General features: G+C 39.3%; 1 protein-coding gene across 1 annotated transcript; it reads left to right on the forward strand.

Annotated features, from left to right (window-relative positions):
• The first annotated feature begins 5920 nt into the window (after window positions 1–5920).
• iars1 (isoleucyl-tRNA synthetase 1) lies at window positions 5921–97614 on the forward strand. Its single transcript, XM_028825253.2, has 34 exons — window positions 5921–6014; window positions 23876–24001; window positions 24073–24229; window positions 31107–31226; window positions 31581–31663; window positions 33646–33763; window positions 33855–34002; window positions 39386–39473; window positions 39653–39713; window positions 39791–39886; window positions 40026–40148; window positions 46137–46228; window positions 46510–46608; window positions 51430–51556; window positions 76567–76640; window positions 76924–77118; window positions 77194–77280; window positions 77369–77452; window positions 83382–83526; window positions 89645–89765; window positions 91819–91910; window positions 93807–93884; window positions 94156–94277; window positions 94372–94474; window positions 94558–94641; window positions 94740–94914; window positions 95679–95791; window positions 95945–96040; window positions 96119–96295; window positions 96374–96482; window positions 96558–96683; window positions 96758–96901; window positions 96984–97136; window positions 97209–97614. The coding sequence occupies exons 2-34, from the start codon at window positions 23883–23885 to the stop codon at window positions 97289–97291; spliced, it is 3792 nt and encodes a 1263-aa protein (XP_028681086.2). The 5' UTR covers window positions 5921–6014; window positions 23876–23882; the 3' UTR covers window positions 97292–97614.
• Window positions 97615–144179: the final 46565 nt, after the last annotated feature.

Below are 144179 nucleotides of genomic sequence, written 5' to 3' on the forward strand. Positions count from 1 at the left end.
TAATTTTCTCTGGCGGTAATACAGGCGTGCGCGTCGGTAATATGCCTTTAATCTCCTCTGACAGTAATACTGGCGTGTATGTGGCTGTAATATGCGTCACTGTATTGTGTACCTTTAATTTCCTCTCGCAGTAATACTGGGTTGAATTTCCGTAAAACGCCTCTAACTTTCTCTGACAGTAATATCACGCGTCGCACCATGCCCCGCGCATGCGCACTTCACCAGAAGACACCCACACACGGACATCTGGACGCACACAGGGATTTTATATATATAGATAGTATCCAACTAACAAATTAATTCATAAGTATGACGTTAATATGTTGCCAGAATGTGGTTTATGTAAAAATGAAGACAAATGCCCTCTCACATTTCTTTTACTTCTGCTCCTATTCCAAAATGTTTTATAAAGATTTACTTCTGTTACTGTCTTGAATGACAAACCAATATCTCACTGTTTAATTCTTGTTCTTCTTCTGTATACAATTTTGAAGACTAAATGTTTGAAAATGCAGTAACTGTGGTTTCCATGCTTCATAAATTTCACATTCATAAGTGTAAAGTTCCTGTGGTGGGTTGGCGCCCTGCCCAGGATTAGTTCCTGCCTTGCGCCCTGTGTTGGCTGGGATTGGCTCCAGCAGATCCCCGTGACCCTGTGTTTGGATTCAGCGGGTTGGCAAATGGATGGATGGATGAAGTGTAAAGTTCAGAACGCTAGACCCTCTGTCACATCTTTCTGTATGGACATTAATATGCTAGAAATAGCTTTTAAAAACGGAAAACACACTAAAATAATTAAAACGTGTAAGATTCTGATCTGCTTCATTAACAATTTGTAATGCTATTATCTGCATCTCGCTTTCTTGTAATAACTTAGCTGTAGCTACTCTTGTATGTAATTTAGCCTTCATCATTATATATTTGTTAACTTTATTATGGATATACTCTTGTATTGATGTAATCTGATATCAACATAATAAAAAATACTGATGGCTTTGGAGGGCACACTTTACACCGGTCGAGTGTCAGTCGTGCACTCCTAATTCTATTCCTAATTCGACACCTCGATTACATTGTTTTGCTTAATTATTTGCATGCCGTTCACTCTTTAAGATGAAAAATGCGAACAAATGTTAAAAGAAACACACCACCAAATGCTAAAAGGGTGTTACCAAATAAATAAAATGCATCCATTAACCCTAATACGGAAAATGCTGCGACTTTCACATTTAAACCACGAGATTACAAATGTCATATTGCAACTAAAAAGGAAAATCCTTATTGGCTTTTTCATCAATACGATGTACTTACAAAAAGCTATACGTATCCATTATAAAGTTCACAGACATACGTCACATTTCATTTCGCTCCCTCTTCATTCGAATGGAGTTAAAATTTTCAGGCGACACATATTCTTCCAAGACGTTATTAAATTCAAAAGTTATCATCTTTTCTAGTAAGAAGTCCACTTACAAACGGAGATAAACGTCACCACAAAAATGAATCGCAAGTACAATTCAAACCTGACGAGTGACGTATGTCGTAAAACATTAGACATGCGCAGAACAAATCGGGCAGCGTCGTGAAATGATTTTTAATTAAGCAGAGAGCGCGTGCGCGAGACAAATCGGATGGGGACTGTCGCTACCCGATCTGCGTGCCTACCAGATTTGCGCGCGCAGGCGTATTGAAAGCCTAGCATGCCGTAAAGTGTTCACGCATACGTTAAACAGATTGGGCAGCACCGTAAAGTGTGTGATGACGTAGCCTTTCAATACGCACGCGCACGCAGATCGTGCCGGCAACGGGAACCAGGTAGTGACACACACCGCATGCGCTTAATGAAAAAAACATTAAAAACAAAAAAATCCACTTTACGGCACGGCCTGATCTGTGCATGCAGTACAACTTGACATTACGGTTTATTCATTTTAGTTCCACATTAGTTGACCATCATGAAAATATTCATTCTGCAAAATAAACGAAGCAGCCTTTGTGGTATTACATTGATGTCCAATGTTCAATCGCCGTAAGAGAAAGCTTAGGTGTGCACACCTGATAAACCCCAATTAGGGTGAAATACACGCTGTGTACTTTTTGTATTATTTGGCAGGTACTACAGGTGCTGGTCATAAAATTAGAATACCATGACAAAGTTGATTTATTTCAGTAATTCCATTCAAAAAGTGAAACTTGTATATTAGATTCATTCATTACACACAGACTGATGTATTTCAAATGTTTATTTCTTTTAATGTTGATGATTATAACTGACAACTAATGAAAGTCCCAAATTCAGTATCTCGGAAAATTAGAATATTGTGAAAAGGTTCAATATTGAGGACACCAGGTGCCACACTCTAATCAGCTAATTAACTCAAAACACCTGCAAAAGCCTTTAAATGGTCTCTCGGTCTAGTTCTGTAGGCTACACAATCATGGGGAAGACTGCTGACTTGACAGTTGTCCAAAAGACGACCATTGACACCTTGCACAAGGAGGGCAAGACACAAAAGGTCATTGCTAAAGAGGCTGGCTGTTCACAGAGCTCTGTGTCCAAGCACATTAATAGAGAGGCGAAGGGAAGGACAAGATGTGGTAGAAAAAAGTGTACAAGCAATAGGGATAACCGCACCCTGGAGAGGATTGTGAAACAAAACCCATTCAAAAATGTGGGGGAGATTCACAAAGAGTGGACCGCAGCTGGAGTCAGTGCTTCAAGAACCACCACGCACAGACGTATGCAAGACATGGGTTTCAGCTGTCGCATTCCTTGTGTCAAGCCACTCTTGAACAAGAGACAGCGTCAGAAGCGTCTCGCCTTTGGACTGCTGCTGAGTGGTCCAAAGTTATGTTCTCTGATGAAAGTAAATTTTGCATTTCCTTTGGAAATCAAGGTCCCAGAGTCTGAAGAAAGAGAGGAGAGGCACAGAATCCACATTGCGTGTGGTCCAGTGTAAAGTTTCCACAGTCAGTGATGGTTAGGGGTGCCATGTCATCTGCTGGTGTTGGTCCATTGTGTTTTCTGAGGTCCAAGGTCAACGCAGCCATCTACCAGGAAATTTTAGAGCACTTCATGCTTCCTGCTGCTGACGAACTTTATGGAGATGCAGATTTCATTTTCCAACAGGACATGGCACCTACACACAGTGTCAAAGCTACCAGTACCTGGTTTAAGGACCATGGTATCCCTGTTCTTGATTGGCCAGCAAACTCGCCTGACCTTAACCCCATAGAAAATCTATGGGGTATTGTGAAGAGGAAGATGCAATACACCAGACCCAACAATTCAGAAGAGCTGAAGGCCACTATCAGAGCAACATAGGCTCTCATAACACCTGAGCAGTGCCACAGACTGATCGACTCCATGCCACGCCGCATTGCTGCAGTAATCCAGGCCAAAGGAGCCCCAACTAAATACTGAGTGCTGTACATGCTCATACTTTTCATGTTCATACCTTTCAGTTGGCCAACATTTCTAAAAATCCTTTTTTTGCATTGGTCTTAATTGATATTCTAATTTTCCAAGATACTGAATTAGGGACTTTCATTAGTTGTCAGTTATAATCATCAACATTAAAAGAAATAAACATCTGAAATACATCAGTCTGTGTGTAATGAATGAATCTAATATACAGGTTTCACTTTTTGAATGGAATTACTGATATAAATCAACTTCGTCATGATATTCTAATTTTATGACCAGCACCTGTATATTTATATTTACAGTGGTGTGAAAAACTATTTGCCTCCTTCCTGATTTCTTATTCTTTTGCATGTTTGTCACACAAAATGTTTCTGATCATCAAACACATTTAACCATTAGTCAAATATAACACAAGTAAACACAAAATGCAGTTTGTAAATGGTGGTTTTTATTATTTAGGGAGAAAAAAAAATCCAAACCTACATGGCCCTGTGTGAAAAAGTAATTGCCCCCTGAACCTAATAACTGGTTGGGCCACCCTTAGCAGCAATAACTGCAATCAAGCGTTTGCGATAACTTGCAATGAGTCTTTTACAGCGCTCTGGAGGAATTTTGGCCCACTCATCTTTGCAAAATTGTTGTAATTCAGCTTTATTTGAGGGTTTTCTAGCATGAACCGCCTTTTTAAGGTCATGCCATAGCATCTCAATTGGATTCAGGTCAGGACTTTGACTAGGCCACTCCAAAGTCTTCATTTTGTTTTTCTTCAGCCATTCAGAGGTGAATTTGCTGGTGTGTTTTGGGTCATTGTCCTGTTGCAGCACCCAAGATCGCTTCAGCTTGAGTTGACGAACAGATGGCCGGACATTCTCCTTCAGGATTTTTTGGTAGACAGTAGAATTCATGGTTCCATCTATCACAGCAAGCCTTCCAGGTCCTGAAGCAGCAAAACGGGCATTGTTTTTCTAACTGCAGCAATAAGAAATGTTATTTCTAAGGAGCAAGCCTTCTCCATTACATTCAGTTAAATGTATGTGTGTGTACTCCTCCTAAACCAACTGCTTAAACGATAAGCTAATGACACGTGACAACAGCAGGTGCCCAGCCTGTCACTGTGCCACATGAGACACACACCACAATACTCTGATGGCTTTGGACATACATTTTAAAATTGCCTGTTTTGTGCCATAGACGTTTTTTCTACCAAACAAGGTTAAAGAAATCCATTTTAAAATTACGAATAAATAGTAGCCAAGTAACAGATTAATTCATAAGTATGACATTAATTTATCCCCGAAATGTAGTTTTTGTACAAATGAAGACAAATCCCCTCTCACATTTCTTACTTCTGCTCCTATTCCAAAATGTTTCATAAAGATTTATTTCTGTTACGGTCTTGAATGACAAAACAATATCTCACTCTTTAATTCTTGTTCTTCTTCTGTATACAATTTTGAATACTAAATGTTAGAAAATGCAGTAACTGTGGTTTCCTTGCTTCATAAATTTCCTACTCATAAGTGTAAAGTTCAGAATGTTAGACCTTCTATTACATCTTTCTGTATGGACATTAATATGCTAGAAATAGCTTTAAAAATGGAAAACACACTAAAGCAATTAAAACGTGTAAGATTCTGAGCTGCTTCATTAACAATTTGTAATGCTATTATCTACATCCGTCTTTCTTGTAATAAGTTAGTTGTTGCTATTCTCCTATGTAATTTAGCCTTCATCGATATACCTGTTGTACAGTATTGATGTAATCAGATATCAACATAACAAAAAAATACCGATGGCTTTGGAGGGCACACTTTACACCCGTCGAGTGTCAGACGTGCTCTCCTAATTCTATTCCTAATTCTATACCTCGATTACATTGTTTTGCTTAATATTCAGCACGCCGTTCACTCTTTAAGATAAAAAATGTGAACAAATGTTAAAAGAAACACACCACCAAATGCTAATAGGGTGTTACGAAATAAATTACATGCATACATTAATCCATTAACCCAAAAACAGAAAATGCTGTGATTTTTACGAGTAAACCACAAGATTACAAAGTATTGCAACTAAAAATAATTTACTTACAAAATGCTGTACATGTCCATTATAAAGTTCACAGACACACGTCGCATTTCATTTCGCTCCCTCTTCATTCGACTGGAATTAGACTTTCAGGCGACACATCTTCCAAGACGTTATAAAATTGAAAATTTTCCATCTTTTCCAGTAACAAGTCCACTTACAGACGGAGATAAACGACAACACAAAAATGACTCGCAAGTACAAGTCAAACCTGACGAATGACGTGTGTCGTAAAACAATAGACATGCGCAGAACAAATCGGGCAGCGTCGTGAAATGAATTTTAATTAAGCAGAGAGCGCGTGCGCGAGACAAATCGGATGGGGACTCGTGTCGCAAAGTAAAAAAACGCAGATCGTGCAGGGTCGTAATAGTAAAGCTCTGCGCATGCGTGCGCAAATCGGGTAGGCATGCAGATTGGGACAGTCACTTCCATTTCCAGCCATGCTTTCTTTTTTCTCCTTCCTTGCCGGTTGCATCAGTCAGGTTATCGAGTGATACATGTAAGTGTCATTGGCTCTTTGTTGAGTTTCGTTTTGTCTCGATTTTAATCAGAATTTCACTTCGACAAGTTCTGACTGAAGAGGAATTGATATTGTCCTCAATTTAGTTTTAAAACAAAAACACATCAGCAGGACACGTTGTTCTATGGTTTGAGGGGAAGCTTGGTGTTCCCTGCTGATTCCTTAATTTTTATATAAACTCATGTGAGTAGTTGAATACTTTTTATTCGCTTTTCTGTGAGTGACGTATGTTTGTGGCATCTGCTAAAGATAATATTGAATGCGCGGCAGAATTCTGCGCATTGCTGACATATTTGGTCTGGGTCTCCAGAATTTGTATAAACTCTTTAGATCATCTTGTTTTCCTGCACTTACTCGGGTCGCTACCATTATGCCACCTGCGTAGGTGTACTTTCCGGCATAATATTGTGCTTGATTGTGTTTAAAATTACGAACACAGAATTTCCGAAATTGAAGAATATTAACCTCAGGTTAATAATGAACTCTACATTCTACACAAACTTATGTAGTCCCTCAAAGCAACCAGTGTTTAGTTTAATTGCGTTTGAAAGAAAACTCCAGACTTTTCTCATGTTTTCATTAACTGCAGTCTGTCTAATTCGTTCTTTGCTTTGAGTATCAAAGCCTGATCGTCGTCTTCGTAACAGCCATGAATCCACAGGATCGAAGCATTTGAGTGGAGGGACAACCAATCGTATGAAGAGAAATGCGGACACAGTGCTTGTCAGTAACGAGGCTTTTGTTGGAGTAAGTTGTTGAGTTAGTTGTAGTCCATTTTCAACCAGTAAGCGCGAACGTGGGTTTTTTGCAAACAATCGACTTATTTAATATATCTAGTCGATGCCACGGCCAGCCGTTGCGGCAGAGATGCCAGTACACCAGCGAGTACTGTCAAAAAAAATCACTGTATAATAGACTACTACCACCATTTCTAGACACATAAAAGAGCACTGCATTGTGGGTTAAATGTTTCTAGGCTATGCGGAGTGTTGCATTTATGGTCTGCACTACTGTAGGAATTTCTGGAGGGGGTGTTTGCGGGCCACCATCTGAATAGGCCGTTATTTGGTCTTCACAGGACAGATTCTGTGCCAGGTCTGAGTTGATGCTGATGACACTCAAACTGCTCATTTGATCTTGTGCTATGGATGACGTTAAGTATATCATGAGCTTAAGTTTTGAAAAAACTGGTAACTGGAAGGTTGGTGCATTTTGGAGGGCAACTCATTGATTCATTCATTCATTCAGTGGAATTTAATGGCATTGACATACATTTAATTTGTTTCCTTTATAAACGAGGGCATAATTAGTAATAATAACGGTCCAGCGTATTGATGTGGTGTTACTTTTTTATTACTTTACATGTTATACAACTATTTTAACATTACTGCTACCGCTTCTACTAATAAAAAATAGTACCACTAATAATAAAGAGAATATAAAGTACAACAACAATAACTACTAATAATAACAATATTAAATACCACTACTAATAATAGAAACGACTTATACAACTATTGAACTTACTGAATGTAGATTTGTAAAACATACTTGCAAATGCAACAAAAGCTGCCTTGTCATTCTTTCATTTTTTTTTCTTCTCTGTGCTCCTGACTGCTGCTGATCTGAAGCCAACTCTCTGCTTGTTATTAGAAAATTATCACGACAGGTGTCAACAGCGTTAATTTGACAATTCATGAAATAGCAGTAAGTCCAGATGAGTCCAGCTGCGGACCTTCAGAGCTCCATTGAGGAGGTTGTCACTATGGTTAACAGTGTTTTGGGAGTAGTTATCTGTCTCAAGTCAGATAAACCAAGTGACAAAAATGTGCAATGAATATTCTCTAATTGAATTCCTTTATTGTCATTGTACACAGTACAGTGAGATTCAATGTGCAGCTCCTCCACAAAACAATAATCTTCCCATAAAATAACAAATATCACAATACAATATGAAAACATAAGTACAATGTACTTACACTAAATGTATAAAGTGCTCTACTGGGGAGCACTTAATGGATTGACCAAGTGCGTTTATAGCTCTTGGGATGAAACTGTCTCTGAGCCTCAAGGTCTGTGATTGAAAGGCTCACAGCATTTGCCGGATGGGAGAAGTTCAAATAGACTCTGGCATGTGTGAGTCAAATCCATACAGATGCTGTTGGCTTTGCAGAGGCAGGGTGTGCAATAGATGTTCTCCAGGGCTGGAAGCTGCACTCTGGCAATCCCCTGCGCTTTCGACACAACTTGCTGTAGAGCTTTCCAATCAGCAGCTGTACAGCTGAGATACCACAAACAAATACAGTACAATTGGTCAATATACGCTTTGTGGTGCTGTGGTAATAGTTCTACAGCACTTGTTGAGGGAGGTCAGCTTTTTTCCACACTCTTAAGAAAAGTAGACGTTGCTGTGCCTTCTTTAGCAATTCCATGGATTTAGCTGTCCATGAAATGTCCCTGGTGATGTATATTCCCAGGAACGTAAGGCTTGATACATGTTCCCATTAATGAAACCTGGATCATGATCCTTATCATGTGATCCTCTGAAATCGACAGTGAGGTCTTTGGTCTTCCCTTTGTTGAGGGATAGGTTTTTCACTGAGCATCTGAACAACAGTGATAGGTTGCTCAGTGAACATCTCAGTAGATTTTTCACCTCAGCTCTGTGGGCTGATTCGTCATTGTTGGAAATTAGCCCAATCACTGTAGTGTGTGATCTGCAAATTTTGTGATGGTATTGGTGGTATACGCAGGTACACAATCTTGAGTAAAGAGGGAGTAGAGTATCGGGCTCAGTACTCAGCCTTGCAGTGTGCCTGTGTTCAAGGTTATGGTGGAGGAGAAACGGGGGCCCAGCCATACCACCTGATGGTGCTTGGATAGGAAGCTAAGGATACAATTACATAGTGTTATGCTGAGGTTCAACTGGTGCAGTTTATGGATGAGCTGGTAGGGGACAACGGTTGTGAAAGCAGAGCTATAGTCTACAAATCGCATCCTTACATATGTGCCCTGTCCCACTAGATGAGTCAGGGCGGTGTGCACAACTAGAGAAATGGCATCCTCTGTGTATCTATTAGCTCTGTAAGCAAATTGATATGAGTCCAGGGAGGCAGGGAAGTTGGCTTTAAAATGAGAGGCCACAGGACCACAGTCTTTCAAAGCATTTCATTATTTTTTATTTATTTATTTTTTTAATTTTTATCTATTAATTTTATTGTAATCATTCCATACATATAATTTATAACAAAAAAGAATTGAAGACAAATCAGACCCCACCCTTGAGAAGGAGAGCTTAGCCAAAGGAGAATTGCTTAAGGCTTTTTAATAGGGCAAAAACAAACAAAAGAAAGGAAGAAATATATATAGGTAAATAAAAAAAAATGGAGAAGGGAAATAAATGCGGTAATAATTATTTCTGTTATTCTAAAATATTATTGATTAGATCCTGCCAGGTTTTGAAAAAATTCTGTACGGATCCTCTGAGAATTAGATTTTTTCCAATTTCAAATAATGTAAAACATCGGTTTCCCACTGACTTATCAGAGGAGAGTTAGGATTCTTCCAGTTTAACAAAATAAGTCTGCGTGCCAAAAGTGTTGTGAATGCGGTCACCGTTTGTTTGTCCTTCTCCACTTCAAGTCCATCTGGAAGAACACCGAACACAGCGGTTAATGGGTTAGGAGGGATTGTGACCCCAAGGCTGTCTGAAAGGCACTTAAAAATTTTGGTCCAAAATGATGTTAATTTGGTGCAGGCCCAAAACATGTGACCCAGTGAGGCAGGAGCTTGGTTGCAGCGTTCACAGGTTGGATCTTGCCCTGGAAATATTTTGGACAGTTTTAAGCGAGACAGATGAGCTCGATATATAATTTTGAGTTGAATAATTCTATGCTTTGTGCATATGGAGCTTGAGTAAATTCTCTGCATTGCTACCTTCCACTCCTTTTCTGATATATTGATTAAGAGATCTTTTCCCAATGTCCTCTTGGGTCTTTGAAAGGTAGGGACTCTAATAAGATTTTATATAATGTGGAAATGGTGTCTAATTCCTCGAAATTGAGCAGTATTTTTTCCAGCATTTTGGAGGGTACAAGGTGAGGAAAATCGGGCAGTTTCTGTTTAACACAGTTTCTAATTTGAAGATGGTGAAAGAAATGTGTAGCTGGGAGGTTGAATTTGGAACATAATTGTTCAAAGGATGCAAATATGTTGCCTCTATAAAGATCTCTGAGCATTTTAATCCCAGATCTTTTCCAGGTATTAAAAACTGGATATGTTTGCAAGGGTTGAAAGAGGTGGCTCTCTTGCAGAGGTGCCACAGATAAAAGATTCTCCATCTTAAAATGCTTTCTAAGTTGGTTCCATATTCTGAGTGAGTAAAGCACAATTGGGTTATTAGTATATTAGTATATAACTTGCATTTATTGGAGCGCAGAGCAGGGAGTATAAAGAAGTACTACAGGATTTTACTTCTATTGCAGACCAGGCTTGTGTATGTTCATTTATTTGTGTCCAGGTTTTTATAGCTTGTATGTTTGCTGCCCAGTAATAAAATTGAAAATTAGGTAAAGCCATGCCACCTTCTGCCTGAGGTCTTTGTAGGGTCGTTCTTCGGATACGTGGGTGTTTTGAGTTCCAAATGAATGAGGTTATTGTTGAGTCTAATTGCTTAAAAAACGATTTATTGATATATATTGGAATGTTTTGAAATAAAAAAAGAAGTTTAGGAAGGATATTCATCTTAACAACGTTAATTCTCCCGGCTAGAGTGAGATGAAGGGTTGACCATCTATGCAAGTCCTGCTTAATTTTTTCCATACAGACAGCAAAATTTTGTTGATAAAGAGCTTTATGTTTACTTGTGATATTTACCCCTAGGTATTTAAACTGATCTGCTATGGTAAAAGGTAGGGTGTCCAATCTAATATTATATGCTTGTGAATTCACTGGACGAGTATACTTTTATTCAGATTAATTCTGAGACCAGATATCTTTTGAAATTCTGTGAGTGCTGTTAAAACTGCAGGCACAGTGTTTTCTGGGTCTGATATATATAAAACCATATCATCTGCATATGGAGAAATTTTCTGTTCCAGTCCTTCTCTGATAATCCCCTTTATCTGATAAGAATTTCGACAGTGAACTGCCAGCGGTTCAATGGTAATTGCAAACAGCAGTGGTGACAAGGCACATCCTTGTCTGGTGCCACGTTCTAGCTTAAAGTAGTCTGAACAAATGTTGTTAATACAAACTGAATCTTCTGGATTGGTATACAGTAGTTTGATCCATGCACAAATATTCGGGCCAAACCCAAATTTCTCCAATGCAGTGAAAAGGTAGTTCCATTCAATCATATCAAATTCTTTTTCTGCGTCTAATGATAGTAATATCTCTGGGGTGTTTGACTTTGCTGGTGAATATATTACATTAAACAGGCGTCGGAGATTGGAAGATTAGTGTCGGCCTTTAATAAATCCGGTTTGATCCTATGATATTACCGAGGGCAGCACTTTCTCCATCCTTCTAGCTAGAATTTTTGAGAGTATCTTAACATCATTATTCAGGAGTGAAATTGGTCTGTATGATGCACATTTTAACAAGTCCTTATTTTGTATAGGAAAGGCAGTGATTAATGCTTGACGAAAAGTTTGAGGTAGTATTTGGTTGTCTCTAGCTTATGTAAATGTTGCCAATAAGAGGGGAGCTATCTGAGTGGAGAATTTCTTATAAAATTCTACGGGGTAACCATCAGGGCCTGCTGATTTCCCACTTTGAAGCATTTCATTATTATTGGTGTCAGAGCGATTGGATGATAGTCATTTATATTACTGATGTTGGTTTTCTTCTGTACTGCCACAATAATGGCATGCTGGGATCATTTCTAACATCAAGGAGAGGTTAAAGATGTTTGTGAATACCTTGGCAAGCTGCTCAGCACAGTTTCTACGCAGCTATCCTGAAACTCTGTCCAGCAGAGTTTACATGGATTAATCATCTCCAGCATGCATCGTACATTACAGATTCTCAGTCTGAAGGTGGGAGATTTGGCATTCTCTGTGGCTATAATCTTTCCAGGTGGAGTAAAATTAAGCGTTGCTAGATTCAAAACAGACAAAAATGTGTGGAGATCATTGGTCAATGTGACATCACTTTTGGGAGAGACAGGGCTGCCTTTGTGGTTGGTATAGCTTTAATGCCTTTTCACATGCCCCTTGTATCCATGCTGTAAAAACGATCAGTGAAACAGCAGGGCCTGCAAAGCTTGCCAAGGTATCGTGCAAAGTTCTGTTTGTGATTGTTTTGTGATGGTTAATATATATATATATATATATATAAAAAAATAAGTTACTTATATAAAAGCCACATCAAATTGTTTACCTGTATTTATTTACTTATCTCCCTACAGTGTAAAGTCACAAGTAACAGTTGTGTAAAGTGTGACAGGAGCTTCCACCTGCAGCTGAAGTCACTTCAGTATGTGAGCAAAGCAATTGTACTGAGAAGGCAGACAGACTTATTAATTTTGGGTGAACTGCTCGCTTGTTGTTGAAGGACAATTTCATTGGCAAAATGATGCCCAACCTCTTGCTGCATCCAAACGGTGCCATCTTTTGCATTTATGCCTGGTGCAGCTGCGTTGTTCTTATGTGTGAGTGGACGTTTCTTGCAGGGAGGGCTTTTATTCTCTTTCTCAGATGTAGAACTCTCATCCTCATCTGAGTTCACCTCTGTTATAGCACGTCTTTATTTGAAAACTAACAGTGTCAGATTGGGGGGAGCATGAATGTGACTGACAAATTAACAGTGAATAATAAAACAAAACATTAACTTTTACAAGTACCATAAATTTACAGAGGCTGTTACAGACTCAAATACATCAAATGTATGTTTTTATTCTATAATTGTAATAATAATAGCCGCTTACTACTCAAAAGAGCTAATGAGTGAAGGACCTGGGATCGAAACCGCAACTTCACAACTTGGAGACAGCAGTTCTTACCTCTGCACCTCCCAAGCAGACGTATATGTGTGCGTGTCCTACCCAATCCCAATTTCTTTTACTTTTGTTAAATTCTAGAAACAAAGCACACTTGTTTTGTTGTATCTGTGTCTTTTGTGAAAGTGTTTATTTGATATTTGGACTTCAGTCTTCACACGTTATACACTTCACGTCATCATTTTGCCAATTATTAGTGTAACATGAAAAGAATTTCTGTTTCAGTTATGTGTTCAACATTTCTTGCCTCGCATTTCCTGTCATCCAGCATTTACACATATCGTTGTAGACAGGGAACACGCACGAAATGCATGTGTTCCAAATAATGATACATTATTTACCCTATACAGTTCAAGGCACCTCACACCCAGATACACAGATTTAAGCTGGGAGAACTTTCTGTACGGCTAAAGCTGCATTGGTGAGGGATGGGGTGGCAGGCTGCTTGCTGCCAGTGCTGATCGACTCATTTGCAAAACAAAAGGTGATGAGGAGGTGCGAGGGAATTTAAGGTGGCCTGGGATTATGAGGTTTTTCATAGGCTTTAGGGATTCTAGTATTAAGAAAAAGTGTAAATAAACAAGCAAAATGTACTCTAGTAAAAATTGAAGTACCCCACTGACCTTTCTACTTAAGAAAAAGTAAGAAAGTACATGCTTGAAAATATACTTAAAGTAAAAGTACTAGTCCAATGTATTCCCTTATTCAACAGTATAATATGGAGTTAGGTGTGCCTACTGAATGTAAGACGTGTTAAATACAAAAATAGGTTGTGCATTTTAATTATGAATGATGCACATTAACACTTCATAAACTGAACTTCAGTTGAAGTCACATTCTCAAAACTTCACTTTACTTATTCCTTTATTGCTGCACTGTACTCTCACTTTGAATGACCATCCATTTTCCATTTTGAAGCACGGTAACATATCAAATGTCCAATCTCATAAAAGTGACTTATTAGACATCTACTCTGATCATGCCCTACTTACCCATATTTTTGTTTTAAAACTTGTTTGATTTGGGTGTAATTGTACAGGTTTATTTTACTGGGGTTTGAAGTGTGATAGTGGTGGGAGCCGGACAGCATGTTGTTGTTGCACGTCTGTACTATCAGTAAAAACTTGGACATTCCTGTTATTCCTTTCTTTTTTCTGGTACATGTGAAGGCGCTTTTGCAAACGGGGCCCAAGGTTGAGCACATGAGTCACCCTGATAGTAGATGCAGTAATGCGGAAATGTAAATACACAAGTCCAGTAACAAATTGTACAAAACCATTCATACAGTACATGCTAATATAAATGTGTTGGTATTACATTTACAGTATATGATAATGAGAAAATGATCAATGAAAGATCTTATTCATCAATGATGATGTAACTCCAAATAGACAAAACATGAATCAGATAGGCAGTACTTTCACTTGCTCTTTAATCATTTAAACAAAGCAAGCTGATGGCATAATACACGCATTTTAGCATTCCAGTGCCGCACTACTGAATTGATTTGTTCGTGCTTGTGAATCAGTTCTCCTGATTCACTGAAAAGAGTCGTTCAAAAAGAATGGACCGTTCATGTGACTGTAAAATGTAACTCATAGCCACATAGAAATGTAATAGAGTAGAAAGTCGAGATATTTACTGTTAAATGTAGTGGAGTAAAACTCAAAAGTATCCACAGCTAAATCTACTTGAGTGAAATATAGATACATGAAAAATATGCTTAAGCACAGTAACGAAGTAATTGTACTTCATTACATTTCATCATTGAATAAACAATAATTTAATTAACAAGTTAACACGTAATAAATAACATTACATAAATATAAAGAAGAATTCTCAATTGAAAAGATTTTCTTTGAATAAGTAAGGATTAGATAATTTAAATATGAGCCTTACAGATGAAAAATTAATAATAATAATCTTGATTAATAAACAAGCTTAAAAATCAAATCTGAAAATTGCTGCTTAATTTTCTGTTTATGGAAAACGCCTCCTTTTAATCATGTTAAAGCTAGTAGTATGGAGATCGGATTCAGTTTGGTTAAGAAATCGGATATTAATGCCACTTTAGAAAGTGATGGGGGTGGTGGTTAATGAAAATTTAGTGGAAAATTAATTTATTATCATTGCAAAAGTCATTTTCTTCATCTTTGTAAACAAATTTGTTTTTTTCTTTGCTTTAAATCGTATGGTCGCTTTGATTAAATTTCTTTAAAATAAAAAAAGTGTTTAATACGGGGTTACTACTATACTAGTAATCATACTAATCATACTTTTCCAATTTAAATAGAATGAAACAAAGTTTGAGTAATCCCTTCAATTTGTTTCTCTGTGATTATATGAAAATTCCCTAAAATATATGGAAACCAAGTATGTTAAATCATAAGGAGGTAAATATACTGTACAATTGTGAATTGTATTAATCCATGTCTACTGGACATTGTTCAAAATGTCTTCTTTGGAGTGTAACTTTCCAGTTATTGTGCTTCAAGCTTACCTAATTCACTGTTAGCCCATTTAATCGCCAAACATTCTTTCTGAATAGTTGAATAATTGCGTTCTCTGGGGAGTAATTTCCTACTCAAGTATGTAATAGGGTGTTCTTCACCATCAAGTACCTGGGAAAGGACCGCGCCTACTCCGAATGTACTAGCGTCTGTTTGTAGAATAAAATCTTTAGAGAAATCGGGATTTCGTAGCACTGGATAAGAAGACAAAGCTTTTTTTAAATCTGAAAAGGAACGTTCGCAAAGTTCTGTCCATATAATAGGGTGGTTTTTTTCTTCCTTTAGTAAGCTCTGAGAGAGGAGCAGCCCTATTTGCGAAGTCAGGGATGAATCTTCTGTAGTAACCAGCTAGTCCAAGAAAAGCGCGCACCTGTTTTTTGCGTTTTAGGATGTGGATAAGCGAGCACCTCCTGTATTTTCCTTAATTGTGGACGAAGTAAACGCCTGCCCATGGAGTAACCTAGATAATGAGTCTCAGACATACCTAGTTTACATTTCTTAGGGTTAGCAGTTAATCCAGCTAGTTTCAGGCTATCAAGTACAGCCTGGAGACATTTTAAATGCGAATGCCAATCATTGCTGAAAATCACCACATCATCAAGATACGCCCCAGAATATTCAGAATATGGACGCAGTATCTGATCCATCATTCGCTGAAACGTTAAAGGGGCCCCATGAAGACCAAACGGGAGTCTTGTAAATTCATAAAGTCCATCAGGAGTCACAAATGCTGTTTTCTCACAACTGTTAGCATCTAGAGGCACTTGCCAATAACCCTTTGTGAGGTCTAGCGTGGAAATATAGGTCGCCTGACCCAGTTTTTCCAAGAGTTCGTCTACCCGGGGCATTGGGTAAGCATCGAATTTAGACACCTTATTCAAGCGCCTAAAATCAATACAAAAGCGAACCGAACCGTCTGACTTGGGAACTAACACGACCGGACTACACCAGGCACTTTTGCTTTCACGAATCACACCTAGCTCTAGCATCTTTTTGACTTCTTCGCGCACAATATTTCTTCGTGCTTCCGGGATTCGAAATGGCCGCATCTGCACCCGAACACCGGGTTCAGTGGTGATTTTATGTTCTGCTAAACTAGTGACGCCTGGCAAGTCTGAAAAAACATCAGTGTTCTGTTCTATTAAGTTTAATAACTCTGTCTTTTGTGAATCAGTCAAATCGTTGCCAATGACAACATCAGTCTGAGAAACAGCAGTCAAGGAAGTGTGAACCTCTTGTCAGTCGTGCCATTTCTTTAAGAGATTAATGTGCAAAATTTGAAATGGTTTTCGCCGGCCTGGTATCATAACCTTGTAATTTACTGGTCCCATACGCTCCTCAATAACTGCTGGGCCCTGCCATTTAGCTAGGAATTTGTGTGAGTCAGACGGTACCAGTACTAAAACACGATCGCCCAGTTTGAATTCGCGAAGCTGACTGCGTCTATTGTAAAGACGTTTTTGTGTTTCCTGTTCCCGTTGTTGATGTTCCACAGCAATAGAAGAAAGTCTGGAAATTCTTTCTTGTAAGGAAACTACTCGCTCTGCAAAACCCTCCCCAAGCGAAGTGGTTTCATGTCCTATCCATTCCTCTCGTACAACATCTAGGACGCCTCTTTTGGGCGCCTGCCAAATAACAGCTCGAAGGGACTCAAACCAGTGGATGCCTGCGGCGATTCTCGTACGGCAAACAAAACAAAAGGCAGGACAGTGTCCCATGTTGTGGGATCATTATGAGCAACTGTTCTGATCATTTGTTTTAAGGTTTTGTTAAATCATTCAGTCAAACCATTAGTTTCTGGATGGTAAACGGTGGTGCCCAATTTCTTAATAGCGAACCGTTTACATAATTGTTTCATCACACGAGAAGTGAAAGGTGTGCCTTGGTCAGTTAAAATTTCCCTAGGAATGCCAATACGAGTAAACATCACACAGAGAGCTTTGGCTACAGAGGAGGAGTTGGCCTTTTTCAAAGCAGCTACTTCTGGATATCGCGTTGCATAGTCAACTAACACCAGCATATACTGGAAACCGTTTTTAGTTTTAGGCAAAGGTCCTACAATATCCAATCCCACCCTCTGAAAGGGGACATCCAAAATAGGCATAGGGCAAAGGGGAGCCCGAGGAGGCTTATAAGCGGAGACGATTTGACAGTCAGGACATGAATTGCAGAACCGTTCAACATCTTTTCCCATATTCAGCCAATAAAATCGTTTCGATAACCGCTCTCTGGTTTTATCAGCCCCCAGGTGCCCCCCCAAGATGTGAGAGTGGGCCAGCTGTAAAAGAATTTCCCTATGTCCCTCAGGTACTACTAACTGCTCAATAAATTCCCCCAACAAATGGTCTGTAATCACTCTGAAAAGACAACCGTCTTTCTCCAAAAAATGTGGTGTTTTCAAGCTCCCGCTATCGCGGTCTTGGTAATAGGAGTCACTAGCAGTGTAAGCCTGTTTAAATGCATATTCCAATGTGCCATCAGCATGCTGCAAGCGCACAAAACCCGGCTGCTCGCTAGTACTCGGTTTGGGTTCCGAGACATTTACAATCTGAGAGGATGTGGAAGGGCCTTGCCAATCTGAGAAATTGTGAGGGGTGTCTTCCTCAGACTCACTGGAGAGATCTGGTTCAATATGTAATTGGGATCTAAATTGTTCCCAACTGCCACCAGTTCCCCGTCTCCCTCCCCCCGAATAGGTTCAACAGGCGAATCAACTGGCGAGCGATGTTCAGCCATTAATCTAGGAAAAAGAGCATTCCTTCTGCCTATCAGCAAAGGCCAAGGGCATGAGTCAGAAACAGCAGACCACACTTTAAAGTGACGACCCTTATAAGTTAAAGGAAGAAGTAACGTCTCATAGTTTTTAACATCTCCATGTACACAGCATATTTTTACAGTCTCAGTATTAATATGGTAACTGTCGTCAAGACAGTCGCTTCTGACAACACAAAGGTCACTGCCTGAGTCCAACAACGCTGTCACTTCTCGGCCCCCGAACTTCACCGAGAAAAATAAGCCATATTTCTTTTTCGATGGATCCGGAATATTCGAGCAACAAACCTCCGCTATGCCAACTTCCATTGAACGAGCTGGAGACAGGCAACAATCTCTCACCAAGTGACCGGGTTGATCGCACCGGAAACATCTTCGTTCAGCGCCACTGAGTCGGCGACGTCCACAACCACTTTCTCCAGAAGCAGGCATCTCATTCATGATTGCACCAACTGCATTCCCTGGAGGCCTAGCCGACGACATCCGATAATCAGTTGCTGACGGTTGACGACGTTCCGGTCCACGGTCAAGTTGACGAGGATACTCTGGGCGATCGCTTATAGGTTGTAATACAGGATACGGACTACCAAAGCCACCGCTTGTTGTCAAAGCGGTCTGTGAGCCTTCTAAACGTTGGGAAATAACATCCAGTGATTCAAGGTTGTGACGAAGAAACTCATCTCGGATGGGTGCAGGTATTCCAAACAGCACTATGTTCATAACAACCTTTTCCACAATGCGCTCTATCTTATCTCCCTCAAACCAGCAATGCACTTTATGAATCAAATCTTGTATTTGTGCACGAATGGAAATGGCCATATCCAGCCTCCAGTTGTAAAGTGCAAAACCTTTCGTCAAAAAGGTCGTGGCTTTCCGCAAAACAATTTGATCCTTCAAAAAACCATAATCGCCAAGCTTTTCGGCAGGTACATTTCGTAATGAAAGAAGGGCGTCACCAGATAAGAACGGGGTGACGATAACAGCCCAATGACGTTTGTCCCATCCTAACAAAGTCGCCACTTGTTCAAAAGCCAAAAGAAACATCTCCGGGTCATCAGACGGACCCATCTTCGTCAGCACATTCTTAGCATTGTCCGGAAGCGGAGGCAGAGGAACAACTCGTCTAGCAACTTGCGCAGGAGTTGGTGGTGGTGGAGGCGGAACATAACGTTGAGGGATTGGAGTAGCTCTTGGAGGCTGAACATACTGTTGGTTATCTCTTCATCGGACACTCGGAGGTTGGACACTTGGAGGACGCTCGGAATCTAAATCATCTTCTGGATCGTATGGGAGTGGAACGTTCTGGGCGACTTGAAAAAGGTATTCGGCTTCCAACTGCGCATCCATCTGTACAACCACTCCTGGTACCACTTGTCACGCTTGGGTTACAAAATTGCACAGAAGACCAGAGGAAGTTGAAGAGACTGGAATTTTATTCAAACACTGCAAACAAACATTTATCTTTTAAAAGGGTTTCAAACGTGCTCCTTGAGACGAGTTAACACCTCCGTTTGTCATTTAAAAGCAACCAAGGACTTCGGAGGAGGAGGAATATGAGCCAGGAGCAGGAGAGGTCTGAGAGAGAGAAAGAAGCAGATAATCAATTTAACAAACTGAAAGAAGCCCCTGCAGGCTTTTTGAGAAGGCGGAACACCGCGCGAGAGGCACATGACGCGACAGAGCCGGCCAGAAGGGAAAGGAGAAATGTGAAAGTAGTCTGTCTATGTTTCCTAGTGGTTTTCCCAGGGGCGTCTGTATCTTTTGGGGGTACGATTAGCTTCGCAACTCACAATGGGTTGAGAGTCTTGATGTCTGAACTTGGGTTGTGCTGAGTTGTGATTTACAAAATTAGTGAATGGAAAGGGTCGTGAACAGTTTGAGGAAAGCTTAGTGATTGGGTGCTGCGGGCTCCTTAAGACAATGTCATTAATCCTGCACTGACTCACGTTTGAGATACACCAAGGGATAACCTTCACCCTCATTCCCCTGGGTCTATGAATGGCAGCGGTTGTACAAAGGGGATACCATGGATGTCTTCCGTGGTGATTATGGGTCACAAAGACCCAAAAAAGGCAAGGTTGGGTCGCAAGAAAAAAAAGTTTTATAACCACTACACTTACTGAATTCAACAACAATTTATTTCTTGTATACCCTAAATCACACAATAAATGCCTCAGTGGGCTTTAACAGGCACTGTTTTTTGACAGACTTCCAGCCTTGACTCCCTAACGAGAAGAAAAAAATCCCCCCAGAATAATCTAAGAAATCTTGGGAATGGCGGTTCAGAAAGAGACCTCCTTCCAGGCAGGTTGGGCATGCAGTGGATATCAAAAAATGAGGTACATAGAATGCACAAAACAGAAAACAAGTACAGTGGAACCTCGGTTTGCGAGTAACTTGGTTTACGAGTGTTTTGCAAGACGAGCAAAAATTTTTAATAATTTTGACTTGATAAACGAGCGAGGTCTTGCAGTACGAGTATTATGTATATGCTTTGTCTGCTGAGTGTCATGTGATCACAACTGAGCTGATGGTTCTTCTCTCTCTCTCTCGCTGTGGGATTGTGGGCAATCGTCTCCTATTCTCCGTCTGAGTCGGCGTGCCTCACTCATATAGTCAACATCCGTACGAGCGTATACTGTTTTTACTGCAGCATTAGCATTGTGACTGTGTGTGTGTGTTCGCTCGCGTGTGTGTATATGTGCACGTGCACGCTCGTGTGTGTGCATGCGTGCGTGTGTGCGCGCGTGTGTACTGTGACATGTGAGTCCCCGTCTTGAGCACGTTTCCGGAATGAATTATGCTCGCAAACCGAGGTTCCACTGTAATCCTCTTTACAGAGCCTGCAGCTGATCTGTCATTGCCACCTCAGAAATACAAGACAATAGCACAAACTACTTTGTTCTTGCACAGTGCTCCTTACCAAGTGCAGGTGCTTAGTGCCACAACAATTCTCAAGTCAAAATGCAAGAATAGATTACACTACTCACTAAATGCAGAACTATGACATATAAGGATTCAGATTTGTTTATATACATCAAAAACAAAGTAGAAACTAATATAAATTAATGACAACTATATCTGCCCATCAGTTAATTTTAGACCAACTGAAAGATTGTAGAAAATTAGACAAGCCAGATAACAGTCAAGAGTCAGGGAGACCTCGGCCAACAGGCTGCCTTCCCCCCAAGTTAGTGCTGGGATGGATAATCTGATGAAAGGACCCTTCTACCTGATGATTCTAGTGCTCCTTTTTCTGAGATAATTTTTCCATAGATAGGCAAACAACTTGGCAATAGAGCAATGGCATTAAGTGCCACCTGGGTATATCAAGAAAAAAGACACGATATGGAAGGGTTAGTAACATTTTATTAATATTGTCTTACTTATATTTTAGTACAAATGACTGTCAACAGACATGTAATGTACACAGCAGTGCTACTCGGTGTATGCTAAACTGAAATAGTAAGTCTTCAGCTTGGATTTAAAAGATAAAACTGAAGGTGCACCACTTATAGTAGCAGGCAAACCGTTACACAGCTTCAAAGCCCTGTAACTAAAGCTTGACCTCCCACTATTGTTTTATTAATTCTTGGAGTCATAAGCAGGCCGGCACGTTGAGATGATACCATGCACTCAGAATTGTAAGTGATGATACGTTCAGATAAGTAAGGAGGGCCTTGACAATTTATGCTTTATATGTTTAAAAAGAGGATTTAGAAATATGTCCTAAACTTAACTGGGAGCCAATGTATGGACTTAAGAATCCTATTAGAAACAAATGTATGAATTAATTTCTCAGTATATATTTAGAAAAGTTTAGAAAATTTAGAAAATTGTTTTCTGTGATTATACTTACTCTGTTTCAAAATTTGTAGATATTTTGAGTTATAATCTAGGTGTTGCATTGTCTTTGTTTTAATCTGTGAATGTATTAGTAAGGGCACAACCAAATCAATCGTAATTAAGTAGTGATCAGAAATAACTTAATTTAATGGATTAATATTTAAATCTCTCTAAGTTATTATTAGATCTAATGTGTGGTTAGGATTATGATTTGGACCATTGATAAACTGACAAAATCCTACTGAGTTTAACAAATAAATAAAACATTTGCTGAAAGTCTCAGTTTCTGCCTCAATATGTACCCCATCAACACTACGTGATCATAATGTATAGCTAATATAGATAAAAGGCTTCCCAAATTCAGTCCGAAACAAAGAATTTGGTCCTGGTGGTCTGTAGTCGAGCACTATAATTGTACTGGGATCTGTTTTAATATTTAAAATGAGTGCCTCAAAGGATGTAAATTCCTCTAAATTTTTAGAAGTGTTCTGCATTTTGCCACATTGAATTATTCCAAGGCTGCCTCCTCGATCAGTACCTCTAGATTAATGAAGGAATTTGTATCCATTTGGTAACACCTCAGGTAAAGGGATAGTGTCAGATTTACTAAGTCATGTTTCAGTGACTTAGATTTTGTACTTTTCATTTACCAAAACAGCTTTATTTCCAAGGGAGTGAATGTTTAATAAGCAGCATTTAAAACTGCAACGATGTTTCTGAACTAGTGATATATTTTTTTATTTAATTTGAATTAAATTACTTTTACACTTACCCCTGTTGGAGGATCTGGTTTTATCTCTTGGTCTAATTATGCTCCTTAATTTTTGGTTATGAAGTAATTTAAAATTTGCATCGGAACTAAATTTATAAGATGCTCCATAACAGGTATTCTGGATAACAGCTACAGGATAGCAGGTTGATCAAACAGCCTGTGATGCAAGATCACAAGACTGCAGCCTGGGGTTGCATATCCCTGAAAACAGCTAATTTCTATACACTCATTGCCTTTTCAGATAAAAAGAGATATCTGCCAGTGGGCATGGGCTCACTTGCTTTTTTGTTTCTGCGTTTTAAAAATTAATTTTGTATGTTTGAATAACATTTTATTCTGCTTTGCAGAGATGCATACATTACCTTATATGTTGGTTCCGTTTCCTCACAGTCCAAATTGGCACTAGTGTGTGCATGTGATGTGTGTCTGTGTGTACATGTGTTTGTTGTGTTCACCATGCAATGGCATCTTTGTCTAGGGATCCTTGTGTCTGAAGCTTGCTGAGTTTAACTCCAGCTTCCACATGACCCTGCTCAGGATGAAGTGTGCTTAGAAAATAGATGGATGCTGAGAAATGGCATATAAAAATTTGAGGTGTGAATTACTACAGCAGCTGTTTTCATTTAGAAATAAAGATGTTTCACTAGTTCTATTGAAAAATCTGTGATAGTTAAACTGTACTGAATAACTCATACTTTCCCTTTAGCTACTTCTTTTTTTTTGGTTGCTAATGTTTACCATTAATTTGAATGTCTCTTTAAATATTTTTTTCATAATAAATAAAATAAATATACTTTACATCAAAGGAGTGAATAAAGCAAGATTAGAAGATAACTCCCCTGAGTTTCTCTACTGAAATTTGAAGTGTTGGCCTGTTGTCACTACACTGTAGGGTAAGCTGCTTGATTGATTTTAACTGCATTACTGTTGTGTTTTGCAGTAGTGGAATGGCTTTGCCTGTGCCAGAGTCCGTCAATTTCCCAACGGAGGAGGAACGCATTCTGCAACTGTGGCGTGACCAGAACTGTTTTCAGGAATGCTTGAAGCAGTCCAAGAATCGTCCAAAGTGGGTACCTGTGGAGACCTGTTGGATTTAAAATCCATCTTCACAATTCTAATATTTTTTTTTTTCTTCAGATTTACCTTCTATGATGGTCCACCCTTTGCCACTGGGCTGCCTCATTATGGTCACATTCTGGCTGGCACCATTAAGGATATTGTTACCAGGTTCGCGCATCAGAGTGGATTTCATGTTGAACGTAGGTTTGGATGGGACTGTCATGGACTACCTGTGGTAAGTGTTTCCAGCAGCACCAGTTCAGGGAAGTCTGTTAGGTAATCTGTTTGCTTAACTACCCTCAAGGCGACCTAGATGACTCGGTTTGCCTTTCATCAGAAATTATCAGAGAAGCTGTTATATTGATTTAACTAAATATAAGTTTGTAGGTTTTTATAGGCTTACAAGTACAGAGTACAGTGAAATTCTTACTTGCATGTTCTAATCAAAATGTGACATATTGGTAAGCAAATTGGCCTTAAAATAGTAACAGTATTGCAGGATATTTTTTTAAATAGTGATACTGATGATAATATGGAAAAATATTGTTTTTGCCTTTTCTCCTTCTTCATCTTTTTCCACTTGAGCATGGGAAAGGTGCTATATAAATGTATTATTATTCTTTGTGGTTTTCCTTTAGATCCTCTCTTTATCCATCCACCTCCGATTTGGCCTCCCCAGCTTTCTCTTCCCCTGTACTTTCCATTCCTATCACTCTTTTCAACACATATTCATTTACTTTCCTCATATGTCCATAACACTTCAACCTACTTTCCTGTTCTTTCTTTGATATCTCTCCTACTTTTTTGTACTTCTGATTGTCTTGTTTCTTATTCTGTCCATTTTTCTAACACCACACATTAGTGCTGGGCGGTATACCGGTTCATACAGAAAACCGTTTTTTATTTTTGTTATGATATGGATTTTTCTTATACCGCAACACCGGTTTAAATTGCCTAAACAACATTTGGAACGTGGCACAGTGGGAAACTGTTTAAGGGGGACCTTTTTCACTGCTACACTGCTAAACACATGCCACAGAGGTGTTGCGCGGGGGCTCTTTTTCGCTGCTACACCGCTAAACAAGCATACAAAGGAGTACATGCGTTAGTAGAGGTATTGCGTGGTGAAAATGGACAGAGAACATTCTGAAACTGAAGCTGTAGCAGATGATAAAGTTGAACATGATGACACAGAAGAACTTTTGCTGGAAAAAGGAGTCACGTCTGTTGTCTGGAGATACTTTGGATTTAAAAGGTCGGATGTGGACCATTATGTTCAAATGTGTGAATACTGTTTCTATACTACTGGATAATACTGCAAGCCAAGTTGTATTTTTTTTTTTCAATACTGTGTAATGTACCTGGGTACTGTGTAATAATGTGACAACATGTTGACTTTATTCTCGACATTTCCACTTTAATCTCGACGCTTATGACGAGAATAAAGTCGACATTTCTACTTTATTCTCGCTGTTTGTCGCGATTAAAGTCGACATGTTGACTTTATTCTCGGAATTTGTTATTAAAGTAGAACATTGCAAACTAAACTTCATCTTAAAATGAATATTTAATTTACTAGATTTTCTTAAACCCCGTCGTAAGTTATGTAGCACATTAAATGCTTTGTGTTATGTTCCCCATGCCATGTTAAACTGACTTCCTCTTGCTCTAAGAGGAGATGCAGACAGCACACAGAATACATTAATTTCATGATATTCCTGCTCCCTGAACATTTAGAATGCTAAGATAAATACTTGATATAATTTTCATGATGAAATGCATTAAAGCATGTATTAATCATGTGGGGGCACGGTGGTGTGGAGGTTGCACTGCTGCCTCGCAGCAATGGGATTCCGGGTGTTCCTTGCTTTGAATTTGCATGTTTTTCTGGTGGGTTTACTCGGTGTGCTTCAGTTTCCTTTCAAAGTCATGTAGGATGGATGGTTTTGTTATGCTATATTAACCGTGCTAGTGTATGTATTGCTCGTATTCATCCTGCGATGTGCTGGCGCCACATTCAGGATTTCCTCCTGCCTTGCACACAAGGCTTGCTGGGATGGGCGCAACCCTGAATGGATGGCATAATTAAACATGTACAGTGATCCCTCGCTATATCGTGCTTCGCCTTTCGCGGCTTCACTCTATCGCGGATTTTATATGTAAGCATATTTAAATATATATCGCGGATTTTTTGCTGGTTCGCGGATTTCTGAGGACAATGGGTCTTTTAATTTCTGGTACATGCTTCCTCAGTTGGTTTGCCCAGTTGATTTCATACAAGGGACGCTATTGGCAGATGGCTGAGAAGCTACCCAACTTACTGTTCTCTCTCTCTCGCGCTGACTTTCTCTGATCCTGACGTAGGGGGTGTGAGCAGGGGGGCTGTTCGCACACCTAGACGATACGGACGCTCGTCTAAAAATGCTGAAAGATTATCTTCACGTTGCTACCTTCTGTGTGCAGCTTTTAAGTATGCTGCACGGTGCTTCGCATACTTAAAAGCTCAAAGGGCACGTATTGATTTTTGACTTTGTTTTTCTCTGTCTCTCTCTCTTTCTCTCTCTCTCTCCCTGCTCCTGATGGAGGGGGTGTGAGCTGCCGCTTTCAACAGCTTTGTACCGGCGGTGCTTCGCATACTTAAAAGCGAAACAGCCCTATTGATTTGTTTGCTTTCCTCTCTTGCCTGAAGAAGGGGCCTGAGTTGCCTCGAACGCTTGCATATTGTAATCTTTTTAGTCAGCCAATAAAAGGTGTCATTTTGCTTGGCTTTTCTCTACTCTCTGTTTCTGACAGTCTGTGCTCCTGACGTGCACTCCTTTGAAGAGGAAGATATGTTTGCATTCTTTTAATTGTGAGACAGAACTGTCATCTCTGTCTTGTCATGGAGCACAGTTTAAACTTTTGAAAAAGAGACAAATGTTTGTTTGCAGTGTTTGAATAACGTTCCTGTCTCTCTACAACCTCCTGTGTTTCTGCGCAAATCTGTGACCCAAGCATGACAATATAAAAATAACCATATAAACATATGGTTTCTACTTCGCGGATTTTCTTATTTCCCAGGTGGCTCTGGAACGCAACCCCCGCGATGGAGGAGGGATTACTGTATAGCAAAGAATTTTTTTTTTTTTTTTTTTTTTTTTTTTTTTTTTTATAAAAGTTATGAACACTGTGTGGTCTAAGTTTATAACTAGTTTTAATTTCACAAGGACGTTTATCGTGTGGTGATTGGTTATGTGGAGAAAGAAAAGGGAAGGATAGGAACTGAGGGTTTAATACGTCAGAAAGAGACAGCACACATGCAATAAAGAAAGCCCCCTCAGAAGAACATCCATTGAATTCTGTGTTTGTGTCTTTGACCATCAGATTACGAACCCAACATTTACACAATATTTAAGTTAAACCTGTGTGATACCCATTCATACATCCAGTTTTTTGGAACCTCATCACACCTGCCATAAAGTTCTCTACAATGAACGTACACCTGGGGACCCCTTACTGCGAGGGAGCAGCACTACCGTGCATGTTTAATTCCTGTTTTAATGCATTTCATCGTGAAAAATTAACTTAGCATTCTACATTTTCAGAGAGCAGGAATATCATGAATGAATGTATTCTGTGCGGCGATCACTGCCTCATAGTGCAAGAGGAAGTCAGTTTAAGAAGAGCGTAGTGATTAACAACTGGTTCGGGGAACACAACACAAAGCATTTAATGCGCTACATAACTTATGACAGGGTTTCAGAAAATCTAGTGAATTAAACATTGATTTTAGGATGAAATTTAGTTTGACATTCTACTTTAATGACAAAATAAACTCCGAGAATAAAGTGGAAATGTCGACTTTAATCTCGACATATAGTTTTTTTTTTTTTTCTTCACTGTGTCCGTATTTTTTTTTCCTTCATCTTGGCCCAAATACGATTCCGTAGGGCTATTCCATGAATAGCATTATAAATGCAAGTTGCAGTTTTATTATTTATGTATATAGCTTAGCTTGAAGCAAGGTCCATATGAATGCAGTTTGCCTTAATGATGGTTCAGTTGGTAAAGATGTCATCACCAAGTTGCACTTGTTTTATTTTATTTTATTTTTATTTGGTGAATACTGTGTAATGCACTTAAGGCTTGAAGTCTTGGAAGTAATAGTATTATTAATGGAAGTTGCACTATTATTTATTTTATTGTTATTATTTATTAGTTTAAATATTATGCAGTTTAATGATGGTAAAGTTGTTTAAAAAGTCACTTTAACATGTCAGTGGACAGAGATTGTTAACATTAACAAAGTGTAGTTGGTTTACAAAAAATATTTACTATTTATTCCTTTTCTAAGACATGTTTAGTGCAATATAACTTTTGACAAGCATCTCTGGATATTTTACTAAGTCTAAATGCTTCTTTGGATGGTTGAAAATATGTTCTCAAAATTTTAGTTTAAGTTGTTTGCAAACATTGTTCAATAAAAAGGTTCTATATTTTGACTGCATCTGTCATGCAGTGTGATTCCTTCATTAGTGCCACCCCCTTGAAAACTATCACTTTATGGGGCCATGCAAATCTCTATTAGTACTTGTGTGCACATTAAAATGTTTTTTTTTGTACAATGTACAATTCTCATTACAGTGGAATAGGTTATTCTTAGCCAGTAATTGCAGTGGAAAATGTGGTTAACATCCACTCATACATGGGGAAAAAAATGCCGTCCAATACCGTGAAACTGGTATAATTTTGAAAAATATTGTGGTATAGCATTTTGGTCATATCGCCCAGCACTACCACACATACATCTCAACATTCTCGTTTCTGCCACATCTAATAACTTGTCCTGCGCTCATTTTACTGTTCATGTCTCAGCTGCAAACATCATTGATGGTCTTACCACTCTCTTAAAAACATTACCTTTAACCTTCACTTTAATTCTTCAATCACGCAATACTTCTGAAATCTTCTGATTGTTCCATCCGAACTTAAATCTTATAGGTTTTCTGTTAATCTAGTTTTCCATCATGGGCTTTCACTGATCCCAGATATATATATAATATACAGTGCATCCAGAAAGTATTCACAGCACATAACTTTTTCCACATTTTGTTATGTTACAGCCTTATTCCAAAATAAGGTATGGTGGTTATATGTATTATATACGCACACAGTACATATGTTGTCCTTCATGCTTATGTCACAATCTTACAAAATCTTGTCATCATTGAAATTATTACCAGTATTGTTGTAAATTATACAGTATATCACACACCTCTAATGGTGAAGGGCATCTTCAGAAGTCTTCAGAAGATTTTATCATACTTCATGCTACTGTGGATATTGAATGAGTCAAAGTAACGTCTTTGACATGAAATGATGAAACCACAGATCTCACTATTCCTGACCATTATGTTGATGCCTTGTTTCTGCAGTTAGTTAGGTCCATAAATATTTGGACAGAGACAACTTTTTTCTAATTTTGGTTCTGTACATTACCACAATGAATTTTAAATGAAACAACTCAGATGCAGTTGAAGTGCAGACTTTCAGCTTTAATTCAGTGGGTTGAACAAAACGATTGCATAAAAATATGAGGCAACAAAAGTATTTTTTTAACACAATCCTTTCATTTCAGGGGCTGAAAAGTAATTGGACAAATTAAATAACTGGAAATAAAATGTTCATTTCTAATACTTGGTTGAAAACTCTTTGCTGGCAATGACAGCCAGAAGTCTTGAACTCATGGACATCACCAGATGCTGGGTTTCCTCCTTTTTAATGCTCTGCTAGGCCTTTACTGCAGCGGCTTTTAGTTGCTGTTTTTTTGTGGACCTTTTTGTCCGAAGTTTAGTCTTCAACAAGTGAAATGCATGCTCAATTGGGTTAAGATCAGGTGACTGACTTGGCCATTGAAGAATTTCCACTTCTTTGCTTTAATAAACTCCTGGGTTGCTTTGGCTGTATGTTTTGGGTCATTGTCCATCTTTATCATGAAACGCCGTCCAATCAGTTTGACTGCATTTAGCTGGATTTGAGCAGACAGTATGTCTCTGAACACCTCAGAATTCATTCGGCTGCTTCTGTCCTGTGTCACATCAACAATAAACACTAGTGTCCCAGTGCCACTGGCAGCCATGCACGCCCAAGCCGTCACACTGCCTCCACCGTGTTTTACAGATGATGTGGTATGCTTTGGATAATGAGCTGTTCCACGCCTTCTCCATACTTTTTTCTTGCCATCATTCTGGTAGAGGTTGATCTTGGTTTCATCTTTCCAAAGAATGTTTTTCCAGAACTTTGCTGGCTTTTTTAGATGTTCTTTAGCAAAGTCCAATCTAGCCTTTCTATTCTTGAGGCTTATGAGTGGCATGCACCTTGCAGTGCACCCTCTGTATTTACTTTCATGCAGTCTTCTCTTTATAGTAGACTTGGATATTGATACGCTTACCCCCTGGAGAGTGTTGTTCACTTGGTTGGCTGTTGTGAAGGGGTTTCTCTTCACCATGGAAATGATTCTGCGATCATCCACATCCACTGGTCTTTTTGCATTGCCGAATTCACCAGTGCTTGCTTTCGTTGTCAGGATATACCAAACTGTAGATTTTGCCACTCGTAATATTGTAGCAATTTCTCGCATGGGTTTTTTCTGTTTTTGCAGATTAAGGATGGCTTCTTTCACCTGCATGGAGAGCTCCTTTGACTGCATGTTGTCTGTTCACAGCAAAATCTTCCACATGCAAGCACCACACCTCAAATCAACTCCAGGCCTTTTGTCTGCTTAATTGATAATGACATAACGACGGACTTGCCCACACCTGCCCATGAAATAGCCTTTGAGTCAATTGTCCAATTACTTTTGAGCCCCTGAAATGAAGGGGTTGTGTTAAAAAAATGCTTTAGTTGCCTCACATTTTTATGCAATCGTTTTGTTCACCCCACTGAATTAAAGCTGAAAGTCTGCACTTCAACTGCATCTGAGTTGTTTCATTTAAAATTCATTGTGGTAATGTACAGAACCAAAATTAGAAAAAAGTTGTCTCTGTACAAATATTTATGGACCTAACTGTACGTGCTAATTACCCAACTGTTAATTAAATCAAATTTGTAAATGGTTTTTAAAACTCTTTCAGGAGTATGAAATAGACAAAACTCTAGGGATCAGAGGACCTGACGATGTAGCCAAAATGGGAATTGCAGAATACAACAGACAGTGTCGAAATATTGTGATGAGATATGCCGGAGAGTGGGAGGTATGTTGGTCTGTGTATCTGGTGCTGGATGTGATTCCTTTTTCATTTTCTTTTGTTAACCTTGGCCCATTTTCACCTTATGTGCAGTAAGCTGCTGCTTGATTCTATAAAACTAGCTTTCTACTAAGATGTCTGTATCAAGCTTGTCTGTGTTCTCTTGATTAGTGTAATGTTTAATTTTTGCTCTACCCTGATGTATCACATACTGATACATACTGATACTGGTATCAGATTAGGATTTCATTTACTGGTAAACATTAACGCCTGGAGTACTACTGCAAGTAAATTTGTTGATTTTTTTTTTTTTTTTTTGGAATGACAATTGGTTCAGTGTTTTTCTTTTGTTTCCTGCAGTCAAGTGTAACCAGGCTTGGGCGGTGGATTGACTTTAAGAATGATTACAAGACTCTCTATCCCTGGTTTATGGAGTCCGTGTGGTAAGCACCTATTTTAATAGATTTGAGAATGTAGAGAAAAGCCAAGCAAAATGACACCTTTTATTGGCTAACTAAAAAGATTACAATATGCAAGCTTTCGAGGCAACTCAGGCCCCTTCTTCAGGCAAGATGTAATACAGAGACTGGAGTTCCCTATGTTTACATACACACTCTAGGACAAGAAACAGCATTGGTAAATCTTTAAATGAGAAATTTTAAATGTAAAAAAATTAATAGATTCATTCAGGCTAGGGTTAATTTAACAAGAGAGAAAAGAACAATATATTGTCAAGATCTCTGGATAACTGTCCAACAACGTCTTTTGAAGTTTGTAATGAGTTTTTTCAAAACAATGTGGATCTGTAGACAGGTTGTCTGTCATTCTGAGAGATGTAAACAATCCTCATATCTGGCCATAAAACTCTTGTCTCTATTCAATCCATGTTGTAATGTATTAAATTTTGGCATGAGTTTAACTTCCCATTCTTTTCTCTCTTGCTGTGTTTTGAAGTTGCCAATAAGCACTGACTTTAAAGTCCCTCTCACAGTGTCCAAGGCTGTTGAAGTGGGCCGCTACAGGAACATCTGTGTTGCCATGTTTAATGTGAAACCTGTGTAAATTTATTCTCTGGCGGAGTGTTTGTCCAGTTTCTCCCACATAGAGTGCAGTGTCCGGACATTTCATACAGAAAATTAGGTAGACTACATTAAAAGATCTGCAGGAAAATGATCCCTTTATGTGATGTTCAAGTCGGCAGTGTGGTATAACTATACGGTCTTTATCATAGATGTGGGCACATGTTTTGCATCTTTTCTGTAGGCATGGAGATGTGCCATTTTCTGTTGGTTCACTTAGGGAGCTTCGGACAATTAGTTGTTGAAGGTTTGGTGGTTGTCTGTATGCCAGGAGGGGAGGTTCAGGAAATACATTTTTCAGTGTTTGGTCATTGTTTAGTATTGGCTGAAGTTCTTTTATAATTTTTCGAAGTGTTTCAAGATGTGGGTTGTAGGTGACAACAAGGGGGATGCGGTTCTTTTTGTCTTTGTTTTTATATTCCAGAAGGTTGTCTCTTGGTATGGCAGTAGCTCTTCTTATTTGAATGTCTGTTGTTTTGGGGGTGTAACCTTGTCTGGTGAAATCTTGTCTGAGCTCTTGCAGTTGTTGATCCCAGTCTGTTGGGTCTGAGCAAATACGATTGTACCGTATTGCTTGGCTGAAAATAATGGAGCGCCTCATATGCTTGGGGTGGAAGCTATCACTTTTCAGGTAGGTCCGTCTGTCTGTCGGTTTATGAAAAACAAGTTACAAGGGTGTTGTCTTTCAGTTGAACGGTGGTGTCAAGGAAGCTGACTTCTGTTTTTGAGTAATTCAGCTTCAGCTTTATGTTGGGGTGAAAACAATTATATTCATTATGAAAATGGAGGAGGTCCTTCTCACTGGCAGTCAAGATCCTAGAGTGTGTATATAAACATAGGGAACTCCAGTCTCTGTATTACATCTTGCCTGAAGAAGGGGCCCGAGTTGCCTCGAAAGCTTGCATAATGTAATCTTTTTAGTTAGCCAATAAAAGGTGTCATTTTGCTTGGCTTTTCTCTACATTCATAATGACTAACATGGTAGAACACCCTAGTACTACAAATAGATTTGAGAACAAAGAAGAATGGTGGTGTTGTAGGAGTTGTCACCCACTTCTTGTGAGTTTCTGAATATATTGATGCTTATTCTGCCTTCCGGGCAACTTCATACAGTATATATTTGATATATTTACTGTAGGAATACAGTGTTAAGGACAGAGAAATTAGAAAACTGATTAATGCTATATATTTGAATAAGGGTAAGTTTGTTAGCCAAAAGTTAGTACAATGATTATGAAAGACAAAGTAGGGCAATTCCTGTGTGTGACTTTGCTACTTTCCATAGAGTTTAGATCATGTTCTTCCCTGAGAACTTGTCCTTTTGTATTTTTTCTCTCTTATATCAGGTGGGTTTTTAAGCAACTGTATGACAAAGGCTTTGTTTACAGAGGTGTGAAAGTTATGCCTTTTTCAACTGCATGTAATACTCCACTTTCAAACTTTGAGTCTCATCAGAACTACAAGGTAACATATAACCTCTTTTGACTTTGGTGTTTTCTTTTGCTTGGCTTTTACCACACTACATTATACTGACCTCCATGTGACCCTCTACTAGGATGTTCAGGATCCCTCAGTTATAGTGAGTTTTCCCTTACTGGAGGATCAGAACATTAGTCTCATCGCTTGGACCACCACTCCATGGACTTTACCTAGTAACTTGGCTCTGTGTGTCAACCCAGACTTGATTTATGTTCGTGTCAAAGGTAATGTTTGTTTTTACAAAGTGTTAGTCCTTTTAAGTGATAGTAATGTCTTTCATATCAATACATGCCTTAGAAGGAAGAAGACAGGCTCATTGGAGTAAATGGCTGTGGGTTGTTCTGGTTTTCCCCTTGAGAAAGATTCTTTAAGATTAGTGACAGTAATAGGAGTCCACTAGTCTTTAAATAACAAAGGAAACTAAACATAGCAATGTAGGTGCACCTGTGCAAAAACATTCTAGACCTCTGACTGAACAAATGATGTTTGTAGAATCTAATACAACATTGGAAAGGTTTAGATAACAACAGGCCATTCAGCCTAACACTTGCCAGTCCAAATTATTTCATTCAAAATAACATAAAGCTGAGTTTTGAAGTTCCCTAAAGTCCTGCTGTCTATTACACTACTTGGTAACTTATTCTGTGTGTCCAAGAATCTCTGTGTGAAGAAAAACTTCCTAATGTTTGTGTGAAATTTACTTTTAATAAGTTACCAACTGTGTCTTAGTGTTCTTGTTGAACTCATTTTGAAGTAAAAGTCTCAATCTGCTGCACTGATTCCTTTTATAATTTTTAACACCTCATTCATATTGCCTCTTAGTCTCCTTTTGCTCAAACTTTAAAGGCTCAGCTGTTTTAAGCGTTCCTCATAACACATCCCCAGTGCATTATAAAGCTTAAGCATAACCTTTGACTTATACTGTACACATTGTGCTATATAACCTAAAATTCTATTAGCCTTAATGGTTTCTGAACATGGTCTGGAAATTGATAGTGTCGAGTCAACTATGACTCCTAAATCCACATAAGGTGAACTTCTATTAGTTTCACTTGACCCTAGTGGTTCAATCTTCTTCACACTCTCAATTCTATCGTGGTTATTACAATTTACTAAATCTAGACAGGCTTTTTCCCCCGCATTGGTGCTTAAACATACTGGGTTAAAAAATAGATTACTGATTAAGTCTATAAACTCCTGTTCTTTGTACTCAACTGTTAACAAAGTTAGCCCAGTTAATATTTAGGTAGTTAAAATACCTCCCTGTAGATTTGCTTTTTTAATATTTTTTTTGGGTAGGGCTAAAGCACACTCATAAAATAAGTCATCTTTCCTTAATGCTTTCCAGACGTCCTAACTAAGATGTGGCTCATCATCCAGGTGAAGAATTCTTCTTTACATAAATGACAATCCACACCACCACTTTCTGTTCTGTCTGTCCTTCCTAAAAATGTGTACCCATTTATGAGATACAGTACTTATCCCCTTTTTTGATATTTAGCCAGGTTTGTTATTGCTATAACGTCATAATTATTCACAGATACACACAACTCCAACTCCTTTGCTTTATTTTGATACTTTTTGAAATAAGGCAAGCTATTTTTAATGTCTTACCTATTTTAGTTTTGCACTTAAACTTAGGTTAGATAATACGTTACTATTCATATTTGTTTTTACACCATTGTTCGTCTCCTCATGTACAGTTCTACACCTGGCCTGTCCTAAACTCCCTATACCCCCCATTATTTCCTAGTCCCCCCCCAATTGTGTGTAGTTTTAAAAAAATCCTGAACTAACTTACTTTCACCTATCTTACACATTGGTGCCCCGGTCCACATGAAACTCATTATAGTGGAACAGGTCCCATTTGTTGCAAAAGGAGTCCCCCATTCTCCTTAAATCTATACTCTTTTTATCCTACTCCCAGATTTTAGCCACATGGTAAGCCTTCTAATCTCCTCTGTCTTACTTGGACTAGCGTGTGGCACTGGTAGAACATTGGAGGAGACTAACTTGTCATATTCTGCTTCTCAGCCTGGCACCTAACACCTAACTGGACTTCAGAACTGACAGGCTACCCTTATTTATGTCATTTGCTCCAACATGGACAATGAAATCTGGATCCACTCCCATTCATTTCCAAAGAAGTCTCCCAACTGTATACCTGGAAGGCAACACAGTGTTTGAGACTCTTTGTTTCTAGAGCAAACTTGTGCTTCAATCCCCCTAATCTTTGAGTCCCTAACATTCATGACTCTCTCTTTCTGAGGACTGGTATGTAGATGGCCCATTGTGACTCCTCATTCCTGCCCAGCACTAGGGAGTCCATTCCCAGACATTTTTCATTCCCACATTCCCGTGAATGAAACTGCTGTAATTCCCGGGAAAACGGGAACGGCCAAGCTAGCATATATAGTGTGTAAAAATCGATCAAGAAATAACAGTTATAGTTAATAGTTAATAATTAAGTGGCATGGTTTTTTGGCCCACGGTGTAGTGTGTTGCCGATTAATTCAGTCAACAACAGACCAGCAGCAGCCAATCTCCCGGCTGACTGAGCACAGTGGACATGGAGTCTGCACTCTGCAGCGCACAAATGCCGGGACGGGGCAGAGTTCATTGACGTCTGTGCTGTTGACAGCTTTGAACAGCAACTTGAAATTGCAATGTGTCAGTCTGTTGCATCCGCATTATCTGTGCTAAGAAGCTTGTCATCACAGAATGATGACAAGAAACTGGATGCATCAGTAAAAGCTGAAATGGCGGTGTTTCAGAGCAACGGCAAGCGCGGGCATCGTTTAGAACAAGTGTATCGATATCTGATGACTGTGCCGCCTACTTCGGTGGAGGCAGAGTGTGCTTTGTCAGCGGCTGGTGTACTATGCGCGAAGCTCAGGTCTCGCCTGGATGACCGCACACTCGACACGTTGTGCTTTCTACGCTCTTATTACCGCAACTAACTAGATTCATGTACTTATATGACAGCATGAACTGCTTGTAGTTAAGGTTAGTCTTTTATTGGTGTCAACATATTGCAGTAGTTTTATTAAAAATAAGTGTTGCTCGTTCTAAAACTGTTCATATGTGAGATGCCCGTGCACTGTGTCATTCCCGGGAATTACATGCGGGATTCTTGAATTCCCGGGAATGGATAAACCTGTCCGGGAATGGATTCCCTACCCAGCACCTCAGAGTCTTCAGAGACACCATCCAGCTACTCAGTAACATTAAAATGTCTGGTAGTTGAGTCATGGCAACTGGACTTCTTTCTTGTTAGGTAGATACATTTCACTGCTCATCCAAGTAGCTTCTTCAGTCTGAGGAATGTTGTTAGAGACCACAAATTTATCCTCCAGGTTAGCTTCACTTCACACCTGCCTTGAATAGGCTCGTTGAGTAAAACAAAGGAAGGGGAAGGTGCGGGTAGATGTAACAGTCACACCTTTTAACAGCCCCTCCTACCCCAATAGAGTGGGCCGTTAAGAGTGGTCCGCCTGGTGGAGGTGTGAAGGGCAGCATGATAAACTGAAGACAGGTTATGCCTAAGGCCTCCACCTCTATTGAGTGAGGGGTTGTTGATTTGCAAATGCAAAGCTTCAATCACCCCTCTCTCAAACCACTTGTCTTCTCTATCCAATATCTGGACGTTAATGTCCTCAAATGAGTGTCCTTTGTCCTTCAAATGGAGGTACACAGCTGATTTTGGCCCTGAGGTGTTACTCCTTCTGTGCTGGGCCATTCTCCTGTGTAGTGGCTGTTTGGTCTCTCCAATGTACAGTTCAGGGCACTCTTCGCTGCATTGCACAGCATATATTACATTGCTCTTCTTCTATTTTGGTATCTGGTCTTTGGGTGGATGAGTCTCTGTCTCAGTGTGTTAGTGGGTTTGAAGTGAACAGGTATATGGTGTTTTCCAAAAATCCTTTTTAGCTTTTCGGACACACCAGCCATGTATTGAATAACCAGGTTCTTCCATTGGTCCTGGGACTCCGACTGTTCCGTTGTCCTTTTTCTGGAACAGGATCCTGCCTTGTTACAGGTCCACTTGGGATATACACAGGTATATACGCAGGGCTGTCTTCAGATGCCTGTTTTCCTTCTTCTTAGCTTCTGTGGAAGTGGGGATGTTCTCTGCTCTGTGGTGTAGAGTCCTGATAACACCTAGTTGGTTTGACACTTTCAAGGTTGATGTCTCTGCACAGTGTACACCATTTGCCTTGTGTTTTACGACTTGTGACCCACCTATCTCTACTTGTCTGGCCTGGAAAGTTGTTCTGTGCCACCTTAGAGATGCACACTATCTAAAAAAACACCCTTGGTCAGGTCCTCCCAATTCTCTTCTACAGCACAGGCCAGTCAACTCCTCCTCCAGTTCAGCGACCCTGAACTTGAGGTTATGGATCAGCTGGCTTCTCCTGCAGACATTGTCTTCAGAAAGGTCTGACTTCTCCAAGCCATTCTCCAAAAGTCCAACATCCAACAGGACTTGCATTGCGCTGGCCTCATTATTAAAATTTGGCTTTGGATTACTAAACTTTGCAATTCTTTTTGTTTAAACATAAATGATTTAACTTAAATTAAAATAATGAAGTACTACTACAGTTATTTAACACCTTCTGTTCCTTTAAACTCCTCTAATACTCTCCCGTTTGACTGCTTGCTCTTTGTTTTTCTTTGAAGTTATTAAACTTTACTTTTTCCTGTCTGTTTTCCTAATTTTGTGTCCTACTTATTACTTCCTTACTTTGAAGCTCTGCACTTACACTGTTTGTGTTTCTTCTTATTAGCAAATCCTTATGCTGTCACCCTCTTAATTGCATTAGCTTTCCTGACCACTAAGGACTGTTTTATCAAGTACATCTTTTTTACATCGTACTTCCTTCTTACTGAGAAACTCACTAAATGATATTGGCCCATAGTTGTTTTCTTGTTTACCTGTCTGTTCCTGATGCTGGTTTTGTCTTATTGGCGCTGTCTCACTAGATGCGAATGTGTACGTCTTTGCTTTCTGCTAGCACTAAAATGTTACTTTTTGAGTGCTAAATGATGCCCTGTCCAATTATTCATTGTATGCTTTAAATTTCTCCTTCTCAGGAATCGCTGTTACTTTAACTATATTCAAAGCTACAACGCTGATTATTTACTTATAGACCTGCCAGTTCCCATTCTGCCCTTGCTTGCCTCCCCAGTGCTAGTTTTGAATACAGGTAACAAGAACAAGTACAAGTAACTTTCCAAATGCTTCCCCAAACACTCAGCTACTTTTGCTGCTGTGTGGGCTAAAACACTCATCTAATGGGGGAAAAAAGCTTTAAACATTCCTGCATGGCTTCTTAAAGGTAACCAAAGAACATTTTTAGGAGCAAAATCTTTCTTTTAATTAGCATTGTCAACATCAGTAGCACAAAACTGTTGGCACTTCTTCCAGTTCAACTTGTAAGGATAGCTTGACATCCACATGTCTTCAGGATCCCTACACTTGGAACGATGCTTTCTGGGTGCCTGTAAAGTAATAGGTTAAGTCACCTGCTATACATTTTAACAGTTGTTCAGAGGGGGATATCACAGAGGTAGTGTCTTATTCTCATCTAAATACCTTGTTTGTAGATAACACAACAGGAAAGGTGTATATCTTGATGGAAGCCCGTCTTAGCATTCTCTACAAGTCTGACTGTGAGTTTGAAATTCTGGATAAGTGAGTATTGTTAATTATATGTACTCTTAATTAATACTTAAACTCTATTTATTGTTCTCCTTTTGGGGAGACATCTTTTCTTATTTGAGGACCTTAATACAATAACTTGTCTTTCTGTTGTTTTGGAATTCTGACTCTGTTTTTCTCTTCCTTCTTCTTTCTTTTATTTATCCACTCAGGTTTCAAGGCAAAGCTCTAAAGGGCAAGTTATATAAACCACTCTTTGATTATTTTATCAAGGTGAGAGGCTGCTTGCATCTCTGCATCCGTGGAGTTAGCATCTCATTTTTCTAATTTAATTTTCTTTTTGACTTTAGTGCAGAGCAAATGGTGCATTTGCTGTTGTTTTGGACAACTATGTCAAAGAGGATGAGGGCACTGGTGTTGTACACCAGGCTCCGTACTTTGGTGCCGTAAGTATGGCTTTCTGTTTTGGGAGGTTAATAAAATATGTGGGAGGCAGAAGAAAAGAAGATGCATGAATGTTGGATAAAATATCCTGTGTTGGGAGATAGATAAAGCTGATCTTACCAATTGCCTTCCTCTCTACAGGATGACTACAGAGTATGCATGGATTATAAAATAATCCAGAAGGACTCTGTACCAGTGTGCCCAGTAGATTCAGCCGGCTGCTTTACTAATGAAGTGACACACTTTGCTGGGCAGTATGTAAAGGTAGGTCATGCCTGGGTAACTCCTGATTTTGTGATTTAGATCAGCAGTTCTCAACCTGGGGGGCACTGCCCCCTAGAATGCACTAGTAAACTATCAGGGGAGCCACAACTTTACTGAAAATAATTCTAAAATAGCAGCAAATTCTTCATTCACTAAAAATAAAGCTATGAGCTGTCACCTTATGAAATTCTTAATGAATCTTGCTTCATCAGTATTCAAAACATGTTACATAGAAGGCGACTAAGTTTTCTCAAAGGCCCATTTTAAATGGTGTTTTCATACAGTGCATCCGGAAAGTATTCACAGCGCATCACTTTTTCCACATTTTGTTATGTTACAGTCTTATTCCAAAATGGATTAAATTCATTTTTTTCCTCAGAATTCTACAGACAACACCCCATAATGACAACGTGAAAAAAGTTTACTTGAGGTTTTTACAAATTTATTAAAAATAAAAAAAACTGAGAAAGCACATGTACATAAGTATTCACAGCCTTTGCTCAATACTTTGTCGATGCACCTTTGGCAGCAATTACAGCCTCAAGTCTTTTTGAATATGATGCCACAAGCTTGGCACACCTATCCTTGGCCAGTTTCGCCCATTCCTCTTTGCAGCACCGCTCAAGCTCCATCAGGTTGGATGGGAAGCGTTGGTGCACAGCCATTTTAAGAACTCTCCAGAGATGTTCAATCGGATTCAAGTCTTGGCTCTGGCTGGGCCACTCAAGGACATTCACAGAGTTGTCCTGAAGCCACTCCTTTGATATCTTGGCTGTGTGCTTAGGGTTGTTGTCTGCTGAAAGATGAACCGTCGCCCCAGTCTGAGGTCAAGAGCGCTCTGGAGCAGGTTTTCATCCAGGATGTCTCTGTACATTGCTGCAGTCATCTTTCCCTTTATCCTGACTAGTCTCCCAGTTTCTGCCGCTGAAAAACATCCCCACAGCATGATGCTGCCACCACCATGCTTCACTGTAGGGATGGTGCCAGGTTTCCTCCAAACGTGACGTCTGGCATTCACACCAAAGAGTTCAATCTTTGTCTCATCAGACCAGAGAATTTTCTTTCTCATGGTCTGAGAGTCCTTCAGGTGCTTTTTGGCAAACTCCAGGTGGGCTGCCATGTGCCTTTTACTAAGGAGTGGCTTCCGTCTGGCCACTCTACCATACAGGCCTGATTGGTGGATTGCTGCAGAGATGGTTGTCCTTCTGGAAGGTTCTCCTCTCTCCACAGAGGACCTCTGGAGCTCTTTTTTTTTTTTTTAATTTTTATTGTAATCATTCCATACAAATAGATCAATATATAACCCAACAAAATTGAAGACAAATCAAACCCCACCCCTGAGAAGGAGAGCTTAGCCGAAGGAGAATTGCTTAGGGCTTCTTAATAAGGCAACAATAAACAAAAGAAAGAGAGAAATAAATATATATGTAAATAAGAGATGGAGAAGGGAATTAAATGCGGTAATAGTTATTTCTCTTATTCTAAAATAATATTGATTAAATACTGCCAGGTTTTGAAAAAAATTTGTACAGATCCTCTGAGAATTTGATTTTTTCCAATTTCAAATAATATAAAACATCGGTTTTCCACTGACTTATCAGAGGAGAATTAGGATTCTTCCAATTTAACAGAATAAGTCTGTGTGCCAAAAGTGTAGTGAATGCAATCACAGTTTGCTTGTCCTTCTCTACTTCAAGTCCGTCTGGAAGAACACCAAACACAGCTGTTAATGGGTTAGGAGGGATTGTGATACCAAGGCTGTCTGAAAGGCACTTAAAAATTTTGGTCCAAAATGATGTTAGTTGGGTGCAGGCCCAGAACATGTGACCCAGTGAGGCAGGAGCTTGGTTGCAGCGTTCGCAGGTTGGATCTTGCCCTGGAAACATTTTGGACAGTTTTAAGCAAGACAGATGAGCTCGATATATAATTTTTAGTTGAATAATTCTATGCTTTGCGCATATGGAACTCGAGTGAATTCTCTGCTTTGCTACCTTCCACTCCTTTTCTGATATATTAATTAAGAGATCTTCTTCCCAATGTCCTCTTGGATCTTTGAAAGGTAGGGACTAGGGATGCACCGATACCACTTTTTTGGAAACGAGTACGAGTACTTGCATTTCAGTACTCGCCGATACCGAGTACTTGCCGATACCGAGTACTTAATAAAAAACATGATTTAAATTTACAGGTAACAGCTTTAGTCATATAATTTAACAAAAAAAACAAGAAACTCTCGTCTATCCACTGGGAGGTTAGGCTAATTAGCGACACGGGGCTAACACTGCTTGTCCAAATATCCGTGGTGAAACTAAACGCAGAGGAGGCTTGCAGTAGGCTGTGGATATGTTTTTTCACGGAGTCGTGTAGTTTAGGCAGCTCCGTGTCAGTCATGTAGCGGCGGCTTGGGATATCATATCTGGGCTCCAGAACATGGAGGAGACGCAGGAATCCCACATTTTCTACCTCCGAGAGTGGCTGGTCACTCAATGCAATGTACTCGATAATTGCCTGTGTTATTTTCACAGCACGTGGATTGTCTCTGGACATTTTCTCTCATCTTGCAAGAGTTTGCTGCAGCGTGGGTTGTGTTGGTTTAGAAGCGTGGGTAAACTCTTTGTACTCGTTGTCGTGTTGGGATTTTAGGTGCTTGATTAAATTACTTGTGTTAAATGCGCTACCTTTTGAGCCTCCTCTGGACAATTTCGCTGAGCACAATTTGCAGTCCGCCTTTGTTTTGTCGTCTTCATTCACTTTGAAATAGTTCCACACGGCTGACATGTCTCGCCTCACCTTGCCTTCTCCCCGCTCTGAGCTGCAGCCGGGGCCTGGGGGCGGGCACTCGGCGCCTGTGATTAACCCCTTACACGCCGCTCAAACATAGACATTTCTCAGACCGTGGTATCGGTCCCCGGTATCGGGGGACTTTTAACGAGTACGAGTACTTTAGAAAATGTGGTATCGAGGCCGATACCAGATACCCGTTTCGGTATCGGTGCATCCCTAGTAGGGACTCTAATAAGATTTTATATAATGCAGAAATGGTGTTTAATTCCTCGAAATTGAGCATTATTTTTTCCAGCATTGTGGAGGGTGCGAGGTGGGGGAAATCGGGCAATTTCTGTTTAACAAAATTTCTAATTTGAAGATAGTGAAAGAAATGTGTAGCTGGGAGGTTGAATTTTGAACGTAATTGTTCAAAAGATGTAAATATGTTGTCTATATAAAGATCTTGTAGCATTTTAATCCCAAAACTTTTCCAGGTATTAAAAACTGGATATACTTGCGAAGGTTGGAAAAGGTGGTTCTCTTGCAGAGGTGCCACTGATAAAAGATTTTCTATCTTAAAATGCTTTCTAATTTGGTTCCATATTCTGGGTGAGTAAAGAACAATTGGGTTATTAGTATATTTGCGATGACTTGCATTTATTGGAGAGCAGAGCAGGGAGTATAAAGAAGTACTACAGGATTTTACTTCTATTGCGGACCAAGCCTGTGTCTGTTCATTTATTTGTGTCCAGGTTTTTATGGCTTGTATGTTTGCTGCCCAGTAATAAAACTGAAAATTAGGTAAAGCCATGCCACCTTCTGCCTTAGGTCTTTGTAGGGTCGCTCTTCAGATACGTGGGTGTTTTGAGTTCCAGATGAATGAGGTTATTGTTGAATCTAACTGTTTAAAAAAATGATTTATTGATATATATTTGAATGTTTTGAAATAAAAAGAGAAGTTTAGGAAGGATATTCATCTTAACAATGTTAATTCTTCCGGCTAGAGTGAGATGAAGGGTTGACCATCTATGCAAGTCTTGCCATGTGCCTTTTACTAAGTAGTGGCTTCTGTCTGGTCACTCTACCATACAGGTCTGATTGCTGCAGAGATGGTTGTACTTCTGGAATGTTCTCCTCTCTCCACAGAGGACCTCTGGAGCTCTGACAGAGTGACCATCGGGTTCTTGGTCACCTCCCTGACTAAGGCCTTTCTCCCCCGATCGCTCAGTTTAGATGGCCGGCCAGCTCTAGGAAGAGTCCTGGTGGTTTCGAACTTCTTCCACTTACGGATGATGGAGGCCACTGTGCTCATTGGGACCTTCAAAGCAGCAGAAATTTTTCTGTAACCTTCCCCAGATTTGTGCCTTGAGACAATCCTGTCTCGGTGGTCTACAGACATTTCCTTTGACTTCATGTCAGAGCACAAACCAAGCATGAACTGTCAACTGTGGGACCTTATATAGACAGGTGTGTGCCTTTCCAAATCATGTCCAATCAACTGAATTTACCACAGGTGGACTCCAATTAAGCTGCAGAAACATCTCAAGGATGATCAGGGGAAACAGGATGCCCCTGAGCTCAATTTTGAGCTTCATGGCAAAGGCAGTGAATACTTATGTACATGTGCTTTCTCAATTTTTTATTTTTAATAAATTTGCAAAAACCTCAAGTAATCTTTTTTTACGTTGTCATTATGGGGTGTTGTGTGTAGAATTCTGAGGGAAAAAAATGAATTCAATCCATTTTGGAATAAGGCTGTAACATAACAAAATGTGGAAAAAGTGATGCGCTGTGAATACTTTCCGGATGCACTGTATATCAACTGTATATAGTTGTATTAGATTATATTCACACCTAGCTTTAAAATGCATCTCCAGTATACACATCATGTCTAAGTAAGAGATTGGATGGATGCCCCCCCCATACAGTGGTTTAGTAGTTGGTCATGTTTATCTGCACAGCACAGTGCGGCTGCTAACTTGTAGTTAAAATAGGAACAGTCTGCTTGAATGACTCTCAAAGAAACAGTGTAAAGAACATAATATTCCACACCGCTGTAAAAAACTTTAGTTGTTTCGGCGTCATACCAAAAATCTGACAGTCTCATGACATCGATGGTAGTTCAAATTAACACATGGTGCTGTTGCTCTTGGTTTTAATACTTCTTGGGTGATAGGGCTGGCCACATTTTTGTAGCTTACCTGACTGCTTTTACTGCCCTGCACGATTCTTTGGTCTTTTCCATTGATTTGATTGTTTTATGTGAAGAAAAGGTGTATTTGCATTTTTACTCATGTTAAATGTGTTTATCACTGATGGAAATGCCGCAGTGCTGAATTGAGGATCATGAAGTAGCTTCTGTGATTAAATTATATAAAAAAAATCTCTGTAGTGAATAAAATGTTAATTTTGTATTTTTAGATATCCTTAATTTAATGCTTAATTAAAAAGTAATAAGTTGAGTGAGGGGCGGCACGGTGGTGCAGTGGGTAGCGCTGCTGCCTCGCAGTTGGGAGATCTGGAGACCTGGGTTCGCTTCCCGGGTCCTCCCTGCGTGGAGTTTGCATGTTCTCCCCGTGTCTGCGTGGGTTTCCTCCGGGCACTCCGGTTTTCTCCCACAGTCCAAAGACATGCAGGTTAGGTGGATTGGCAATTCTAAATTGGCTCTAGTGTGTGCTTGGTGTGTGGGTATGTTTGTGTGTGTCCTGCGGTGGGTTGGCACCCTGCCCGGGATTGGTTCCTGCCTTGTGCCCTGTGTTGGCTGGGATTGCCTCCAGCAGACCCCCGTGACCCTGTGTTCGGATTCAGCGGGTTGGAAAATGGATGGATGGATGGAAGTTGAGTGAGTACTGAGTAGCTTTTGTTGTTATTAAAATGATCTGCATTCTGTTTGGTAGTTTATGGCTATTAGTTATCCCTAAAAATGATTGATTATTTAATGCTATGATTAAAAAAAAAATTAGGCACTAAAAAAAATAACTTATTTATTTAACAAAAATATTTAACAAAAACATACAGATGGAATTTAAAATATTCTTTTGTTAATAAATGTATGTTTAAAAACAAACACTTTTGTCATGACTGTAGCTAAAGTACAGGGGTTGTTTAACATTTTCGTATGGTACAGTTTGGGACGTTAAAGGTATAAAATTTGAGAAACACTGGTTTAGGCTATATAACTCATCTACCATCTAAATTGTGCTCTTTGTTTGCTATCTACAGGATGCGGACAAAAACATCATCAAATTTCTGAAAGATAATGAACGCTTGGTCAGTGCTGGCACCTTTAAGCACAATTATCCTTTCTGCTGGAGGTATTCACTCGAATCTGATTTTTGTAATATTTTTTCAGTGGAGCACAATCAGACTTCACATTTTTGTTTCTGATGCTTTTATTGTGGACTTGGAGGTCTCCAAATTATGTGTAGTTCTCTAATTTCATAATTTTAAGTCTCCAAAAACGTCCTTACCTTGTGATGTCAAATTAACCTTATATTGAAAGAAATGACTGTCCACTGACAAGTTTACTTATATAAAAACAACACAAATTGGGGAGTACCTTTGTGTGTATCAATCATTTTCTTTGCTTTTGCAGGTCAGATACACCACTAATTTATAAAGCTGTGCCTAGCTGGTTTGTACGGGTGGAACATATGGTGGACAAACTTTTGGAGAACAATGGAAAATGTTATTGGTAATAAATTCTTTCTATTCTTACTGGCAACAATGTTGTATGCTGTTTAGTGGATGCCAGGTTTGTTTAAAATTAAAAAGATGTTTATTCAATAATAGAGAATCCAGTCAGTCACACTGTTTGTTTACTTTACACTTTGACCTTGAGCCTAATGTAGTGTCTCCAGGACAGCTGGCTTTTAATAAGCATGAAGCACCTTGATTTCTATAAGCACTGATAACACTAACTTGTGAGTTTTTCTTCTTCAGTAAAAATATCTACAGAAAATGGTTTGTAGGAAATGTATTGTTACAGCATAAGAGTCAGTCAGTCATTTTCCAACCCGCTATATCCTAACACAGGGTCATGGGGGTCTGCTGGAGCCAATTCTAGCTAACACAGGGCACAAGGCAGGAACAAATCCCTCAACGCAGAGCATAAGATTTCACATTAAAAATACTGAATAAATACAGCGGGGAAAATAAGTATTGAACGTGTCAACGTTTTTCTCTGTAAATATATTTCTAATGGGGCTATTGACATGAAATTTTCACCAGATGTCAGTAACAGCCCAAGTAATCCAAACATACAAAATAAGTAAGTCCATAAATTAAGCTATCCACATTACTAACTGAGAATGCTAAACCGGATGGACGCAGGGACATCCGGCCATGGGCCGTAGCCGCAAAAAGACGTACTGCGCAGGCGCCCCAAGAAATGAGGCGCCGAGAGAGGCGGCCAAGATCACAGAAAAAAGGAGTGAGCACAGAAAAAAGGAATCAAATGCAGACGACGCACACAGCGCCGCACGAGCAAAATCCCCCCCCCCCCCACACACACACACACAAGCAAAACGATGTACCTAAAAGTAAAAACTTTATGAACTGCATTAGATCCTACAATAGTTCATTTGCTTTTGCATCTACTGGAGTAAATATCAGGCCACCAAAAGGCAATGGCCCATACTGCTTTCGCATATGTGCACAAATACTGCATCGCATTGGAACAGTGCACCCTGAAACAAATCAACAACGCAAATATGCACAAATCTACATCCTAGATCCACATGACGCAATCTATCAATCAAAGTGCTGCATCGTAACAGGCACGGATTCAAAACGAAACACCTCCCGTCTCAGACATACGTTAACGGCAGCGAAGGCTACAACGGGCTTCTCACACAGCACAGGCAAATCGATTACAGCTCCAAAACAACACGTCCCAAATACTACACATACAACAACGCGCCTCTCAAACGGCACAAGCAAAACATACACCAGGAAAATTCATTCGGATTAATGAATGTCATTTGCAATCATTGTCATTCAGTTCACTTCCCTGAAGAAACAACTGGCAATACAAGTAATACATTTACACGTTGTTGTCAAAAGGGTCAAATTAGACTGCCTCCTTTACATTCATATCCTGAATATCTACAGAAGCTTCTAACTAACGATGTACCTGAAAGTGAAATCTTTATGAACTGCATTAGATCCTACAAATCGGTATCCACTATGAACATTAACGGTGGCACTGCACGTGACATCCATCTTGCAAAACTGTTAATTATTGATGAATGTACAATGGCATCCAGTCACTTACTCAACACCATTCATAAACTTCTACAAACGTTTATGAATAATAATATTCCCTTTGGAGGAAAGGTACTTTTATTAGGAGGAGATTTTAGACAGTGCTTAGCTATTCTTCCACATGCCATGCGCTCAGCTATTGTTCAGTGCACCTTAAAATACGCAGACAATTGGCATTGCTTTCAAAAGATACAGTTAGTACAAAACATACGATGTCCAGAACCAGATCATAACAATTGCTTATTACAACTGGGAGATGGTACACTCACCAATACAGATGGACTTCACCCACATATTATTACAATTCCTCAAGCCTTTATCTGCGACGACTTAGTTACAGACAGATTTGGAAGAGCAATCTCATTAGACCAAATGCCCCTTTTAACACAACGCACTATATTATGTCCAAAAAATCTTAATGTGGAAAACATAAATACCCAAGTCATTCCATTACTTCCTGGAGAGACACAACTCTTTCTAAGCTCTGACAAACTTGACTCTGATCACAACAATAACCATCTTCATTGACATTACAAGTTCTGACCTGGAATTACCTTTTACACTTAAACGGCGTGTACAAAGAAATTTTCCAATAAACCTTTACACTGTGCCACACACTTTATTGTTTGCTTTCTATTTGCATCATCTACACCTTCACACTATTCTATATCTCATTCATACATCACGCTCTTTGTCATTCCCAACACCAGGGGTTGGCGAGCGAAGCGAGCAGGGGGCGGAGCCCCCTAGTGTATAATTAAGTGTAATGACACAGGGAATAAGAATTGAACACACATACTGATGTGTATTTAGTACTTAGTAGAAAAGCCTTTGTTGGTAATGACGCCTCATGTATGGAGAAACTAGTCGCATGCATTGCTCTGGTGTGATTTTTGGCCCATTCTTCCACACAAACTGTCTTCAAATCTTGAACGTTGCGGGAACCTCTTCTATGAACTCTGATCTTCAGTTCTTTCCATAGATTTTCAATTGGATTCAAGTCGGGTGATTGACTGGGCCATTCTAGCAGCTTTGTTTTCTTTCTCTGAAACCAATTGAGAGTTTCCTTGGTTGTGTGCTTGGGATAATTGTCTTGCTGAAATGTCCAGCCTCGTTTCATCTTCAGCATCCTGGTAGATGGCAGCGGATTCTTATCAATAATGTTCCAGTACATTTCTCCATTCATCCTTCCTTTAATTACATGACGTCTGTCCGATTTTTGGGGGGTTTTTGGGGTGATGTGCAGTGCCATTTCTCCTGCAAATGTGGTGTGTGCAATGACATCCAAAGAGTTCAATTTTGCTCTCGTCTGACCAGACTGTATTTCCCAGTATTTCATTGACTTGTCCAAATGTTGTACAGCAAACTTTAATCGAGCTTCAACATGCTTTTTCTTCAGAAGCTGAGTCTTGTGTGGTGAGCGGTGTGCATAGAGGCCATGGCGGTTGAGTGCATTACTTATTGTTTTCTTTGAAACAACTCTACCTGCTAATTCCAGGTCTTTCTGAAGCTCTCTGTGAGTGATTCTTTGCTCTTGGACAACTCTTCTGATTATTCTTTTGACTTCACTGTCAAAACTTGTGAGGAGCACCTGGTCGTGGCCGGTGTATGGTGAAATAATGTTCTTTCCACTTATGGATTGTGGCCCCAATGGTGCTCACTGGAACATTCAGAAGTTTTAAAATACGTCTGTAACCAATACCATGGACTTAGTTCTTTGATGTCAGATTCCTTGCTGTATATTCTGGAGCCTTATAAGATGTTATAGGAGAAGTCTCAGTGCTGTTTAATTGGCAAAGAGAGATGGTACAAAGTATTAAATGTAGGTGTGCACATAATGGTGGCATGTGTGGTTATGTTAATATTTCTTGATGAGGAATTATTTTTTCTCTGAATAAATTTGCCACAGTTAAATATTGGGATTGTCTCATTTTGTTTCAATGTGATAAGGTCATTCACCAAGACGGTGAATTATTTATAACCCTTTTTAGTCATCTTTATCAGGGGTGGAGGGGACTGTAGATATTTGGAAACATCTCACAAGAAATATAATAAGATCCTTAGACTGTTAAGATGCCCATTATTGAATTGAGTTTAACAGAGGGACCAGATAAAAGTAACACAGCGGTTCCTATTATAGCTCAAAGTGCCTAGTAAGGAATGAGGCACTCCTCTGTGAAGTAAGCTATGAAAGTGAACTTTGCGTAGGTTAGGTGGTCAGTGGAAGAAGATCAAGGGAGGTTTAGGAAAAAGGTTCCTGTGGAAGCTCAAGACTGCAAAATTGGGAAAGTTTGCTTAATGACCTGTGGGAGAAGGTAGTGTTATGGTGAAATTGGAAGACCAGCTGGATGCAGGATTAATTATTGGAGTTAAGTATTTGTATCCCACTTTTTCCCTGGCCTGCATGTTCATCGGATTTGCCCAGTCATGTCTGAGACGTGGTCAGTTATTGACTGGCATGCAAGAGACTACCAGCAGTTACCATGGATTATGTTTGGGCTCATATAAATTGATACAATGCATGCCATTCCACAAAACACATCCCACGTGTCTTCCTGCCCGTGCCTAACCATGTATAAGTAATCATTTCTGCCCATGGTGGATATACCTAATACAGCTGACCAAACTGTACTTGTAATCTCCTCTCATAAGTGTTCTGCCATATCAGTATTGCTTTGATATCTCATTTCTTTCTTATTACAAGTTTAATGGCCAGTAGTCTGTGTGTGTCCATCTATATATACAATACATTCAGAAAGTACTCCTATTGCTTGATAACATTAACATTTAAGAGAGGAAGTTGTTACCAAAAACAGTGATGCTGAAGGAAAAGAAAGTGAATGAAACTAGGGTAAGAGGGAAATGTAAATATGTCAAAACAATGAGCATTTAAAAATCATGGTATATGAAGTTTAGAGACAGATGAAAGTATTTTATGAGTTTATGTTACTACAGCATTTAGATTACTACAGAATTTAGATTTCATGCAAACATGAAAATTGTTTACTGAAATTAACATAATCCATATAAATTGCAGTAACATAGTAAAAGCTAATGGTATAAAGTTTTGTTTGACTTTTAATCACAAGAAAAGCCATTATGTTCCTTCATTTTTTTAACTTTTTAAATCTTGTTCATGATGTCATATAGTCTTTTAATATTCAACAGGTTTTAGGAAATTAATAAGTACAGTAAAGTTTAGTAGGTCAGAGAGCATCTTGTGACAACTCTCCTGTCTGTTATGTTTTAGGGTCCCAGACTTTGTGAGAGAGAAGCGTTTTGGGAACTGGCTAAAGGATGCTCGTGATTGGGCAATTTCTAGGAACAGATACTGGGGAACTCCTATTCCTCTTTGGGTCAGTGAAGACTTCGAAGAGGTCAGTAGTGCAAGAGAAGAAAAAGTATGAAATCTATGTGAATAACTGTGTTTTAGAGTATATTGTCAAGTGGACAGAAATTTGTTTGAATTGGTTGTTTAAGATAACATTCCCTTAATTAGGGAATCTAAATCAGGTTTCACTTTGTATTGTACATTGTCGACATAAACTCCACATTTGGTTTTATTGTAGGTAAGATTACCATTCATTGTTAGTATTAACATGAATTCTGTCTGACTTTGGATATCATTACACACCCTGGTGGCATGAGATATTTCTAGAGATGACTTTAAGAGGTATTGTGACTTGAAAATACAGTGGAACCTCGGTTCACAACCATAATTCGTTCCAAAACTCTGGTCGTAAACCGATTTGGTCGTGAACCGAAGCAATTTCCCCCATATGATTGTATGTAAATACAATTAATCCGTTCCAGAGCATATGTACTGTATATCTATATATATATAATTCACTAAGCCAGAAGACAAGTAGCCGACCATGGAAAGCACGCCGGAAGGGGCGTGGATTCACTAAACCGCCGACAAGTAAGACGCCAATGGCGCACGCAGGAAGGAGCCACGCCCACCAACTCTTAGACCATTGGATACGACGAAAGAATCACAGAGCCACGCCCACCAACTCGGACGCGAAGCCAAGGGAAACATGCCGTCATTTCTGTTTGTCTGTGCCACAGTACAGCTCTGAGCCACGTTGACTTTTCATTAGTCAACCTCAGTGGAACCTTGGTTCACACAGAGGCAGCGCCAGAGAGATACAGAGGCACACACAGGCAGCGCGATAGAGAGAGCCGCGCACACACAGTCAGCGCCAGAGAGACAGAGGGGGGCGCGCGCGCACACACACACACACAGAGAGGCAACGCCAGAGAGAGACAGAGGCACACACAGGCAGCGCAAGTGAGAGCCGCGCAATCCTTTAAAACTGAAGTTAAAACACAATGAAGGAAGCAGTCTTTAAAACCCAATAAGCCCTGTGCCTCATTTTCATTAGCTCTCACCTGCTTCAGGCCCTGCAACAGTCGAGACGCTCTCTCTGCAGCTGACCTTCTCTGTGCCTGACTCCACTACTGTCAGTCGCCTGACTAAAAATGGCCTTTTGAAGGGGAGCTATGGACCCGCTATACCACAGGAACACATTGCCTTCGAGCCTGCTCTCGCTCACTGTAACGTACTGGCTTTCTCTCTCTCCTCACTCGCTCACACACTGCACAGGGGAGAAATGCCCAAAGCAGAGAGACAGAGCGGGTGGAGGCTCGCGTGCTGCTGAGAGAGAGAGGGGGAGGGGGCTCGCGTGCTGCTAAGGGGGGGGGGGGGCTGGGGAGGCTCGCGTGCTGCTGAGAGAGGGGGAGGGGGCTCGTGTGCTGCTGAGAGAGAGGGGGGGGGGCTGGGGAGGCTGCGTGCTGCTGAGAGAGAGAGGGGGGGGCTGGGGAGGCTCGTGTGCTGCTGAGAGAGAGAGGGGGGGCTGGGGAGGTTCCCGTGCTGCTGAGAGAGAGAGGGGGGGGCTGGGGGGGCTCACGTGCTGCTGAGAGAGAGAGAGGGGGGGCTGGGGAGGCTCTGGTGCTGCTGAGAGAGGGGGAGGGGGCTCGCCTGGTGCTGAGAGAGAGGGGGGACTGGGGAGGCTGCGTGCTGCTGAGAGAGAGAGAGAGATAGGGGGGGCTCGCGTGCTGCTGAGAGAGATAGAGAGAGGGGGGGCTGGGGAGGCTCACGTGCTGCTGAGAGAGAGGGGGGGGGTGGGGAGGCTCGTGTGCTGCTGAGAGAGGGGGAGGGGGCTCGCGTGCTGCTGAGAGAGAGGGGGGGCTGGGGTGGCTGCGTGCTGCTGAGAGAGAGAGGGGGGGCTGGGGAGGCTGCGTGCTGCTGAGAGAGAGAGAGAGGGGGGGGGCTGGGGAGGCTCGGGTGCTGCTGAGAGAGAGAGACACAGAGAGGGGGGGCCTGGGGAGGCTTGCGTGGTGCTGAGGGAGAGAGAGAGGGGGGGGGGGGGCTGGGAAGTAACTTTCACCAGCGTGGCCTCCATCGTCACAGACAATCCGGCTTTCAGTCACAGACAATTGTATGTTGCTCTCTCCAGAGGTCCATCTTTTCATTCACTCACACTGGTATCCACAAACCCACCCCATTTGGACAACTGTGTTGTTCAGCAAGTGTTCACCCATCAATACATAATTATGCGGCGTATGTTACGCCGCGGGTTGGCTAGTAAATATTTTTTTTTTTTAAGTTTTTAAGCACAAATATAGTTAATCAAACCATAGAATGCACAGCGTAATAGTAAACTAAATGTAAAAACATTGAATAACACTGAGAAAACCTTGAACAGAGAAAACTAACATTGCAAGAGTTTGCGCTATACTGTAGCCTTATGACCCAATGGCTGTAAACACTCTTTTTAAATGAGTTTTAATAAACAACCAAGAAAAGTAACATTGCAACATTTCACGCTACGAACTGAAAAATGATCATTTGAAAAATCCGTTATACAAAAACTAACCATAAACCACCAAAAAAAACTCACCTTTCATGAGTCGCGTTCTGACATGAAGGAAGTGAGGAGGAGCTGAGTGGAGAGGAGGTTACAGTTTTGATGGAGAGTCCGGCTTCGCGATGGAGGGACATTCTCCTTCAGGTGTTTTCTCTGTGATTTCTTGGGTTTCTGGTGTTTTCAGCTGTTTAGCTGGTGGATCAGACTTCACGAAATAGCGGTCTAATGTGACTTGCCTTTTTCTACGCATTAAAATTTTTCAGAAATGCAAGACAACATTGTCGTTCATCATGTTTATCACTCTGTTCGTAACCGCTTTGTCAGGGTGGTTCTTTTTTCGAAAAAATCCTGGCACTCGTTCCATTTTTCCATGATGGCTTTTATCACATCACTTTTTATAACCGCCCTTTCTTCTTCTTCCACGGAGGACTGCTCCTCAGTGAGCAACCTTAATAAAGTCATAGACCTCGACCATATCATCAACCAAATTTGGAGGGTGTGTCGGTGCATTGTCCATCAGAAGAAGGCATTTTTTAGGCAGGTTATTCTCTTCGAGATACAGTAATCCCTCCTCGATCGCGGGGGTTGCGTTCCAGAACCCCCTGTGAAAGGTGAAAATCCGCGAAGTAGAAACCATATGTTTATGTGGTTATTTTTATATTGTCATGCTTGGGTCACAGATTTGCACAGAAACACAGGAGGTTGTAGAGAGACAGGAACTTTATTCAAACACTGCAAACAACATTTGTCTCTTTTTCAAAAGTTTAAACTGTGCTCCATGACAAGACAGAGATGACAGTTCCGTCTCACAATTAAAAGAATGCAAACATATCTTCCTCTTCAAAGGAGTGCGCGTGTAGAGCAGAGAATGTCAGAGAGAGAAAAAAGCAGACAATCAAAAATCAATAGGGCTGTTTGGCTTTTAAGTATGCGAAGCACCGCCGTATAAAGCAGCTGCAAGGAAGAGAGCAATGTGAAGGTAGTCTTTCAGCATTTTTTAGAGGAGTGTCCGTATTCTCTAGGCCAGTGTGCGAACAGCCGCTCTGCTCACACCCCCTCCATCAGGAGCAGAGAATGTCAGAGAGAGAGAGAGAGACAGAGAAAAACAAACAATCAAAAATCAATACGTGCCGTTCAAGCTTTGAAGTATGTGAAGCACCGTGCGGGAAGCATATCTTTCAGCGTTTTTTGAGGAGCAGCTGTATCCTCTAGGGGTGCAAACAGCCCCCATGCTCACAATATATTTGAGGAGTTTTATTTAATATGTAATACGCTCTCTGGTTGGGTAGCTTCTCAGCCATCTGCCAATAGCGTCCCTTGTATGAAATCAACTGGGCAAACCAACTGAGGAACCAGAAATTAAAAGACCCATTGTCCGCAGAAATCCGCGAACCAGCAAAAAATCCACTATACAGTGGAACCTCTAGATATGAGTTTAATTCGTTCCAGCACTGAGCTTGTATAGCGAATTTCTCGTATCTAGAACAAACTTCCCCATTGAAAATAATGGAAATCCAGTTAATCCGTTCCGCACCCCAAATATATTAACATAAAAATCAATTTTCCTAACAAATAACACTGATAAATTATATATACTGTAGTCTACCTTTAATAAATAACACTGGTAAATAATATAACTGATTATTAAAAGAATCAAAACAGGTGTCCAAAGTGCAGTAGAGCATTCAATAAATCTTTAAATAAATAATCCTTAAAACAGTTGTGAAGTGGAGGTTTAAAATACACAAGAATAACAATCCTTTAACACGAGGTTAAAACGTCAAAAGGATGCAGTCTTTAAAAAACAGATGGCAATCCCCGGTGCTTCTTCTCTGTTAGCGTCTCACCTGCGGGCTCTGCAACAAGCGAGACACTCTTAATGCAGCTGACATTCTCTACACCGTCCTGCTTCAGCTGTTTGGCTCGCCTGTTCAGCTCACTGTTCAGCTACACGCGAACCTGCACTCGCTCGCTCTCCCGCACCGACTTCTTCCTCCTCCTCCTCCTCCTCCTCCTCCTGCTGCTGCTGCCTGCCTGCCTGCCTGCCTGCCTGCAACCTCCGTTCTCTCTCCTCTCTTTTCTTTCACTTCTTCTCCCCTTTAACCGGCTCGCGCTTCTCTATATATGCGGGAGGGACATGGCAGCTGCAGCCCATCAGCCACAGGAACAATCATGGATGTGCGCAGTTTCCCACCTGTGCACTTAAGTGAGAAACGCAGACACCGCAGACACCACGCCCCCTCGCTAAGCCGCGAGCTATACCCACAGCCTGGCTCGTGGCTCGTTACGTGAGCCAATGCTCGTATTTAGATCTGAATTTTTCGCTCATACTTTCCTCGTATTTTGAATTTCTCGTATACAGAGGTGATCGTATCTCGAGGTTCCACTGTATATATTTAAATATGCTTACATATAAAATCCGCGATAGAGTGAAGCCACGAAAGTCGAAGCGCGATATAGCAAGGGATTACTGTATTGCTTCACGGCGGGAGTGAAAGCCTCGTGCAGCCATTCCAAAAACAAAAAAACCCACCCCTTCGTGTTTGCCCTCCACATCACAGGCAGTCTGGCTTTGTTTACATTGTGCTGCTTGAAAGCACTAGGGTTCTCAAATTGGTAAACAAGTAGTGGCTTGAATTTTACGTTGCCACTAGCGTTAGCACACAGCAAAACGGTTAACCTGTCCTTCATTGGTTTATGGCCGGGCATAGCCTTTTCTTCCTGGGTAATGTAGGTCCTCTTCAGCATCCTCTTCCAGAACAATCCGGTCTCGTCACAGTTGAAGACTTGTTGCGGGATGTAGCCTTCGTCCTCCACTAATTATGTGAAATTTTTCATGAATTCTTTCGCAGCTTCAGCATCGGAACTAGCAGCCTCTCCATGCCTTGCTATGAATGCCACTTCTCTATCGAAACTTTTCAAACCATCCTCTACTGGCTTTAAATTCCTCACTTTCGCCACTCGAAGAAGGATAGTTTTGCAGCAAATCGCCATGAATCTTCCTGGCTTTCTTGCATAACATTGCCTTGCTTACGCTATCCCCTGCAAGTTGCTTCTCGTTCAGCCACACTAGTAACAGTTTTTCCACCTCTTCCAGCACTTGAGGCCTCTGCCTGGTTAACGCTGTAACTCCTTTTGCAACATCAGCTGCTTTAATAGATTCTTTCTGCTTTAGAATAGTCAAATTCGTAGATTTTGACTTCTTATACTCGGCGGCAAGATCAGTAACAAGAACGCCACGCTCATACTTTTCAATAATTTCTTTCTTTACTTCGATTTCAATTTTCAGCAAAACTTTCTTCTCATCACTTGCTTAGAAGCCATGGTTAACTGCAAAAGCACACGAAATACTGTAGAGCACAATGAGTTCACAGGTAAAGCACGCACACACGTCTGACTGAGAACAATGCGTGCAGAAATCATCGGCGAGCACAAACCGTAAGGGAAACTGGCTTGTTTGTATACCGAGTGTGTGGCTGTGAACCGAGGCAAAAGTTTGGCAAACTTTTTGGTCGTAAACCGATTTGTACATGTACCGAGACTTTCGTGTACCAAGGTTCCACTGTATAGGGTATTTCCTTTCAAGTCATTTTTTGTTTATTAATTACTAGGGGGCTCTGCCCCCTGCTCGCTTTGGTCCTGTGAAAATACAATTTAAAGTGTTTTTTTTTCTTCATGGTAATTGTTACATATGCATTATGTTCACTTTTGATAATGCAATGTATAACTGGCAGTGAGTGAATATCGTTTCAATAAAACTAAGACTTTTCTGATAAAACAATCTACTTATGAATGTGGGAATATGCAGAGCCGATGTAGCAGGTGGCATTGTTCTTAAGAAGCTACGGATTTCTGGCCATCGTTTATTGCATGTCATTGTAAGAAATAAATCTGGCCGATCGATAGTTCTGGATATTGCCATTGCATCATGATATAACTGTTGCAATGCTCTTGGACTACCTTGATATAATGATGGTAATATTACTGCTGTACCTATTTTGAATTTGTATGAACTATTGATATTTGAATTTTGAATGTGATCAATGAGACCTTGCATATGTTTCTGATCATCAAACACATTTAACCATTAGTCAAATATAACACAAGTAAACACAAAATGCAGTTTGTAAATGGTGGTTTTTATTATTTAGGGAGAAAAAAAAATCCAAGCCTACATGGCCCTGTGTGAAAAAGTAATTGCCCCCTGAACCTAATAACTGGTTGGGCCACCCTTAGCAGCAATAACTGCAATCAAGCGTTTGCGATAACTTGCAATGAGTCTTTTACAGCGCTCTGGAGGAATTTTGGCCCACTCATCTTTGCAAAATTGTTGTAATTCAGCTTTATTTGAGGGTTTTCTAGCATGAACCGCCTTTTTAAGGTCATGCCATAGCATCTCAATTGGATTCAGGTCAGGACTTTGACTAGGCCACTCCAAAGTCTTCATTTTGTTTTTCTTCAGCCATTCAGAGGTGGATTTGCTGGTGTGTTTTGGGTCATTGTCCTGTTGCAGCACCCAAGATCGCTTCAGCTTGAGTTGACGAACAGATGGCCGGACATTCTCCTTCAGGATTTTTTGGTAGACAGTAGAATTCATGGTTCCATCTATCACAGCAAGCCTTCCAGGTCCTGAAGCAGCAAAACAACCCCAGACCATCACACTACCACCACCATATTTTACTGTTGGTATGATGTTCTTTTTCTGAAATGCTGTGTTCCTTTTACGCCAGATGTAACGGGACATTTGCCTTCCCACAAAGTTCAACTTTTGTCTCATCAGTCCACAAGGTATTTTCCCAAAAGTCTTGGCAATCATTGAGATGTTTCTTAGCAAAATTGAGACGAGCCCTAATGTTCTTTTTGCTTAACAGTGGTTTGCGTCTTGGACATCTGCCATGCAGGCCGTTTTTGCCCAGTCTCTTTCTTATGGTGGAGTCGTGAACACTGACCTTAATTGAGGCAAGTGAGGCCTGCAGTTCTTTAGACGTTGTCCTGGGGTCTTTTGTGACCTCTCGGATGAGTCGTCTCTGCGCTCTTGGGGTAATTTTGGTCGGCCGGCCACTCCTGGGAAGGTTCACCACTGTTCCATGTTTTTGCCATTTGTGGATAATGGCTCTCACTGTGGTTCGCTGGAGTCCCAAGCTTTAGAAATGGCTTTATACCTTTACCAGACTGATAGATCTCAATTACTTCTGTTCTCATTTGTTCCTGAATTTCTTTGGATCTTGGCATGATGTCTAGCTTTTGAGGTGCTTTTGGTCTACTTCTCTGTGTCAGGCAGCTCCTATTTAAGTGATTTCTTGATTGAAACAGGTGTGGCAGTAATCAGGCCTGGGGGTGGCTACGGAAATTGAACTCAGGTGTGATACACCACAGTTAGGTTATTTTTTAACAAGGGGGCAATTACCTTTTTCACACAGGGCCATGTAGGTTTGGATTTTTTTTCTCCCTAAATAATAAAAACCATCATTTAAAAACTGCATTTTGTGTTTACTTGTGTTATATTTGACTAATGGTTAAATGTGTTTGATGATCAGAAACATTTTGTGTGACAAACATGCAAAAGAATAAGAAATCAGGAAGGGGGCAAATAGTTTTTCACACCACTGTATGTTCCGTTCTAAGTTTAGCTTGATTCGATTTAATAAAGAAGAGATGATTAGCTGCGACTTTTACATACGCATTAATAATGTAATGTTGCGATAGACGCTGAGATAATAAAAGTGGGTTAAATACATGGGAACGTATCGTCAATTTTGACCCGAAATATTGTTTGGGTGTTATTCGTTTTGCTGAATGTGTTTATTTCATATTGTACGACCATACTGTTTCGCCATCTGGGAAAAACAAGGGATAAGGGTCAGCATGTGGCAATGTATTTGACATAAACGACGAAGCATGCTTTGCCTTTGGATATACATGAATATCTACTCTGTCTTTGATATCTCCGTCTTTCGAAAGTATTATTGTTGACAATTCGTCACATCTGGGTTTATTATAAATATGACTGTGATCTTTCGGATTCATATAGACATCCAAGAAATGTCTTTGTTCGTGTGTTGCTGGTAAATCTCGGGTAAAGTGTGATACCTCGGGGTCTGATTGCATCATCCACCACAAGCCGAGGATTCACGGTGAGGTTGCTCCATTTATTCCGGAAAATACAAACGCATCTCTTATCTGTTGAACAGTCATCCGCATTCAGGACAGTTGTACACTCAGACTCAAGTTCACGATCATTCATTCCGTATTTCATTCATTGTTGTTGTTCGTTGTTGTTTGTTATATGTTACAGGGGAAAAGGGAGGGTTTGTTATTGTGTGTGTATATATTTATATATGGTGTTGTCACGTAGCTGCTTTGGTGGAGGGATATACATATATATTTTTTCTATGTTGGGAATGTGCAGTAGTGTTTTGTTTTCCAGTTAATATATTCACTTATTTGACATACTGTACCTGTTTTTGCGTGCTTGTGTAAACTGTCGATTGAGGGGAAAATTTCATATGTTAGAGGTACGGCTTGATATATAAGATTCAATCTCAGTAATTTATCCAGGCCACAGGTCTTGGAAGTGTAGTTGCCGTCTGGGTAAGGGGTCGGCCGTTACACATTTGAACATATGGATTTGTATCCATTATTGGCTGTATAATATCTATTACATCGGATCGTTTAACTGTTTCGACTCTGTTGCATCGCTTCTCCGTGATCATACAGATACACCTGACCAAATTGTTTTTTTTTTTTCGAAATTAAACTTGTCGTAGCTGTAATTGTTGCGGGAACACAGATTCTCATAGTGTATGGTCCATTATTGTGTAAATCAATGTTTTGTGCATTGAATGATGCTAACGCAAAACTATTATTGTAGATGCGTATATTTTGCCTGTAGTGTTTGCTGATTTTACTTTCACCAAACAACAAATCTTTTAATTCTTGCGGAAACACCTCTTCATTGGGAAGCGGCAGTTCCCTGATGGCAACACGAAGTAGACTATCTGCAAGTCTACGACTTAAACTTTAAAGCCTTACAAAATCTACATACTTCTGACATATCACCTATGTCCATATATTCGATCTCTTTTTGCTGTTCTGTTATTTCACCTAGTAATTTCTGTTTGCGCGAATTCGATCTGTACTGTCTTGTTGTTAAAACTTTCAAATTTTAGTACAGGCAGTCCCTGGGTTACGTACAAGATAGGGACTGTAGGTTTGTTCTTAAGTTGAATTTGTATATAAGTTGAAACAGGTACATTATTTTAATAAATGCTATTGTTGACCGACTGTAACCAAGTGCTCTGCCAATGAATGATGGAGTTTCACCTCTTTCTGACCTTTTTATTATTTCTACTTTATTTTCCATGGTGATGATGATTTTTCTCTTCTTTACTGTATCATCAGCACTTGCATCAGATTTGTGTTTCAGAGACATTGTTGAAGGGAGAAGACAAAAGGTTAAGATGAGCTCTTCTACACAGCACTGTACACGCTATCACAGCAGGAAGGTACCCGTCGTCAGCACGTCTGATGTACTGAACGAGAGACAACTTCCTGCTATGTATGTAACACTACAAGCAGGCTTGCTATTGAAAATGAATGGGGGCTGCGAGGGGCGGTTCACCACCCGCCCACCACACAGTCGCCTCCACTTGCATACATTATGTTGCCTGCAGCAGAATGGACAGGGTGCAGCCAAAGGCGGGTAGTGAACTGCCCACCACCGCCCCCCATTCAACAGGCAGCCACCCAAGGCACACTGCAATGCGCCGCCCCGTTCACCCTCAATGGCCACTGTTCAGCCACAACCGGGTCACCGCTTGCAGCATCACCAGCCGCCCACCAAGAACTAACGGGGCAGCCGTGTGTGGTGCTGTGAAACACCCCCCCTCCGCTCCATCCAGCCTCTGTCCAGTCAGGAGCAGGAGCTGCGGCGGCATGGTGTGTGGGCAGCAAACCTCCCCATCAAGCCTCCATCCTGCACACAAGCGGTAGCTGTGGCCCCAGTGACTATGGACCACGGGTCACCACTTGGCACTGGGAGCCGCCCGAGGGACACTACTCTGCGCGAGCAGCGAAATCGCCTCAGTCCAGCCACCGCTTGCAGTGTCCCCAGGCCAAAGATGACGGAGCGGCAGTTACTGAGGCGTCTGCATTGCGTCCCCCTTACAAGTGAAGGAGCAGCTGCGGCCCTGTTCGTAAGTTGTATGTCGGTAACTTGGGGACTGCCTGTACTGTCATATTTTTGAACTCTACATGTGTATCACGCCAGAGTTTTTTGTGAACCTTTCAAAATCCACTGCTGTCATAATCTGTAACCTGCTCTGCATGTGTATGGCACCAGCATTTTTGAACGTCTTTAAGAAGTTCTACTGTGTCATTTACTCTTTGTCTTTTATTTCTGACCCCATTTGGACCTGTAAGGTTTTCAGTTCCACTTGTTCCGGGTTGATTATTATGTTCCGGGCTGATTATTACTTTCCTTGCCTAGGTCATTGTCTCACTGGAACATGCTTCCAATGGATGTCAGTATGACGTGACTTGACCGAGTTGCGGAAAGTGAAAGTGTCTCTACCTCTCTGAAGTGTCTCTCTTCAGAACATCACGTCTTGTCGCAAGATTTTTTTTTAATAATAGAGATGTGTAATATGTACATCAGTGCCTTTTCTGGTCTCATCCAGGACTGGTTCTTGATGTGGACCTGGCATCAATTCAGAAATTGCTTTGATGCTGGATTGAACTCTTTTGGTAATGGCATCTACTCCAGTCTATCTTAACACTGCTTTTCTGCACGTTAGTAATAAGAAATGTATTTACCGTATTTTTTGCTCCATAAGACGCACCTGACCATTAGGCGCACCCAGGTTTAGAGGAGGAAAACAAGAAAAAAAATATCCTGAACCAAATGGTGTACTAATATGTTTAATAAAATATAGCTGAATAATATTTCAACCATGTAAATTCAACAGCGGTATTAAGAAACATCACTGTCATTAACAAATAAGGAGAGACTTTAAGGTTCAAGCACTCTTCTAGTTTTATGGAAACCCCAAGAACTCCTCATCGCTATTGTCAGAATTTATGAAGCTCAGTTGCTCACAATCACTTTGCAGGAGCACGTACCTATCATCACGCACGTTTGGACCAATGCTCCCTGAAGTTATATCGCCAGTCTAGTCCCATCTATATTTGTAATGCCACAAAGCCCTTCATCTCGTGTTTTGTTGTGGGTTTCCAGTTTGAAAAATGAGAATGCGGTGCAAGCACAGCCCTCGATTCAAAAAATTGCTCTGCATACCTGTTTGTCTCGTTTGACAGTAGCTGAAAGGCAGCTTCAGGAAAGAACAGCCTGAAGTAGTCCAGTGGCTGGTAATCTGTTGAGTTCAACAGCAAGCCATACTGTCTTGTGAAGTCCGGTAGCCAGTTTGGCTCCCACGGATCAATGTCTAGGTATTCCTCCCACACGAACCTTGCCATAGGTGTCCCGATCAGCTGATGCCAGTTCCTCACTCTCTTGTACGATCTCCTGATCACTCTCAACAAAAGTCCGACTCAGTGATAATGCGCAAAACATTTGTTTTCTGCACTCGCTTCGCTCCCTTGTGAGATGTCGATGCCATCTTGCCTTTGTTTACATTTCGCAACTCACGCACACGCAAGGATTAGATGCCGAGTCAATGAGTATCATTCCTCCAAGCACAGAGGGAATGCTTGTAACGTAACAGTGAGTTTTGTCGCCCTCTACCCCTGGATGTCGACTTTTGTCGGGTAATACACATCATGGTTTGTGATGCAATATTCGCTCCATAAGACGCACAGACATTTCCAACCTTCTTTTAGGGAAAAAAAGTGCGTTTTATGGTGCGAAAAATACGGTATATTGCACATCTCAAACAATGAAAGCAGCTCAGTGTGCTTTACATATAGAAAAGAAAATCATTACAATACCAATTACCATTAAGGTGAATATAAAGATAAAAGTACATACTAGCAAGATGCTAATGAAACAATAATAATAGTAACAAAGAAGAAACAAAGTAAATATGGTATAGTGTGTTTTCTTTTGTCTTACAAATAATTATGATTAGTTTGCTTATTAGAGCATTTGCCCTAAAAACATCTAATACAATCTTCATTTCTGTCTGGCTCTTTATCTGTCTCTCTGTCTAAATTAAGCAACCTGGCTCTCAGTGAACTGATTTTATTCAAATTGAACGCAGTTGTTCTTCAAGGAAATCTGAACATTCAGTATTAGTTGAGATATCTCGAATACGGTGCACTCTACAAAGTTTTGAAATTTCAAGCATTGGCAAATTTCTGAATTAAGTGTCTTAACACTGTGAAAAACTACGAGTACAATTGAGTTGGAATTGTATGTCAGACAGACATCAACATTAGAACACTCTAGACGAGAACAGGCCATTCAGCCCAACAAAGCTCGCCAGTACTATCCACTTATTTCTTCCAAGAAAACATCAAGTCGAGTTTTGAAAGACCCTAACGTCTTACTGTCTACCACACTACTTGGTAGCTTATTCCAAGTTTCTATCGTTCTTTGTGTAAAGAAAAACTTCCTAATGTTTGTGCGAAATTTACCCTTAACAAGTTTCCAACTGTGTCCCCGTGTTCTTGATGAACTCATTTTAAAATAACAGTCTCGATCCACTGCACTATTTCCCTTCATAATTTTAAACACTTCAATCATGTCACCTCTTAATCTTCTTTTGCTTAAACTGTAAAGGCTCAGCTCTTTTAATCTTTCCTCATAATTCAACCCCTGTAGCCCTGGAATCAGCCTAGTCGCTCTTCTCTGGACCTTTTCTAGCGCTGCTATGTCCTTTTTGTAGCCTGGAGACCAAAACTGCACACAGTACTCAAGATGAGGCCTCACCAGTGCATTATAAAGGTTGAGCATAACCTCCTTGGACTTGTACTCCACACATCGTGTTATATATCCTAACATTCTGTTAGCCTTCTTAATGGCTTCTGAACACTGTCAGGAAGTCGATAGCTTAGAGTCCACTATGACTCCTAAATCCTTCTCATAAGGTGTACTCTCGATTTTCCGACCGCCCATTGTGTATTCAAACCTAACATTTTTACTTCCAATGTGCAATACTTTACATTTACTGACATTAAATTTTATCTGCCACAAATCTGCCCAAGCCTGTATGCTATCCAGGTCCTTCTGTAATGATATAACGGATTCCAAATTATCTGCTAATCCACCTATCTTGGTATCATCTGCAAACTTAACCAGCTTGTTACTTATATTACTATTTAAATCATTTATATATATTAAAAATAGCAGCGGCCCTAGCGCTGACCCCTGTGGAACACCACTCTTAACATCAGCCAGTTCTGATGAGGTTCCTCGCACCATCACCCTCTGCTTCCTGTGTCTGAGCCAATTCTGCACCCATCTACAAACATCATCCTGAACTCCCACCTCTTTTAATTTGATGCCCAACTTCTCATGTGGCACCTTATTAAATGCTTTCTGAAAGTCCAGATAAATAATATCATAAGCTCCACTTTGATCGTATCCTTTTGTTGCCTCCTCATAGAATTCCAGCATGTTAGTAAAAACACGACCTCCCTTTTCTGAACCCATGCTGACTGCTTAGAATAACTCCTGTCCTTGCCAGGTGTTGCTCGATCTTATCCTTAATAATTCCTTCCATTAATTTTCCTGTGATGCATGTTAAGCGTACTGGCCTATAGTTGCTTGGATCTGCCCTGTCACCCTTTTTATATAATGGGATGATATTTGCCATTTTCCAGTCGTTCGGAATCTCTCCAGTGCGCAGTGACTTCCTAAAAATATACGTCAAGGGTTTATATATGTACTCACTAGCCTCCTTAAGAACATGAGGATAAATATTATCTGGTCCTGGTGATTTGTTCGATTTCAGCTTATTTAATCTGAGCAGTACTTCTCCCTCTACAATTTCCAAATCCCTCAGTACCTCCTTAGTAGTCCCTGTTACCTCTGGGAGGTTATCCACTTGCTCACTTGTAAACACCTCAGAAAAATGTAAGTTTAATGCATCCGCTATTTTACTGTCTGTATCTTTTAATTCCCCTTTACTATTCCTGATGCACTTGACCTCCTCCTTGACTGTTCTTTTACTACTAAAATACTGAAAGAATCTCTTAGGGTCTTCTTTCACCTTATCTGCTATATTCCTCTCCAACTGTCTTTTAGCCTTCCTGATATCCTTCTTAATGGTTGCCCTCATGTTCTCATACGCTCTACAATTCACTTTGCAGTCATTAGTCTTATATGCCTTATAAAGCAGTTTTTTCCTTTGCAACTTCTTTTTTAAATCTTTATTAATCCACCGTGGAGTTTTTTTTCGTTTCCTATTAATTCCAAATTTAGGGATGTATCTGTCCTGCATTACATGTAAAACATTTTTAAACCTGTTCCACTGCTCCTCAACTGTCTCCACACTTAAAAGCTTATCCCAGTGTATCCTACTTAGACTTTGTCGCATCTGCTCAAAATTAGCCCTACCAAAGTTCAACTTAACAATTTTAGTCTTTGCATCTGCACTCTTACAAAATACTGAGAATTGTATTAGATTATGGTCACTTGACCCTAGTGGTTCAATCACCTCTACACCCTCAATTCTATCCTGATTATTACAAAATACTAAATCCAGACAGGCTTCACCCCGTGTTGGTGCTTTAACATGCTGTGTTAAAAAAACAGTCATTGATTACTTCTAAAAACTCCTGCTCTTGTACTCCGCCATCTGTAAGGTTATCCCAGTTAATATTTGGATAATTAAAGTCCCCCATGACAATAATATCTCCCTGTAAACTTGCCTTTTTGATATTACTAAAAAGATGTGTGTTGGAATTACTGTCTGAATTGGGTGGTCTATAACACACTCCTAAAATAAGACCCCTTTCCCTAAATATTTTCCAGGCGAAGCCACATGTCCTCACTAAGATGGGGCTCATCATCCAACTGAAGAAGACTTACATTTAAATCCTGCTTGGCATAAACAGCAACCCCACCTCCTTTTCTGTTCTGTCTATCCTTCCTAAAAAATGTGTATCCCTCTATGTTACACTCATCCCCATCTTTGTTATTTAGCCAGGTTTCCGTTATTGCTATAATATCATAATTATGCTCTGCTACATATAACTCCAACTCACTTACCTTATTTTTGATACTTCTAGCATTAGGCAAGCTATTTTTAATGTATTACTCCTTCTACATTTAAATGTTTGCTTAGAATTTACATTACTATGCATTCTTGTTTCTACACCATTGTTTGTTCTTCCATGTATAGATCTAAACCTGGCCTGTCCTAAACTCCCTGCCCCCCCATTCCCTAGTTTAAACAATCCTCGACTAGCCTACACATACACCTCCCCAATACATTGGTGCCCCTCCAGTTCAGATGTAACCCGTCACGGCGGAAGAGGTCCCATCTGTTCCAAAAGGAGTCCCAATGCCCCATAAACCTATACCCTTCTACCCTGCACCAAGATTTGAGCCACGCGTTAAGCCTTCTAATCTCCTCAATCTTACCTGGACTGGCACGTGGCACAGGCAGAACTTCGGAGAAGACTACCTTGTCAGTTCTACTCCTCAGTTTAGCACCTAACTCTTTGAATTTGGAACGCAGAACTGACAGACTACCCTTATGTATGTCATTTGTTCCAACATGGACAATGACAACTGGATCCACCCCCGCTCTGGCCAAGAGCCTATCCACCCTTCCAGGGAGGTCCCCCTCCTGTGCTCCCAGAAGGCAACACACCGTACGAGACTCTCTCTCTCTGGAGCACACCTGCGCTTCAATCCCCCTTATGATTGAGTCCCCAACTATCACTACCTCTCTCTTTTTGGGAACTGGTTTTGAGGTGGCCCGTTGGGGCTCCTCATCCCTGCCTACCACCTCAGAATTATCAGAGACACCGTCCAGCTCCGCAAGGACATGATAACGGTTTGCCACTCTAATTCTGGGGTTGATGCCCCCGGACAGTGTGCACCCTTTGCCTTACGCCTTGTGACCGTGACCCACCTGTTTCTACCTGTCTGGTCTAGAATCTTCTCCCGCGCCACCTTGGGGGTGCACACTATCTCTCTAAAGGACACCTGGGCCAAGTCCGCCAATTCTCTGTTACAATGCAGGTCAGCCAACTCCTCCTCCAGTTCAGCGACCCTGAACTTGAGGTGCTGGATCAGCTGACATCTCTTGCAGATATAGCCCTCATAGACAACTGGCTCTTCCAAACCATCATCTAAAAAGTCCAACATCCAACAGGACTTGCATTGCACGGGCCTCATTATTAAAATTTGATTTGGGATTAGTAAACTGCCTTAAGTTTATTATTTTTTTTTTAAATTAAATTTCTCCTTCTTTCGGCTGCTCCTTAACTTAAATGGTATAACTAAGATCTGCTACAGATATTTTACACCTTTTCACCTTAAGCTCCTGTACTGTTCAGCTGCCTGCTATTTGTCTTTCTATGAGGTTAACTTAACTTTTCTCTGTCTCTTCTCCTAACGTTGCACTCCTCTTTCTTATAAGCTCTCCACTCGCACTGTTTGTATTAATTAACCCTTACGCTGTCGACCACTTACTGTTCTACCTCTGGACCGCTAAGGACTGTTTAATCTAAAATAAACAAAATAAATAAAACTTTACTACCTTGTTTGCTCCTACAGCCGCTTGTGCAAACTCGGCGCCTTAACACCGGCCGCTTACCTGCGCACTGCTGAGCCTTTTACTGCTTTGAAGTCAGCCCCGGCCTTTTTTTCTTTTCCTTTAAACTAAGGAATCCCTGTTACGAGGATGCGGTTATTTGCTTACAAATGCCGATATCAGTTACTGCTGCTTTCTACCCTACCTCCTAGATGCTAATTCCAATACAGATAACAAAAAACAAAAACAGGTACAAGTAACTTTTCAAGCGCACCTCCAAACACCCAGCTACTTTTGCTCTTGTGCGGGCGAAAAAAAAAAGCAAAAAAAAAACCCTTCTAAAGAGAAAAAAAGCTTTAAAAATTCCCACACGGTTCCTTAGCGGCAACCAAAACCCAAGTTTTAAGAGCAAAATGTATTTTTTTATTTAAATCTCACACCACAGAACAGACCAAAAATTCTCAACAGCCTCTAGCGTTTGCAAAGCACACGTCAGCACAAAGCACACGTCAGCCACGTGATCAGCCTCATGTCACTGCACATAATTTTGATATAATAAGAATAACAGAAATATGGCTATATATAATAATACAGGTGGGCAGTAGTATAAAATGGAGGACACACATTATTTTAGGAGAAGTAGACAAAACCATATTGTTGGGGTAGTTGCCATGTATGTTAAACAGAATTTAAATACAAAGCTTTTTCAATTAGATGGTGATATGCAGCTTAGTGAGTGTGTTTGAATTTGATTAGACAACATTAGGGATTGAGGCCTTGTATTAAGAGTGTGTTAAAGACCCCCTAATGGAGACAGTAGTTTAAATCTACATATTTGTTTAGAGCTTGGGGTATTATAATCATGGGGAATTTTAATTACCAAAATATTAACTGGACTAATCTTACTAATAGTGGAGCCCAAAAACAGGAGTTTTTAGTTGTAATCAGTGAGTTTTTTAACAGTATGTTAAAGCACCAATCAGGTAGGAGGCCTGTCTTGATTTTGTATTCTGTACTAATTTTGAGAGAATTTAATAGTTAAAGGTGAATGAGACCATAAAAGATTTTACAGTGTTTTGGCAGTGTGCCTGTGTCTTTAGTTCTCTGTATGAAGAAAAGCTTTCTGAGGTTTGTGTGAAAATGCCCCTAAGAAGCTTCCAATGGTACCTCTGTGTTGTTGTTGAGCTTTTGTACCGATTCCTGTCATAATTGTAAACTCTTCAATTTTGTCACCTTGTGATTTCCTTTTGCTTAAACTGTAATGGTGTTACTCCTTCAGAACTGCAGCAGTTCCGGAATGAGTCTAGTCCTTCTTCTCTGAACTCATACTAGCACTCTTATGCACTTTTTAAATTTTATAATATAGTCAGGAGGCAAAAGCTGCATGCTGTACTCCAGGTGAGGCCTCACTAATGCATTAAAGTTAATTGTCATTTTCTTTCTCCTCATCATCCTATGTAACCTAACATTCTGTTTGTCCTCTCAATGACTTCTGACCTGTGTATTCATATCAAACATTTTTAATTCCTATATGTAATACCATAAGTTAACATACTTTAAATTTCATCTGCTTCAAATCTGCTTTAAATTTTAACTGCTACAAATCTGCCCAAGCCAGAATTTTATCCAACAGATTCTAGATTATCTACCAACCCACCTTGGTTGATATCATCTGCAAAATTAACCAGTTTGTTGTTTATATTCTTACTCTTATATGCATTAAAAAATAGCAGTAACCTTAGGACTTACCCTTGTGGGACACCACTCTTAACATCACCCAATTCTAATAATGTTTCTCACACTTTAAACCTCTGCTTCCTGTGTTTTATCTTATTTTTCCCCAATCTACACACTACATCCTGAACTCCAACTTTTTTTAGTTTAATGCCCAGCCTCACATCTGTTAACTTATCAGATGCTTTCTGAAAATCAAGTTAAATGGTATCCTGTGCACCCCCCATATTATTTTGTTGCTTCTTCACAGAATTTCAGGATATTAGTAAAACATGACTTCCCCTGTATGTACCCATGCTGACTGTTCAGTAAAACTCTTGTTTTGGCATATTTTGCTCAATCATTTTGTTAATAATTCCTTCCATTAATTTACCTGTAATTCACTGGCCTATATTAACTTGGATCTGTCTAATCTATTTTTCAGTTGTTAGGAGTTTCCCCAGTATTTCAACTCACTAACCTCCTTAATCATAAGGGAAAATGTTACCTGGTTCTGGTTATTTAAGTTTCGGGTGCTCAGTGCCTTTTTTGTAGGCTTTGTTACTGCTAGGATGTTATCCATTTCATCACTTGTAAAACTCAGAAAAATGCAATTTCAGAGCATTCTGTATTTCATTGTCTGTATATTTTAATTACCTTCTTCTACTCCTGATACACTTCATCTCCTTTTTGACTGTTCTTTTACTACTAAAATGCGTTTTTCGCCTTAATCTGCAATAGTCCTCCCTAGGGCTGCACGATTAATCTTTTTTTTCTCATGATAACGATATTTATGACCCACGATCAGTTAATAAATATCGTCGCGATTTTACAGTATAAAGACCAAACTGTTTTTTATGGGCTGAGTTTACGGATTGGACTGCGTCACTATGACGTTACTGCGTCTAGATTGCAAGCGCTTTCTGAAGCAGTAGAAGTCAATCGCAGCAATAACAGTCAGTCAGAATAAACATATGATGGCGGAGCAACGTGAGGAAGGTGCAGAAGTGCGATCGTTAGTTCCTAAAAAGGGGTCATACTCAGTTGTCTGGAAGTATTTCGATTTCGAGGAATGTGATGTTGATCAGGTACGAGTCTTGTGCAAACTTTGCTCCTGTTCCGTCCAAACGTCCCAAGGTAACACAACAAACCTCATCAACCACCTTAAAAGCCACCACAAAGTACACTATCAAGAATTTCAACGACTGAAGGCACAAACAGCAACAACAAAAAATTACCAGCCATCCACAACACAGACAACAATATCAGGGACATTGTTCAACGCAATACCATATCTGCCTAGCTCTCAAAGACACCGGGAAATAACAGAGGCGATCACGTACCATAAAGCCAAGGATATGTGTCCAATAACCACCGTGAGCAGTGAGGGGTTTAAAAAAATGATCGCAACACTTGATAAAAGATATAGCATTCCCTCACGCAACCATTTTTCCAATGTTGCGCTGCCCTCGCTGTATGCGAAATGCCGAAAAGAAATAGAAAGAGAAATTCTGAGGCTCAGCCTTGAATATTTTGCTGCCACGACCGACTTATGGTCAAGCAGAACTGCGGAACCGTATTTGAGCTTGACAGTTCATTTTATTGACAGCGAGTTTGAGATGAAAAGCAAGCTTTTGCAAACTTCGTTTTTCCCACAAGACCATACAACGGAGTTTATTGCAGTGGGCCTCAAGGAAGCGATGTCCGCTTGGGGCTTGGTGGAAGAAAGACTTGTGTGCATCACAACGGACAACGCAGCTAATATGATTAGGGCAGCATCTGTGAATAACTGGCCGAGGCTACACTGCTTTGGTCACAGACTTCATTTACCAAAGGAATAATCGTCATTATTAATCGTGATAATCATTTTTTCTGTTATCGTGCAGCCCTAGTCCTCCCTAACATTCTATCTAATCGTTGCCTTCGCACATCAGTCTTATATGCCTTATTATAGCAGTTTATTCCTTTTCATCTCCTTATTACCCTGCTTTGTTTTCCCACCCTAGTAATTCCAAATTTTGAGATGTACCTGGCTTGCATTATATATTAAATATTTTTAAACCTGTTCCAATTCTCCTCGGCTATTTCTATACTGAAAGCTTATTCAGTATTGTCTCATTTGTTCAAAATTTGCCCTCTTAAAGTTTACAGTTTTAGTCTTTGCGTCTACAGTCTGCCAAAATGGTGTGAATTGCATAATATTATGATCGCTTGACCTTAATGGTTTAATCACCTCCCTCTACACGCTAAATTCTATCTTGATTATTACAAAATATGAAATCTAGACCGGTTTCCCCAACATTGATGCTTTAATATATTTTATTAGAAAACAGTCACAGATTATGTCTGAAAACTTCTGCTCATGTGTTCGCTAATGTGGGGTAATTAAAGTCCCCTGTGAATGAAATATCCCCTTCAAAACCTTTTTAATGTTAAAAAATTATGCATTGAAATTACTGTCTGTATTAAGGGGTTAATAACACATTCCTAAAATAAGCCTTTGTCCCTAATCCTTTCTAGCCGAATCTGGATATCCTTACTAAGATGTGGCTCATAATCCTAAAGAAGAATATGTGCATTTAAAATCTATTTTACTTAAACAAGTCCCTTTTCCTTCTAAGAAATGTGTATCCATCTTCAGTGCGTCCATCCGGAAAGTATTCACAGTGCATCACTTTTTCCACATTTTGTTATGTTACAGCCTTATTCCAAAATGGATTAAATTCATTTTTTTCCTCAGAATTCTACACACAACACCCCATAATGACAACATGAAAAAATTTTACTTGAGGTTTTTACAAATTTATTAAAAATAAAAAAACTGAGAAATCACATGTACATAAGTATTCACAGCCTTTGCTCAATACTTTGTCGATGCACCTTTGGCAGCAATTACAGCCTCAAGTCTTTTTGAATATGATGCCACAAGCTTGACACACCTATCCTTGGCCATTTTCGCCCGTTCCTCTTTGCAGCACCTCTCAAGCACCATCAGGTTGGATGGGAAGCGTCGGTGCACAGCCATTTTAAGATCTCTCCAGAGATGTTCAATCGGATTCAAGTCTGGGCTCTGGCTGGGCCACTCAAGGACATTCACAGAGTTGTCCTGAAGCCACTCCTTTGATATCTTGGCTGTGTGCTTAGGGTCGTTGTCCTGCTGAAAGATGAACCGTCGCCCCAGTCTGAGGTCAAGAGCGCTCTGGAGGAGGTTTTCATCCAGGATGTCTCTGTACATTGCTGCAGTCATCTTTCCCTTTATCCTGACTAGTCTCCCAGTCCCTGCCACTGAAAAACATCCCCACAGCATGATGCTGCCACCACCATGCTTCACTGTAGGGATGGTATTGGCCTGGTGATGAGCGGTGCCTGGTTTCCTCCAGACGTGACGCCTGGCATTCACACCAAAGAGTTCAATCTTTGTCTCATCAGACCAGAGAATTTTCTTTCTCATGGTCTGAGAGTCCTTCAGGTGCCTTTTGGCAAACTCCAGGCAGGCTGCCATGTGCCTTTTACTAAGTAGTGGCTTCTGTCTGGCCACTCTACCATACAGGCCTGATTGCTGCAGAGATGGTTGTCCTTCTGGAAGGTTCTCCTCTCTCCACAGAGCTCTGGAGCTCTGACAGAGTGACCATCGGGTTCTTGGTCACCTCCCTGACTAAGGCCCTTCTCCCCCGATCGCTCAGTTTAGATAGCCGGCCAGCTCTAGGAAGAGTCCTGGTGGTTTCGAACTTCTTCCACTTACGGATGATGGAGGCCACTGTGCTCATTGGGACCTTCAAAGCAGCAGAAATTTTTCTGTAACCTTCCCCAGATTTGTGCCTTGAGACAATCCTGTCTCAGAGGTCTACAGACAATTCCTTTGACTTCATGCTTGGTTTGTGCTCTGACATGAACTGTCAACTGTGGGACCTTATATAGACAGGTGTGTGCCTTTCCAAATCATGTCCAATCAACTGAATTTACCACAGGTGGATTCCAATTAAACTGCAGAAACATCTCAAGGATGATCAGGGAAAACAGGATGCACCTGAGCTCATGGCAAAGGCTGTGAATACTTAACTCTTTTAGGGCGGATGTCGACTTTTGTCGACAGGAGGGGTTGAAGGCGAATGTCGACAAAAGTCGACATCCAGGGATAGAGGGCGACAATCAGCTGTTAATGGCGACAAATCTCACTGTCACGTCACAGGCATTCCCTCTGTGCTTGGAGGAATGCTAGACTCGTTGACTCGGCAACTAAACCTTGCGTGTGCATGAGTTTCGAAATGTAAACATTGGCAAGATGGCATCGACATGTGAAAAGGGAACGAAGGAAGTGCAGAAAAGAAAACACTCGGCAGACGATGTTTTGCGCATTATTGCGGAGTCAGACTCTTGATTTTTCAGAATCGGATTTTATTGGGAGTGAGAAGCCGGCATCAGCTGATCAGACACCAGCCAATGCCGCGCCAGTGGATCTGCTGCCAGTTGAGTGCCTTCGCGCAGCCGATGCATCTACGGCAAGGTTCGCATGAGATAAATACACAGACATTGATCCGTTGAGAGCCGATCTGGCTACCGGAGTTTACAAGACGGCATGGCTTGCTGTTGGACACGACAGATCACCAGCTGCTGTACTTCAGGCTGCTCTCTCCTGATGCTGCTTTTCAGCTAGTGTCAGACGAGATAAACAGGTAGGCAGAGAATTTTTTTGAATCGCGGGCTGCGTTTGCATCGCATTCTCGTTTTTCAAAGTGGAAACCCACAACAAAAGACGAGATGAGGCGTGCTGTGGCATTACAAATAGAGATGAGACAGAACTGGTGATATAACTTCAGGGAGCATTGGTCCAAACGTGTTTTGTCCCCTGGTGGCTTAGGTACGTGCTGCTGCAAAGTTTTATTCACTTCTGTAATAAACAGAAGCAAATCCCATGGGGTGAGCCAGGCTATAATGCCATACATAAAGTTCATAATGTTTCAGAAGATGAAAAGAGGTGACAATACGGTTTCATGCAGGCAGAAAACTTGGTGGCAGTGGCATGGCACGATGGCAAATGGGTGACTTGTCTCTCTACAGTACACACTAACAATATATATGAGAAAGTGCAGCAACAGACAATTGAAAAATAGGCACCAAAGCAACACATATTGTAAGGAGTGCAATGTGGCAATGACTGAAATTGGCTGTTTTGAGCGAGATCAGACTTTGCAGGACTTTGCTGTGTAAAATGTATGTGATATGTATGTGAAATCATAGAGTATGCAGGCTCATACAACATGCAAGACAGTAACATTTGTCAAAAGTAAATTTTTTGTTGATTTTATATGTTAAACAATTGCTTTGTGTTCTTTTTTAAAAAATGTTAGTTTTTGGAAAAATATTCAGCCCTGGGAGAAAAGAAACAAAAAAAAATTAGCCCTAAAAGAGTTAATGTATATGTGCTTTCTCAATTTTTTTTATTTTTAATAAATTTGCAATAATCTCAAACTTTTTTCACATTATCATTATGAGGTGTTGTGTGTAGAATTCTGAGGAAAAAAATGAATTTAATCCAATTTGGAATAAGGCTGTAACATAACAAAATGTGGAAAAAGTGATGCGCTGTGAATACTTTCCAGATGCACTGTTTTACACACTTCCCCATCTTTGTTATTTAGGTATTTTTTCTGTTATTGCAATAATATCATTATGCTCAGCCACATACAAATGAAGCTCACTTTTTTATTTTTGATACTTCTAGCATTAAGGTAACCAGTTTTTGATGAGTTACTTATGTTACTTTTTTAAACTGTAACATTCGGCTATAATCTTAGTTGGGTTCATTGTACTTGTTTACATAAATGTTATTCTGCTTCATTCTTTGGCCAGTATTATGATAGATCAATAGGCATGCGTCCTGAGTCTCGGTTCACCTGCTTATGCTTCATGGGCACATTGAACTCCTTCCTGACATTGTGTGTTAGTTTCCCAGTGCTTTCTAATTTAGTGAAACGTGAGCTGACTTGTGTCATAGCCTCTTTTGATAGAGACTTGTGACTTGCTGCCTTTTGTATTACTTTAAGCTCTATATAGCGAGCAAGGTGGATACTATAAGTAAGGGATGACATTTGGAGGTATCTTTGTAATTTCACAAATTTGTTGTTGTTTTTGCAGGTAGTGTGTGTTGGCTCTGTAGCAGAGCTGGAAGAGCTGACTGGAAATAAAATAAGCGACTTGCATCGAGAGAGGTAAGTTCTTCGGAGGACAGGGTTTTCTTTTTTGTTTAGTATTAAAAGTAGTGACCCAATGGAATTGTGATACAGTCAGTAAAAAGTGAAATACTCTGTCTGTGAACATTGTTGGAAAAAATGACTTTTGCCTTTCACAAAGTATATGTCTTAAACAATACTTTTTTTTTTAAACAATTAAAATCTGTGGAGGGGGGTTATAAAGTGAGTTTTAAAGCATTCATCCTATGTGTATGAAAACTTCTGACTTCAACCGTAAGGTTTTCTGGTTATTTGTATACAGCATAGATGAGCTGACTATCCCCTCTCGCTGCGGGAAAGGTGTGCTGCATCGAGTACCAGAAGTGTTTGACTGCTGGTTTGAAAGTGGAAGCATGCCATATGCACAAGTGCACTACCCCTTTGAGCATCGAAAGGAATTCGATGACACCTTCCCTGCTGACTTCATTGCAGAAGGCATTGACCAGACACGGGGATGGCAAGTTTTCATCATTTTCTTCTGCAACTTGACAAAAATTCCTTTTGCAAGACTGACATTTTTATTTTTCACCAGGTTTTACACTTTGCTTGTCTTATCCACTGCACTATTTGGAAAACCTCCCTTCTTGAATGTCATTGTGAATGGGTTAGTCCTGGCAAGGTGAGTGGATCACGCAAGTATATGGCCTAAAGTTAAAGGCATTTTTTTGTGTGTTGCTTTGCAAACTCATACTGTTATTTAAATGCAGTGATGGACAGAAGATGAGCAAACGAAAGAAGAATTATCCTGATCCAATGCAGATTGTGCAAAACTATGGAGCTGATGCATTACGGTGACTATCTGCACAAGCAATTTTTTAAATAAAATAACAAACATTGTAAAGACATGGAGTGCAGTGCTGACCTCTTTGAAGATTAGGCTGTCTGTCTACTGGTTTATTAGAGGTCTAACTTATCTCGGTACAAATTAACATTTTAGAAAACCAAGTCTTTAAGGTAGTTTTCCAGTGTTGTGTGGAGTTTTGTCACTGTTGTTGCTCTGGTCCCAAGTGGAGGATTCTTCTTGAATTGGAGTGCACTGTTTCTGTGTGTGACGTAGTCCTTGGTCTATGGTGTTATGTGCTTTCCTTAATTAGGCTGTGTGCTGAGTAGTTGTTAGCTTCGTAGGGAAAAGAATTACTCTTTCTGGGAAAGAGTTTAGAAGCTGAATTTTCCATCTTAAAGTGATAATAGCTTCTCAGACTTGGTTCAGTGTTTGGCTCAGCAGAGTTTGTCTGAGCTTTGAGGTGTACTAAGAGAAGATATTTTCAGCTTTCATCTCCCCATAGAGACAGTGGCTCATCAGATTTTAGTTTCAGAGGGTGCAATAGTTCATTTTTGACTGAAAGCCGATACCCTAACTTTCCATGAGGCCCCCTGCGTCAAATCCTGTAAGATGAAATGTTAAAAAAAACCAAAACAAAACACAAAGGCTCTACTTATGAATATTTTTGTTAGGTGTTAAGTAGAGAATGCCTGATGGGTCTTTTGGCCTTAGACCCTCTGTCAAATTTTTTTTTTCTTATCCTACCTGACCTTATACTTGAACTCACATTCAGAGACTTAAAACAAAAAGTCTGTATTTAAGGACTCTACTTTTTTATCAGTTACATACCTATCTTATTTTAGTGTGTATTGTATTGTTTATTTTTTGTATAGAATTTCTTCATTATCATTCCCTATCTCATTTTAATTTTTTTTTCTTTACTCATTTCTATTTCTTTAACATCTTGTGAAGCACTTGAGCTACATACTGTGTATGAAAATGTGCTACAGAAATGTTGCGAGTGTTATTTTGGAGAGAGTGCCCAGAGAGTTGAGGGCAGGTAGTATTTGAAGGAATATGTAATGTCTTGTGATTGGATTAAATCACGTCCACATACAAAATCAATGCCTTCTCCTAGACACATTATTTTGTGCATCTGAATTTTCACTAGTTCGGTTATATCCCTTTGTTTGGGTTTAGTAACTGTTTGGTGCACTGAGTCCTGAAAGTGGCCTCAGCAAAGATGTCAGTTCAACTCTGATTTACACCTGTGTTATCAGATGAAGTACAGGCTGGTCCTGGTAAGAACAGTTCAGTCACTTTCTGGCATTTAGGTTGGGGAGAGGTGAAGCTGGATGTCTGCTTCTCCGTTAAATCTTGTGTCTTAACAGACCTTGTCTGTCTCTGAGGAGCCTAGCAGAATTGGTAGTACTTAATTTAGCCCTACAACCATTAACCCTTTCTACAGCATTGAATTTATCAGGCAGCATACTATGAGCTGTCAGAAAAAGGGCCAAGCCCAATTGTACTGGAATATTGGCACGTAGTTGGTAAATTTGATATGTCCAGTGATTTTCAGTCATGTAAACTGATATGTTCCAGCTAGGAGATCAGCATCTGCGATCAGCAAATTTGACATACCCAGTAAATTGAAGTTGCGTAATATTACATCTGGAGTAGAAGGACTGGCTTTTGTTTTTGCTGTTGCTGCCACAGCTGCTGTCAAAAAGAAGTGTTACCCTAAGTTAGAATATAAAATATTTACCTAGTTTTAATATGATTATTCAAGACCTATTTTTGACTAGTTTGACAGCTCTACTTATTAGATATGCCTTGAGCTAAAACTGACCTTTCCTGCCATTAGTTTTCCAGTGGTGCTCCATACCCACAGCCACCATTATAAAATGTCAGGACAAGCAAGATATTTTTTTTAATTTATATAAAACAGTTAGCTTTAGAACACTATTTTATGTGGCAAATTCCATGTTTCGAAGAAACCACATAACATATCCTTTAATGTGTAATATAGGTAATGTGTTTCAACAGATTTACACATTTAAGGCAACCTCGAATAATCTTAAACCACTTCTTTATTTCTGGGCATAAACATTAGTCTTTTTTTTAAGCATTTTATTGTTTTGTTTTTTTTTAATCAAATAACATTCCATACAAGGAAGTCAAGTTTAATAAAACTAGGTTTGAAACAAATCAACCCCCACCCATGAAAAAGAGAGCTAGGCCAACAGAGTAAAACTTTAAACTAGTAAAAAATAAATAATTAATAAAAATAAATAAAATTAAAAAGAGGGAAGAGAATCCGCTTCCCCAGTTTAAATGCTTATTTTAAAATGCTATTGGCAGGTTTTGAAAAAGTTTTGTACAGATTCTCTTAGTGAGAATATGATTTTTTCCAATTTCAGATAATATATAACATCAGTTACCCACTGACTTAAAATTGGTGAGCTAGGATTCTTCTAGTTGAGCATGATAAGTCTATTTGCCAATAGTGAAGTAAAGGCAAATATAGTCCATCTCCACTTTAAGCCCATGTAGAAGTTCACCAAGTACTTAAAGGTTGTCTGAAAGGCATTTAACACTAGAATTACCAAAGCCTACGAAAAAATCCATAATTCCGGCATACCTTAAATCCCTTCACACCTATCAGTCAGCGTCTTTTGTCTTGTAAATGTGTTGATCAACACAAGCAGCAAGCAGCCTACTATACCATTCCCCGTATTGAATAGTGAGCTGCTCTTATACAATAAAAACATACATTTGGTTTGTGTCTGTAACAGCTGGTGTAAATTTACAGTACTTGTAAAAGTTAGCGTTTTTGTTTTTCACTTTTATTCTCTGTCATGATAGTTTTTATTTGAAACTGGGAATAACTGTAGATGTGAGTGGTGTTTTGAGACAACGGAACTGGAAATTCTCTGATCTGGAGGGATAAAAGCTGACATATAAATGCTGGTGAATCATGCCTTCTTGGTATCTCATTGTCATTTGAATTTTTTTATTCAGCTTTATTAAGTGCTCCTGCTCTTGCTGAATTAGTATGGACCTTATGGTCCATGATGTCAAAGCCACACTGACAAAAAAACAGAAACATAGGTATATATGATATTTGGAATAATTCATTTTATGACCTGTATAGTACATTTCGGAAAACATTGTGGCATTGATGCATCATTATTCATATTATTCATATTCATTCACATGCCGCCTTGCGGTTGTAATCAGTGACCGTATTTCCCCCCCACCCCCAATCTTGCCCAGTCTCCACTTTTTGGTGCATGATGGTGTTTCTTTTGTACTCCAGGACATGCAGAGGAAAGAACAATACAGAGAGGTCAGTTCCACACTATATGCAATCATGAAATTCAAATGTTAACAGTTCTCACACACCCAAGGACCGTCCTTCCTACGTTTATGACATGTGTACCTGTTGAAATGTACACACTTCTCTGTATGCAATGGGTGCGTAGATATTTATCAAAATCACTTTACAGTTAAATAAATTACCCATGACGATCACATATCTCCCTTCAGGATCAGATACTACATCTGATAATACAAATGAGATTGTTTATGTATAACAATTCCCTCACCTCTAGTTTTCTTTGTAAAGCTGGAATGGAATATTTGGCCAGTCTAGTCTCTGTGCAGCCAAAACTGATCCTTGCTTAATAAGCGAGTCTCCTGTAAAAATACTATTTTAGTTTTTAGACCTGTTAGGTGAGAGAGTACTTTCTCTTTAATTCATGAATCAGAGCTTTAACATTCCAGCTTACAAAGTTAACTGTTCAGTCATGGAGACATTGCTTCTATTGACAATACAGCCCAAATACTATAAGCCTAAGCATACAATATAATCTTAAACAGTCTTGAGAGAGTTAACCCAGGGAATGATGTTAAACGGTATCCCTGGATAAGTTTAGTAAGCCCTAATGCGCAAAAAAAAAAAAAAAAAAAAAAAAAGGTACATATTCGCATGTGTGACCCTGTGTTAGGATATAGCGGGTTAGATAATGGATGGATGTAATTTTAATTAAAATATAAGACATAAACAAAAAGTGTCCGAGAAGAAAATGGGATGTATAATTATGGTATCGGTATCATTGCAGGCGGATTAAACAGCTGGTAAGATCTTCTTTGCCATGCCTGGACAGGATATGACTCACGATCGTATTTCAAAAGGTGTCGGGATCAGTTTTCTTAGCTCTTTTTCTGCTTCCTTTGTAGATGTAAAAATTTAGAGGTTGCCTTGAATGTCCACTTTCAGTTTGGCAGGATACAAGAGGCTGTATCTGATTTCGGCTCTCTGTATGTGCTGTTTAATGTTGTAAAATGTGGCACATTTATCAGCTGTTGATGATGAGAAATCAGGGAAAATACGAATGTGGTTGGTTTCAAATATAATCTCTTGTTTCTGTCTGAGAAGTAACATTATATGTAATTTAAATTGTAATTTTTCAAAACGCACAATGAGAGTTCTAGGTTTAAAGGTATTTGATCCCCGTATGTGGAGACCCTTGATTCTAATATTCCTTCTGCATCCATCTTCCAGTGCAGCAAGTCTGTCTCCAAGTACTTTGCATTCGGAATTTGGAGCTGTTGCTTTTCTGTCAGCGGTAGATACCAGTTGTTCAGCTATTTCAATTCGAGACGTAAACGTTTGCTTAATGTCTTTCAACTGAGTGCCAAAGTGCTCTCAGTTTATTCTCAAACTTAGACACATTTTCCTGTATTGTTCCTCAATTTTTTCTAGCACACCTTTAAAGGTTGCCTTAAAGTGATTATTTACACGTTTTTCCTGGTCTTTAATATCCTGAAGCAACTTCTCGTTTGTCTTGTGTTGTCCTTTAAATCTTTCCTTATATCATTTATTTCTTTCTTTATATCTTTCTTTAAATCATTGTTGAGCTCCTTTATTTCTTGAGCGTTTGCGGTGGCCATTGTGACAATCATTACGTTTAGTTCAGACAGATCATTTCGGTTGTCTCTGCTCTACGGGTGAAGTGGCAAGCCCAGTTAAAGTGGATTTTTCCTGGCTCGCAAGGAGTAGTTGACAATGCGGAAGGTTATGCCATTTTCAGTTCCAATGAATCTTCTGGAATAAACGAGCATTCCTGATCTGACTCACTTGCACATTCACTCCGACTTTTACTCTTGGCTGGAAACAATGCAGCAGCGTCAGGTCCTGGGAAATTTGTGCTTTTGCCTATCTGTTCTAGGTCAGTCTCTGAAAAGCCATACCTTGAGCTTGGACTTGATGCCTGTCTAGGCTTGGATGAAGCTTTAGCTGTCTAGGCTTGGATGAAGCTTTAGCTGTTTTTTCTGTTTCCTTCTGAGCCCTTGTCTTACTGCTCATGTTTATATATGCTTGCATATGCTGTAATTGAACCTCCTCGGGTTGAGTAAATACAGGATACCGCGGGATGATAAAAAATAAGAGAAAAAACAACACCACTGCTAACGGAGTTCCGCTTCAGACGTCCATGTCCCATAACGGATAAGACCAATCTGTTCCATGATATGTGTCTTTTGTGTATGTGTCTGCGTAGGGGGTGTGCATAATTTGTGAATTTATCACAGTCTGGAAAGCTGGAAGTATGTTTATTGTAGAATAGTTTTAATTTCCATTGTCAACTGGCTATACAGTAGTTAATGGACAAATATTGTTGGTTTCTATTTATGTTTAATTGATTTCTACCTTGTTCACTATGTGTTTTAAAAATCTGAATTATGTTTGTTATATATTTAGTAATTGCTATAATCTGTATTTCTATTTTAACTGAGAAGTGTTCACTGTTCTCTGTGCCTGCACTCAATGAAGAACACTATACTAAAAATAAGTTGTTGTTCTGAGATTGTCTTCCTTTATTTCCTGAAATTTTGAGAGTTGTCAAAATTCCTGCTGCAAGAATTTCACAACACACTCTTGGCTGTCTTCCCAGGTTGTATCTCATCAATTCCCCAGTGGTTCGTGCTGAAAACTTGAGATTCAAGGAGGAGGGTGTCAGGGATGTTCTGAAGGATGTCTTTCTACCATGGTACAATGCTTATCGCTTCCTCATCCAGAACATCATAAGACTGGAAAAGGTACTGCACAGAGGTGTGGCTTTTTTAGCCTTTGTGTGACTTTAGCATATAACATTTTGTTTGTAATATTTATAAAGTACAAATTCCTATTTTTGGATGAAGAAAGCTCTTGCTCTTTCCTAGAAGTACTCTTACCTCAGTAATATATAATTTATAGTTTTTTTGAAGCAAATACAAGCAGAGCAGATTGCATGTTAACTTTCTTCATTATTCATGTGCAAACAGCATTAGCCTGTATGCTAGTAAATGCTGTTCTTGTCATTATCTTGAAAGCCAAATCGTGGCTAAGCTTCTTGACAGGTGAGCAAACATTTGTTCAGTTTTAAACTGAACTATAAGCAGACGTAGAAAAAGTCCTAAAAATTTACTCCGAAGTATTACAAAACATTTACTTAAGGAATAGTATCTTATTTGGAAACTTCTCGCCTAAAAGTTTAAAAAATTAAAATAAAACAAATTTAGGCTCAAAAAAAGTTAGTCAAGTTAAAGGTAATTTTACAGATTACAAAAGTACAATTTAATTCACAAAATAAAATAAATATCTTTAAATATCCATGGTGTGAATGGGAAAATATTTATAGAATGTAATACTTTGGCAATAAAATATATATATATATATATATATATATATATATATATATATATATATTTTTTTTTTTTTTCGCTCCTTAAGACGCACCTGACCATTAGACGCACCTAAGTTTAGAGGAGGAAAACAAGAAAAAAAATATTCTGAACCAAATTGTGTACTAATATATTTAATAAAATATAGCAGAATAATATTTCAACCATGTAAAGTCAACAGCGGTATTAAGAACCATCATCACTGTCATTAACAAATGAGGAGAGACTTTAAGGTTGAATAACTCTACTTGTTTTCTGGAATCCCCAAGAACTCCTTATCGCCAGTGTCAGAATTTATGAAGCTCAGTTGCTCACAATCACTTTGCAGGAGCACATACCTATCACACGGCATAGCCTGTCCAAAGCCACTAGGGGACAAAACACGTTTGGACCAATGCTCCCTGAAGTTATATCGCCTGTCCAGTCCCATCTCTATTTGTAATGCCACAAAGCCCTTCATCTCGTCTTTTGTTGTGGGTTTCCACTTTGAAAAACAAGAATGCGGTGCAAGTGCAGCCCGCGATTCAAAAAATTGCTCTGCATACCTGTTTGTCTTGCCTGACAGTAGCTGAAAGTATTCCTCCTACATGAACTCTTTGCCGTAGGTGAATCGGCTGTGCAAATGCGCTCAGCTGGGGAGCCATCGACTGTTGTCTGATCAGCTGATGCCAGTTCTTCACTCTCTTGCTCAATCTCCTGATCACTCTCCACAAAATCAGATTTTGAAAAATCAGAGTCCGATTCAGTGATAATGCGCAAAACATCGCCTGCTGAGTATTTTGTTTTCTGCACTCGTTTCGCTCCCTCGTGAGATGTTGATACCATCTTGCCTTTGTTTATATTCGTTTACATTTCATAACTCACGCATACGCAAGGATTAGATGCCAAGTCAACGAGTCTAACCTTCCTCCAAGCAGAGAGGGAATGCCTGTAATGCAACGGTGAGTTTTGTCACCATTAACAACTGATTGTTACCCTCTACCCCTGGATGTCGACTTTTGTCAGGTAATACACATCATTGTCTGTGACGCAATATTCGCTCCATAAGATGCACAGACATTTCCACACTTCTTTGGGGGGGGTGGGGAAAAGTGCGTCTTATGGAGGAAAAATATGGTATATATATATATATATATATATATATATATATATATATATATATATATATATATATATGTTTTTTCACTAGTTTTGCATTTGGCTACGGTCAGTGTCACTACTGGTAGCATGATGCCATACCTGGATCCTACAGAGATTGCACAGGTAATCCAACTTCTCCAGGATGTCACATCAATATGTGCCATTGCCAGAAGGTTTGTTGTGTCTCCCAGCACAGTCTCAAGGGCATGGAGGAGATTCCAGGAGACAGGCAGTTACTCTAGGAGACCTGAACAGGGGTGTAGAAGGTCCTTAACCCATCAGCAGGACCAGTATCTGCTCCTTTGGGTAAGGAGAAACAGGATGAGCACTGCCAGAGCCCTACAAAATAACCTGCAGGCCACTGGTGTGAATGTCTCTAACCAAACAATCAGAAACAGACTTCATGAGGGTGGTCTGAAGGCCTGACATCCTCTAGTGAGCCCTGTGCTCACTGCCCGGCACTGTGGAGCTTGATTGCCATTTGCCATAGAATACCAGAATTAGCAGGTCCACCACTGACGCCCTGTGCTTTTCAGAGATGAGAGCAGGTTCACCCTGAGCACATGTGACAGACGTGAAAGGTTCTGGAGAAGCCATGGAGAACATTATGCTGCCTGTAGCATCGTTCAGCATGACCGGTTTGGTGGTGAGATGGTCTGGGGAGGCATATCCATGGAAGGATGCACAAACCTTTACAGGCTAGACAACGGCACCTTGACTGCCATTAGGTATCGGAATGAAATCCTTGGACCGATATGTTGGTACAGTGGGACCTGGGGTCCTCCTGGTGCATGACAATGCCTGGCCTCATGTGTTGAGAGTATGCAGGCAGTTCCTGGAGGATGAAGGAATTGATACCACTGACTGGCCCCCACGCTCACCTGAACTAAATCCAATAGAACACCTCCAGGACATTCTGCTTCGGTCCATCTGACGCTACCAGGTTGCACCTCAGACTGTCCAGGAGCTCAGTTATGCCCTGGTCCAGATCTATGAGAAGTTACCCCAAGACACCATCCATCGTCTCATTAGGAGCATTCCCCGATGTTGTCAGACATGCATACAAGCACATGGGGACCATACAAACTACTGAGTATGATTTTGAGTTGCTGCAATGAATTTTCGGCAAAATGGACTAGCCTGCCGCATAATTTTTTTCACTTTGATTTTCGGGGTGTCTTTGAATTCAGCTTTCTGTAGGTTGATAATATTCATTTCCATCAAACGATGTATCATCCTTTTGTTCCTAACTCATTACTCAGTCCATATCAGTATAGATATCCAGTATGATTTTTTTTCCCATTGAGATCTGATGTGTTTTCAAAATGTTCCTTTAATTTTTTTGAGTAGTAGTCACCCCCCCGTTTATCCATTATCTAAGCCTCAAAAGGAATAGGAACCACCCTGGTCGATGTGAACATCCATCCACACTGTTCATTCGTATGTACCTATTGGCAGGATAAGCTTGCACCATCCATCCTCTTTGGAATGTCGGTCTATATATGATGTCCATCACAATATATATAGGTTATGTGACCATGTAAACCCTTCAGTATGTTGCAGTTAAGGATTTCATAGTCTATGCATGTCTGTTGCACTCTCTTAGCCAGTCCAAGTAAACTCTTTCAAACAACTGTCCGACCAGTCTTTGCATTGCATTATTCTTTCATTTTAGTTGAAAAAATCTCTTGGTATTTCAGAAATCACTAAATTTATGTTGATGAGCTTGAACGTACATTGCAAAGATCACCAGCAAACTCTGGAACCATGGACCTCATGCTTATTTTCGGTTTCACTGTAGTTTAAAGACATCAGTGCATTTTGTCAAAGATGAACTCTTTGAACTTGTTTCATGTAGGTTACTCACCCTATCCTGGTTTTGTGTGAGCATATAAACACACTCTTGACTCAATGATAATAATAATGTGAATTCAATAAGGCTGATATGTTAATTTATTTAGATATTGTTTAAAGTAAGTTGTTTTCATGTGCATAAACTCAGTAGAAAACCTTGCATGCAAAACTGCAACTGTTGATTTTTCTTTTAAATATTAATAATTGATTGATTAAATGCCAAATTCCAAACCTAAAACAAATGTGACAAAAGGATTCAGTGTCATTACTGTCTGTGACTTTTTAGTGAATTTTAACATATAAAACATTTTTAATTTCAAACTAAAATTCAAATACCACAGCAGCTTTTGTGGTTTCATACTGTAATCATTGTGGTGTACTTTGAACAAACTGGGCCATTCTTCAAATGCAGTTCCTTTCTGAAACAAAATTTAAATGCATTAAAACAATACAGCATTTTTTATTACTGCACATGCACTATACTAATTACAATTTGAAATGAATAATAAGGCTGCTATATTATTTAGATTGTTATGAAAGTTTTTCACCACATTCATCTCAGCCGAATACACTAATAGTACACATCAATGAAGCAACTTGTATATTTCAAATACTAAAACATACAACAATATTACCTCATAACAAAAGAATGTATGGTAAGCAAGTAATAATAATAGTCTCTAAATATCATCTGACAGTGTAGTCTAGGTATCATTACAAAGTATAATTTAAAACCGCAAAGACTACATGGTAGACAATAGCTAACAGTTTTGCAAATTAAAGTACAGTAGTAGACAAAACGTATATGAATCATGTTGAAGCAAACTTTAAAAACTTAGACCATGCATTCTCTAAAAAGTAAAGCAGACCACAAATTATTGTAATTGTATTCCACACTCTTAAATACGCTTTGTTGGAAAAGGGAAAAAAATGTATAGGCAGGTGTTGCAGGAGTTATCAGGAGATAAGCAGAAGTGCTTGTATTCTGACATATGTTGCTTCGTTATTATATGTGCTAAGGCAAATACAGAATTTGCCATCAATAAAATGCCTTAAGAGTCTGCTCAGCCTTTCATATGACCTATTTTTAGGTGTCACTTGCACTGAGAAAGGCAGGTGTTATGCACTCTTCATTATTCTCAGTATGGAGTTGCCTCGACTTTGCTCATATAGTGAAGACACAAATTTAGCAAGTGCTCATATTCCTCTGCAGAAAATTACTGCTAAATATTACAAATTTACCAGTGCACACTGCATGAGTTTAGGAAATTATATGAAGGACAAGTGCCCTATTCAGGGATTGTTCCTGCCTCTCCCCCTATGCTTACTAAAGTAGGCTTCATGTTCCCTGTGACCCTGCTCATGATAATGCAGGATTTGAGAATGGATCAGTGGATCGATGTAAATGCTAGATGCATCTCACATTTGTGTTACAAAACTAGAGATGAACATCATTTTAAAAATGATGCCACCTGTTATTCAGCTTATTTTTTTAGACAGCCTTATCTGCTATAAGTAAGTGGTTATCAGAAACTTGCTAGTATTTTTCATTATAGTTAACTATGATTTTTTTTATGTTGTATTTCAAACATTCCACTAATTTATAAATCAAATTGCTTCCATGGAGTTTCCTAAATTTGAGGAATATATCTTGTATGCAGACATCTCAGTTTTTCGATACATTGTGCAACACACAGTGAAGCAGTTTTGTCTTATGTCCTTAAGATGGAACAGCTTTTCTAAATTTGACATATACTACTGACTACCTTTTTATATATATATATATATATATATATATATATATATATATATATATATATAAATAAAAAGAGCCTGGATGCTCCCATTACACCTAGAACTTTCTGTTGCATCCTCCATTATATATAACATATAGTCACTGCAGAGAAGATGTAATGTGGGAGCTTCTATAGTGCATTCTCAGTTCTTGGCAAATACACTGGACAATTGCATCATGATATGGTGAGATCCGCTTACTGAGCCATAGATAAACGAGAAAACTTCATGGCCCATTATGTCACTTAAATCATAATCTGAAAGTATTTTACTATGACCCCAAAAAATTTTCCTTGTAGTTTTATTTTAATTGGTAACTGTGGACTTTGAATTTTGAACATAGCCAATCGGTTTACTTTAGTAATGACTCGCCTTGAAAATGTAACTGAATAGGATCATTACTAAATAACTACATATTTTAAAGAGTAAAAGTATTTGGAATTAAAAATTCTTTAAAAAAGTATAATTCTCTACATAATCTATGAAAGTACAGTTATAAATGTAAATGTGATTTGTTACTTTACATCCCTGGTTAAGATCTTCTGCATTAAATAGACATTTATACCTAGCTTGGAAACAGGTGAAAGTGCATAGTAGTTTCTCTCTGTTTCATTGATTGCTTGAACCTCTGAAGATTTAGTTATTTCAATGAAAACTAGGCCTACATAAATAGTTTTCTTAACATCACATGCTACTTTTTATTTAGGATGAAGGAGTGCAGTTCCTATACAATGAGAGCAATGCCAGAGACAGTGACAACATTATGGACAAGTGGATTTTGTCTTTCACTCAGTCACTCATCCAATTTTTCAAGGCAGAGATGAATGGTAGGTAATGATTTTAGGATGGAATAAGCAGTCCCTGAAAAATTTGTTCTGTTTTCATCTTGGATATTGTTGGGTATGTGCATTTGGCTTTATAGGTTTAATTCAAATTGTAATACTATACTGCAAGCCCTGAGCAAACCATGTGGAGCTGTTTCTTGGATTTTATACAGTGTAATGTGAATTCTTATTAGAGACCCTTAGTCAGCCCTGCATTTGTTGGAATGTGCCATTTACAAGTGCATCTCAATAAATTAGAATATCATCAAAAACTTTATTTTAGTAATTCAATTCAAAAAGTGAAGCTCATAATATATAGATTCATTACACACAGAGTTATATATTTCAAGCATTTGTTTCTTTTCATTTTGCTGATTATGGCTTATAGTTGATGAAAATCCAAAATTAAGTATTTCAGAAAATTAGAATATTGTGAAAAAGTTCAATATTGTAGACTCATGGTGTCACACTCCACTCAGCTAATTAACCCAAAACATCTGCAGAGGTGTCCTGAGCCTTTAAGTGGTTTCTCAGTCTGGTTCAGTAGGCCACACAATCATGGGGGGAAGACTGCTGACTTGACAGTTGTCCAGAAGACAGTCATTGACACCCTCCACAAGGACGGTAAGCCGCAAAAGGTCATTGCTAAAGAAGCTGGATGTTCTGTGTGCTGTATCTAAGCATATTAATGGAAAGTTGAGTGGAGGCAAAAAAATATGGTAGAAAAAGGTGCACAAGCAACAGGGATAACTGCAGCCTTGAGAGGACTGTGAAACACAGCCCATTCAAGAATTTGGGGGAGATCCACAAGGAGTGGACTGCGGCTGGAGTCCGTGCTTCAAGAGCCACCACACACAGACGTATGTGGAACATGGGCTAAAACTGTCACATTCCTTGTGTCAAGCCACTCCTGAACCAGAGACAATGTCCGAAGCGTCTTACCTGGGCTAAAGAGAAAATATACTGGACTGTTGCTTAGTGGTCCAAAGGCCTTTTTTTCAGATGAAAGTAAATTTTGAGTCTGGTGGAAGAGTGGAGAAGCACAGAATCCAAGATGCTTGAGGTCCAGTGTCATGTTTCCATAGTCACTGATGATTTGGGGAACCATGTCATCTGCTTGTGTTGGTCCACTGTGTTTTATCAAGTCCAAAGTCAGCTCAGCCGTCTACCAGGAAATTTTAGAGCACTTTGTGCTTACCTCTGCTGACAAGCTTTATGGAGATGCTGATTTCATTTTCCAGCAGGACTTGGTACCTGCCCACACTGCCAAAAGTACCAATACCTGGTTTAATGACCATGGTATCACTGCCAGCAAACTCACCTGACCTAAACCCCATAGAGAATCTATGGAGTATTGTCAAGAGGAAGATGAGAGACACTAGACCCAACAATGCAGACGAGCTGAAGGCCGCTATCAAAGCACTCTGGGCTTCCATAACACCTCAGCAGTGCCACAGGCTGATCGCCTCCATGCCACACTGCATTGATGCAGTAATTCACGCAAAAGGAGCCCCAACCAAGTATTGAATGTGTACATGGACATACTTTTCATTAGGCCAACATTTCTGCATTAAAAATCTTTTTTTTTTTAAATTAGTCTTATGTAATATTGAAATTTTCTGAGATACTGAATTTTGAGTTTTCGTTACCTGTAAGCCATAATCAGCAAAATGTGTGTAATGAATCTATATAATATTAATTTCATTTTTTGAATTGTATTACTGAAATAAAATAACTTTTTGATGATACTCTTAATTTATTGAGATGCACCTATACATGTTTAGAGTACATACATTTGAAACCACTGCATTATACAGTCCATTCCAGTGCCTTTCCCATTGCTAAAGGGTGCATGTAGTAACAATTTTGGTGTATTTCTGTGATGTTGAATTTTGCTTCCATATCACAAACAAATGTGTTTTAGGTTAATCAACCTAGTATGTATTTGTGTGTGTTTGCATATACCCTGCCATGATAGGTGCGGACTGCTGTAAACTGTTTATTATTGATAGATTTTGTCTTTTTTTTTTTTTTTTTTTTTTTTTACTGCAATTAGCTTACAGGTTATACACAGTGGTCCCCAGACTGGTTAAGTTTGTCGACATGCTAACCAACTGGTATGTGAGAACAAATCGCAGGAGATTAAAGGTAAGTGTATTATTGTGATCTTAACTTCAAAATACCCAAGTTCATTACTGGGTTGGTCTAGTCTTGCAGCTTAAGATTAACACATGCATACATAGATATACACATATACACAGACCCCAACTACAAAAGTGCCATATAAATAACATATACACAGCCCATCCCTCCCTAGCACTTTAACCACATTTGTGCTGTATGAATAATGCGTTACTCCGTAGCACTTAAAGAGACTTACTTTTTGACACAAACAACGTTATATCTCAGAATTAAATGTTATTTTTGTTCTCCATGATTATATATTTAAACGTGCAAAGGCTCAACATGCTTGCCTATAGGCCATTTATCAACCAAAGATGTCTTAGTTTTCCATTCTGTTCCTTCTTGGATGTAGCTCCCCTCCTTAGCCTGATAAACCCTGCAGTTAGAACCGTATGGCAAACTTCCAACTGTCCTGGCTGCTGTTTATATTTACTTTAATACTTAAGTCACTCTAGATATAAAGACAAGGTATAGAAAGTTTAAAAATGTGGTATTTATATAAGAACAATAATACAACAAGGAGAAGGCATAAAAGAAAATATGGTTAGCAAAGTCTGGATATTTATAGACCTAAAAAGCTTACTGAAAGAAATCAGAGATGTCCTCCGATGTTTAGTTAAAATGGTCACACGTGTGTTGGTCTCTTCTTCTGTAATCGCCTGTTTGTTGTTGCTCTATTTAGTCTGTTGGACAGGCCATATTTATTTTAAAATTCTACATGGAATTTGGGACACACATTTGATTGGCTGGCTGTTAATATGATGGATGACTTCCCTCACAGTTTTTGTATGTTCATTTCCCAAGCCATTCAGTTTTTGATCTGTTTATGTATGTCTGTTTTGCAAGCCATAAAATAATACAGTCTTCAGCTTTGTTTACACAGATGTTTTAAAGCAATCGTTTACTACTTTAGTACACTTTGGGAAGAGAAGATGCTTATGTTAATTGATGCTAATTACCTCATTTAGTGTTAAGTTCATCTTGTTTATTTGAGCTTTAAGGTGATGCAGTTCAGGAATTGAAGACACTTTGATGTTAACTGTCCTTGTAAAATTAAGATCATCTTGTGTTAAGCAAAAACAAATAAAATATAAAATTTAAAATCTAGGACAGTACAATAAGTAATCCATATTTTCAGCTGTTTCAAAAAAAATTAGCATAGAGAAGGAAGTGGCAAAGCTTTCTATGTCTTATTAATATTAAGTAACTTTTTCTTGTATAACAATGACTTTTTATCTGGTTATAGGTATCTTGAGCCACCTCCACCTACTGGTGAAAACTGTAGTAGTTACTGCCCATGACCAGTAACTGTTAATTAGTAGCAGGAGACCTACAATTACGTCCCTGATATAAAGTAACACTATGAGACAGTAACACATCACTCACAAGTACTCTGTTAAACACAAGTGGTGTTGTCCATTAGCACTATAGCTAAATAGCAAATGAGTGTTAGTGTGGCCCATTACTGCATAAATCATACACACTGCTTTCCCCAACACAAGCTGGATTTCACATCTCTCCTGTTGAGGATAAATATCATCTCCCATCTCCCTGCCTCTTGAATGGTAGTTGTAGCTATGCTTAAACTACAAAGCTCCATCTGTGTCTCTTCTTATTGGCATCATTTAGTCTACCTAGAATGCTAGAGTAAAAGCTTTCACTTTGAATCAGATACTTTTCTCATGCGGCTGTACAGATTCAGATCATTCTGACACAACTAAATTTAATCCCTTTTATGTAATTAACAAGTTAAAATATGTAAATTTGTGCAACCTAAAATATAAATGTTTCTCTTCAGTATTTAAAAGGTAATCCAGAATACATCAGAGTGACAGATATTAATGTGTTTGTTGTTTTCAGGGTGAGAGTGGAAGAGAGGATTGTATTGCTGCCGTAGAAACACTCTTTAGTGTGCTCTTCTCAATGTGTCGACTCATGGTATGTATATTGCTATAAATGTTCTATGTCCTGTGTAATTTTTGGTAAAGTATATTATCATTCAATGATGTTTCCATTCCTGATATAAATTCTTAATGAATTGGTTCGTGGTTTGAGACCTCCCTCCCATGGTATTGCCAAATATCACAAAGCTTGATTCCCCCACACTGCTACCATTTTGACTAATGCCTAATCCCAACATATCACCTTGCTTTAGTAAAATATGTATATATCTTACTGCTAAAGGCAACCCTTTTTTCATGTTTCACAGGCTCCCTTCACACCCTTCATAACAGAAATGATGTACCAAAACTTGAGACTTCTTATTGATCCAGCATCTTTAGATGAGAAAGACTGGAGAAGCATTCACTATCTGATGCTTCCTTGTGTTAGGTTGGTTGTTACTTGTACCAGGATTTAAAATGGTAAGGAAATTTGCTTGGGGGGCTTCTTCTCAGTGATTCCACACTCTGTCTCCATCATGTAGAGAATCATTAATCAGTAAGCCTATAGAGAGTGCTGTGTCCCAGATGCAGTCTGTCATTGAACTTGGGAGAGTGATAAGAGACAGGAAGACGCTTCCAGTAAAGGTGCGGACCCTGGTCTAACAAGCCTGATTGCTGTAAATGGAGCATGCCTTGCAGGAAATCTTCACATTTCTGTTTTCTTGTAGTACCCCCTGAAAGAGGTTGTCGTAATTCACCAGGATCCCCAAGCTCTAAAAGACATTCAGTCTTTGGAAAAGTACATTCTAGAGGTGAGTGGTAACTTGGCAACATTTCTGGGTCAGGAATCTGATTTGGGCATTTTACACTTTTTAGTGTATGCTTCTCCAATATTGAATATCTTTACCAGGAACTCAATGTTCGTCAGCTGACTCTTTCAACTGATAAAGATAAGTATGGCATCCGGCTTAGGGCTGAACCAGATCATATGATACTTGGGAAGCGCTTGAAAGGTGCCTTCAAGTCAGTAAGCTCAGCAGTTAAAGAGCTAACAAGCCAGCAGCTGGAGGCTTTTCAAAAAACAGGTCAGTAAGAGAACTTTTTCCGGTCTTATCCAATGTGTAATCTTGCTTTGAGGGCTGTTGGATTTGGGTGTGCTCTCCATGGCATGGTTCTTTTCATTTGGAAACACATAATTTTTTAATTTATATTTGTCATTCTAATGTTTTTAAAATGTCTTTTAAATTATCTGAGTCCATTCATTAATTTGGATTAAATCACACCCATGTCATCCCATTTTAATTAAACTTGCTGTTTAAGCATTTCATTTAGGGGAGAAGTCCCAATCATTTGGAGAAACGAATGCCCCTGCTCGTTTACCCAGGTGGTCATTACGTTTTTTTCCCTTCCAATATTTAGGGAAGCTGATTGTTAAAAATGTGGTTTAAGGTTTGTGCTGTCTTTCACTAGGCTGTCATGGCAATTTGCTGTATTTAATTCTGCAGGTGTCTCCACCTAGACAATTTGAGTGGCAGATTGTTACATTTTAAAAGCAATTTGCTTTGGCCTGCTAAATTTTATGTTTTATTGACTGCAAATATAGGAGGCTAAAAAATATAATTTTTTTGTTGGTATTTTTTTTTGGAGTGAGAGATTGCATGCATTTTAGCCTGACAATTTGGGTAATGCAGACTATATATCACTCTATTTGTTTTTTTCAAGTGTTTGCTATCTTTGGGTGTCCAACTCCATGCATAATAACATCTATGAAGTAGATGTGTTTACTAGACTCATCTCTCTGATTTGGGAATGATACAAACATAGATGTCACCACTATTTTACATTTTAGGAGTTATTGAAGTACAGGGTCATGAACTCCATGAGGAGGATATACGGCTCATGTACAGCTTCAATGCAGAGTCTGGACTGGCTGCACAGTATGAAGCCCATTCAGATGCACATGTAGGTAATGGGTCTGCACTGTGTGTATTAAAATGTGGGATAGTTTATGTGGTCCCTTGTACATTATTATGTCTCTTTACTGCTTTGACATAGCTGTAGTCACATTAGTTCACCAAAACAAGAATCTATTTTTTTATTTATTTTTTTTAACAGGTTTTAGTTTTATTGGATGTAACCCCTGACCAGTCCATGGTGGATGAAGGAGTGGCACGGGAAGTGATTAACCGCATCCAAAAGCTTCGGAAGAAGGTGAGATAACAACTATTACATTTAGCTATAGAAAATAGTAACTCCTGCCTTAAACATCTTTCTGCTATCTTTCTACAGGCTCATCTAGTACCTTCTGATGAAATAAGTGTTTACTACACTTGTGAGCCAAAAGCATATTACCTTGAGCATGTCATTCAGGCCCACAACAGTTTCATTCTAGCCACAATTAAGGCTCCTTTGATATATGGCTCTGCTTCTTCAAATGCCAGTGTCATTATTGATGAGAAAACTCAGGTAAAAGTGTCACTCTTCTCATCTTTCTCCTTTTCCTCTTCATCACATCACTTATCACTTCATTGATGCTTCTTCCAGCTAAAGGGATCCAATCTGCACTTGTGCCTTGTAAAGGGTACTTCAGAAAGAAGCACCTCAGGGCCTTCTCCAGCCTGTGCCTACGTCAATGTGAAAAATGGGGAAAGAGGTAAGCAGGTAACAGAGGGACTAGAAGCTGTGTGAAACTGTCCATCCTTTAATTATTTGTCATTGTTATTTGTAGGTGGGGTCCTGCTACTGGAGAATCCAAAGGGTGACAATCAGATGAACTATCTTGACCTGCGTACTGCCTGTTGTAGAATATTTGAGCTTAATAGCTGTGGAATGGCTATTTTTGTTGGGCACACTAGTAAGTCTTGTTGATGGAGTTCTGCTTCTTGACTGCCATTGGCCTTGGTTCTAATGAATGTGTCCTACTTTCAGAACTAAACAGCAAAACAGATCTGTTAGCCCTAAATGGGCAAACATTGTACATCTCTTCAGGAGTATCCCAGGTTGACCTCTTCTCTGCAGAGCCACCTTTCTGTCGCTACATAAACCTTAAACTGCTCAATTCAAAACCACAAGGTAAGGTGTATCTGCTCATAAGTAAGGCACCCAGTGGAGTAGAACCCCTGCTTATTCTGTGGCTTTTCTTAATTGTTTTCAGAATGTCAGAGTGGCTTCCTTGGAACACTTTTGCTAGAAAACCCTCTTGGCCAGAGCAAGCTGACATATAGTTGTCTACTTCACGAAGCTGCAAGGGTGTTTGGTCTGCGTGGCCGGCGACTCCAACTATACCTGGATGAGGCTTTGACTGAAGGTAATTGACTACACCTTTCCCCTAATCTTCTATGTGCTCATCCATTTTGTTGACAGTGTTTTTGTTTTTCAGAGGTTCCGCTGAACAGCTCACTGGAAACTCTTGATGCTAAGATGGTTTATGTTCATGTTCTTCCCACAACAGCAGAGGCCTGAATATCACATGAAGTACACTTTCCCTTTTTCCCTCAAACCTCTTGCCTGGTTTGGATACTTAGGGATATTCCTTGTTTGTTTTCAGAATTGTGTATTACTGGCATTTCATCTGTGGGAATGATGAGCTTGCAGCTTACTTAAAGCACTATATAGGTTGTTCACTTGTTAAAATGCTTAATAAAAAAAGACTTTCTGTTGTACTTGCAGTAACATTGTTTACAAAGTACTATCCTAAGTAATAGGCATGGAGGTTGGGAGGGTCTGTGTTTCTGTTTGTGGCAATTTGCTATTCTTGAATAAACCACATACTTTTTGGGATCTACGATGTGGTGTGCAGTGTGATTGTACAACATGTTACAGCCTTTTAGATTCATGTGTTATCTCTTGGAAATCATTTCTTTTAGTCTTAGAAGACACTGACTGCCTGTATACCTGCTAAATCTTTTCTTTTGCTGTCATCTCAGTTTTTACTTCCTTCTTTTTAGAAGCACATTAATGAGGGATCAAGAATATGTAGCTGTCAAATTCAATAACTGTTGAAAAAGCTTCCTGGGTTTTTTTTGGTTAATTGTTAATCACCAGTGAAGTGCCATGTATATACAGTGCTTTGAAGAAGTATTCAGTCCACAAGCATTTTTTCGCTTAAATAATTGTGCAGAAAAGATTAATTTTTACTTGGTTAATTATAGTTTTGCCCTCAACTATCGTGGTAATTAAATAATTAGATAAGGCTCCCACTTTATTTTCCTTATCTTTCTCTGTAGGAGGTTGTCTCCGGCCATTACGCTTGCAGTGCCTTGGGAAATTATTCATCTTATTTGTTATTTGTCTTGTTTTGTCACATTACAAACTGAAATTAAAATTAATTTTTGGGGGTTGGCACCATGTAATTTATGCAACTTGCTTACCACTTTGAAGGTGCAAAATATTTTTTTATTAAGACACAAACATTAATTAAGACAAAAAATAGAACGCCCCAAAGTCAATACTTTGAAGAGCACCCTTTTGCTGCAATTACAACTGCACGTCTCTTGAGGAATGTCTCGATTAGCTTAGCATGTCTAGCCATTTGGATTTTTGCCCATTCCTCAAGACAAAGCTGCTCCAACTCCTTCAAGTTAGATGGGTTACATTGGTGTACAGCAATCTTCAAGTCATGCCACAGATTCTAAATTGGTTGAGGTGTGGAATTTGACTAGGTCATTCCAAGAAATTTAAATGCTTCCCATTTTTCTACAATTCCTTGGAGACTGGTGAGATGTGAGCATCCTGTCCAGAAACTGTCCCTGGCTTCTGACAAGTGCTGTTCTTGTTCACTAAGTTTAGGTTGCGTCCTGACCTAGGCAGTGTGGCTGCTGTTTTGGTGTTTTTTCACACTTCTGCATGATTCACTGTACTGAGGTTTTAGTTGTGTTCAGTGCCTTTTTGATATTCTTATACCCTTATCCAGATCTGTGCTTCTGTTTAATTATATTCTTGTTTTGAATGGCAAGCAGACAGTGTGGTGTAGTGTTTAAAGTTTTGGACTACAAACCTTGAGATTGTGGGTTCAAATCCTGCTACTGACATTGTGTGACCATGAGTCACTACACCTGCCTGTGCTTCAACTGGAGTGAAAAAACAAAAGGAATTTAGACAATTGTATCTCACATATTGTAAGTCACCTTGGATAATGGCACCAGACAAATGAGTACATGTAAATTAATTATTTTTTTCTCTTTACTGTGGTTTGTTTTGTGGAAACTGTTGGACCTCAGTGAGGGGGCGGGGGAAGTGTTTATTCTTATAAATAAATTCAGAAGTGACCCACACATTTCTTACACAGTTGGAGACTGTCAATGTAATTGGGTGAGTTGGTAATGCAATACACTGCTTAAGCAAAGTTTATACTTATATTTACAAAGGGAATACATGCATTTTATGCAATTTTTTTTTCTTTTTAGTAAATTGTTCAAAGGTTTTCAATTTGTTTCTTTTGATTTGGCTTGTTTTACAGTGTTTTGCAGATTAGCAGGAAAAATTTAGCAGTTTAGAATCTGATAGTAACATCTGAAAATATTTTTAGGTGTTGAGTACTTTGACTTTATGTGAGCCGTGCAGTGGACTTCTATAAAACACAAAGTTTCTGACCTTTATTCATATAGTTTTAGGTTGTTTTTTTAATGTGTGATTTTTGTTAAATCTCAAGCAGTTAATTAGACACAGTTCTTTTTCTTCTTTTTTCCTAAATTGGATAAAGATTTGTAATGGTTTTATGAAAGTGTTGGCTGTGTGTAGGATTGTATATGTCAGCTGAATTTGCTTGCAGTGTAGTTTATAAGCGCACATTTGAGAAAATACAGTAATGCTAAACTTGACCTTATCCTTTTTCTCAGTTTCTCCACTGCAACACATGAAAGCTAAGTAAGTTAGTTTTATTTCAAGCAATTAAATCTTGACCTTAATATAAGATTTATTGACTTTATCAAGAAATTTATATTTAAAATTATTTAGCTTATTTTAAGTATTTTTTCTTACCCCATTGTCAGTTCTTTTTGCTAAATAAAAGCAAAATAACTCTCGTTTCAAGTTTTACTTTTTATAGTGTTTGCATATGCATTTCTTGCAGTGATCACTATGTATTTTTCTTGGGGTTTTTGTTCTGCAAGCTTCACTACAAGTATTTTTTGTACAACCACATTTCCAAAAAAGTTAGGACACTGTAAAATTTAAATATAAACAGAATTTGATAATTTGTAAATCATTTAAACACATATTTAACTAAAACAATGATGGCATTTTAACCTCTTTAGCATTGCGTTTTATTCTAAAAAAACATGTACAAAAGTGTTGCATATTATTTGGCTTGAAAAATTACATTTTTATTCAATTTCAAAAGTATAATAATGATATGTAATGATGAATAAAAATAATATGAAATGAACAATAGCAACAAAAATAATAAAGTAATAATAATACCAGTAATGATGCCAAAACAGTATATAATCTCAAAATGAGTCCTTTGAATGGAAAATCTTAAAGCACAGTGAAATACACAATCCAAAGTCACAGTCAGGACAATAATAGCGTGTTTCTTTTTGGATTTTCTTTTCAGATTCATCAGTTTTTGAACAGCATACTTCACAGATAGTGAAGAGAGTTGGATTCTGTTTTATTTTGTATTGGAGGTGTATAATCAATAAAATGTCTACCAATAAGATGCTTTGGATTGATCTGTGATGTACCAGATCGACAGGGTCTCTTTAGTGGTAGTGTGGACGGTGGATATGCTGCAATGATTTGTTCTTCAAGCTGGCATGTAAAGTTTGAATAAGAAACGGTTTTGCCAGCGTTTTGTTTGTATAACACAAATGCATTCCAAATACACTGTAACACCAGATGACAAAATATCTTTTTGTAGTATTTCTTTTGTTGCCTCCACATAACTGGATAGAAAGTCAATTCCTGATCCGCACAATCTACGCCGCCCAACATGTTATTGTGATCGACCACAGTACAAGGCTTCATAACCTGCATGTTGCCTTTTTCCTGTACAGTGACCATAGCTGCATTATGTACAATGCTAAAAAGACAAAACACCTTTCTTGTCATTCCATTTCAGCGCAAGCACTTTACCCTTTTGCCAAACTACTAGCGCACCTTGCTGAAAGTTAGCTCTGCCAAAGTCTTCAGGCATGCCATGACCGTTAGGACGCACTGTTTCATATGCGTCAGTCTTTCTTTGCAGCAAGATGTATGATGTAATCTTTCTTTGCAGCAAGATGTAATAGTTCTGGTGAAATATAATAAAAATTGTCCATGGTTACACAGTAACCATGATCCAGCAGAGCATCTATCAAAGTCCACATTGATGATATAGCAATGTCGTACTGATTGTATTTTAGATCAAACATTGTTCCTTTCACTGTGTACAGAACCAAATTCTAAATGCATCCCATTGTAGATTACAAAACTTGTAAAGCTTTATGGCAAAACTTGCTCTTTTTGACACAATGTACTGCATCCATGACAGTCTACCTTTATAAGCCATGAGACTTTCATCAATGCTGACATCGCGGTCCAGAATGTAAATGCTCTGAAATTTTACTACAATCAACTGGTATATCTCCCAGATTTTCTTCAGTTTGGGTGGTAGGTAAGTAGTAGTTTTGGCTGAAAAAGACTTGCTCACCAAATGAGCTATTAGGAATTTTTGAAGGAGTTGAACCATTTCAGTTTAAGCAACCTTGAAAGTAAAAGGGTACGTGATAGACATGTTTAAAATTATGAACTGAATTAATGTAGTGGATTCCAGCTGTTCTTTTAAAATATATTCTTTAACAAGAGCACTGGTAAACACTTGTGAAAAGCAAATTTTGCATAAATATTAAAGTTTCTCTTCACATAAAATACATAGACACATGGAAAAATTACAAGTAGTGTGGTAGATAGTAGAACTTCAGGGAACTTCAAATCAGGATTTAATAATGTTTTGAAACATTTAGGTGACTATTTTCGGAAAGTTTTTTGGGCTGCATGACCTGTGCTCATCAAAATTATCCCAAAGTTGTAAAGCAGGGGTCTCAAACTCAAATTGGCTTCGGGCCACTGCTGGTATTGTCATGTCATACAGGGGGCCACATAAATGTTGAAGTACAACAAGAGATAGTAATATTCCTTAAATCTGTTTTTACTAACATATTTTTTCAAAATGCAAACTGTACTCTAAATACATTACTTTTAAATGTGCAATTATTTTTTCATTAAATTAACTTAAATAAATTAACAAAATTTTGCATTAACCTAACACATGCAATACCTGAATACATTTGAACTTCTATTTATCTATTTCTGTCCAGAAACCTGGCAGCATTTCTGCTCACACAGCCTTGCCACTTTTGCTCTAATGGAGTTTACAGTGGAAACTGTGAGTACAGCTTCAAGATTAGCATCAGTAAACCTACACCTGTACTTGCATTTATTAAAGTTCATAGTTGAGAAAAGCTTCTCACACAGACCTTCTTCCTTAGGTCTTTATAGGGTTGCCTTTTGAATACGTGGATGTTTTGAATTCCAAATAAATGAGGTTATGGTTGAATCAAATTTCTTAAAATATTATTTATTCAGGTATAGTGGAATGTTTTTAAATAGAAAAAGAAGCATAGGAAGGATATTCATCTTAACAATGTTACTGTAAATCCCCAATGAAAAGCCTCTCCACACTGGAGGCAGCAGAAAATGCTCATTTATATTTTAAAACTCTAAGATAAGCTGCCCCATGTTATTAGCCGTGGTGTTACTGAATTTACCAATCTGAAGTAAAAGCATCTAATTTAGCACACCCTTGTAGGCATTTGCAACTATATAGTGACATTATAGTTGACAATTAAATTGATAACATTTTGCACTTACCGATATCATGCCGCAACACAAGTCCTTTGCTGCAGAATTTAAGCTCCAGGTTGTTGCCTTCACGAAAGAAAACAGCAATTGTGCAGATAACATTTTGCACTTGCAACACAAGTCCTATGCTGCAGAATTTAAGCTCCAGGTTGTTGCTTTCGCGAAAGAAAACGGCAATTGTGCAGCTGGACACCACTTTGAAGTAGATGAAAAACAAGTGAGAAACTGGCAGAAAGATGAGGAAGCTTTGCGCGCGCTTCCACCACATAGGCGTGAAAGGCGTACAAGGTAAGCAAAATGGCCAAACTTGGAGAAGTGACTTAAAGATTGGATTCTCGCACAGCATGAGAACAATCGGATAGTTTCGACAATAGCCATCAAATTGAAGGCACGAAGAATGGTGACTAAAATGGCAATTGAAGACTTCAAAGGGGGTCATAATTGGGTTTCATTGATACAGTTAAAATAACTGATTTTTCTGAAGTAAACAGTACATTTAAATTCAATAAATCATTTGAGTATGTCGTCTTTTTGCGCACTGAATTATACTTTTATCAAATGTTTTTAGATAGGCCATCCCATTTAAGCAAGCCGCACCCAATAAGCATTTTGTAAAATTAATGTATAAGCCGCGGCCTTTCGTTGGGGAAATACGGTAATTCTTCCAGCTAAAGTGAGATGAAGGGTAGACCATTTATGCAACTTAATTGTTTCCATGCAGACAGCTACATTTTTTTTGATAAAAAGCTTTGTTTACTCGTGGTGTTTACCCCCAGGTGTTTAAACTGATCTTTCAATGACGAAAGGGAAGGTGTCCAATCTAATTTTGTGTACTTGAGAATTCACTGGAAAAAGCACACTTGTTCAAATTAATTCTGAGACCAGAAATCTTTTGAAATTCTGTAAGTGCTGTTATGACTGTAGGCACAGTATTTTGTGGATCATATATATACAGTAACATATCATCTGCATGTAGAGAAATTTTCTGTTCAAGTCCTTCTCTGATAATCCACTTTATCTCATAAGCATTTCGACAGTGAACTGCCAGTTGGTAAATGGCAATTGCAAACAGCAGTGGTGACAAGGGACATCCTTGTCTAGTACCCCATTCTAGTTTGAAGTAGTCTGAATTAATATTGTTAATACAAACTGAAGCTTCTGGACAGGTATACAGTAGTTTGATCCATGCACAGATGTTGGGGGCCAACCCAAATTTCTCCAATATGGTAAAAAGGTAGTTCCATTCAACCATATCAAATACTTCTTCTGCATCAAACAATAATAATAATATCTATGGGGTGTTTGACTTTGTGGGTGAATATATCACAATAAACAGGCATCGAAGATTGTCTGCCTTTAATAAGTCCAGTTTGGTCTTGTGATATTACTGAAGGAAGCACTTTCTCAATCCTTCTAGTTAGGACTTTAGAAAGTATCTTTACATCATTATTCAAAACTGAGATTGGTCTCTATGATGCACATTGTAATAAATCCTTATTTTACTTAGAAAAGACTGTAATTAGAGCTTGATGAAAAGTATGTGGTAGAATTTTATTGTCTTTAGCTTCTGTAAATGTTGCTAATAAAAGGGGGCTTACTTAACTGAGAATTTTTTATAAAATTTGGCAGGGTAGCCATCAGGGCCTGCTGCTTTCCCACTCTGAAGTGAGTTAATAGCATCTAGTAATTCTGATAATGCCAGAGGTTTATCCAATTCCTCTGCATTGAGAGTATCTAGTTGTGGTATCTGTAGTGCATCCAGAAATGCATTAGTTTGTGTCTCATCGTCTTTAAGCTCAGCAGAATTTTAGGACTTCTTGTAGTCTCTAAATTTGTGCGTTATTTTTTTATGATCAATTATTTTGTCTCCATTTGTGTTGGTAATCGCTGGGATTGCATTGCAAGCTTCCTGCTTGTGGATTTGTTGAGCTAAAATCTTATTGGCTTTCTCTCCATGTTCATAGTAATTATGTCTTGATTTAAAAATGAGTTGTTCTGTTTCTTTAGTTGTCAAGAGGTTGATTTCTGAATGCAGAGCCTGTCTTTTCCTATGAAGTACCTCATTTGGACACCTGGCATGTTCTTGATACATTCTGGAAATTTCACTGATTAGCTCTGATACCTTCTTGGTTTCCAATTTATTTTTTCTGGGTAAGATATGAGATAATCTCTCCTCTTAAGAAAGCCTTCAGAGTTTCAAAGAGTATTCCTGCAGACACCTCGAAGTATGTGTTTGTCTCTAAAAATAAATTTGTTTGGATATAAATTCTGTACAGTTCTCGTCTGCTAACAAAAGTGGGTTAAGGCAGCATCTGCTAGACAAGTATGTGGGGCATAGTGATTTTAGCTCCATGATCAGAGGAGCGTGGTCGGAAATAACGATTGTGTTCTACTTACAAGATTTAATCATAGGCAAGAAATTATTATGTCAATTACATATCTTTCTTCAGGATCAGAAAAACACATCTGTTACTACAAATGTTATTGTTCTATGTACAAGAATTCCCACACCTAGTTTTCTTTGTAAAGCTGGAATGAAATATTTGGCCAGTCTAGACTCTGTGCAGTCGTCTCCTGTAAAAATACCATTTTGGCGTTTAAACCTGTTAGAATTCTTTCTTTCTATTTAATTCTTGATTCGGCCCTTTAACATTCCAGCTCAAAGAGTTAACTGTTTGGTCATGAAGATCTTGCTTCTGAGCTTTTGCTGTCATTTTGTAGTCTTAACTTAAAATAAGACAGCTTTGACCTTAATTTTCAGTTTTCCCAGGAGTTATTGCCATGAAGCCTAATGTTGTGTTGGCACTTATAAGGATTAAAGGATAGATTAGAAATAGCTTGCTCTCTTTCTCCCCCCCCCCCCCCAGTCCCCTTGCCCCCCATTTTGCCTCCCAACATGAAGCTTGACCATACTTCACAAAGTCCTAGTCCTCTGACTGACCTAGAGACAGAGCACATCCAAAACAAAACAAGCCCCCCAGCAGCAGTGTATAAAAATCAAAATAGAGGTACCTATTGACAATACAGTCCAAATACTATAAGCATAAAATATAATCTTAAACAGTCTTGAGAGAGTTAACCCAGGGAATGATGTTAAACAGTATCCCTGGATAAGTATACTAAGGCCTAATGCAAAAAAAAAAAAAAAAAAAAGTACATATATACATATACGCATGCGTGACCCTGTGTTAGAATATAGCGGGTTGGATAATGGATGGATGTAATTGTAATTAAAATATAACACATTAACAAAAAGTGGACAAGAAGTAAATAGGATGTATAATAATGGTACCAGTACCATTGCAGGCGGATCAAACAGTCGATAGTAAGATCTTCTTTGTCATGCCTAAACAAAATGCGACCAACGATTGTATTTCAAAAAAGTGTCGGGATCAGTTTTATTTTAGCTCTTTTTCTGCTTCCTCCGTAGAAGTAAAAACGTATAGATTGCCTTGAATGTCCACTTTCAGTTTGGCAGGTTACAAGAGGCTGTATCTGATCTCGGCTTTCCGTAAGCGTTGTTTAATGTTGTAAAATGAGGCACGTTTAGTAAAGCTGTTGAGGGTGAGAAATCCAGGTAAATATGAATGTGGTTATTTTCAAATATAATCTCTTGTTTCTGTCTGAGTAGTAAATTTATATGAAGTTTAAACTGTAATTTTTCAAAATGCTCAATGAGAGTTCTAGGTGTAGAGGGATTTGATCCCTGTATGCGGTAAGCTGCTGCGGTCTTTGTCTAATTTGAAGTCCTCTCCAATTATTTTAGAGAATAATTCAGCTACGAATTTCACTGGGTTTGGACTTTCACAATTCTCAGGGAGACCTTCAATTCTAATATTATTCCTTCTGCATCCATCTTATAGTGCAGCAAGTCTTTCTCAGAGTGCTTTGCATTCGGAATTTGCAGCTGTTGTTTTTCCGTCAGCAGTAGATGCCAGTTGTTCAGCTGTTTCAGTATGAGTCGTGAGTGTTTGCTTAACGTCTTCCACCTGAGTGCCAAGTACTGTAAATTTAGTCTCAAACATAGATGCATATTTGTTCCTCAATTTTTTCTAGCATACGTTTTAAAGGCAGCCTCAAAGTAATTATGATGATTCCAGCTCACGAAGAGTGGTTGACAAAGCAGAAGGTAAGGCCATTTTCAGTTTCAAGGAATCTTCTGAAATCAACGAGCTGTCCTGGCCCGATTCGCTTGTACAATCGCTCCCACTTTCTCTCTCGACTGAAGACGATGCAGTCCCAGGAAATCTGTACTTTCGCCTATCTGTTCCAGGTCAGTTTCTGAAAGGCTGTATCTTGAACTTGATCTTGGGCTTGACGCCAGTCTAGGCTTGGATTGTGCTTTAGCTGTCTTTTCTGTATTTTTCTGAGCCTTATTTCTGCTGGTCATGTTAATATATGCTTGGATATACTGTAATTGAGCCTCCTCGGGTTAAGTACATACAGGATACCTTGGGATAATAAAAAAAAAAAGAGAAGAAATAATACTGCGGCTAACGGAGTTCCACTTCAGATGTCCATCTCCCGTACCAAAAGAGCCACAAAAGACATCTTTTTTTACTGACAACCAAGCAAATGAATTCCAAAAATTCACCATTTTATCAAAAACTGCACATTTGCACCAAATGACAGAACTGAAAGAGTTATGTTAATTTGAAATTATTTTTTAATTTAAAATTATTTTTAAACTAGTTTGGACTTAAATGAGTAAACAAAGTAAGTAGGCAAAAATAGTTTAAAAAAAAAAAAATAATAAAAAAATACCATTCACGGGCTGGTCGGAAGGGGACGGGAAGCCGTAAATGGCCGAGAGTTTCAGACCCCTGTTGTAAAGTGTCTTCACAAAAATATCGAGTCTTAGTTTTGGACTTTCAATCTTGCCATAGTTCACATCGCACTGGATCAACTGAGCACTGGTACATTCTGGATACATTTGGGGAGGATAGCACTGCAGCAGTAATTTCAGCTCAATGTTAATCAGATAGACTATATTTTTTGTGTCATGCACTGAAAGAAACTTACTTTATTTAGCAGTATTTTTGATCTTCACTAAATCTTCTAAAGTCCATAAGTATTAGAACTGAGTTAGTTTACTTTGCCTTTAGTGAAAACTAAAATCTTTTAGTATTGCGAATTGACAGTATTGTATTTTGTTAAAGTCTACACTTGTCCTTTCACTCCTCCACTGTTTCATCTATTTTGAGGAAGCAGATACAATAGTATCCTTTCATGGCAATGAGAAAATGCAGCTGAAGGTCGTCAGTGCAGCAGTAAAACTATTGTATTTCTGAATGATATCAGTGGAAACTCCACCCTTAAAAATAATTGTTCTAAAATGGCACTTTACTGGGTTGTGTGGTTACTTGCAAAATAATTACTTTGCAAACCTTTTTATTCTACAAAAAGTTCTTTTCATGTGATACTGGTTCTTTGGGCTTTGAAAAGGTTCCAAATTTGTGGACAAAACAGAAATCTTTCATGCATTGTAGGTTACCTAGCTGGATACATACAGGTCAAGAAAACCTGACCTTAGCCTGTGTCATTGTATACATCAAGAGCCCGTATAAAAACAGTATTGTTATAAATAATTTTATTAGTACTTGTAAAATTTACAGCACGGTGGTGCAGTGGTAGCGCTGCTGCCTCGCAGTCAGGAGCACTGGGTTCGCTTCCCGGGTCCTCCCTTCGTGGAGTTTGCATTTTCTCCCCGTGTCTGCATGGGTTTCCTCCGGGTGCTCCGATTTCCTCCCACATTCCAAAGACATACAGGTGCATTGGTGATCCTAAATTGTCCCTAGCGCTTGCTTGGTGTGTGTGTGTGTGTGTGTGTGTGCGCCCTGCGGTGGGCTGGTGCCCTGCCCGGGATTTATTCCCACCTTGTGCCCTGTGTTGGCTGGGATTTGCTCCAGCAGATCCCCGTGACCCTGTGTTAGGATATAGTGGGTTGGAAAATGACTGACTTCTAAAATTTGAACCCACTGATATATTTGACAAATCTGTTAACATTTAGGACAAAATAGGCATTGCCCTTTCTGCTAGGCTATAATGGTACACCAGGCCAGATTTAGTAGACATCCAGTTGCGTTTTCTTCTATTTAAATTCCAAACTAAGTGACTGAACTTACACTTGTACCAGGATCTGCCTGTGCTATAACGGATGATAAAGGTGTAAATCAGAGTTGCATTGAGGCCTCTTGAGACTTCTTGAGCCAAAAGGTACAAAATGGACTCAAGCAAGAACAATGACAAGGAATGACAACTGGCATGGACAGAATAACTCACCTGTGAGCACACCCTGATTATGTAAGTTGAAGCAACTTTAATCCAGTCACATAAGATTAAAATTCCTTCTTAAAAACTAGCTGCACCCACATTACTGGGGCACTCACTCGGACACACTTGCTGATCTCTGGAGGAGAATTCTGAGGAAACTGTCTCTCTGCAATGACACTCTAAAATGACCTTGTAAAGTCTCTGAAACATGAAAGCTGATGAGCCACTACCTCTGAAACCAGATTGCCAAGATAGAGCATTCAGCCCAGTCTGCTAAGAAGCAGTTATGACTTCAAGAAGGGAACTTCAGCATCTAAACTTTTGTGCCAGAAAGAATAATGTTTTTTCCTATGACGTTGTAGATAACACAACAAAGGCCCTAACTGAGGAAAGCACTGCACACAAAAGGAAAGGAGCATGCAACAAAGAGAAAAATGTGCTCTCCAATGCATGAAGAATCCTCCACTTGAACCCAGAGCAGCAACAAACCAACAACTCCACACCACATCGGACTTAGTTTTACAGTTCCAAGTCTTTAAAGATATTTATACGTGCCAATATAATGTAGAACTCTAAATAACAAATAGACAGCCATCCTGTCCTGTTGTGTTTGTCCGTCTTCGGACTGTCTTGTATATCAATATATCTGTGTGTTTATACTATTTCTATAATCCCTGTGTTTATACATAAGTAGTAGTATTTTGTTTCTTAAAATGAGTGTGTTTCAGTTACCTTGATACAAGTCTAATGGCTGGAGACCCACCTTACTGAATTATTTAATTAATTACCGGCATTGCTGAAGGCAAAACAGACAATCGATTAAGTTAAATCTCTCCTCCTTTATTGTGACTTTCCCTGGGTGGGCGAAAGAGTTGGGAGTGATATCTAGCATATAAGTTGATAAATATTTTGTACGTCTTTATTTGTAAGCTAGACAAAGCAAATGTAATGTTAGTATTTCGGGGGAATGTTTTACTTTATTGGTAAAACAGCAGTGCTTTGATGTTTATCTAACCAAACCCTCCCCAGTCTTTAGAACTGATTCAGGATGTGAAATTAATGTTAGGGGGAGAGGCAGCATATATCAAACCAGTCTGGCAAGGGTGACTGTGTTTGGACTTGCATACATGTGCCTATAAGCCATAATAATAACTATAATAACTTTATTTATATAGCGGCTTACCATACATTTACATGTAACTCAAGGTGCTTTCTACAGATTAAACAACAAAAACAAAGATACACCATAGGTATTTAAATATTATCATTAAATAATATTACAACAATTTCTAATAGATGCAAGTGTACTAATAGAGAAACAACCTGGGCATTTTTGAACAAAATTTTAACACTATCATTTTCTTCCTTTGTGGAATTCCAGCTACAAATATGCAAACTGTATCACAGACTTTTGCTTCCACACAGTATATACAGTATCTACATTTAACTTAGCCATGTTTACATGGCAGCACATTAAGTAGTGACGTTTGATGTTATTTAATCCAATGAAATGATGTAAAAGCAAGTAAAACAGTCCATAGTAGTTTCAGTAGATTTAGAATATAGATGGAATTCTTCATTTCACAATGTGCCATTCCCTGCAGGAAGGCCATAAACTGACTTAAACAAAGCAAGTGGGGTTGAGTTCTGTCTGAGCATTTTCATAGGTAAATGACCCAGGAAGGGGCAAGTAAACTAACTCTTTTGGTCTGACACATGGCTCCTTATGATTGGTTTTGCATCGGAGGGTATTCAGTACCACAACACCAAATTGGTTTATGGTTTATGATGAGAATGATATAAAGTTGATCAATTTACCCTTTACTCCCTCTCTCATACCATCTGGTCATGAAGAGAAGACTCATGATGACCATGATAAAGACAACTCTTTATCTCTGCAGTCATAATGAGACCGGCATGTGGCCTATTCCAATACTCCATTCAAAGGCCATATGGTAGCAAAGCAAGATAGACTAAAGAACAGCAGAGAGCCACCTATGGATGCAGTATGCACTGCTTCTTTGGCTGTAATTATATGGTTTGCCAACATTCACATTGTATGCTGCTTCTTAAATATTTTTGGGCATCCATAACACATAATTAAATCTGTAACTTGACTTCTGCATGTTCCTTTACTGTTTTAATTGCCTGAGGTTACAGATGTAGAAGGGACAGAAGGAGGAAGTGCGTAAAGTACCTAATCACAGAGTGGTATGTGTATTGGATTTAAGGTATTTTATTATGGCCTGCACAATATAGAATATAAAAGGAAAAGTAGGGTCCACATAGGACCCTACAAGACAAAACATCAAGTTAAAAAAGCTTTTCCCTTCCTACTTCTAGTACAGACTGCCATTTAAATCCAGGTCTCTGAAGTTAAAGCTTGCAGGTTTCACCTACCTGGTGAGGTCATTGGTGTCAAAAGGTATGCTTAATTCTAGAAACCTTTTATTATAGTATTTCCAGACACATTTTAGATTGTTTAAAAATTATTTGGATTTTACCACTGCAGTGTTGTTCTAAGGGATATAGTGAAAATCTAAAGTTTGCACCTTTACTGCTTTGTGTTTAGTTTAAAATCCACCTGTTCATTTGATATATTGCCTTTATCTTCTTGCCTTACCTGTATTACTACCTCTGTGTTGGTCTTCACTGTTTCTTTTCCCAATAAATCATACCCACTCTGTCATCCCTTGACTTGCATGTATCCAGTCTTGTTCTAACATCATACTTGGTACAATTGCATGCAACTCTTGCTAAAGCATATTTTAGGCATATAATTGGGCAACTACTACCTTTTCTCTTTATTTTTCTTGGTTGTTCATACCATGTTTTATTGTGTGTACATTATTTTTAACATGACACCCTCATACCATCCAGGTGGTACCTGTATAAATTACAGCTGGATCCCTATATCAACTTCATTTCTCTAAGTTGACTAACATGAAGCAGTAGAACTGATAGTTTACTTCTACCTGGTAAATATCTCATTAATAACACCTTATGAGTTACATTTAGAAGTGAGATGTGGGGGTTGTACCATCTTTCCTGCCTTTGCAGTTGGATCTCAATGAACTCTGGGGGCAGAATGTTTCAGCTGGTTAAATCATATTTAATAATATCTACATATTCCATTTTGGTTTCAGAACTGGCTAAAACACAGGACGCAGAACATTATGATGTGAGAAGTCTTTGGATGATGTTAAGAGTGGTGTCTGTCAGGGGTCAGTGGGGCTGCTGGTTAAGTTTGCAGATGACCAGATAATGAATTTAAATAAATGTAAAGTATTACACACAGGATGTAAAAATGTTAGGTTTAAATACACAATGGGAGTATGCCTTATGAGAAGGATTTAGGAGTTGTAGTGGACTTGTCAATGTCAACTTTCAGATAGTGTTCAAAAACTGGAGTACTGGATGCAGTTTTGGTCTCCAAAAAAGACACAGCAACACAAGAAACGTCCAGAGAAGAACTTTTGGATTGCAGGGTTACAGGTGATGAGTCTTGAGGAAAAATTAAAAAAGAGCTGAGCCTTTTCAGTTTAAGTAAAAAGAGATTAAGGGTGACATGATTGAAATGTTTAAAATTATAAATGGATTGAGACTGTTACTGTAAAATAATTTCAACAAGAACAGTTGTTAGAGGTAAATTTCCTACAAACATTAATAAGTTTTTTTCTTTTTTTTTGTCTCCTCCCCCCACTCCACCACATAGACCTATAAACACAAGGAATAAGCTACCAGGTAGTGCGGTAGATAGTAGGGCTTTTGGACCCTTCAGAACTTGACTTGATGTTATTTTGGGGTGTTTAAGTGGATAGGACTGACAACCTTTGTTGGGATGTTCTTGTCTAAATGTTTCTAATGTTATATTTCTAGGGAACAAACATCATTTTTCAGAAAAATATGTTTAATGGAAAACTAAATAGATACGGACACAAAAATCAATGCAATGCAAACATGTCTACATTCATATCAAAATACACAATATTCCAACATAGTGAAAGTTGAATAGGAATGGATGTTTTTTTTTTTTTTTTGAATGCTACTTTCAGCAAAAAAAAAAGAGACAAAGACGCTCATCTGGTGTTTGCCTAGGGCTCAGGCTCATCCTTGTCTACTATACTCTGCTCCTGTTGTCTCAATGTGGTGAATGGGGTTTTAATTTATAATAGGAGAGGTAAGTGGCGCACACACACTGAAAAGAAACAGTTGTTGAGACTTTTTTCACATTTTACATTGTTGCAGCCTTGTTCAGAATGACAAAGAGAAAACATGATTTTGGAAACATTTGCAGATTTCTTAAAAATAACAAACTGAAATTTCATGCTGACAGAAGTATTTAGAAGCTTTGTAAATGACACCTTGCCTGCAGAGCTTAGAGACAGGTTTGTGTTGAGGCACTGATATGGGGAAGGCTACAAAAACTTCTTGCAGAATTGAAGGCTCACAAGAGTACAGAGACTAATTCTTAAATGGAAAAAGTTTAGAGCAGGTCACCTAGCCATACTGAGCAATTGTGGGAGAAGGGCCATGTTAAGAGAGGTGACCAAGCTGTTGATGGTCACTCTGCCTGAGCTCCAGAGAACCTGCATGGAGATGGGAGAAATTTCTGTAAGAATAACGGTCACTCCAGTGAACAGGGCTTTATGACAAGAGTGGCCAGACATAAGCTTCACCTTAGTAAAAGACACATACAAGTCTGCATGGAGTTTGCAAAAAGATACTTAAAGGACTGTGAGAAACAAGGTTTTCTGGTCTAATTAAACCAAAATTACTGTCATGTCCGAAAGAAACCAGGCACCGCTCATCACCTGTGGAATACCATTCCAACAGTGAAATATGGTGATAGTATTATTCTGTGGGGCTGGTTTTCAGAGGCATGGACCGCTAAACTAGACAGAGATGAGTGAAAGATGACTTGGAGCAGAAGAACTTGATGCTGTAGAGCTCATACTGGGCTACAGTTTCACCTTCCAACCGACCGTGACCATGCACACAAAGCAAAGACCACACAAAAGTTTCTTCGGGAAAACTCAGCGAATGTCCTTGTCTCTGCCCACCCAGAGCCTGGACTTGAACCTAATTGAATGTCTGGAGAAAACTGGAAAACAAACTGTCTCCTGACAACCTACATCCTACCTGACAGTTTGAAAGGATCTGCAGCGAGGGATGGCTGAAAATTTCCAAGTACAGGTGTGTGAATCTTGAAGTGTCATAAACAAAAAGACTGCAGGCTTTAATTACTGCCAATGGTGTTTTAACAAATTACTTAGTAAAGGGTATTATTTTAGTTTTTTATTTATTTTCAGTAATTTTGCAAAAATTTCTAAAATCCTATCTTGCTTTGTCATTCTGGGATATTAAGTGTTTGATATGAGGAAAAAATAATTTAAATGATTTTAGTACAAGATGATCCGCTGTGGCAACCCCTAACGGGAGCAGCCGAAAGAAGTAGTAGTAGTAGTACAAGGCTTCAACATCCAAACATTACGGAGGGCATTGTAACAAAGACACATTTCCCTTGATTTACCCCTCTGCTCTACAGTTTAAAATTACAAATCATGCAATACAGATGTGATTGGTGCACATTGCAGACTTGCATACATTTCAGTCACACTGTCACAATTACAGCACTTTTTCTACATGGTACCCCCATTTCAGAGCACCACGATGTTTGGAATTTAGCAATGGTAGGTATATTAAAGCAGTCATATTTAGGACTGCTAAATATGTTAGTTTGTTGCATATTTCTTGAATGCAATGACTGCTTGAAGTCTACGATTCATAGACATCACTAGGTGTGGAATATCTTTTCTGGTGATGCTCTGCTAAGTCTGTAATGCAGTAATTTACAGCTACCGTTTGTTTTGTGGTCTTTTCTCCATTATGTTTTCTCTTCAGCATGTGGAAGGTGTGGTCAATTTGATTTAAGTCTGGTGACTGCCTTGGCCATTCAAGAATTTTCAATTTTTTTAGTTTTATAAACTGAGTTTGGAATCATTAACTGGAACTTGAGCTGATGTTTCTGTATACCTCAGAATTCATTGTGCCACTGCTATCAGCAAATCCATCATCAGCGAAGATAAGTGTGCCAGTACCAGTGGTAGCCATTCATTCCCAAGCCATAACACCTCCAGTACTATGTTTAACTGATGAGGTTGTCTGCTTTGAATCTTGGACAGTTCCTTATTGTCTACACACTTTGCTCTTGCCATCACTCTGATGCAAGTTCATCTTTATCTCATCTGTTCACAAGACCTTATTCCAGAGTTCTGCATGCTCTTTAAGTACTTTTTCACAAACTATAATATGGCCATCCTGTTTTTATGGCTATCTTGTGGTTTTCACCTTGTGGTGTGGCCTCTGTACTTCTGTTCATGAAGTCTTCTGCGGATAGCACTCTCTGATGCATACACATCTGCCTCCTGAAGACGGTATCTGATCTATCGGACGGGTATTTGGTGCTTTTTGTTTGCCACAATGAGGATTCTTATCTTACCAGCTCTAGACGGTCTTCCTCAGCTTACTAGTCCCTTTGTGATTGTTGAGCTCATCAGTGCATTTTTTTTCTGATATGATATTCCAGACAGTTAGTTTAGGTAATCCTAAGGTTTTACCAATGTCTCTTTTTTCCTGCCTCATAATGGCGTTTTTGACTTTCTTTGGCAAAGTTGTTGTTCTCATGTTGAACAATGGCAACTACAGACTCCAAAGTAGTCTGTAGGTAGAAGCAAGAGAGAGCATCATATACCTGCACTAATGAAGCAATGAAACACACCTGAGCAATCACCACCACCTGTGACGACAATTCTCACAAACATTATGGTGCCCTGAAAGGGGGAGAACATGTATAGAAAGTGTTGTCATTTCAACATGCTGTGACCGAAATGTATGCAAATATTCTTATATTAAGGTCTGCAATGTGCACTTTAATCATGTCTGAACTGTTTGATTTGTAATTTTAAAATGGAGCAGAGGTGTAAATCAAGTAAAAGTGTGTATTTGACCCAAACATTATTGAGGGCACTGTAGTGAAATGTGAAAAAGGAAAGGTTTTGTATACCTTCTGAATTTAGTGTATAGAAACTTTCAAGCCAATTTAAAGTATGTACAATTTATATATAAAATTGGGGTTTTACTTTATACTATGAGAGGTAAGTGGTGCATACATTCACTGCAGTAATGTGTATACGTGTATATAGTAGTTTTCCAAATGTTTTAAAGTCTTGTACAGTATATGTACCTAACAGCCTCGTACAATATAACCCCATTTCTGACAACCCACATTTTAAATATAATTTTACAACAATGGCATTTAAACTGGCATTTAAAAAAAAAGAGACTCTTCAAAGCCTGTTGAATGTGCAAGACCCCAGGCAAAATGATTAAGGAGTCAACTCAGAAACACACTTTACAGATCATAGTTAAAAATCGTAGTTGTTTAGAGCAGGAGTGTTACACTTGTCAATGTTGCCTGAAAGCTCCAGTAGACTGGTTCAATTGTCCCATCTATCATCAATGCACTCCTGTCATGTGACAAAGACTTGCATGTTTCAGTAAGTAGCAACTCAAAATTACCACTGGGAGTTACCACACGCTGTCTAGCTCTAACAGGTTCCAGCATTTGTTCAAAATCTTAGATGGATAATGGAGAATACTTTCTATAGTTTGTTGATTATTTTCATTATTAATGTCTAACAATATAAAGTTAATAAATGAAAGTTAATGTCTAACATATCTAATTTTAAAATACAAGGAAGCTGGATATAGCCAGTTGTTGCTCTGGCACATTTATGAGCCTATCTGACTAGATAACTTCTGCTGAATGGTTTGACTCACCTGTGACAGGAAAGGGCAAAATTTGACCAAAGTAGGTGTAACCCTATGTGGACATGTCAGAGGCATTGTTTTAGTTTGTATATGCTTCAATATAAGAAATAGGACCTGCCCTTAGGAAAAAAACTTGAACTGTAAGGGAATGAGAAAATTTCTGACTCCTGAAGAGAAGCCAGTTCCAAAAGTCAGTTTACTTAATAACCTGATTATCTTTCTTTTTTTTCCTTTTGTTTGTTCAAAATTCAAAAGGATGTTTACATAGAGTAACAAAGCATGGGCACTCTTCTCTGTTTTGATGGTGATTTTAGTCTTCCAGGGCCAAGCCATTATTGAGTTCTGCATCCCCACACTGGCCCAGAAGCTATGACAAGGACTACAGAGCCACAAATAAGTGGAGACTTGCATTTTCAGAGGGTGGGACTGGACCACGTGTCTGTGGGGGGGCTTGCCAACCGGGACCGGAGCTGTTTTGTCGGGTGGTGGATGCGCTACCAGTGCATGCCCCTCAACCTGACCTGCCCATATTCATGCAGGCCATGCCGTCTGTTTCTGCCACTCTGCTCAAAGGCAAGACGGGAGCAAAGATCAAGCCGGACCAGAAACCAATCAACATAGAATTCTAACAATTTAGATTGAGAACATGCCAATAGTCCTATCCACTTAATTCCTCCAAAACATCATCAAGTCTAGTTTTGGAGTTACCTAAAGCACTATCTGCTGCATTACTTGGTAATTTATTCCATGTGTCTATGGTTCTCTGTGTGAAGAGAAACTTCCTAATGTTTGTTTGAAATGTACTCTTAACAAGTTTCCTAGTGTGCCCCTGTGTTCTTCATGAACTCATTTTACGGTTTTTCTTGATCGCTTTGGTGCTATTCTCACTTCAGGAATGTCATTCTCAAAAACTTGTAATGCAGTTCTCAAAACAGTTAAGGCATTTCTCATAACACACTCCCTTATGCAAAAGATACTGACCAACAAAACCTTTTTCATATGTGTCAAAACATGCAGTCAGTCAATCACTTCAGCACTGTGACCAATGAATAAAGACCTTTGACCACTGTTTTAAGACTTAAAGTATAAAGACATTTGCTGTCTATCAAAACCTTACTGACTATGAAAACGTTCTTGCAAAAGCTGTAGGCCTAATGTAGAGTAAAAAATGTTTGGACACAAAAATGCAATGTGATTTAATAATTGCTGAAACTTATTATACACATTATGCATCAGAAAACAGACAAAAAAAATAGAAACTTTGAGCATAGCATCAATTACTGTATAGCACGGTAAAGTCACACTGCAGATATGTATATATGCATATATAAATCTAAAATTACTATAAAGTGCAAAATATGAAATGTCTTGAGGGCCATCTTGTCTCTCATTTCTGTCAGGTAACATCATTGTATCTACATCACACCTGATGTCTTCTGTTCTGAGGCATACCCAGTCTCGTCAAGCCATACTGTAGGTGTGATCTCCCCACAGCCAGCATCAATTGCTTCCAGTTGGGAAATCTGATTATGTCACTGTCAGTCATACACCTTCCATCTCCAAGCAGAGAAGAATTCCTCAATTTGTATGTGAATTTCCCCTTGGGATTAATAAAGTATATCAGTTATGTTGAGGGATGGTGAATATGGTTGCAGGAACACCATTATCATTTGTTGGTGGGTTTCAAACCATTCCTTCACACGTGTGGAGTGGTGAAAACTTGTATTGTTCCAAATTACCACATGAAGTGGTTAGCTCTCACAGTCAACCTTTCATTTTAAGGAATGAGGGCATTATAGATCCCATCTAAGAATTGAAGAAGCCAGTCTGTGTTGCAGGGCCCAATGACTGCACCATTGTGAATTATTTCATGTTCAGCAGTAGCACTACACATTGTAATGTTGCCCCCATGCTGGCCTTGCACATCCACTATGGCCCTCTGACCTATGATGGTCCTGGCACGTCTCCTTAATTTATATACATGAAATTGTGTGGTGTCTCATTGGCCTCCAACTCAAGTATTCTCTGTAAAATCCAAAAAGAGTGTTCACATTAGAATCATTTAAAACAGTGTAGCTTAGAAAAAAGAGAAAACATCTGTGTATCCTTACCTGTATATACAGGTGTCAAAGTTATTTTACTGTTCCTCTTAAATGGAACCTTGTACAGTTTTTTCATAGAAACAGCATGTCCTTTCAGGAAACTGTCTAAGGTGAAGAGACTTGCAGAGGCAATGTTTTGAAAAATTCCATTGTTCACCACAACAGCTCACTGGATCTATTTAGTCTAATCGCATTGTTTTCTCTCACCATGTCCACAATTGCTATCTGCTGCTTGGGTGTTAAAAGTGACCCTCTCCCACCAGAATGAGGCAGTGGTAGTATTCTGACAATAGAAAGGTCATCAGTTTATCAGTTGTTATACAGAGGTCACATACTCTACTATTTACAGTAAACTGCAGAAATGTTGCATATGATACAGAAATACAGTAAATGTGGCATCAGATACCTGTTCTCATTCCTCATGTCCTGTATTACAGAAGCCACTGTAGACAGTGTCACCTGAGGCTGCACCCATTTACCAGCTTCAGCCAAACTTAGGCCATGGTTGATAATATGGTTCAAAATTGATGCCTGTATTTCATTAGAAACCCTCTGGCACCTATTCACTTCTCTCCCTCAACTCCTCTTTCAGTTGAAGGGCAATTTACTGCTAGCACTGACAATGTGTAATTGGCCTTGCTCTTTCATAAATATTTGAAAAAAGTTTAAAGTGAATTGATTGAAATCACTAATGTAATTCTGGACAGTATTAAGGTGAGTGAGAGATCTGTAGTCCTGACTGACAAAAGGACATTGAGTGAGAGATCTGTAGTCCTGACTGACAAAAGGACAAACTATTTAGACAAGATGTCAGCTCAGATGAGAAATGCATCAACACAATGACAAAAAGTCTTTAGCTGTGAAATACAGTGCATCCGGAAAGTATTCACAGCGCATCACTTTTTCCACATTTTGTTATGTTACAGCCTTATTCCAAAATGGATTAAATTCATTTTTTTCCGCAGAATTCTACACACAACACCCCATAATGACAATGTGAAAAAAGTTTACTTGAGGTTTTTGGAAATTTATTAAAAATAAAAAAATTGAGAAAGCACATGTACATAAGTATTCACAGCCTTTGCCGTGAAGCTCGAAATTGAGCTCAGGTGCATCCTGTTTCCCCTGATCATCCTTGAGATGTTTCTGCAGCTTAATTGGAGTCCACCTGTGGTAACTTCAGTTGACTGGACATGATTTGGAAAGGCACACACCTGTCTATATAAGGTCCCACAGTTGACAGTTCATGTCAGAGCACAAACCAAGCATGAAGTCAAAGGAATTGTCTGTAGACCTCCGGGACAGGATTGTCTCGAGGCACATATCTGGGGAAGGTTACAGAAAAATTTCTGCTGCTATGAAGGTCCCAATGAGCACAGTGGCCTCCATCATCCGTAAGTGGAAGAAGTTCGAAACCACCAGGACTCTTCGTAGAGCTGGCCGGCCATCTAAACTGAGCGATTGGGGGAGAAGGGTCTTAGTCAAGGAGGTGACCAAGAACCCGATGATCACTCTGTCAGAGCTCCAGAGGTCCTCTGTGGAGAGAGGAGAAACTTCCAGAAGGACAACCATCTCTGCAGCAATCCACCAATCAGGCCTGTATGGTAGAGTGGCCAGACGGAAGCCACTCCTTAGTAAAAGGCACATGGCAGCCTGCCTGGAGTTTGCCACAATGCACCTGACGGACTCTCAGACCATGAGAAAGAAAATTCACTGGTCTGATGAGACAAAGATTGAACTCTTTGGTGTGAATGCCAGGCGTCACGTTTGGAGGAAACCTGGCACCATCCCTACAGTGAAGCATGGTGGTGGCAGCATCATGCTGTGGGGATGTTTTTCAGCGGCAGGAACTGGGAGACTAGTCAGGATAAAGGGAAAGATGACTGCAGCAATTTACAGAGACATCCTGGATGAAAACCTGTTCCAGAGCGCTCTTGACCTCAGACTGGAGCGACGGTTCATCTTTCAGCAGGACAACGACCCTAAGCACACAGCCAAGATATCAAAGGAGTGGCTTCAGGACAACTCTGTGAATGTCCTTGAGTGGCCCAGCCAGAGCCCAGACTTGAATCCGATTGAACATCTCTGGAGAGATCTTAAAATGGCTGTGCACCGACGCTTCCCATCCAACCTGATGGAGCTTGAGAGGTGCTGCAAAGAGGAATGGGCGAAACTGGCCAAGGATAGGTGTGCCAAGCTTGTGGCATCATATTCAACAAGACTTGAGGCTGTAATTGCTGCCAAAGGTGCATCGACAAAGTATTGAGCAAAGGCTGTGAATACTTATGTACATGTGATTTCTCAGTTTTTTTATTTTTAATAAATTTGCAAAAACTTCAAGTAAAGTTTTTTCACGTCATTATGGGGTGTTGTGTGTAGAATTCTGAGGAAAAAATGAATTTAATCCATTTTGGAATAAGGCTGTAACATAACAAAATGTGGAAAAAGTGATGCGCTGTGAATACTTTCTGGATGCACTGTATGTGTAGACGCAATGGCCGTTTGTACAAACACAATGAAGAATGCTAATGTGGGTGGGGAAATGCGCTACTGATTTGAGAACTGCTTTAAGAGTAAGGAGAATGACGATCCTAATGTGAGAACTGCATCAGAACGATCGAGAAAAACTGTAAAGTAACAATCTTGATCCCTTAATTCCCTTCATGATACTAATCATGCCTTCTCTTAACCTCCTTTAACCAAATATTTAAAAAGCTCTGCTCTTTTAATCTTTCCTCATTACTCATCCCCGGCAGCCCTGAAATCAGCTTTCTCTAGACTTTTCTAGTGCTGGAGACCAAAACTATACAAAGTATTCCAGGTGGGGTCTAACCAGTGCATCATAAAGCTTCAGTATAACCACCTTGGACTTGTACTCTACATGTCGTGCTTTATAACCTAACATTCTGTTAGCCTTCTTAATGGATAGTGACAAGTCCTCTATGACTCCTAAATCCTTCTCACAGTAAATGTTCAGTTTTCATATCTCTTATGGCTATATGCAGCTTCACTAGCATTGACCCCTGTAGGACACCACTCTAAACATCAACCATTTCTGATAAGGTTACACACACCATAACCCCGTGCTTCCTGTGTCTGACCCAATCTTGCACCCATCTACACACTACACCCTTTTTGATGTCCAGCTTTTCATGTGGCACCTTATCAAATGCCTTCTGAAAGTCAAGATAAATAATATTGTATGCACCACTTTGATTGTTTCGTTTTGTTGCTTCCTGATAGAATTACAGCTTGTTTGTAAAACACAATCTCCCTTATCTGAACCCATGCTGAGTGTTCAATAAAACTTCTTTTCTTGCCTTGCTCAGTATTTTCCTGAATAATTCCTTCCATTAATTTACCTGTTATGCATGTTAAGCTTCTGTTGCTTGGATCTTCTCAATCACCCTATTTATATAACAGGATGATGTTTGCCATTTTCCATTCCTTAAGTATTTCCCCAGTGCACAGTGACTCCCTAAAATATGCATAAATGGCCAATATACAGTATGTACTCACTAACCTCTTTAAGAACTTGAGGATAAATATTATCTGGCCATGGTGATTTGTTTGAATTTAGCCTATTTAATCTGAGCAGAACTTCTGTCTCAACAATTTCAAAATCAGTACCTCCTTAGTAGTTCATTTTATAGCTGAGAAGTTATCAACATCCTCTTATGTGAAGACTTCAGAAAAAGCAAGTTTACAACATCTGCTATTTCACTGTCTGTATCTTTTAATTCCCCTTTACTTTTCCCTATGCACTTCACCTGGGGCCTCATGCATAATGCTGCGCGTAGAATTCGCACTATAACATGACGTAAGCACAAAAGTGGAAACGTGCTTATGCAAAAAAAAATCCAGAAGCATAAATCTGTGCGAACGCCAACTTCCACATTCTTCTGCTCCATAAATCCCGGTCAGCGTGAAAAGTAACGCACGTGCACGTGCCTGCTGTTCCGCCCCAACTCCTCCCAGAATTACGCCTCTTTGAATATGCAAATCAATATAAATAGCCCTTAAGCTCAGCATTCTGGGAAAAGACAATGACAAAAGCAAGAGGGAAAATAGGAGAATTTCAGCGAATACCAAGTGGAGGCAAGGAAAAGCATACTATTTGTTGGTTTAAACAATTGTATAAACAACAAAAGGAAGTTGATCGAGTAACATTGCGTGTTGGAGAAACTCGAAAGCTCAAGTTCACAAAGTCGCACAGTGCCCAAAATTAAAAAGAAGTTGTCACATATCAAAGTCATAGCCCACCGTCTGAGTGTCATTTGAAAGCTTATTAGGGTACAGAGGAAAAAAAAGGCACACAGTAGGGAAAAAAAGCACGAAATGTCAACTTTAATCTCTAAATTTCTACATCTTGCCTGAAGAAGGGGCCTGAGTTGCTTCGAAAGCTTCCATATTGTAATCTTTTTAGTTAGCCAATAAAAGGTGTCATTTTGCTTGGCTTTTCTCTGCATTCATAATGGCTAACACGGTACAACACCCTAGTACTACTTTAATCACGTAGTTTATTTTGTCATTAAAGTAGAACATCATAAACTTCATCTTAAACTCGTTTAATTTACTAGTTTCTCAATCCCATCGTAACTAAAGTAGCACGTTAAATGCTTTGTTTTGTATTTGATCTTCTATGTGCTTGATGTTTGTGAATCACTACATGCTTCCAGGCTTTTTCTTCCTCCGACAGGACACAGAATCCATTACATTCGTGATATTACAGCTCTCTGAATAATTAAAATACTGAGATGTATACTTGATATCATTTTCATGATGATAGAAGTTAAAGCATGTTATTAAACATGGGATCATGGTGGCGCAGTGATTGTTCATGTCTCATTCAAGATGCTGCGCCATGTGTGACCTTCGATGAAATACTTTATTGTAGCAGTACTGTCTCTTTCAAACGTACTAATCTCCTTACTTTGCTTTCTCCAAATACCCAATCGCCACACAATCGGCTCTGTAATAGACGTTAAGCCATCTGTAAGCTTAGAACGCCGATTCTTCAAAACTTTTAAGGAACATCAAAATATCTTCGTAGTACGTGTTTAATTGTTCTATCCGTCTATCCTTCCAGTGTCACGTCAGCACCAGCAAGAATACAGCGCGAGGCAGGAACAATCCGTGAACAGAGCACCAGCGGCTTGCTAGTGCTGCGGCACCGTGTCCTCACATGTTTAATTATTAACAATATAGATTATTTAAATGAAGTTAAAGTTTTATCTGTATAATATAATAAACATATTTTGCTGCGGGCGGCACGGTGGCGCAGTGGGTAGCACTGCTGCCTCGCAGTTGGGAGACCTGGGGACCTGGGTTCGATTCCCGGGTCCTCCCTGTGTGGAGTTTGCATGTTCTCCCCGTGTCTGCGTGGGTTTCCTCCGGGCGCTCCGGTTTCCTCCCACAATCCAAAGACATGCAGGTTAGGTGGATTGGCGATTCTGAATTGGCCCTAGAGTGTGCTTGGTGTGTGGGTGTGTTTGTGTGTGTCCTGCGGTGGGTTGGCACCCTGCCTGGGATTGGTTCCCTGCCTTGTGCCCTGTGTTGGCTGGGATTGGCTCCAGCAGACCCCCGTGACCCTGTTTGGATTCAGCGGGTTGGAAAATGGATGGATGGATGGATATTTTGCTGCATTTCATCTTAAAAATGATATCATCATCATATCTAAATACGCGTTTTATAAAGTGGCTCAGGTTGTGCAATATTATAACTATCGCAAGTTTACAGTGTGGTAATTGAACTTATAAGTACAAACAGTTCTACAAGGAGCACTTGATGGACTGATTGAGTGCATTTAGAGTTCTTGGGATGAAACTGTTTCTGAAGTGCGAGGTCCGTACAGGAAAGGCTCTGAAGCGTTTGTCATATGAGAGCAGTTCAATAGACAGCATGGCTGAGGCAGCGTGTGCTTGATGCTGTATACCGAAAATTCTCTTTCCGATCAGCTGCTGTACAGCTGTGATTCACACTCAGATACCGTGATATAAAAACTCCAAGTAATGCAGTGAGAGTAATATTGAAAAAGATGATCCGATGTGGCAACACCTAACGGGAGCAGCTGACAGAAGAAGAAGAAGGTGCAGTGAGAATATGGTATTTGGAATAGTTTAACCATTCTGTGGACCATTATATTGTTACAGGTTAATTACAATCAGATGCATTAAACTAATAAACAATATGCGGTTAATTTCAGCGTATTTATAAAGCCACGTCAAGGATGTGGATCTAAAAAAGAAAGGGTAACCACACAGGAACAGTAGCACTGCTTTGACGCTGGGTGCCACCAGTCTGCAAAACCGAGCAGAGAAGTTGCGTACGACAAGGTATGAGCTACCGTGGAAATGTGTGTGGCTTTATGCCAAGTTTAGGTTTTATACATTGCGATTTGAATGTAGAAACGTTCTTATGCAACATTTTTGTGCGTATGCACCGTTTTTACATGAGGCCACTGTTCCTTGACTTCTTTTACTACTAAAATATTGAAAGAATCTCTTTGAGTCATCCTTTGTCTTATCTGTTATATTCCTCTGTAACTGCATTTTAGCTTTCCTCATATCTTTCTTAATGGTTGCCCTCGTGTTCTCATATGTCTTATGGTTTGCATTGCAGTTTTGCATTGTAAGTTTGCCAGTAAAATAATGTAAAATTTACAGTAACAATTTAACAGTAACTTACTGTAATTGTAGGAACTCAACAAAATGGTACACTACTGTAAACAAACAAGTATACTTACAGTAATTTACTGTAAAATGCTCTTAAATTTGTAATAAAATACTGTAATTAATGTTCATATGTAAAATTTCATACCTGGGTGACTTAATTTGAAATGAAAGCCCTATGACGATGAATGAAAGTTGTTTTTCTTTATTATTAATTTTCCACAGTAGAAAACAGTGTTTTAAAAAATAAATAACTCATAATAATAAAACTTAACATTCCAGTCAAGTCCCATGTTGTTTTTTGAGCATAAAGATACAGGATTTCACAATATAAAAAACACATAATATGTCTGGACAATGTGCTTTGCAATTTATACTTTATGCAAAAACAAAAAAGAACATTACAACAATAATAATAATAATTTTAAAATAAAACAATTCACATTCAGCTCACTCTGATATAAGTTTAAATTAGGTTTTATGAATATAAAGAAATAATAGTTCACAATATAATGAAAACAAACAAACAAAAAAAAAAACGCACGTTTTCATAGTACGTTTTATGTGTGAAAGTAATGGAAGCAGAACAATGAAAGCAGAACCTATTGGGTCAGCAGTGCAGTTAATTAGTAGCATACTGTTTAGCACTCATGCTTCTCAGTGCCAGAGTTTAAAGTATGGCTAAAGTCCGATCTGGATGGAGTTTCCATATACTCCTTGTGCTTGCACAAGTTTCTTTCCACAATCCAAAGACATGGATGTTAGGTAGACTGTAGATGCTAAACTGGCTATGTGTGTGTGTGTGTGACTGATTGTCTGTCTGTATGCCTGGTTATGAGTTGGCACCTTTTCCAGGGTTTTCCTGTTTTCATTGTCTATTGTAGGGAATTGGAACACAGTAAGAATTGACAAAGAAAAGACATCAATTATTAAATATTAAAGGGAAAGAATAACGGTAAATACAGACAAGTTAGTAAACTTAAATGTTGCATCTAGACAACAATAGCAATCTTTAAAATTGACATTCCCTCACTCAATCTTAAGTGAAATTTGTTAATATAAAGTTTTAGAGTTGACAATGAAGGTCTTCCTTTTTCCTATTTTTTCTATGCTTTTTGCACTCCATTCAAAATCTACAAGTTTTCTGAGAAGAAAATAACAAAGCTAAATAACAAAGATGGGGATGAGTGTAACATAGAGGGATAGACAGAACAGAAAAGGAGGTGGGGTTGCTGTTTATGCGAAACAGGATTTAAATGTAAGTCCTCTTCAGTTGGATGATGAGCCCCATCTTAGTGAGGACATGTGGCTTCACCTGGAAAATATTACGGAAAGAGGTCGTATTTTAGTAGTGTGTTATAGACCACCCAATTCAGACAGTAATTTCAACACACATCTTTTTAGTAATATCAAAAAGGCAAGTTTACCTCGCACCCTCCACAATGCTGGAAAAAATACTGCTCAATTTCGAGGAATTAAACACTATTTCCGCATTATATAAAATCTTATTAGAGTCCCTACCTTTCAAAGATCCAAGAGGACATTGGGAAGAAGATCTTTTAATCAATCCATATTACTAACCGAGAATGCTAAACCGGATGATGGACGCAGGCACATCCGGCAATGGGCCGTAGCTGCAAAAAGACGTACTGCGCAGGTGCAAAAAGAGTCCGCGAGGGTCGGCTGAGGAGCCGAGAAAGGCGGATGAGGGGCCGCGAGAGGCGGACAAGACCACAGAAAAAAGGAGTGAGCACAGGAAAAATTGAGAAATGAGGCGCAAAGAGCACCGAAAAAAGGAAACGGCACATAAAAAAGTATTCAAACGCAAGCAAAGCACGAAACACATTGCACACGAAACTAGACCCAAAAAAAAAAAAAAAAAAGAGGCTCGCGCACAACAGCAAGGCACCCCCCCCTACAGGCACCGGACGGGACACACACCAAGAGGGGGATTCAACAAGACACAGGAACACAAAAAGAAAGAAGACGCTCGCGCGACAACAATCCTCAACCCCCCCCCCCCCCCCCCCCACACACACACACACATCCATAAGAAGTGACACCCAAAGCCACATATTCTAAAGTGAACGTCAACACCTTCACACTAGACAGCATAGGTGTCAGCATTGGTGGATCTCCTTACAATAAAGCACTATTAACCGTTCAACTGCAGAAAAAGAAACATATTAACAGTGACTGCGATCCTTCTTATTACTTATCCATATTTCGCATGCTGAGAAAGAAACAAGTCATGAATACACGGTCACGGGTACAAAACGAAAAGGAAAGGATAACAGGAACAAACACACGAAAACGAAAGAAACAACAAAATAGACGGCTATGCAGCATAGGTGGATCTCATTACAATAAGGCACTATTAACCGTTCAACCGCAGAAAAGGCTCCATATTAACAGTGAGTGCAATTCTCCTTATTACTTATCCATATTTCTAAAAAAAAAAATGTCTCGACTCCAAAAACGCAAAGCTCAACTAAAGCTTCTAACTAACGATGTACCTAAAAGTAAAAACTTTATGAACTGCATTAGATCCTACAATGATTCATTTGCTTTTGCATATACCGGAGTAAATATCAGGCCACCAAAAGGCAATGGCCCATACTACTTTCGCATATGTGCACAAATACTGCATCGCATTGGAACAGTGCACCCTGAAACAAATCAACAACGCAAATATGCACAAATCTACATCCTAGATCCACATGACGCAAACTATCAATCAAAGTGCTGCATCGCAACAGGCACGGATTCAAAACGAAACACCTCCCGTCTCAGACATACGTTAATGGCAGCGAAGGCTACAACGGGCTTCTCACACAGCACAGGCAAATCGATTACAGCTCCAAAACAACACGTCCCAAATACTACACATGCAACAACGCGCCTCTCAAACGGCACAAGCAAAACATACACCAGTAAAATTCATTCGGATTAATGAATGTCATTTGCAATCATTGTCATTCAGTTCACTTCCCTGAAGAAACAACTGGAAATACAAGTAATTCATTTACACGTTGTTGTCAAAAGGGTCAAATTAGACTGCCTTCTTTACATTCATATACTGAATATCTACAGAGGCTTATAACTGACGATGTACCTGAAAGTGAAATCTTTATCAACTACATTAGATCCTACAAATCGGTATCCACTATGAACATTAACGGTGGCACTGCACGTGACATCCGTCTTGAAAAAATGTTGTTTATTGATGAATGTTCAATGGCATGAAGTCACTTACTCAACACCATTCATAAACTTCTACAAACGTTTATGAATAATAATATTCGATTTGAAGGAAAGGTACTTTTATGAGGAGGAGATTTTAGACAGTGATTAGCTATTCTTCCAGATGCCATGCACTCAGCTATTGTTCAGTGCACCTTAAAATACGCAGACAATTGGCATTGCTTTCAAAAGATACAGTTAGTAAAAAAGATACGATGTCCAGAACCAGATCATAACAATTGCTTATTACAACTGAGAGATGGTACACTCACCAATACAGCTGGACTTCAGCCACATATTATTACAATTCCTCAAGCCTTTATCTGCGACAACTTAGTTACACAGACATTTCGAACGGCAATCTCATTAGACCAAATGCCCCTTTTAACACAACGCACTATATTATGTCCAAAAAATATTAATATGGAAAACATTAATACCCAAGTCATTCCATTACTTCCTGGAGAGACACAACTCTTTCTAAGCTCTGACAAACTTGACTCTGATCACAACAATAACCATCTTAAATGACCTTACAAGTTCTGAGCTGGAATTACCTTTTACACTTAAACGGCGTGTACAAAGAAATTTTCAAATAAACCTTTACACTGTGCCACACACTTTATTGTTTGCTTTCTATTTGCATCATCTACACCGTCACACTATTCTATATCTCATTCATACATCACGCTCTTTGTCATTCCCAACACCAGGGGTTGGCGAGCGAAGCGAGCAGGGGGCGGAGCCCCCTAGTATATCAGAAAAGGAGTGGAAGGTAGCAAAGCAGAGAATTCACTCGAGTTCTATATGCACAAAGCATAGAATTATTCAACTAAAAATTATATATCGAGCTCATCTGTCTCGCTTAAAACTGTCCAAAATGTTTCCAGGGCAAGATCCAACCTGCGAACGCTGCAACCAAGCTCCTGCCTCACTGGGTCACATGTTCTGGGTCTGCACCAAATTAACATCATTTTGGACAAAAATTTTTAAGTGCCTTTCAAACAGCCTTGGGGTCACAATCCCTCCTAACCCATTAACAGCTGTGTTCGGTGTTCTTCCAGATGGACTTGAATTGGAGAAGGACAAGCAAACGGTGATTGCATTCACTACACTTTTGGCACGCAGACTGATTTTGTTAAATTGGAAGAATCCTAATTCTCCTCTGATAAGTCAGTGGGAAACCGATGTTTTATATAATTTGAAATTGGAAAAATTCAAATTCTCAGTTAGAGGATCTGTACAAAATTTTTTCAAAACCTGGCAGGATTTAATCAATATTATTTTAGAATAACAGAAATAACTATTACCGCATTTAATTCCCTTCTCCATCTCTTATTTACATAGATATTTATTTCTCCCTTTCTTTTGTTTAATGTTGCCTTATTAAAAAGCCCTAAGCAATTTTCTTTTAGCTAAGCTCTCCTTCTCAGGGGTGGGGTTTGATTTGTCTTCAATTTTGTTGGGTTATAAATTGATCTATTTGTATGGAATGATTACAATGAAAATTAATAAAATAAAAATATAAAAAAAAAAAGGCAAGTTTACAGGGAGATATTATAGTCATGGGGGACTTTAATTATCCAAATATTAACTGCGATAACCTTGCAGATGGAGGAGCACAAGAGCAGGAGTTTTTAGAAGTAATCAATGACTGTTTTTTAACACAGCATGTTAAAGCACCAACAAGGGTTGAAGCCTGTCTGGATTTAGTATTTTGTAATACTATAATCAGGATATAATTGAGGGTGTAGAGGTGATTGAACCACTAGGATCAAGTGACCTTAATATAATACAATTCTCAGTATTTTGTAAGAGTGCAGATGCAAAGACTAAAATTGTTAAGTTGAACTTTGGTAGGGCTAATTTTGAGCAGATGCGTCAATGTCTAAGTAGGATACACTATGGATAAGTTTTTAAGTGTGGAGACAGTCGAGGAGCAGCGGAACAGGTTTAAAAATATTTTACATGTAATGCAGGACAGATACATACCTAAATTTGGAATTAATAGCAAACTAAAAAAACTCCACGGTGGATTAATAAAGATTTAAAAAAGAAATTCCAAATGAAAAAAACTGCTTTATAAGGCATATAAGACTAATGACTGCAAAGTGAATCGTAGAGCGTATGAGAACATGAGGGCAACCATTAAGAAGGATATCAGGGAGGCTAAAAGACAGTTGGAGAGGAATATAGCAGATAAGGAGAAAGAAGACCCTAAAAGATTCTTTCAGTATTTTAGTAGTAAAAGAACAGTCAAGGAGGAGGTCAAGTGCATCAGAAATAGTAAAGGGGAATTAAAAGATACAGACAGTGAAATAGCGGATGCCCTAAACTTACATTTTTCTGAGGTGTTTACAAGTGAGCAAGTGGATAACCTCCCAGAGGTAAGCGGGACTACTAAGGAGGTACTGAGGGATTTGGAAATTGTACAGGGAGAAGTGCTGCTCAGATTAAATAAGATGAAATCAAACAAATCACCAGGACCAGATAATATTTACCCTCGAGTTCTTAAGGAGGCTAGCGAGTACATATATAAACCCTTGACACGTATTTTTAGGAAGTCATTGCTCACTGGAGAGATTCCGAAGGACTGGAAAATGGCAAATATCATCCCATTATATAAAAAGGGTGACAGGGCAGATCCAAGCAACTATAGGCCAGTAAGCTTAACGTGCATCACAGGAAAATTAATGGAAGGAATTATTAAGGATAAGATTGAGCAACACCTGGCAAGGACAGGAGTTATTAGGAACAGTCAGCATGGGTTCAGAAGAGGGAGGTCATGTTTTACTAACATGCTGGAATTCTATGAGGAGGCAACAAAAGGATACGATCAAAGTGGAGCGTATGATATTATTTATCTGGACTTTCAGAAAGCATTTGATAAGGTGCCACATGAGAGGTTGGGCATCAAATTAAAAGAAGTGGGAGCTCAGGGTGATGTTTTTAGATGAGTGCAGAATTGGCTCAGACACAGGAAGCAGAGGGTGATGGTGCGAGGAACCTCATCAGAACTGGCCCGATGTTAAGAGTGGTGTTCCACAGGGGTCAGTGCTAGGGCCGCTGCTATTTTTTAATATATATAAATGATTTAGATAGGAATATAAGTAACAAGCTGGTTAAGTTTGCAGATGATACCAAGATAGGTGGATTAGCAGATACTTTGGAATCCGTTATATCATTACAGAAGGACTTGGATAGCATACAGGCTTGGGCAGATTTGTGGCAGATGAAATTTAATGTCAGTAAATGTAAAGTATTACACATAGGAAGTAAAAATGTTAGGTTTGAATACACAATGGGTGGTCAGAAAATCGAGAGTACACCTTATGAGAAGGATTTAGGAGTCATAGTGGACTCTAAGGTGTTGACTTCCCGACAGTGTTCAGAAGCCATTAAGAAAGCTAACAGAATGTTAGGTTATATAGCACGATGTGTGGAGTACAAGTCCAAAGAAGTTCTGCTCAAGCTTTATAACACACTGGTGAGGCCTCATCTTGAGTACTGTGCGCAGTTTTGGTCTCCAGGCTACAAAAAGGACATAGCAGCGCTAGAAAAGGTCCAGAAAAGAGCAACTAGGCTGATTCCAGGGCTACAGGGTTTGAATTATGAGGAAAGATTAAAAGAGCTGAGCCTTTACAGTTTCAGCAAAAAAAGATTAAGAGGTGACATGATTGAAGTGTTTAAAATTATGAAGGGAATTAGTACAGTGGATTGAGACTGTTATTTTGAAATGAGTTCATCAACAACATGGAGACACAGTTTGAAACTTGTTAAGGGTAAATTTTGCACAAACATTAGGATGTTTTTCTATACACAAAGAACGATAGACACTTAGAATAAGCTACCAAGTAGTATGGTAGACAGTAAGACGTTGGGGACTTTCAAAACTTGACTTGATGTTTTTTTGGAAGAAATAAGTGGATAGGACTGTTGAGCTTTGTTGGGCTGTATGGCCTGTTCTCGTCTAGAGTGTTCTAATGTTCTAAAGAGAGCCGACACATGAATTAAGGAATGCAGAGTTTTTTTGGGCAACTCTTCCAGATAGCTTGCTGACAACCTTCCCAAGGTAAGCTTTGGCACCTTTTTCTGGAGTGATTTCCAGAAAACACCTCTATGCAAAAGTCAAACAAATATGAAATCAAAAATACAACTGTTGTCTCTAATTATTAAATTACAGATAAAAGGCTTTTCCTTAAAGATGATTTCATTATAATTTTCCAAACAAATTACATTTCAAGTAACTCAGCATGCCATTATGAACAAGTCTTTTGATAAGAAAAAATTTTTCTGTCAGAATAACCTAACACAGTGGTTCCCAAACTTGGTCCTGAGGACCCACTGTGGCTGCAGGTTTTTATTCCAGCCAAATTCACAATTAGTGATAATAATTGATCTCATTTATTTAGGTGGTCTTTTTTCCTTCTCTTATTCTGCCTTTAGAAATGCACAGCAGTATGATTTTTACATTTATAAGACATTTAGAAATATTTCTACTTTTGCTTTAAACGCTTACCTCTCTTTTGTTGTTGTCCTATTGTTTTAATATTTTTTGTGCAGTTTGCACCCATCCTGTATCTTAATAATGAAAATTAAAACAAACAGAACTGACAGCCAGGTAAACAACATTGAATGATGAAAAGCTGCAATAACTTTAGTGTCAGACCCACTAATTAGTAAGTAATAAACTAAACAATCAGAACACCTGAAAAAGCAGAATGAAAATTAGACTGAAAAATGTTAAAGAAATAAAAAAAAACTATCCCCTTATAAGTGCTTAGTACATTTTAATAAAAATTTACCAAACTTAGTTTTGTTATTTCTTCATTGACTCCAAAACACAGAAACTGGGAAATAAAAGTTCACTTAATTAGCCCAGGAGTGCAATTAAAAACAAGTTAGTTGGAACAACAACCTGCAGCCACAGTTGGTTCCCAGGACTGAGTTTGGGAAGCACTGGCCTAACACATAATATGCAAACAAAAGGCAAAAAAAGTAAGAAAATTGAATAGTTTTGGCACTCCTTAAAAGAACAAAAATATTATTATATTAAATATTTATATTATAAAATAACATTTTTTGTACCTTTGTAAAAATTCAATAGTTAATGGTATATAAAGATAAAATTGTAGAAGCATGAAAAGACTGGTGCAATTCCACTCACAGAGGATATAGGTGAAGATCTCACACACCACTTAGCTCTCAAGGCTCAGCATCCACTTTTTTGAAGGCATTAATGTGTCACCTGGAACAGATAATGCATAATTTTGCATTTTTCATCATGCTTAATAATCAGGACCTATAAAATGAAAAAAAGCATTTAAAAGATAGATAGATAGAAAGATAGATAGATAGATAGATACTTTATTAATCCCAAGGGGAAATTCACAAATCATTATTTGAATTATCTCTCTATTATAAAAAGTAATCCTGTCCCCTGTCCTGATAGTCTACGATACGCGATTTTTCTCGGAAGATAATTTAAAGACCCGCGAGACGAAAGAGACCTGCCACGGTGCGTCTCACGGGAACATAGAACGAGAGTCTTGCAAGACACATCCTACTTACAAGCAATTTAAAAAAAAAAAACAAATCAGTAGTGTAAAGGCAGTCATGCAGCACACACAGCTCCAGGGCGCAGTGCATATAAAGTGTATAAGGTCAATACGGTAGAAATGAAACGTCTACAATTAAACGATGAAGAAAGAAAAGCGCTGTGAAAAGAGACTCAAATGCGTTGGACAGAAAAAAGAGCAAAAAAGAATAATCAGAAAATTCAGAAAATAAGGAAAGTAATTATCTGCCCGGAACAAGAGGAATTGAAAAAAAAGCATGTCCAATCCGGCTCTTAAATAAATGACAGTGAGTAAAAGACAAAGTAGAACTTCATAGAGATGTTTACAAACGTTGGCGCTAAACACATGCAGAGCAGGTTAGAGATTATGAAACCAGGGAAATTAGAAAGGCTCAAAAAAAAAAAAACGTTGGCGCTATACACATGTGGAGAAAGTTAAAGGATATGAAAGTAGGAAAATTAGAAAATATAAAAAAAGTAAAGATCGCAGTAGCGCAAACAAACTGCCTCATTTAATTATGTACCAGTCTAACTTTGGTTTTGCACAATAATTACTACACTATTGCACCTTAACACTTAATTCTACTTTATTCACATAATTTTACTTATTTATTATGTTCTACTATACTGTTATCTTTCGATCTATGACTTTTTGTTAATCTAACAGATATTATTCTAACTTTGCACAGTTTTGGATAAGCAGATCAGGATGCATTTCACTGCTTGTTGTCCTGTATAACTATGCATGTGACAAATAAAGAATCTTGAGAATTTCAAAAACGGAGTTTACCGCACATGCATTTATTGGTTACTTTGTTAATGTATATATATTTATCTGTCTGCTTATTTAAAAACATAAATTTACCCCAGGAGTCAAAAACGTTCTGTCTAGCCCTTGTAGAAAAACCTAGACAAAAGCTGGGGTATCACCTTGGTAACCCCATGTACTTTTGGAACTGTGAGAGGAAAATAGCAGGACTTTACAGACAGGAGTCCAATGCAGAACTGTACTTATTTTGTTTCTTTGTAAAAAAAATTATTAAATGCTGATGATGTAGATTATTTTGTCTATGCTGAAATTCCAAACAGAGAAACCTATCCTGACCTCATTAAAAAGATTCAGCATATTGGGACTCACAAGATTACAAATATTTTTTTTACAGAAGTTCTGAAATAAAAGTGAAACTAATGAAATAGCAACAATTCAAAGAAAAAACAATCTTAAAAGTGTGTATCCGGAAAACCAAATACGGGGGTTGGCGAGCGAAGCGAGCAGGGGGCGAAGCCCCCTAGTTATTATTATTATTATCTGACTATCATTATCATGGTTAGGTTTTATTCAGATTTAAAGTATGGTTAGTATGTTTTAGTTTAAACAACATATTGAATTAATTGTTTGTTAAGTAATAATTTTATAAAATGTCCAATGTACTATACACCGAACGGTAGGATATGTATCAGCAATATCAGTCTTAGGTTTACTGGCAGGCTGAGAATCCTCTCTATGATAGCAGGAGTAGCAGAAACCTGCAAAACAGAAAGTACTTTAGAATCCAGAAGACAAATAACAAATAGGCGTACACTACTGTTTGGCATTGAAACGTATCATAACCTTTACTTACATCAGCAAGGATAAAAAGTGCATCACTTTTCTCCTTAAAGCACGCCATTTGGGGCATTATGACATAGGGGGTCCATGCACCTTCTTCACCTTTTGAGAGGATGGTCTTCACATCATTTATTGCATTGACTCTGAAATACTGAACAACTGTCTTCCCCTTTTCATGGAAGGAATGTTCCAGCTTGGACAAAATTAGAATATGTCAGTAATTGGAAATGCCTGTAAAGGCAATTTTGGACAAACAAATATCAACGTCTTAAGTTCTGATATGGGGGGAGCAGGTGTGGCATTGATCTCCCTGTGCAGAACAACATAGAATCAATTACATCTTGCCTGAAGAAGGGGCCTGAGTTGCCTCGAAAACTTGCATATTGTAATCTTTTTAGTTAGCCAATAAAAGATGTAATTTTGCTTGACTTCTCACTACACTTTAATCATGAAATAGACCTATTTTTTCATCACTGTGTCCTTAATTTTTTTTCTCTGTGGCTCAAATACGCCTCCGTACATTTTAATGCTGTTCTGAAGGCGCAAAAAAAAAAAAAGGTGTGTGAGACCTTTAAAATGTATTGCGTCATTACGATGGGCAATATGTGATGCTTGTATTACCTATTTGAGAAATAGATAAAGAAAAGCATCGCGAATACATTTGTTTGTCAGCATTTTAGTTTGATGATTCGCTTCACCACATTGAACCATTCATCAAATGTCGAAGCACGCACATTGATCCTGTAGACAGATAGATACTTTATTAATCCCCAAGGGGAAATTCACATACTCCAGCAGCAGCATACTGATTAAAAGAATACTAATTAAAGAGCAATAAAAACTCGGTACAAGTTATAAAAAAAAAAAAAAAAAAAGAACCAAGGTGGAGAGTGCGAGGCAGATATAATAGACAATAATACTTGTATAGTGTTAGTGTTTACCACCCGCGGGTGGAATTGAAGAGTCGCATAGTGTGGGGGAGGAACGAGCTCCTCAGTCTGTCAGTGGAGCAGGACAGTGACAGCAGGCTGTCGCTGAAGCTGCTCCTCTGTCTGGAGATGATACTGTTCAGTGGATGCAGTGGATTTTCCATGATTGACAGGAGCCTGCTCAGCGCCTGTCGCTCTGCCATGGATGTCAAACTGTCCAGCTCCGTGCCTACAATAGAGCCTGCCTTCCTCACCAGTTTGTCTAGGCGTGAGGCGTCCTTCTTCTTTATGCTACCTCCCCAGCACACCACCGCGTAGAAGAGGGCGCTCGCCACAACCGTCTGATAGAACACCTGCAGCATCTTATTGCAGATGTTGAAGGACACCAGCCTTCTAAGGAAGTATAGTCGGCTCTGTCCTCTCATGCACAGAGCATCAATATTGGCAGTCCAGTCCAATTTATCATCCAGCTGCACTCCCAGATATTTATAGGTCTGTATCCTCTGCACACAGTCACCTCTGATAATCACAGGGTCCGGGATGGGCCTGGGCCTCCTAAAATCCACCACCAGCTCTTTGGTTTTGCTGGTGTTCAGGGGTGGTGGTTTGAGTCGCACCATTTAACAAAGTCCTTGATTAGGTTCCTATACTCCTCCTCCTGCCCACTCCTGATGCAGCTCACGATAGCAGTGTCGTGACCGAACTTTTGCACGTGGCAAGACTCAGAGTTGTATTGGAAGTCCGATGTATATAGGCTGAACAGGACCGGAGAAAGCACAGTCCCCTGTGGCGCTCCTGTGCTGCTGACCACAATGTCACACCTGCAGTTCCCGAGACGCACATACTGAGGTCTGTCTGTAAGACAGTCCACGATCCATGCCACCAGGTATGAATCTACTCCCATCTCTGTCAGCTTGTCACTAAGGAGCCGAGGTTGGATGGTGTTGAAGGTGCTAGAGAAGTCCAGAAACATAATTCTTACAGCACCACTGCCTCTGTCCAAGTGGGAGAGGGATCGGTGTAGCATATAGATGATGGCATCCTCCGTTCTCACCTTCTCCTGGTATGCAAACTGCAGAGGGTTGAGGGCATGGCAGACCTGTGGCCTCAGGTGGTGAAGCAGCAGCCACTCCATGGTCTTCATCACATGTGACATCAGAGCGACAGGCCGGAAGTCATTCAGCTCAACAGGACGTGACACCTTTGGGACTGGGGTGATGCAAGATGTTTTCCAAAGCCTTGGGACTCTCCCCTGTTCGAGGCTCAGGTTGAAGATGCGCTGTAGACGACTCCCCAGCTCCAACACACAGGCCTTCAGCAGTCGCGGCGATACTCCATCTGGACCCACTGCTTTGCAGGCCCAAAGTCTCCTCAGCTCTCTGCTTACCTGGGCTGCTGTAATTGTGGGTGGGGGGAAACTCTCTCCTATGCTGGTATCAGCAGAAGGATGGGTGGAGGATGCAGTACTCTGAGGTGAGAGTGGGTTAAGGTGGTCAAACCTGTTAAAGAAGTTGTTCATCAGGTTCGCTCTCTCCACATCTCTCTCGATGGTGGAACCCCGCTTCGAGCTGCAGCCAGTGATGATCTTCATCCCATCCCACACTTCCTTCATGCTGTTATTCTGCAACTTCTGCTCCAGCTTTCTCTTATACTGCTCCTTCGCCTCCCTGAGTTCCTTCTGCATGCGCTTGAGCTCATGCTGATCACCGCCTTTAAAAGCCCTTTTTTATGGTTCAAAAAGCCCTTTATGTCACTTGTAATCCCTGGCTTGTTGTTAGCATAGCAGCATACTGTTCTTACTGGAACTACAATGTCCATACAGAAGTTGATGTAGTCAGTTGTGCAGTCAGCAACCTCCTCAATGTTTTCACTATATTATCCCTGCAGGATATCCCAGTCTGTTGTTCCAAAGCAGTCTCTCAGAGCCTTCTCTGCCTCAGGGGACCACTTCCTGAATGAGCATGTGGTTGTAGGTAGCTCCCTCACTCTTGGTTTGTAGTGAGGCTGAAGCAGAACCAGATTATGATCTGCTTTCCCAAGCGCAGGCAGTGGGGTGGCGCTGTATGCGTCTTTAACGTTTGCATACATTAGGTCAATAGTCCTATTTCCCCTTGTGTTACAATCTACATACTGGGAGAAGGCAGGTATTGTTTTGTCCAGTGTTGCATGGTTAAAGTCTCTAGCGATTAGCACAAGAGCCTCGGGGTGCTGTGTTTGTAGTTTAGCAACAGTGGCGTGGATAACGTCACACTCTATCTCCATGTCCCCCTGAGGAGGGATGTAAACAATAACAACAATGACATGTCCAAACTCTCTGGGCAAGTATTAGGAACGCAGACTTATGGCCAACAGTTCGATGTCCCTGCAGCAAGTGGAGATTTTGACTTTTACATGTCCAGGGTTGCACCACCTTGTATTCACATAGAGAGCGAGTCCTCCTCCTTTCCGTTTCCCGCAGGTATTTGTGTCTCTGTCCACTCTAACTGTGCTAAACCCAGGTAGCTCCACGTTAGCATCTGGGATGCTAGTCGTTAGCCATGTTTCACAAAAACACAACAAACTGCATTCCCTGTAGGTCCTGACATTTTTCACCAGCGCAGCCAGTTCATTGATCTTATTTGGTAGTGAGTTCACATTTCCCAGGATCACAGAAGGCACCAAAGGCTTGTATTACCACTTCCTCGCTAGCTGCTTAGCCTTTAGCTTAACGCCGACTCTGCTGCCACGATATGGCCTTCTTACCTCGTCAGGTAAATAGGGAACCACACCGGCACGGGCCTTTGCTTTCAGTGCTTGAAGATGGCTACCTGAATAGACGAGTCTCTACGTGTAAAAATCCATGTCCAAGTAGTAAGAAAAAGGTAGAAATATAAAGTCATACATGGAGCTGCTGGAAAGGCTGCCACTCATGGCGGTGCCGACCATTTATCTGTAGGATCTGTAAAGTGGCTTGCTGTCATGTGTTGATAGTAAACAAAGACTCTGACGTCACGTTCCAACTTGAATACACTGCACCCCTCCCAAACCCCCCCCTCCCCCCCGATTTTTTTGCTGGTACTGCAACTTGGGCATGCCTCATGTTCATTTCTGAGGACGAGCTCAGAGCCCATCAAATGAATGCTGGGAACATGTGGCAGCCATGATGCATGCACGTATGCATTCTGAGTGTGAATTATAAACTGGCTATTAGAATAAAAACACTGTTATTGCCAAGAAGAAGTTTATTATTGTTGCACTTTATAAAAGTATACATGCAAGTTATATTTTTTTTTATAAACTGGCAATTCAAAAAGTACATTTACTTATGTTGTTATTATTCTTATTGTATGTGACAACTTTTAATCCACTTATTAGTCAGAAAACCAACTTGTGTTGATTTTATGATTTTTACCTTACCTTGTGACTTCCAGGCAGCAAAAAGCTTGCAGCATTGAATGTGTTTTAGGTGATATAAAAGATCCTTTTCTTTTACAAATAGAAGGTCTAATTTACTTTGTACTCCTTTACTGATTATCTTCATTACCATCTGCTCTACAGTTTCAGTTAGGACATTTAGTAAGATAGCTGTAATAGCTGCCCTGATCTCTTCACTTGGATCAGACATCTACAAGGAAATAATGACATGATGGAGAACTATTAGTGAAATGTCAAACTGTGTACAGGAAAAGGAGAGTAGTTTACACAGTCTTCTTGCTTAACACAAGCCCAGTGTGGACTTGTGGCAACGAACTCGGACAATGAACACACTGATCATTAAGAGTCACTGAATTATAGTTTTCGCTGATGAAGTAAATATCCAGATGGTTCTGGACAAATAAAAGGTTGATTCCACCAAATATATCACTCTCATCGTCTTTGGCAATAATTACATACATGTTCTTTTTGTAGTTTGTGCCCTTGAGTGTGACTTAATTTGCTGCAACAGTATGCACAGCTTGAAAATTGTAACTGGCAACTGGCTGCTTAATCTTTTCAATATAATCATCATGAAAATACTCTGTTGCCTTTAACACTTCAATAAATGGGGGGACACAGCTGCCTTCGCTCGAGTAGGCTTGTAGGAGCTGGTGACTTTCTGCTAGCTTTCCCCACAAATTGCTTAAAATAAGAATGCTTGCTCTCAAAGTCCAAAGACGCATTAATGGACTAAAATGAACAATCAGCTCAGGGTAGTGACAAAAATAATGGTGCTAGAGTTTGAAGGGAAAACCAGGAAAATTAACATTTCTGGAAATAAAAAACAGTCATCGAAGAGTGCCTGCAAGAAAGCTATTTGATCAGTAGAAATCGCCAAAGCCCAGAAAATTTCAACTATTTGTCTGAACTGTAAGATATGGTGCCAGAGCTCATTTTCAGCAGAAAAATCAATCCTGTCACCACTAAGTGAGGGCACTAACTCCAAAAAGCATCAGTTCTGTGCAGTATTCCCTCCTAGCGTTTCACTATATGGAGATACCCCTTGAACGTTTGTCATTCCTGTCATTTCCAAGATATTAAAATTGAATAATCCATTGATTCAAATGACCTGGGGACCTGGGTTCACTTCCCGGGTCCTCCCTGCGTGGAGTTTGCATGTTCTCCCCGTGTCTGCGTGGGTTTCCTCCGGGCGCTCCGGTTTCCTCCCACAGTCCAAAGACATGCAGGTTAGGTGGATTGGCGATTCTAAATTGGCCCTAGTGTGTGCTTGGTGTGTGGGTGTGTTTGTATGTGTCCTGTAGTGGGTTGGCACCCTGCCCGGGATTGGTTCCTGCCTTGTGCCCTGTGTTGGCTGGGATTGGCTCCAGCAGACCCCGTGACCCTGTGTTCGGATTCAGCGGGTTGGAAAATGGATGGATGGATTGATTCAAATCTGAATAAGTGAAATTTTCCTTTCACTCATAAGATGACTCAACAACAATGCTAGATCATCAGACAGTACTACTTCAAACAGGTCATGACCAAGGCATGGCAGTAAGGCAGATTGATAAACATGGAAGTATGTACGTAAGTTGATTAAAAGCAGTCAAATTTCATCCCACATTTTGTTTGTCCAGGCTGTATACAATACACAATACAATACAGTTTATTTTTGTATAGCCCAAAATTACACAGGAAGTGCCGCAATGGGCTTTAACAGGCCCTGCCTCTTGACAGCCCCCCAGCCTTGACTCTCTAAGAAGACAAGGAAAAACTCCCAAAAAAACCTAGTAGAGAAAATGGAAGAAACCTCGGGAAAGGCAGTTCAAAGAGAGACCCCTTTCCAGGTAGGTTGGGTGTGCAGTGGGTGTCAAAAGAAGGGAGTCAATACAATACAATACACAGAACAGAACAAATCCTCAATAAAAAATAAAAATTTTTTAGAAGTACGGAGAAGAATTTAACAGTAGATGATATCACATAATAAGATTTGGATAATTTTAGACTCCTGGAGACCTCATCCATCAAGCTGCCTCCCCCATTTGGCCATTCCATGGCTGAAACAGTGTTGGGCCAGCCAATCCGATGAAAGGACCCCTCTTTCTCACGATTCCTGCGATCCTCCATCAGGGATGACTTTACCTTAGGTAGGCAAAACAACTTGGCAGGTGGGCTGTGGCAGCAAGTGCCACATTTGAGTACCGAGAAGAGAAACAGAATAGGTGAGGGTTAGTATCCAATTCTAACTATCATGTTACTTATGTTTTAGTGCTAATGAGTAACAACAGAGATGCAGTCCGTACAGTTAATCAGCAGCTCTAGTCAGGATATGCTAAACTGAAGTAGTGAGTCTTCAGCTGGGATTTAAAAGCTGAGACCGAAAGGGCATCTCTTATAGTAGCAGGCAGACCATTCCACAGTTTATGGGCCCTGTAACTAAAAGCTCGACCTCCCATTGTTATTTTATTAATCCTTGGAACCATAAGCAGACCAGCATCTTGAGATCTTAATGTGCGCTCTGGTTTGTAGGTCATGATAAGTTCAGACAAGTAAGCCGGACCTCAGCCATTTATTGCTTTATATGTTAAAAGAAGGATTTTGAAATCTGCCCTAAACTTCACCGGGAGCCAGTGTAAGGATTTAAGAACTGGAGTTATGTGTTCGTATTTTCTTGTTCTTGTAATAATTCTTGCAGCCGCATTTTGGATTAACTGGAGGCTGTATAAAGAACAGTTTGAACATCCAGTGAACACCGCATTGCAGTAGTCAATCCTACTAGAGATAAATGCATGAATTAAGTTCTCAGAATCCTGTTTATTTAGAAAGCGCCTTAATTTCCTAACATTTTTAAGAGGGAAGAAGCATGTTTTGGACAACTTTGTAATATGCGCTTTAAATGACATGCTAGAGTCAAAGGTAACTCCTAGATTGCAGGCTGATTCAGTAAAATTAATTGAGATTCCAACTGAGTTAAATGATGACAAAATATTGTTATGATCAGCGTCATTCCCTCCAACAATTAACATCTCTGTTTTATCTGTATTTAAAGACAAGTAGTTCTCATTCATCCACTCCTTTAATTCACTAACACAACTAATTAAAGACAACATCAGAGAAACTTCATTTGATTTAAATGAAAGGTATAACTGGGTGTCATCAGCATATGAGTGAAAATTAACATTATGTTTCCTAATGAGAGATCCCAGTGGAAGCATGTAAAGTGAAAACAGTAAAGGTTCCAGTACTGAGCCCTGCGGGACACCATATTGAACTTCTGTGTATAATGATGGAGTACTGTCAGCACATTTCTGTACATATTGGAATCGATTTGATAAATAAGAACTAAACCAAGCGAGCACGGTGCCTGTAAGCCCAACGTCATTTTCCAGCCTGTGTAGTAAAATAGAATGGTCGATGGTGTCAAACGCTGCACTTAAGTCCAACAACATAATTACAGTGGAGTGTCCTTCATCAGAGGATATCAGAATGTCGTTTACAACCCGCGTTAGTGCCGTTTCTGTACTATGACCAGTGCGAAAACCAGACTGGAATTTCTGAAATAAATTGTAATGCGTAAGGTGTGATTGAAGCTGATTGGCAACTACTTTTTGTATATCCTGCAAATGAGTTTTGTATGACTCTTTTGTTCTTAAGGAAGTCTTAGACAACAGTGAACACAAAAATGTATTTCTGTCAATTTTACAAAACCAGCCTAAATTTGAACTCTTGCTGAAATTTTCAACAAACCCCCCTACACTGTATGGGCTAAGATTGTCACCTACAATTACACACATATTGGCTTTGAATCAATCAAATCCTTTGTTCTCTAGGTCGTTGAGGACTGTAATCTGTAATTAGTACAAATACAGATA

Source organism: Erpetoichthys calabaricus, chromosome 18 (genome assembly GCF_900747795.2).
Source record: "Erpetoichthys calabaricus chromosome 18, fErpCal1.3, whole genome shotgun sequence".
Classification (NCBI taxonomy): Eukaryota; Metazoa; Chordata; class Cladistia; order Polypteriformes; family Polypteridae; genus Erpetoichthys; species Erpetoichthys calabaricus.

Coding starts and splice junctions, on each gene's coding strand:
- iars1 (XM_028825253.2), top strand. CDS start 23,883: ATGGCTTTGCCTGTGCCAGAGTCCGTCAATTTCCCAACGGAGGAGGAA. Junction 39,474..39,652: donor GAGTTTGAAATTCTGGATAA/GTGAGTATTGTT, acceptor TTATCCACTCAG/GTTTCAAGGCAAAGCTCTAA. Junction 93,885..94,155: donor TCTCAATGTGTCGACTCATG/GTATGTATATTG, acceptor CATGTTTCACAG/GCTCCCTTCACACCCTTCAT.